Source organism: Aethalodelphis obliquidens, unplaced genomic scaffold (genome assembly GCF_003676395.1).
Source record: "Aethalodelphis obliquidens isolate GAN/ISIS:26980383/991018 unplaced genomic scaffold, ASM367639v1 scaffold42, whole genome shotgun sequence".
NCBI classification, from domain to species: domain Eukaryota; kingdom Metazoa; phylum Chordata; class Mammalia; order Artiodactyla; family Delphinidae; genus Aethalodelphis; species Aethalodelphis obliquidens.
The window spans coordinates 14,244,747-14,386,079 of NW_020837986.1; the positions used below are offsets into that span (position 1 = coordinate 14,244,747).

The 141,333-nt window shown below is 50.2% G+C and overlaps 3 protein-coding genes and 1 long non-coding RNA gene across 11 annotated transcripts in view; 1 reads left to right on the forward strand and 3 right to left on the reverse strand.

Moving 5' to 3' along the window:
* Positions 1-30,040: 30,040 nt before the first annotated feature.
* On the reverse strand, positions 30,041-47,480 carry SLC52A3 (solute carrier family 52 member 3). Of its 6 annotated transcripts, none has more exons than XM_027078671.1 (5): positions 47,439-47,480; positions 36,045-36,657; positions 33,884-34,389; positions 31,726-31,849; positions 30,041-31,218 (listed from the first exon to the last, which is right to left on the reverse strand). In XM_027078671.1, the coding sequence occupies exons 2-5, from the start codon at positions 36,609-36,611 to the stop codon at positions 31,006-31,008; spliced, it is 1,410 nt and encodes a 469-aa protein (XP_026934472.1). In that variant the 5' UTR covers positions 36,612-36,657; positions 47,439-47,480; the 3' UTR covers positions 30,041-31,005. The 6 variants fall into 6 exon arrangements, with proteins under 6 accessions (XP_026934472.1, XP_026934474.1, XP_026934471.1 ...); XM_027078673.1 differs by lacking the exon at positions 47,439-47,480 and adding an exon at positions 46,706-47,420 and having other exon boundaries at positions 33,884-34,230; XM_027078670.1 differs by lacking the exon at positions 47,439-47,480 and adding an exon at positions 46,856-47,419.
* A 2,326-nt stretch (positions 47,481-49,806) lies between these two features.
* LOC113605377 (uncharacterized) lies at positions 49,807-73,718 on the reverse strand. The gene is made up of 4 exons (XR_003427184.1): positions 73,606-73,718; positions 59,817-60,044; positions 51,487-51,567; positions 49,807-50,121 (listed from the first exon to the last, which is right to left on the reverse strand). It is a non-coding gene; the product is annotated as an uncharacterized LOC113605377 (long non-coding RNA).
* FAM110A (family with sequence similarity 110 member A) lies at positions 66,793-78,414 on the forward strand. Of its 3 annotated transcripts, none has more exons than XM_027078675.1 (2): positions 66,793-66,990; positions 76,849-78,414. In XM_027078675.1, the coding sequence occupies exon 2, from the start codon at positions 76,945-76,947 to the stop codon at positions 77,830-77,832; it is 888 nt and encodes a 295-aa protein (XP_026934476.1). In that variant the 5' UTR covers positions 66,793-66,990; positions 76,849-76,944; the 3' UTR covers positions 77,833-78,414. The 3 variants fall into 3 exon arrangements, with proteins under 3 accessions (XP_026934476.1, XP_026934475.1, XP_026934477.1); XM_027078674.1 differs by lacking the exon at positions 66,793-66,990 and adding an exon at positions 71,787-73,504; XM_027078676.1 differs by lacking the exon at positions 66,793-66,990 and adding an exon at positions 73,536-73,836.
* Positions 78,415-100,961: 22,547 nt separating this feature from the next.
* The window catches only part of ANGPT4 (angiopoietin 4), a 47,596-nt gene continuing 7,224 nt past the window's right edge, over positions 100,962-141,333 (reverse strand). The window contains exons 2-9 of the mRNA XM_027078677.1: positions 127,582-127,737; positions 126,006-126,127; positions 123,004-123,236; positions 119,229-119,344; positions 116,285-116,386; positions 114,575-114,741; positions 109,407-109,537; positions 100,962-108,448 (exon numbers count right to left, since the gene is read on the reverse strand). Of these exons, the coding sequence (XP_026934478.1) occupies positions 108,288-108,448; positions 109,407-109,537; positions 114,575-114,741; positions 116,285-116,386; positions 119,229-119,344; positions 123,004-123,236; positions 126,006-126,127; positions 127,582-127,737 (1,188 nt within the window). The 3' untranslated portion in view covers positions 100,962-108,287. The remainder of the gene's footprint in view (positions 108,449-109,406; positions 109,538-114,574; positions 114,742-116,284; positions 116,387-119,228; positions 119,345-123,003; positions 123,237-126,005; positions 126,128-127,581; positions 127,738-141,333) is intronic.

Below are 141,333 nucleotides of genomic sequence, written 5' to 3' on the forward strand. Positions count from 1 at the left end.
CCCGAAGGGCAAGTTCTCCCTTGAAGGGAGACTGAGCACGCTGCCAAGGCTGCCATGGTGTCCACCATGTGCCAGGCTCTGGGCAGAACACTTCCTTGGATGCGTGCAGTTTCAGACCCAGAGCAATCTGACAACTCAAATATAACTGTTTCCTTTTAATAGATAGGAAAAGTGAGGCTCTGAGGAATGAGGTCATCTGCCCAGAGGTGGAGCCAGGATATGAACACCTCTCGTGCCATAGTGCTCAGTCCTCTCCACCTGGGAGGTGAATAACATTAGTGCCTGTTACAGCTGGGGAATCTGAGGTGTGGCGAGGTCAACGCCTGACCTTGAAGATGAAGTAAGTGGAGGCTCTGGGGTTTGAGCCCTGCTCTGACCTGTCTCTTCTAATTGCAAGGTGCTTGGATACTTCCAGGAGGATGTGAAAGCAGAATCTCGGGGCTGGAGGGGATTTGACCAGTGGGGACACTGAGGCCCAAGGAGGTCATCAGCCATGTCTCAGTTCCTCCCTGTGCCTGTTGTGTGCGGGGTGTTACCATCATTCATGCATTCAGCATATAGCATTGGGCACCTGTGGGTCAGCCTTCCAACCCAGGGCACTCGGGGTGGGGGAGGCAGAGCTGTACAGAGGGGTCTATGCAGTCATGGAGGATGCACTGGGGATTGGGCAAGGTGACTGACTCATGGAGGGATGCATTTAGGGAGGCTTCCTGGAGGAGGTAGCTTGAGAGGAGAAGTGAGAAGGGCATTCAAGGAAGAGGGAAGGGTAGAAACAAAGGCTTGGAGGTGGGAGAATTCATGTTGCTTTTAGAGAATTGATCAAAACCCAGCAAGTCTGGAACGCTGAGATAGTGGGGGAAAGGTGTGGCCAGAAGTGAGGCAGAGAGTGGAAGACTGGCCTTGGGAGTCTCGTCAAGCTCTGGACCCAAACTCTGTTCCAGGCAGGGCTACTCTCTGCAAGAGACTTCTGATCTCCAGGGCTCTGAATTCTCCAGATTTTCCTCTCACCTCTCTGACTCCTCTGTGGCCTCCAGCCCCTAAGGTGGCCCCCAAGGATCCTCTTCTCCTGAGATTCACAACAACTTTGAATTCTAATAAAGTTGACCCGTGTAACCAGTAGGATTTTGTGGAAATGGTGGAATGTGACTTCCAAGCCTAGGTCATGAGAAGTATTGCAGCTTCTGCCTTCGTCTCTGGGTTTGGTCACTCTGGGGAAGCCAGCTGCCATGCTCTGAAGTCACTCAAGCAACCTGTGGAAAGGCCCACCTCCAGCTGTCACCATCTTGCCAGTCATAGGAACGAGCCACTTTGGAAGCAGATCTTCCAGCCCCAGAACCACCCAGCCGAGCTGGTCCCGAACTCCTGACCCTGAGAAAGCATGAAACCTATTAAATTATGGTGGTTGTTGTAAGTCACTGAGTTTTGGGGTGATTTGTTACGCAGCATTAAATAATGAGGGTCCTCCACACCCCTTCTTGGCTCCTCCTGTTTGTTCCTCTGGTGGCCTTCTGTAAATTGTTCACTCATTCATTTATGAATGTTTATTGGTCACCTACTGTGAACTGGAGACACAGGTTACAATAGACCAGGCCCCTGTCCCTGTTCTACTATGATTTTCTAAACTCACCTGCATTAAGTCACAGACTGTTTGAGCTGAATATCTCTGAGTGACTCTTAACCTTTTGGGAGATTTAACCCTTTTTGAGAGTCTGATGAAAACCAAAGACCAGAATAGTTAATCTATGCACAGAATTACATTGGGGTACACTTTCAAAGGGATCCTAAGCCATGCAAAACAGAATCTTGGGCCCCCAGACTCCAGAGGCCCCAGCTGGCCCCCAGTGGCCACGTCACCTGAGTGAGGAGTAAGCAGGACCTCAGCTGCTGAGCCGATGTTTGCTTAAGGACGCAGCCTGTGCTGACTGCAGCGGGCCTTCAGCTTGGTCCAGGCTGGATGTGGGCAGCCTGGGCTCCCTTCTCTGTGCCCTTGGCTGGGGCCGCGGAGTAGGTCACTTTAAGAGGAAGAGGGTGAGCGTGCCCATAGGACTGTGTACACGCTGGCTTCTCCAGCTGAGCTCTGCCTGCTGCTGAAGCTGAGAGCTGGCTGGAGGCTCCACCTTGAGGGGACAGAGGCTGGAGACTGTGGAGTCTGAGAGTGCAGCAGCCTCCGGGGTGGACTGTGGGCTCCAGCCCTGCACCAGCGCTTTACCAGCCCTGTGCCCTGGGGGACCTAAGTTCACCTTCTGACTTTGGCTTCTTCAACCTTGAACTGGGGACAAGCCCCCCTGGAGGGTGGCCGTGGGGTAGAAGCTAGCCCTCCAGGCCAGGCACACAGGGGCTGACAGGCCCTCCATTTCTTAGGCCCTCAACTTCCCATCTTTGGCTCTGGGCCCCTCAGCCCCTCTCAGGAAAGCCACTGTTTCCAGGGGCCCAACTCTCCTGGTGTGCCTGTCAGGAAGCAGCTTGTGCAGTGGGGTGTGGGTGTGTGCGGGGTGGGGGGTGGGGGTGAGGGGCCGGGGGGTGGGGGTGGGGTGGGGGAGGTGAGGGAGATGGGGGGAGGGGAGGGGGAGGGGGAGGGCTGGGGAGATGGGGGAGGGGAGGGGGAGGGGAGGGCTGGGGCAGGCAGAGGCAGCCTCCCTCCCCCAGGCCCCCAAGGAGGGGGCTCCTTCCTTCCCTCCTGAATGTTTGCTTCTCTCTACGCCTCCACCCTTTCCACTTCCCTCTTCTTCCTCCTTCTCTCTCCTTCCATCTTCGTTTTTCTTTCCTTCCTTTTCTCTTTTTCTCCTTCCTCGCTTCCCTTTTCCTCTCTCCTTCTCTCTGCCTTTCTAGTCATTCTTCTCCCTCCCTCTCCTTTTCCTCCTCTTCATCATGATTTAGAGCGTGGACCTTAGCTGCCTTGGGTTCAAATCCCAGCTCTGCTATGTACTGGTTGTGTGACTCTGGGCAATTCCTTAATCTCTCTGTGCTTCGGTTTTCTGAGCTGTACAATGGAGCGCTAACTAATGGGCTTCTCTCTTGAGGTTGTTGCGAGGAGTAACTGAGACCAGGGCCCAGCCCTCTGGGTGCTCGCGAGCGTCAGCTGCTGGTGTGAACATTTTTCCCTCCCCTCCTTTGCTCGTCACTGCGCGTGGGCTCCCTCCCTCCCTGCCTCCAGGCCCTGCGCTCCAAGTCTTGCCCCTTCTCTGTCCGGATCTTGGGCCTGCCTCCTGCCCGTGCCTGCCCTGCTGCCGCATCTTTCCTGGCCGGGAGAGGAGAGGCAGGGAACACAGGCTTGGGGCCAGGCTGCCCCGGGAGCAGTTGCAGAGCCAGGTGGTTGGAGCTCTTCACCGGCCCCGCCCATGACGTGCGGAGCTGCCTTTGTGCCGCCCGGCGACAGCCTCTCTCAGCGCCTCACTTGGCAGAACCGTGCCTCTGGCCTGGGTACAGCTGAAACGCTCAGCCTGGGAGGCAGCAGCCTTGGAAGGCTTGGGGGGGGGGGGGCTCCGTGGCTCCCTTGTCATCCACTTGCTGGACCACTGGTCCCACAGGGACCCCCCGGTGCCCAGCCCGGTGCCCACCGCACAGCAGGAGTTCAATCAATGGGCGGGCCTAGAGGGTGGTATCAGCTAAGGCTTCCCGAGTCCTTGCTTTGGGCCAGTCGCTGCTCTGAGTGCAGATTTCTTTCATCATCACAGCAATCCTATGCCATAGGGACTGTTCTCATCCCCATTTTAGAGATGAGCAGACTGAGTCACAGAAAGGTGTAGGAAGCTGCCCCGGGTTGAATGAGTGGATGAAATGACAACGGCAGGAGGGAAGGCATTTTACTGAGGGGGAAACCAGGACGAGCGACTGATCCACAGTCACACAGGTGGTGAGTGGGAAAAATCAGGACTTGAACCCAGGAATCCAGCACTGCTTTTCACCTGCCTGTAACCACTAGAGGACAGTGTAGCTGGCGCTCAGGCATGGCTCCGTCCCCAAGCTGGGCCTGAGCTAGGAGCAGCAGCGAGCAGAGCAGCAGTGGAGTGAAGCAGCGACCAGAGGGCCACCACCATGCTGAGGGCAGCTCAGCCAGTGTCCCAGTCCTTGCCACGCTTCTTGAGAGTATTGTCCTTATTTTCCAGGTGAGGAGCCTAAGGCCCAGAGAAGGCAAGCAACATGCCCAAGGTCACACAGCCAGTGGGTGTGACTCCCAAATCCCACTTTCTGTCTTCCAGGAGTGAGGCCTGGGGTGAGAAAACAAAGAAAGAAGGCCTTGACCGACACCAGCCCCTCTGTTCTGTTTCTGTTGCCAAGGCTACATCTCGGTGACCCTCTGCCTGCCATTTGCAGAAAGGTCTGGGCATGGGCCTCTCCTCTTCGTTCTGGAAGCAAGGCTTGGCAAAGGTCATTGTGCTCATCTTTCTTCCTTCTCTTTACTTTCCTCCCTCCCTTTCTTCCTTCCTTCCTTTTTTTTTAACCTTTTTATTCAGGTATAAAATATACACACTAAAAAAAGTACCTAGAGCACACACATCTAAAGTGTGCAATTAAATGAATTTTTACGTAAGTACACACCTGTGTGACTACCATCCAGATCTATAGAACATTTCCACCACCCAGCAGGCTCCCTCCTGCCCAACCCCCAGGTAACCACTATTCTGATTTTTATCACCATAAATGTTGTGTGTTCTCAAATTTTGTATTATGTATACTCACCATGCCCATTTGACAGATGAGGAAAATATAGACCAGAGACCTGCTGGCAGCTCAGAGCCCAGCACTTGTGTGCACAGTTTTGAGCGAAGAGACATGGGTGGTAGGCACTGTCCATTCCTCCCTGGCACGCTTATGCTCTATTTATCTAATCAGAGGAAATGCAACACCTAGCTCCCTGCTGATAGGATGGGCAGACGCTTGATACTGCTCATCCAGAGGGTCTCACAGGAATCCTGGGGTTTTTTTGCAATCCAGAGAATGTGGGGAGGGTCGGTTCCCTTCAGGATCACCAGGGAGATGCTTGTTGGGGTTGGATAACATCCCCCTCCCCCAAATTGGTGTCTACCCAAAACCTCAGAATGTGACCTTATTTGGAAATAGGGTCTTTGCAGATGTAATCGTTGAGATGTGGTCATAGTGGAGTAGGGCAGACCCTAATCCAATGCCTAGTGTCCTGATAAGAAGAGGGAAATTTGGACACAGACACAGACATAGAGAGAGAACGTCATGTGACGATGGAGGCAGATATGGGAGTGACGCGTCTACAAGCCACGGAATGCCACAGATTGTGGACAAGCCCTGGAAGTCAGGAGAGAGGCCTGGAGCAGGTTCTTCCTCAGAGCCCCAGAGGGAAGATGGCCCTGCTCACACTTTGATTTCAGACTTCTAGCCTCCAGAACTATGAGACAATACATTTCTGTTGTTTGAAGCCATTCAGTTAGCGGTGCTGTGTTACAGCAGCCCCAGAAAACTAATACAATCTCCAAGCCTGAGGTCTCGGGAGCTGCCACCTTTGACCCCAAATCTGGGTGGGCTCCATTTCAGGAAAGAAAACCCTAGACCCATAACGAAGCTGCCAAGGACCCTCTAGCAAGTTCCTGGAGGTCAGGGCACAAACAATCATTGTGTTGGGGTGGAAGATAGAATACCCCTCCTCTCGGATGCTGGCTGTAAGAGCAAGAGCCGAAAGGCATCTCAGCCGATGACCTGATGTGTGACATAAGCACCTTCGAGCTTTCACACAGCCATGAAACTAAGTTTGCAGCTGCCACGACAGCTGACCTCTCTGCCAGGCAGAGTCTGCTTTCATCTGGCAACATCCCCTGGAGGTTTTGTTATTCCCATTTTACAGATGTGGAAATGGTGGCTCTGGGACATTATGTGACCAAGGCAGCAGGTGTGATGGCCCAGGATTTGGGACCTTGTGACTTTGGGTAGGTTACTTCCCCTCCCTGAGCTTCCGGCTGCTGAACCACCAGTAACACGATGCACTACTGGTGGAGCTGCCTTTTCAAGCATTATCCCACCACACCTTCACACAATCCTGGGAGGCAGCTATCACCAACCTCGCCTCATATTCGAAGCCCTATGTCTTGAGGAAAGAGATGCACAAAACTGGAAAATGTGAAAGCAAATCTCCTCTTGCAGTGATGTCATGCCATTTGAGTTGAGTAAGAGATAAGAATGTGGGTGAGCCTGGCACAGAGACGGTGCTTACCCAGATCTGTCACCCTAGTCAGCCTCTAAGCTCCTTCTTCCTAGTGAAGCCCTGAGGAAGGTGCCTGGCACAGAGAGAGGCTTCAAGAAAGGTTAACTGGTTCAAAGTATTATTTTCAGAAAATTGAAAACACGAAGCTCATGCAAATATATAATAAGCACATGTCAAAGCTTTATTTAACTCATTAATGGGGGAACCAGCAGGATGGTAAAGCTGGTTCAATGGAGGACAAGACGGCCAAGTTAGGTGAATGTCTTACAGGGCAACAAATCACAAGCTTTTGCGTTATTTTTACTATAGGACAGAAATCATTTGCAACTGTGCTTATTTATTTATTTATTTATGTATTTATTTGTTTTTTGGCCGCATTGGGTCTTCGTTGTGGTGCCCGGGCTTCTCACTGTGGTGGCTTCTCTTGTTGCAGAGCACGGGCTCTAGGTGCCTGGCCTTCAGTAGTTGTGGCGGGCGGGCTGAGTAGTCGTGTCTCGCGGGCTCTTCAGTGCAGGCTCAGTAGTTGTGGCGCATGGGCATACTTGCTCTGCTGCATGTGGGAATCTTCCGGGACCAGGGATTGAACCCATGTCACCTGCACTGGCAGATGGATTCTTAACCACTGCGCCACCAGGGAAGTCCCTGTGCTTCTTTTTACAAGATAGCTTGTAAGTTCACTGAGTAGGGACATTGAGCAATAATAAACAGCGAAGTCAAACAAAGGTGTATTGCCTAGAGAATCAGGTGACCCAGGCAGGCTGATCAGACAGTGCTTAGGATGACGTTGAAAAGATACACAGACTTCCTTTTGTCTTATTTCTTATGTTTTGGATATTTCTGCTTTACAGCTGCTGCCGCTGTTGTTATTATTATTATTTTTCCACTTCTCTCTGCTGAAAGGCAGCTCATGGACCTGATAAGTTCCCAGAAGCCCAGAAACACACAGATCCCACCCTGCCCCCATTCACACAGGGACACAAGGACAGAACCTTCTCCCACGGCGGGGAAAGGCACACAGGCCAGGCAGCAGATCACACCCAGGCTGAAGGGGGGTGGGGGTGGGAGCTGACAGAGGGGGCCTGCGGTAGCAGTAGTGTTGTTCTATAAACAACCCAGCCACGGAAAGATCTCTACCACATTCCTTGTCGAGTAAAGTAAAGCGACCCGTAGATGATAGGTAGTGCATGCTTCCATTTAGGGTAATACATGTGTGTATACACAGATACATTTATGAGTGTGCATGCAGAGAAAGCTCTCTGGAGAAATACCCCCAAACTGACAGTCGTGGGGAGGGGGGTGGTGAGGATGAAGGGGGAACAGTCCTGTAAAACCTACTGCATTCTTTAAATTGGTTACTTCCAGCTTGTTTTCCTGTGTTACTTGTATCCTCTTTAAAATATATTCCTATATGTATATGTATATATGTTAGAAGGTTTCTGGAAGCTTTGCTTGGGGAACTAGGAACGGGGGTGCGCTTTCCCACTGGTTCCCTCTGTACCCTTTGGCTTCTCAGCATTGTTATTATTTCTGACCATGAACGCACCTCCACCCGCGCCGTCTTTGAGGACGGACCGCAGGCTTGAAGGAGGAATCCCCGGCGCCCGCTCTGCGGGTCCCACGGGGTGAGGCGGAGGAAAGAGGTGCGGGCTTCGCAGGCAGCCCTCGCCGGCTCCAGGCTGGGCCGGGTCCGCAGCTGACGGTGAGGGCGGGGGTGGGGAGCAGGACCAGATGGATGGGGCGCCGGACGGCTCTGGGTCCCCCGGTCCCGTCCAGGTGGCTCGAGCCGACTCCGGGCCAGCTGCGGGGGCTGGGGAGGGGCCGGCAGCCCGGATGGGGAGGGGACCCCGTTTACCATGACAATGCCGAGGCGGCGGGTACAAAGGCGCCGCAATCAGCGTTTTATTGGTTCGAGTTAATTATCTGAGGCGGGGAGGGGGCGGGCGGGGCTGGGTGATTCCCTCGTGGGGCTGGGGGTGTGTGTGTGGCGAGACCCGAAGAGGAGGGGCAGTGGGAAAGCGGCCCTTCCCAGTCTCTTCCACCCGGTGCTCCGCGGTAAAGCGCCACCGCCCCCTGGTGGGTACTTCATTCATTCGTTCACTCATTCATTCGTTCACTCATTCATTCATTCGTTCGCTCACTCGCCCATTCACAGTGTTGCTTTGAGTTAGGCAAGTGTAAGTGCTGAGAATAGCGCCTTGACAAGTGGGTCATGTTTTTTTAAATGCTGCATCCTGGGCTAGGCCCCTCTTGGTTTCTCCCTCACCAGCCAAAGTCTCTCTAGTGCTGCAGGGTGACTTCTATACAATTATAACACAGCCTGGAAAATGCTAGAGGAAGGGCAGCAACAGGGCGTGGGCTCAGAGAAGGACTTTCGGCAGAGGAGGGAGCCGGAGAGGGCTTGCTGGAGGAGGCCCAGTCTGAGATAAGGCCAGAGAGGCAAGTGGAAATTAGCCAGGTGAGGGGGTGGAGGGATGTGGCAAATGAGGGCTTTGCCCATAAAAGGGTTCAGCAGGTACAAAGTGTTGCAGTAAGAGCAAGTACGGTGTACCTGGGAAGATTGGCTCACTGGGGAGGGGCCTGGAACTTACTGTGCAGTGGGGTGGCCAAGCAGGCTGGGGTCAGATGAAAGTGTGGGCTGAGGGTGAGGTGGGGTAGGAGCACCTGTCCTGTCATTTCTAGTTTATCATTCTCTCCTTTAGATTTGGAAAGAATTTGGCTGTCCCACCCCACCACCCCCCACCACCTAAACTGCTCTCACGAGGGCTTAGGCCTTATCATTCTCCCCCTTTACCACTGTCCCGGTGTCTCCCTGATTTCCTTAGCGTCAGTCTACCTGCACTCTGTCCCCCAAAATGACCTTTCTAAAAGCAAAGCTATGTGGCACTACTTTTCAAACTTACAAATGCATAGGATCTATAACCCAGTGGCCGCGTGTGACAGAAAACCCATACTAATAGTGATTTAAACAAAGTAGAGGCATTTCCCCCTCATGTAAATAAAGTCTGGTGGCTGACAGTCTAGGGCTGGCATGGTACTCCATAGTTCAGAGAACTAGACTCCTTCTATCTTTTTACTCCACCACACTCAGTATATAGCTTCTACTTCATGGCCCAGAATAGTTGCTCAAACACCAGCCATCACATCTGCATCCCAGAGGGAGAGAATTCCGGTCATTAGAAAGGAGTCAAAAAGGGAGGGAAGTCCCTTTAAAGATCCTTTGTGGAAGTCAAATGTGATCCTTTTACTTACATTCCTATGGCCCAAACTTGATTCCATGGCCACAGTGAACTACAAGAGAGGCTGAGAAATACAGTGTGTGTTCCAGGCATCATGTATCCAGACAAAAACAGTAGGTTCTGTTTCAAAGGAAGAAGTGAAGCCTGGATTTTGGAGGACAGCCAGTAGTCTCTGTCACACTCAGGACTTTTACTTCTAGGAGTGTGTCCTACAGGTGCACTCACCCATGTGACATGTGACATATCTACAAGGTTATTCACAGCAGTATTGTTTGTAACAGCGAAGGACTGGAAACAACCTCAATAGGGGACTGGTTAAACACATTTTGAGACATCCATACACTGGAGCACTACACAGCCAGAGACACAAACGAGGACACTCACGGTACACTGACATGAAACAGCATCTCAGATATTCCACCTTGGAAAACAGTTTAGCAGTTTCTTAGAAAGGTAAACATACACCTACCTATGACCTGGCAACTTCACCCTTAGGTTTTTGCCCAAAAGAAATAAAAATATATGTCCCCACAAGGACTTGTACACAAATGTCCATAACAGTTTCATTTGTAATAGACAGTAAATGGAGGCAGCTCAACCTCCATCAACAAACTGGTGACCCCACATGGTGGGATGCTTCACTGCGGCACAATCACTGAGGGATCGTGTGATTTGAAGTCCTGACCCCTGGCACCTGCGAATGTGACCTTCTTTGGAAATAGGGTCTTTGCACATGTCATCAAGTATGAGGTCATATTGGATTAGGGTGAACCCTAATCCAGTGACTGGTGTCCTTATAAGAAGAGGGAAATTTGTACACAGACACAAGAAGGGAGAAGGTCATGTGATGACGGAGGCTGAGGCGGAGTGAAGAGTCTACAAACCAAGGAACACCAGGGATTGTGGGCAACCCTCCAAAGCTGGGGAAAAGCAAGGAAGTATCCTTCCCTGGAGCCTTTAGAGGAAGCATGGCCTTGCTGACACCATGATACTGGATTTCTAGCCTTCAGAACTGTGAGAGAATAAATATCTGTTGCCTTAAACCATCTAGTTTGTAGTAATTTCTTTCTTTTTTTTTTTTTTTGCGGTACACGGGCCTCTCCCGTTGCGGAGCACAGGCTCCGGACGCGCAGGCTCAGCGGCCATGGCTCACGTGCCCAGCCGCTCCGCGGCACGCGGGATCCTTCCAGACCGGGGCACAAACCCGCGTCCCCTGCATCGGCAGGTGGACTCTCAACCACTGCGTCACCAGGGAAGCCCTGTAGTAATTTCTTATTTCAGACCCAGGAAACTAATATTCACATTAAACCAGTCAACACCTGAGACAATTCTAGGTAGTGACAAGTGCTTTGGAAAAATGAAACAGCTTGTAAACAGGGCATGTATAAAGAGTGACTGGGAACAGCAGCGCCACATCAGCCAGGGTGCTCAGGGAAGGCCTCCTGGAGGAGGTGGCGTTTCTAGATGAGGCGTCCACCACCTGAGGATCACGCAAATGTGCTGAGGGCAGGGGGCGGGCTTGGGGGTTTGTAGGCTACTGGCTGCAGCCCTGACAATGGAGGACACCTTGCTGGGGTCTTTGGGGGAAGTCCGCAGAAATGAACCAGGAAGAGACTGTCCTCTCTTTGCCTCTGTAGGTCTTAGAATCTGCTGCATGGTTGGTGCTGGTCGTCCCTGGCCTGGGCCGGCTGGCAGTCAATGGAGGAAGCCAGCCTCACAGCTGACACTCGGCGCAGTAATTGTGATTAACTACCCGGTCCTCTTCCCTGCTTGGGCCTGAGGCTGCGGGTGTGACAGCTGCAGAGTGAAGCAATGAGGCCAGGAAGGGGTTAATGGGCTGCCCCTCCATCTGAGCCCGTCAGACAATGAGAGGAGGTGGGGAGGTCTCTGGTGGGGGGTGTGTGGCATCAGCTGGGGTGAGTGAATGGAGAGGACAGAGGCCTTGTCCCAGGGGGGAAAGGGCATGAGTGCTCTGTGGGGAGAGGGGTCAGAACCCTCCCCCTGCTATTATTTTCATCCATCCCCAGCATCCTCTCCCCTCCCCCACCCAGCCAGCTCATCCCAGACAACTACCCTCTTGGCTCCAAGGTGGGCCGCATCTTCAGCTTCACAGAATTTTGAAGGAAAGCGTCTGAAAGCCAGAGAACTGGAGAATCGTGAAATGTCATCACTGGAGGGAAGCTCATCCATTCTCGTCATTTTCAAACTTTTCTGCTTAATTATTAGCAGTGGAATGCAGAACGCCCACCCCGCCTCATTTTTCTCCCCATGTAATAAATAGTGCATTGATTACCTTGAGAACAGTCTCAGTGCCAAGCCTGCCTCATTCATTCCAGTTCTGCCACTTACAACTGGGGGAGGCATGACAAATGTATAAGTTATGCAACTGTCACCACAACTGATATATGGAACATTTCCATCACCCCCCAAATTCCCTCATGCCCCTTTGTAGTTAATCTTTTTTCCCCTAATCCCTGTAGAGTAGGTTGAATAAGGACCCCACAAAGGTCCGAAATTCTAACCCTGAATTTCATAAATGTACCCTTATTTGGAAAAAGGATCTTTGCAGATGTGATTAAATTAGGGGTCTTGAATTGAAGATTACCCTGGATTATTTAGGCAGACCCTAAATGCCATCACATGTCCTTATAAGAGAGAGGCAAACATGCAGAGGAAGAGCTGATGTGACCACAGAGGCAGAGATTGGAGTGATGTGGCCCCAGGCCAAGGAATGAGCCACAGAAGCTGGAAGGGGCAGGAACAGCCTGTCCTTGGGAAACTGTGGAGGGAGTGCAGCCCTGCCAACACCTTCATTTCAGACTTCTGGACTTGGAACTATTAGAGAACAAGTTTCTGTTGTTTCAAGCCACCCAGTTTGTGGTACTTTGTATTGCAGTAGTCCTCGGAAATGAATACGCCTAATAACCATGACCTGTGGTCTCTCTGTATAGTTTTGCCTTTGCAAGAATGTTGGATAAATGGAATCTTACAGTATGTAGCCTTTTGAGCCTGGCTTCTTTCACTCAGCATAATGCATTCGAGATTCACCCGTGCGGTTCCATCTGTCAGAAGTCTGTTCCTTTTTATTGCCGAGTAGTATTTCATTGTATGGATACACCATGACTTATTTCTGCATTCACCAGTTGAAAGGCATTCGGGTCAATTCCAATTGTTGGTGATTACCCATAAGGCTGCTATGAACACGTACATGCAGGTCTTTGTGTGGACATGAGTTGTCATTCCTCTAAGGTAGATACCTAGGAGTGCAATTAGTGGGTCATATTATAACTGTATTTGTAATTCTATAAGAAATTGAGAAACTGTTTTCCAACATGACTGTACCATTTTGCATTCCCACCAGCACTTAGTATTGTCAATTTTTTTTTAAAAAATTTAACCTTTTTAATAAGTACCTAGTGATCTTAGGGTCACAGGTTTATTGTGAGGATTACATGAGTATATTGCTGAGAATAATGTCTAGAATGTGAGCACGTGGTCCCTGTCTTGGAAGCATCAGCTCCGCCTTTTGTTATCACTGTGGGGAGGCCAGGACACAACCAAGGATGGAGAACTCAAATGCCAGGTGGGCTGGGCCAGGGCCTTGGGGAGCAGGCAAGCACATGCTTTTCTTGAAGGTTAGGGTTCCCAGGAAACAGACCATGAGATGGAAATTTGGGTGCAGGTGGTTTTCCAGGGAACGCTCTTCAGATATTGGGGGAGTGAAGGTAGCAGGGTTAGGCAGTTGCAACAGAGGCCTTGGGCAGTCCCATCAGGAGCTCTAGAGCGGGGACAGCCCTTCAGAGATGTCACAGTCTGAAACAGGCAGGTCAGGCCTCTGTGCTCTGCACTGACCAGTCTTTGGAGTGAGTGCCCCTGGGAAAGGCGAGCCATCAGTAGCCAACACTGTGGGCATAGGTGGGGGCTGGTACCTTGATCCCGGTGATGTTGGCCAGGTGGGAAAGCAGGCCCAAGTGGTCAGAACTTCCAGTTTTTCAAGAGTAGCAATAAATCTACATTTTGATGTTGTCTCCCAATTTTTAAAAACGCTGGAAACTCTTTCAGACTTTTAGAACGTGTTATGAGGAGCTGACATGCCAGGCGTAAGGGTTGAAAGGGGCCTGGGGCTGCCTGCTGCTGTCCCCTGAAATAAAAGCCACTCTGTCACCAGCTGACATCTCATGAGTGCCTGGTTCCCCGTGGAGTGAGCTCCATGGGGCAGGAAGCTTCGGGTTCTGCTCCCCACAGCATCCCCATCATATAGGGCAGGGCTTGGCATGGACTGAGAGTGAGTGGAAAAAGGCAGAGCCAAAATGTGTGATTTGCTGCAGCGTCCAGGGTATATACTTGCCAAGAAAGGAGAAAACAACAACAGAAACCAAACAACCCAATGAAGAAATGTCCGAAAGACTTTATTAGACGTTTTTCCAAAGAAGATATACAAATGGTCAATAAGCGTGTGAAAAGATGCTCAAAATTACTGATAATTAGGGAAATGCAAATCAAAATCACAATCAATGAGATACCACTTCACACCCATGAGGATGATTATTATTAAAAAAGAAAAACACAGAAAATAACAAGTGTTGGTGAGGATATGGAGAAAATGTAATCCTCGAGCATTGCTGGTTGGAATAGAAAATGGTGCAGCTCTTGCTGAAAACAGTATGGCAATTCCTCAAAAATATTAAACATAAAATTACCATATGATCCAGCAATTCCACTTCTGGGTGCATAGCTAAAGGGCTGGAAGCAGAGACCTGAACAGATATTTGTACACCCTGTTCATAGTAGCATTATTCGAAACAGCCAAAAGGTGGCAGCAACGCCAGCATCTCTCGACAGATAAACGGGTAAATAAAACGTGGTATATATAATGGAATGTTATTCAGCCTTTAAAAGGAAGGAATTTCTGACATATGTTGCAATATAGGTGAACACTGATGATGTTAGGCTAAGGGAAATGTGTCACACAAAAGGACAAACGTTGTATAATTTCGTTTCCTTGAGGTACCTAGAGTAATCAAATTCATAGATACAAAAAGTAGAATCGTGGTTGCCAGGAACTCGGGGGAAGGAGAAATGGGACATTATTTTTTATCAGGTACAGAATTTCAGTTTGGGAAGACGCTAAAGTTCTGGAGATGATTGGTAGTGATGGTTGCACCACAATGTAAATGTATTTAGTGCCACCGAACTGTATACTTAAAAATGGTTAAAATGATAAATTTTATGTTATATATATTTTACCACAATTTTGAAAAATAAGACAAAAAAAAAAAAAGGAAAGGAGAACAATTTTCTTCTTATGCAGTAGCCAGCTGCAAGATGGTGCCCAGGGGTCCATGCCTGCTGCCGTTCCTGCCTTGATGGCCACCTGTGAAGCCAACAGGTAGTGCAGGAAGGAGAGAGTATGACTTCTGAGGCTAGGTCGTAAAAGGCCCTGCATCTTCCCTCTTGTTCGCTTGGTCACTGGCTGGGGGGCCGGCAGCCACCATGTCATGAGGACGCTCGAGCTGTCCATGGAGGGGAACTGAGACCCTCGGGCAACAGCCAGCACCCTGTGTGTGACCTACCTCGGAAGTGAATCCTTCAGCACCAATAAGCCTTCAAAGGACGGCAGCCTCATGAAAAATTCTGAGCCAGAGCCACCCAGCTAAGCCATTCCTGAATTCCTGACCCACAGAAACGGTATGAGATATAAACGTTTATTGTCATCCTAAGCCACTGAGTTTTGAGTTCATTTGCTGTGCAGCGCTTCATAACTAATGCCGTATTACAAAATGTATGCAATATATTTTATTACATATCATAACAACTTCTCTCACACCCATATATCAAATTCATCAAATTCTGTGAGCTCGTCCTTCAAAACAAATCCCGACTCCAAATCCTTCCTCCCACCTCCAAAGCTGCCACAGGGTCCACCGCCACCACCTGGGTCATTGCCACGGCCTCCTCACTGGTCTCCCTGCTTCACTCCTGCTCTTTGCCAGCCTGGGCTGTGGCAGCAGCGAGAGAGATCTTGCCTTCAGTGCATAAGTGGAGCTGCCACAGGAGGGGTGACCTCCTGGTGTCGGGGGTGGGGGGGCTGCAGGAAAATTTCACGGAGGAGGCTCCCTTGGGGAAGTGGGAGCATTTAACAGAGTCCTTCCAAGGGAGGTCTCCCCCTCACCACCACAGAGGAGTGGCTCCTGCTGTGGCCAGACAGGGGAGGTGGTGTCATGGCCAGGTGAGGGGTGCGTTGTGGCCCTGTTCACTTCATAGCACCCAGGGACCTTGCCCTCTGTACAGTGTGGCGCCGCCCTGGCTGAGAATGTGAGTAGGAGAGGAGGGTGTGTCCGTGCATCCCCTGTGCCTCAGCAGGCCAAGGAGTGCAGTGGTTTAAAGCAGAGACTCTGGAGCTGAAATCCCAGCTCTTTAGCTTTGGCTGCGTGGCCTTGGGCAAGTTGCCCAATCTCTCAGTGCCTCCATTTCCTCCTCTGTAACCTGAAACTAAAAATGCTAATGCCTACCTCATAGGGCTGTTATGAGGATTCAGTGAGTTAATGTGTACAGAAGGCCTTGGGACAGTGTGAACACATGCAGCAGGGCTGGCCGTTAATATTATTACGGGCGAAGATCAAATCCCAGCTCTGCCATGGACTTGCTGTGTGACCTAGCACAGTTCAGTTTGCTTCTCTGGGCTCATTTTTTCTTACCTGTAAAATGGAATCACGTTGGCACTACCCATAAGGCCGTTGTGAGGATTCAAGGAGATCTTGTGTGGGAAGGCCTCCTTCCCATGCAAGGTCGATCCTTGGTTATGCACATATGTGAGGTGCTGGGTATGTCTGCCTGTGCGGGCGTGGGAGGCACTCGTGTGGTCTGGACTACTACCTTCCCTCTGAATGCCCCCCCACCCCGCATCTGCAGGACCCCAGCTGATCAACCCTCCAGGCACACCCTTTTCCTGCCCTTTCTCTTGCTTCTTGGGCTGCAGCGCCACCTGCTGGCTCAACGTTATGCATCCAGAGCCCACCACCTGTACGGAGGGAAGGGAGTAAACACGAGAGCCCTTGCTGCGTGCAGAATACATACATATAATGTATGTACCATATACACATGTTGACGTAGGTGTCAACCTCTATCTATAGAGACTGAGCCCCAGGGAGGTCACACAGAGCCAGCTGTGAAGCCGGGATTCTAATCCACAGGCCCTTTCTCTCCACTCCAAACACCCTCCTCGGGTGAGTTCAAGCTCTGCAGATGAACCCGTCCTCCCCTCCACTCAGAAAGGAGCCAGAAGTGGAGGTCGGGGCCTTTGGGAGAACGTCACTGTTGTCCCCCAGGGCCCAGATTGAAGAAGAAAGAGCACTGGACTGTAAGTCCTCAAGCTGGGGTCTCGCTGCAGCTCTCCCAACCAGCAGCTGAATAGCCTTTGGAAAGTCCCCACTGTTTATTCTAGCGCTTATCATTTTGAAACGATAGTTACTGCAGGGAGAGCATTTAACGTGGGTGTTAGGTTCTAATGTGAGGAGAAAATTATAAAAATAAACAGATTTTTTAAAACTCTGAAAAATTCTTTCAATCTCTCATAAAGAAAGGTATTGGCAGTCTTCTGAATATAGTCATTTGCAGTAATAAATACACTCTGAACATAAAAAGTGGCAGTGTGTGGTAGCCATTGCATTGGTTTGCACACTGTAATTTTAGATTCGGCTCTCACTCAGATATGTGGGATTCTCTCCATGCCCCCAGCCTCTTGCTCACAGCTGGGCTCACGTCCAGGCGGAATCGCCCACGCCATGTACTCATTCTCCCTTCTCTCTCTCTTTCCGGGCACACAGAGTTGCATTTCTGAAGTTACATAATAAAAACAGCTAACATTTATTGAGCATTTATTATGCAGCAGGCACTGTTCTGAGGCCTTTGTCTGCGTTACTTCATATCATCCTCCTAACAATGCTATGAGGTAGGTACCATTACTACAGATGAGTAAACTGAGGAGCTGAGAGATTAAGTAACTAGCCCAAGATCACACAGCTAGTAAATGGTAAAGCCTGGACTTGAGACCAGGGAGTCTGGGACCAGAACCCACCATCTTAACTGTCATGCTACCCATTTGAAGGGAGGCCCCATGGGAGCCACGTGTATGCGCCTGTGTGTCTGTTGTCAGTCCACAAGCTCCGTTAGGCAGGCTAGAACCTGGTCTGCATCCCCAGTACTGGTCCCGTTCATCTGGGGCCCACTCAGAATGTATGCTCAGTAACTGTTGAACCAATGCATCAGGCTCACTGAGCCCCAGCTTCTTCATGTGTAAGACAAGAATAAGAGTCAGCACTTCAGATTGCTGGAGGACCCAACGAGCTCCTCCGTGGGAAAGCTCTTTAAAGATCCTCTGTCCTCCCTTGCCCACCGCCCGTTGACCCGCTCCTTGGGCTTTCAGTCTGCACCAGCCTGGGAGAGCTGATTGTGTGCATTCTTTTCCCAATGCTGCTTTCAGTAACATATTTGTAGCTTGAAATCGGCAACAGTGAGAGTAATTACACCATGGAAATTGGCAATGGTACAAACAGGGGGATTTCCCTTTAGAGATGTTAACCATTTACCACTGCCAGGAGGAAATGGATCCTCTAATGACTACTTTCAGGGAGCGGCACAGTGGAGTGATCTCACCTGTTGGCTCTGGAGCCGCACTACCTGCGCTCAGACTCTAACTATTACTTATCAGCTATGTGACCTGGTTCAGTTACTTCACTTCTCTGAGCCTCAGTAGTCTCATCCGTAAGATGATTACCTATTTCATTAGGGGTTTCATGAGAGCATCCATGTTACTCCATAATTATTGCTCTCTTTGAACAATAAATGTTACTTATTAATATTATAAATCTACTTATTAATATTATAAATAAGCCTGGGAGGTGGAGGAACTTTCTTGTTTCCCCACTCTAGGAAAGGGAGTGATGGGAATGGGACTTGCAGTGTCAAAGAGGGAACTTGACAGAGACTTCCCTGGTGGCACAGTGGTTAAGAATCTGCCTGCCAATGCAGGGGACACAGGTTCAAGCCCTGGCCCGGGAAGATCCCACATGCTGCAGAGCAGCTAAGCCCATGCACCACAACTACTGAGCCTGAGCTCTAGAGCCCGTGAGCCACAACTATTGAGCCTGCGTGCCACAACTACTGAAGCCCACGCACCTAGAGCCTGTGCTCCGCAAAAAAGAAGCCACCGCAATAAGAAGCCCGCGCATCGCAACGAAGAGTAGCCCCCCCTTCTTGCCGCAACTAGAGAAAGCCCGAGCGCAGCAACGAAGACCCAACGCAGCCAAATAAATAAATAAATTTATTTTTTTAAAAAAGTGGGTGGGGGGGGAACTTGACCAGGGCAACGTGTATCCTCAGGTCAAGGTCCCTGTGGGTGAACCACACTGATTCCATTTGGCAGTTCTATCTTAGACCTGCAGTCCTACTCCCTCCCCTTTTGTGTGACTGACCTTTAACCTACTCACAAAGAATGTGCCCAAGCCAGAAAAGTTCCTTATCAACTTTTACCCTTTCCTTCATCTGATATGAAAACTGAAAGAATGCCTTTTGCTGACACAGGTGGTTAATGGTCTGCAAGGAATAATGGCCATGAGACCCCCGGGGGAGGAAATAACCCCGGTTCCCATCAGTGCAGACGTACTTCTCCCTTGGTAGTCAGATTCTATTTTTAACTTTGGCGCCTTTAAATCCTCCTGTATCCCTTTTAGCTGCGCAGAGTGCCTCTGGACTGTTGTCTGCTCAATTTTGCCTGTCTGTAAGTTACCCACAATAAACTTCATAATTGCACTTTATGGAGTTGCCTGCTTCATTTTTAGGTCTCAAAGTTCCTTCTCAGTTTGGGGGACATTATTTAACGTTCCTGCTATCCAACAGCCCTAATGGAGGGTGTCTTGAGGCACCAGCAGGCCAGATCTTTATGAACCTTGTTGGCTGTGTGCATGGCAGTTGGGGGATAAGGAGCCTCCTCGAGTTCCTTGGAAAGAAAGCTGCTATTAGCTTTGGAACCTGGAACAGATTTTGGGGGGAGCAGGTGATCTAACCAAATATTCCCTCCTCTTGCTAGTGAACACTCCTAGAGGGAGTGTTGTGGGCTTTTTAAACATATGAGATGTAATGCATATAACAAGAATAGTACAAAAAGGGGTGAAAAGAAATAGAGCAATAGAGGAGTAACGCTTCTATATCTCACTGTAATTAAGTTAGTGTCAATCTGACATAGATTCTGATAAGATGCATATAGTAAACCTAGAGCAGTCATTTTAAAAAAGTGAAAAAACTATTAAAGAAGATAAAATGTTATAATAAAAATTACTCATTTAATATAAAAGAAAGCAGTAAGGAAGAATAGAGGAACAAAAAAGACATGAGACATATAGAAAACATAAAGTCAAATGGCAGATGTAAATCTAGTTCTATTCTTAATAGCATTAAATATGAATGGATTTGATCAAAAGGCAGAGATATTCTGACTGGTTAAAAATACCAAGCTCTAACTATATACTGTCTACTGGAGACACATTCTAGATTCAAAGATACAGATAGGTTGAGAGTTAAAGGATGGAAAAATATATATCATGCAAACAGCAATATTAGAGGGTCAACTCATCAGGATGATTTTATAAAAACTATAAACACATACGCACCTAACAACAGAGACCCAAAATATATGAAGCAAAAATGGGGACTTCCTTGGTAGTCCAGTGGTTGGGAATCCGTCTTGCAATTCAGGGGATGCCAGTCCGATCCCTAGTCAGGGAACTGAGATCTCACATGCTGTGGTGCAACTAAACCCACGTGCCACAACTACAGAGCCTGTGTGCCGCAAGTAATGAGCCTGTGTGCCACAACTAGAGAGAAGCCCATGCACCACAATGAAGGATCCTGCATGCCACAACTAAGACTTGATGCAGCCAATAAATAAATAAATAAATAAATAAAATATCAAAACAAACAAAAAACCAAAAACAAAAATGGACAGAATTAAAAGGAGAAATAGACAATTCAATAATAATAAGTGGACACTTTAATGCCCCACTTTCAATAGTGGATAGAACAACTAGGCAGAAGATCAACAAGGAAATAGAAGACTTGGACAACACTATAAACTAACTAGACCTAAAAGACATTTGTAGAACATTCCACCCAACAACAGCAGAATACATTCTTCTTAAATGCACATCAGAAGTTCTCTAGGATAAACCATATGTCAGGCCACAAAATGAATCTCAATAAATTTTAAAAGATTGAAATCATACAAATATCTTCTTTGACCACCAACTCTAAGAAGTCTCAGAAATGGTTCCACATGAAGATTTAGCCAGAGGATTTCATGGTGGTTGTCTGAAAGCTGGAAGATTCTAGAAAACTTTCAGGGCATCTGTCTAAGCATTACCTCATGTCACCCTATTGCGAGCATTAAATTAGTTAACTCTTGAGAAGCACTTAGGAAAGTGCCTGGCATGCAGTAAGCCGTGATACATTTTAGATATTATCCTCACAATAATGTTATAGAGCAAGCTTCGTTATTTCCCCTGTTTTACAGGTGAGAAGATAGAGACTCAGAGATGCACAGTATGTTGCCTGAGGTCACACAGTGAATAAGCAGGGGAGCCAGATAAGAAGCTTCAAAGCTCCATACAGTGCAGAGAGGTAGGTCTCAAGACTTTCATCACTGTGTTGTTTTCAGTAGCTTAAAATTGGAAACTGCAGAGGTCCATCAACAGAGCTTTTCTGTAAACCTGGCATGCCAGCCAGGGAGTGCTTTGTGCTGGTTACAAGAAACGAGGCCACCCTACACATAGGGACATGGAACCATCTCCAAGACATTTTGTTCAGTAAAAAGAACATCTGAAAAGAAGTTCCACAACCCACAGGAAACGAAGCCAAATATTCTGTAAAATCTTATGTCCGTGTGTGTGTGTGTGTGTGTGTGTGTGTGTGTGTGTGACCTATGAAGGCTCATATGAAGCAAATGAAGGTGATTTAAACAATGGGATCTATTTATAGGATGCTCCCTTTCTTTAGACTTTTCTTTATTTTTGTCGAGTTTTGAAATAACACATGCTCAAAGAAAAAAATTCAGATTACAGCAAAGTGTCAAGAAGAAAAAAGAAATCATCAAGAAATCCTTTCCTCCAGAATTAACTAGGCTAACATTTCAGTATATATCTTTCCAGGTCCTCTCCTCTTTCTGTGTGACTGTGAGTGTGTGAGTGTATATATGCACACACACACACATATATATATATATATATACACACACACACATATAGAGAAACATACATATACAAATATGAGAATTCCACTGCTGTAACAAAATGTCCCCCACATTATAGAAGCTTAAAAAACAGAAATTTATTTCTCTGTCACGTTAGATCTGGGTTCCAGGCAGAATGGTAGCTCCACAATCATGGTTTCAGCCTCCTTCTATATTCTTGCTGTATTAGTCTCAACCTGTGGCTTCCTCCTCTTGGTCTAAGATAGGTGCTGCAGATCCAGTCATCACATCTGCATTTCTGCCAGCAGGAAGGGGGAAATGGGAATTGGAGGTCCTGCTCTGCCTTTTAAGTACACAATCTGGAAGTTATAAGCGTTATTCTTGTAACATTTGTCTAAACTGAGTCACGTGGTCATTCCCAGCCACAAGGAAGCCTGGGAAATGTGGCCTTTATTCTGGGCCTTTATTCTATGTGCCCAGCTAAAATCAGGAGTTCTATGGACTCCCCTGGTGGTGCACTGGTTAAGAATCTGCCTGCCAATGCAGGGGACACGGGTTTGAACCCTGGTCCAGGAAGATCCCACATGCTGCAGAGCAACTAAGCCCGTGTGCCACAACTACTGAGCCTGCGCGCTGCAGCTACTGAAGCCCGCATGCCTAGAGCCCCATGCTCTGCAACAAGAGAAGCCACCACAATGAGAAGCCTGCACACCACAACGAAGAGTAGCCCCCGCTCACTGCAACTAGAGAAAGCCTGCGTGCAGCAACAAAGACCCAACGCAGCCAAAAACAAATAAAAAATAAAAATAAATAAATAAATAAAAATCAGGGGTTCTATGACTAGGAAAGAGACAGGAGAATGGACATTGTAGCAACTAGCAGTGCTATTTGTTGCTTATCTTTGTTCTCTTAATAAGAGTATCTTTCCTATCAAGAGAGAAAGCTATGTATCTTACACTCTAACCACTGAGCCCTGTGAGAAGACACGGGTCTGGGCCAAACTGCAAGTTGTAATAGAGCAGACTTTCTTTCTTAAGGCACACCCAGAAGCCAGCTGATCACCCACCAGTTTCCAAATGAAAGGCAGAGTCCTGGAAACGCCAAAAATTGTCATGGCGGTTTCCCCAGGTGAAGTGAAGTGAATCGGGACAAGCCATGCCACGGCAAATTCGGAATTTCGAGGCGTTGTATGTGACAAAACTCTGGCAACTTCTAGCGCCTCTGCTACTCATTCTTAAAGGGATACCACTAGTCTCTGCATGTGTAAATCACATCCTGCCTACAAAAGCACTAATTTCTTCTTTTCACTTCCAGAGGAGTTTGAATGTGTGCGTGTGTGTGCGTGTGTGTGTGTGTATGTGTGTGTGTTGGGGGGTGATGAAGTTGGAGTTTTCTGTTTCTATTTCAAACCAGATGACCATGACACCGGGAGGCGCTGTATCTCTCTGTGGCCCAGTTTCCTCGTCTGAAGCCAAGGTTTTCCTGGCGAGTTCACGTGTTTTGAGACTCATGTCGCTGACACAGAAAGATCATGCGATACAGAGCCTAGGCATTCTGGGTCCAGGTCCTGGTTCTGCCACTCACTGGCTGTGTGACCTCATGTAACTTAACCTTTCTGTGCCTCAGTTTCTTCATGTGCAAAATAGGACTGATAATAATAGAAAGTATTTCATAGTGCTTCTGTGAGTTTTTTTTTTTTTTTTTTTTTTAGTACGCGGGCCTCTCACTGTTGTGACCTCTCCTGTTGCGGAGCCTGCTCCGGACGCGCACGCTCAGTGGCCGTGGTTCACGGGCCCAGCCGTTCTGCGGCATGTGGGATCTTCCCGGACCGGGGCATGAACCCATGTCCCCTGCATCAGCCACTCTCAACCACTGCGCCACCAGGGAAGCCCTTCTGTGAGATTTAAATCAGTAAAGGCTCAGGAGGAGCCCGGGGCATGTGGAGGCCCTTGGCAATGGCCCTGTGCCCTGGCATCTGGCCCACCAGGAAGGGCAGCAGTGGGAAGCTCTTTATAGCCACAAAGTTAATGGTCACCATGGTGGACATGAGTGGGGGTGACACGGTGGATGATTCTTTTTCGGGGATTCCAGTGCTGACCAACCTCGAGGAAGCATGGTGGAATGCCTCTCAATTCCCTTTCAGATGACTCTGTGGGGGCTCTCCTCAGAGCAGCCCTGATTTTATGCTTCCAAGTTCTTGGGACCACCTTCCTCCAGGATAAAGCTGAAGTGTGATACCTCAGTATTTATGCCAACAGCTCATTAGAAAGAACCCTAGATTCAGAGCCAGTGTCTGTGCCCTGTCTCTGCAGCCCATTTTCTGGGGCACTCTGGCTCGGTCACTCCCCATCTGGACCTCTGCTTCCACATCTGCAGTGTGATGTCAGACTCTGGGGGTGACTGTAAGATGCACGTGAATGCATCTTACAAGCTTAAAGGGGCTGTGAGAACAAGAGAGGGAACACCATTGTATCCGTTTTCTGTTGCTGCTGTAACAAATTGCCTCAAACAGCAGCTTAAAACAATGCCAATTTATTATCTCACAATTCTTAGGTTAGAAGCGGGAAACAGGTCTCACAGGGCTAAAATCAAGGTGTCCACGGGGGAGAATCTGCTTCCGTGCCATTCAGGTCACTGGCAGAATCAAGTTCCTTGCAGTTGCAGGATCCTGCTTCCTCGATGGCTGTCAGCCAGGGCTGCGCTTGGTTTCTCAGGGCCTCTCTTGGCCTTTGCATGTGTGTTTTTCCTGAATCTCAGAGCCAGGACACTTGGCATCTCTCTGACTTCTGCCAAGTCTTTGTTTTTTCCTTCCTCCCTTCCTTCCTTCCTTCCTCCTCCTCCTTTTTCTCCCTCTTCTTTCTCTTTCCTTTTTTTCTTTTTCTTCCTCTCTTTGTTTTCTCCTTTCTCTTCCTTCCTTCCCTCCCTCCCTCCCTCCCTTTCTCTCCCTCTCTCCCTCTCTCTCTTCCTTTCTTCCTCTCTCTCTCTCTCTTTCTTTCTTTCTTTCTTTCTCCATTCCTCTCTTTCTTTCTGTCTTCAGCTTTATTGAGATATAATTGACATATAACACTGTGTAAGTTTAAGGTGTATATTCTGATGATCTGATACATGTATAATATACGGTTACCACAATGAGGTTACTTAACACATTCATCACCTCAGATAGTTACTATTTTGTGTGTGGTGAGAATATTTAACAACTACTCTCTTAGTGACTTTCAAGCATATAATACAGTTTTTAAAAAAATAAATTTATTTATTTATTTTTGGCTGCATTGGGTCTTCGTTGCTGCGCTCCGGCTTTCTCTAGCTGCGGCGAGAGGGGGCTACTCTTCGTTGCGGTACGCGGACTTCTCATTGCGGTGGCTTTTCTTTTGCAGAGCTCGGGCTCTAGGCGCGCGGGCTTCAGTAGTTGTGGCAGGAGAGCTCTAGAGTGTAGGCTCAGTAGTTGTGGCTTAGTTGCTCCGCGGCATGAGGGATCTTCACAGAGCAGGGATCAAACCCGTGTCCCTTGCATTGGCAGGCGGATTCTTATCCACTGTGCCACCAGGGAAGTCCCAATACAGTTTTGTTTGTTTGTTTGTTTGTTTTTGCTGCACTGCGTAGCATTGGAAGCATGGAGTCTTAACCGCTGGACTGCCAGGGAAGTCCTCAAGTATACAATACAGTATTATTGTTAACTATAGTTATCATGCTGTATATTACTTCCCCAGGACTTATTCATCTTGTAACTGGAAGTCTGTACTCTTTGACTAACATTTCCTCATTTCCTCCACCCCCAGCCCCTGGTGAAACTGGGGTGAAGGGGGCAGGGCACAACCTTTAAAAGAACGACATAGCCATATGACAAGACATAAATGGTTAGAACCAACTAGGTCCAGGATGGCAGACAAGACTTCCACTAGACCTTAAGCCTCTATACGCTGAGGCTTATACACATCAACACGCTAAATGACATACCCACAGGTGCCATGACCGTTCCAAGGCTGACTGTAAAGGTCAAAAAGTGGGCGGTGCCCCAATTCCTGGAAATCCCCGCCCCTTCCCCCAAATATCTGGAATACTCCTCCCACTCATTAGCCTATGAAATTACCCACCCCTATAAAAACTGACAACCCCATACCCTGGTGTCACTCTCACCTTCTGAGACGGCTCACACTCTGTCTGTGGAGTGTGTTTCTCTCTAAGTAAACCCGCTTCTTACCTATCACTTTGTCTCTCACTGAATTCATTCTGTGATGAGACATCAAGAACCTGAGCTTCATTAAGTCCTGAGACCAGGTGTGTGATCACAGTTAAAAGACCGTGGGTTCAAGTCCCACTCTGAGATGCATGGTTTCACCGGCAACCACCAATCTACTCTGTTTCTATCAGTTCAGTTTTTTTTAAGATTTTATAAGGGAGACTATACAGTATTTGTCTTTCTCTGTCTGACTTACTGCACTTAACATAGTGCCCCTCAAGGTCCGTCCATATTATCACAAATGGCAGGATTTCTTTATTTTATTTTATTTATTTATTTATTTATTTATTAGATGTTGGGGGTAGGAGTTTATTAATTAATTAATTTATTTTTGGCTGTGTTGGGTCTTCGTTTCTGTGCGAGGGCTTTCTCTAGTTGCAGCGAGCGGGGGCCACTCTTCATCGCGGTGCGCGGGCCTCTCGCTGTCGCGGCTTCTCTTGTTGCGGAGCACAGGCTCCAGACGTGCAGGCTCAGTAGCTGTGGCACACGGGCTTAGTTGCTCCGCGGCATGTGGGATCCTCCCAGACCAGGGCTCGAACCCGTGTCCCCTGCATTAGCAGGCAGATTCTCAACCACTGTGCCACCAGGGAAGCCCCATGGATTTCTTTATTTTTTATAGCTGATTATTATTCCACTGTGTATAAAAATACATTTCTTTATCCAGTCATCTGTTGATGGACACTTAGGTTGTTTCCATGTCTTGGCTATTGTAAACAAGGCTGCAATAAATATGAAGGTGCAGATATCTCTTTGAGATAGTTATTTTATTTCCTTCAGTTATATACCTAGAAGTGGGATTGCTGGATCGTATGGTAGTTCTATTTTTATTTTTTTGAGGAACCTCCATACCGTTCTCCATAGTGGCTGCGTGAATTTACACTCCTGCCAACAGTGCATGAGGGTTGCCCTTTCTCCACATCCCCACGCACACTTAACTCTTGTCTTTTCGATAACAGCCATGTGGTAGATATCTCATTGTGGTTTTAATTAGCATTTCCCTGATGATTAGTGATGTTGAACACCTTTCCGTGTACCTGTTGGTCATGTGTGTGTCTTTTTTGGAAAAACATATATTCAGGTCCTTTGTCCATTTTTAATAGGATTGTTTGGGTTTTTTGCTGTTGTAGTGTCTGGTGCTGCATCTTTCTTCTCATTTCTTCAGCTGAACCTCTTCTGATTCTCTGTTTTTTAAAGATTCATGTGATTAGATTGGGCCCACTCAAGAAATCCAAAATAAACTCGCTATTTTAAGGTCTGTAACCTTAATTCCATCAGTAAACCCCCTTTTGCCGTGTAAGGTAACATATTTACAGGTTTCAGGAATCAGGGCATGCACAGCTTTGGAGAGGCCATTCTTCCCACCACTAAGTAATATTCGCTGAGCCCTTCTCAGGGCAAGGCATGGGGCTGAGGCCTGTGGGTCCAGGATAAACAGTCCAGATGCAAGCCCTCCCTCATGGAGCTCGGAGCCCTGAAGAGCGAGGACCACTGCTCGCACGTGACCCCATTTGCAGGGCCTGGGACCCACTCAGAGGCCCATGTGCCATCCGTCTAAAGCATTAGAAGGTATAAATCAAACCATACCGCCGTGCCCCCTGCTCTCTGCAGTTTCTCTGGAAGGTGGTTTGCAGGGTGTCTCCACTGCAGAAAATGACAGGACGGGGCGGAAGCTGGGTTCGGGCTCAGCGCTCTTGGGCAGAGGCTGGCTGGATTTGCCTAAACCTAGGGCAGCTCTGACCAGGTCAATCTCCCCAGAGCACCGGGGCCTGTGCGACTCCTGCCCCAGGTGTCACTTTTCAGGCTCTGTTTTCCAGACAGTTCTAAACATTTCTCAGAGTATACTACCAGCAAAATGGTGGGAGGGAATGTCTCCTGGGGACCCCCACTCGGGATTTGGGTGGCCAGCTTCAAACCAGATCAGCCCTTCTTGCTCTGGTTTCTTGGGGCAGAGGCTGGGACCTTACCTGCTCTCCATACTCGGATCCCTTTAGCTCCCATCCATGGCCTGGGGTGGAAGGAGGGTCGTTCTGTCCTTTTTATTTAGACTCTTTGCTCAATCAGTCATTGACTTCCAGGAAAATTTCTTAGGAGACCAAAAAGGACAAATCGTATATTTCAGCCTGTGTGATAAGCTGGCCTTTGCATGGCTCACCCAGCGCAGGGCCCTTTCTGCCCAGATGGCTGCAGTAGTTTCCAAGTCTGTTTGTATCTGCTGTGGTTCCCTGCAATATCACCACCTCCCCGCCGAAACCCACAGAGGCCAACACAACCCTCCACCCCTTCACAACCTTGACCTCTGAGGCCCTTGCCTCTGTGCCTGCCCCTGGCCTCCCTAACCTGGCCTCCTTTTAGGTGCTTGAATGCGGCCTGCTGCCTCCTGCCCCACCGCTTTTGCAAGTGCAGTTTCTGCTGCCCAGAAGGCTCCTTCCTTCTTGCTTTACCTCCTTCCCTCCAACCACCTTAAGATACCAGCTTGGGGAGCGGGGTCGTCCTCAGGGATGCCCACCCGCTGCCAACCCTAGGCAGAGTCCAGAGTTCTGCTCTCATTCTTCAGGGAAACTTCCTTGGTTGGACTGTAGAGACATCACGTGACGTGGGTCAACTGGACTTAAGTTCAGGGAGGGGGTGGGTGGGGGTGGGGTGGAAGGGGCATCCAGGGTCCATAGCAGATATTCTCTCAAAGTGGAAGCTTTTTAATGACAGTTATTGAGCACTCACTCTTTGCAAGTGTGGGGCTGATTAACCCTCACAACAACCCTGAAAGGGAGGGGCTTTTATTGTCTCCATTGTACAGAGGAGGAGGTGGAGGACAGCTGACTTGTGCCTGGTAACTAAAAGGTTGTCAAGGTCACAGGCTTCCAAGGAGGAGGGCGGAAGCAAAACCATAGAGAGGGCTGTCAGATGGAGGTGCCTTTTCCAAACAGCAAGTCACCCGCCCTCCCACCTAGTGCTGGACAGAGTGTATTAGCATGGCCAGCACCGCACTCTACACGTTCTTCTGCATCAGCTTCCCACGTGTGTAATTAATCTTGGAGCATCTTCCCACGTCAGTAGAGAGATGGTCTTCTTGCTCATTATCTACTTCAATGTCTTTTCTGGGAGAGAAGACTGGAAACAACCCAAATGCCCTTGTAAGGGCAAATACAAATAAAAACATTTCTTTCTGGTGCCCAAAAGGGAAAGAGACATCCCCACTCCCTTTTCTTGAGCATTTAATTTAGAAAACGTAAATTCTTTCTCTGCTCCTTTTTGCATGTATGAGAGGCTTTTAAAAAAGCTGAATGAGCCTCTTGCCGGTTTTACCACACAAGGGAACCCTCTGTTTGCAATGTAAATATCGGGAAGCCACACCCCATCACCCAGTCTCCGGAGTGTAGGAGCTTAACTCAGGGTTTGGCTCCAAGTTGGGAAGCCACCTCCTTTCATAAAGATATGAGTTCTTCTTTCCTGTGGTTAAGGACAATTAGCTAACACAGAGAGCCACCCCAATCACTAGCTGAGTTCAGAATGACAAACCGTGTTATCTACTTCTCTTACTTGAGGTTATCATTTGAGAACCTGGATGTAATAGGTTGTGTCTACTGGACTATATAGAAGGGTAGAGTTTCTGCTTGTGCAATCTTTTTAGCAGACCATCTGTGATGTGCACCACAATCAGGTTGAACATATATTCAATAGTAAAACTATTTTCTTTCTTTTCTACTTTTGTGGAGAGGTTTTTGGGGTTGGTGGGAGATTTAGTGTTTAATTTTGTCTCCAACACCTTCAAATGTCTTTCTACAGAGGGCTGGTTGAACAAATCTGGCACCTCCACACAGTGGAATACTATGCAGTCACGACAAAGAACAAGAAGGCTCTCTGCATTTTCACTGTTGCCTGAAAGTGCAAAGTACACAGCAGTTTACTACTTTTTATGTAAAAAGGCTCTATGTTTGAATTTGCTTATATTTGCATAATCTCTGGAAGAGTAAACAGGGAACAAATAAAAGTGCTCATGTATGTGTTAAGGGGAACTGGGCAGAGGGGGGAGTGCACAGGGATGGAATTTTTTTGCTGAACATTATTTTATATTTTCGGACTTTTGAAACATGTGACTATATTATCTATTCAAAATTAAAAAGGAAGGGTGGCGGAAGCAAACAAAACAAACCTCAAAAGCAAAGAAGTCCCAGGACCAGACATTCTCTAAGCCCTTGATTCTGTTTATTTCTGAGCTCAGCCTTGACCTTAGAACCAACTGAAAGCTGATTATATTGAAACTTTTTTTTTGGTGTTCATGCTGGACTTTTTCTTGGAAGGCTGACCTTAGTGTAAAAGCAGGGAATGTCTTTATTTAAAAAAAGAAAAACAAAAAGTAAAACCAAAAAACTATCAGGTAGCTAACATACTCTTCCCCACTCTCCTCCTCCCCCCAGTTCAGAGGACTGCCTCCCAGTTCAGTGTCGGCCGGTGAATGGGGTGGGGGGGACTCACGTTCAGAGCCTTGCTGTGGCCCCTCCGCCCCAATCCTCTCTCTGCCTCTTAGGAGGTCACTTAATCTCCAAGGAGTGGGCCTTCCTGGGTCAGCAGGGGTGACAGGAAGGGGTGCAATGTTCCTCCATAGTGGGAATTGGGAAGCCAAGGTGCCTGAGATTCCACCGTTAGCCATCTGTCTTCTAGAAGCTTCTCTGAGACAATGGGGGAAAAAGGATATGGGGAAGGGGTCATCTCTCAACGCCTCTGGCCACTTCTAGGCTTTGTAGATTGTCACTCCTGTTAGTACTGTTGGGCGTCAGATCAGGATGTGCTGGGTGCTTCTGCATTTTATCCCTGTGCCAAACCTATGAAGTAGGTGTTATTTCTTATAATCCCCATTTTATGGATGAAGAAACAGAGGGATAGAGCAATCAAGTGACTTCCCCAAGGTCACATAGCTTATAATGGGCAGCTCAACCTCCCAGCTGTTCCGCTTCTAACATCCTCCAGCAGGGTGCTGCAAATCAGTTAAAGAGCTCTGCCTCCTAGCTCCCTACCACTGGCTCTGCGACCTTGGGCACACGCCTTGCCTCGAGGGGTCCCAGTTTCCGGGTGTTAGTCATGGGGGCGGGGCCTTGTGATGGACCACGCCACTTCAGTTGGCCTAGGTGGAGCACTGCAGGCTGCAGAAGTCAGCGGATGAGAAGAGCCTCAACACGTTGACCAGTGGGAACATGATAAGCGCTCCGAGGAGCGAGCCCAGCTGCACCGCCGCCCCGCACCACAAGAGGGCGCTGCGGCTACGGTCACGCAGGATCACGCCCAGCATCACCTTGACATAGCTCAGACAGCCAATGAACAGCACCCACGAAGCCACCTGCGGGGATTGGTTGGGAGAGACTCAACAGTGAAGGTAACTTTGGGGCAAGCCCCAAGGGCGAAGGGCGCTTCTAGGGTGACCGAACAGGGCTAAGGGGACCCCATGGAATGACCTCTAAGTTCAAGGAGAGCCTTTTGCGGGTGACTCTGCTGGACTAACGGGGCCCCCTGAGTTGACCTCCCCAAGGACAAAGGAGAGCCCAATAGCTTTTCTGTCTCATGATCAAGTCAAGGGCAACTAAGAGAAGGCCACGCTGACACACACATAGTGGAAAGAGTGTGGCATTCAGGGGAGAAGCTGGACTGTCACCTTGGACCAGCCAGCTCACCTTCTTAAGCCTCTGTTTCCAAATAAGAAGCATCCCTCCCCCTCCCCCCAACCTTGGGCTTCCTGAGTGAGTAACCACAAAGACTTTGGTCAAGAGAAGGGGCTATACTCTCGACCTCCCAGGCCTTGGCTAGCTGGGGGGTGGGAGGCGGACAGCTCCACAGGCCAGATACTTACGATGAGGACTTCTCCACCCCAGTGGCCCTGCATGAGGGGGCAGGGGCTCATCACGGCCATGGCCATGTTGTAGGCCCCAAAGCCGGTCCCGAGCACTGTAAGGACCCCCAGGAATGGCAGAGACCTAGGACAGAGCGGGTGGTGGGACGTGAATAGAGGAGGTGAGTAGCCTGACCTCTGCCCCTACTCCCCCACCCTGCCCCAGCCCCAGGGGGCCACAGGGAGTGGTCAGAGTCTCCAGGCTTAGAGGTTAGACCCATGTGGAAACTTCCAGGCTACCCAGTTCAAGTGGGTCAGCGAGGTTCCTGGGGTCAAGGCTGGCCTAAGTCATCCTGAGTGTTAACAGCAGGGCCCAGCATCGCAGCAGGAAAAACAGAATAGACTCTAGTGCTACATGAGCCTGGTTCAAATCTCAGTTCCACCCGCAGGACTGGTCCCTAAGCCTCAGTTTCCTCACCTGCGTAATGAGTCTTGTGGGGCTGGGGAGCAGAGTGTGCAGGGCCTGGCCCTGGCTGTGGGCCCACCTGCTACCATCTGCTGCCATTTCCTGCTGTGATACTCCCCAGCCCAGCCAGGAAACTGCGCTGATGAGCGGGAGGCTTGGATCATGTTACTGGCACTGCAGGGTGTGTGCTGTGCGACCTCAGGTGACCCTTCTCCCTCCAGCCTCAGCTGCCTTGTCTACAACGTGAGGTTTGCATGATCTGGGGGTCCTGGTGGCTGGCTTAGAGGCACTACACTGGTGGCCTTCCATGTAGGCCCTCGGTCTGACCACTGAGGACACCATCCTTCATTTGAGGCCTTTTCCCTGGGGTCTCCCTGGCCACATTCTTCAGAACACTGACAGGTATGCACCCCTAGGTGACAGTGGAGGGGCTGCCCTGCCTCTAAGGACTCATTCTGCTCCAAAATTCTTGAATTCTGAGACTCTCAGACTCTGTATTTCTAACATTCTGGGCGTCTCAGCGTCCACAGGTCTGTGGCCTCTGGTCCTGCTCCCTGAGAAATCTCCAGCTTCCCTCCACAGTTTTTAAACCTCAAGGGAGAAAAATCATCTTTCTGGCAAAGTGACATCTTCTGTCCAGCTCTCCTGTCCTCATTACTCCTCCTTCCCGGGCTGGGGGGTAGGGGGTGGGCAGGGCTGAGAGGTTGTGAGGCCAGGCAGGGCAGAGGAGCACGTGGGAGGCAGGGACACCTAAAGTTTCACAACCCCAAGGTGGGTGTTTCTCCTGTGCGGATCCGAAGTCCCCACATCAGAACCACTTAGGCTGCTTATTAAAATATGAAATTGGGACTTCCCTGATGGCACAGTGGTTAAGAATCTGCTGCCAATGCAGGGGACACGGGTTCGAGCCCTGGTCTGGGAAGATCCCACATGCCGCGGAACAACTAAGCCCGTACGCCACAGCTACTGAGCCTGCGCTCTAGAGCCCTCGAGCCACAGCTACTGAAGCCCGCACGCCTAGAGCCCGTGCTCCGCAACAAGAGAAGCCACCGCAATGAGAAGCCCGCGCACACCGCAACGAAGAGCAGCCCCCGCTTCGCCGCAACTAGAGAAAGCCCGCGCGCAGCAACGAAGACCCAACACAGCCATAAATAAATAAATATTTATATTAAAAAAAAATTGAAATCTAGGCTGGATCAATCTGCGTTTTATCAATTTGCCCAGCCATTCTTCTAGAACTGCAGCTGTAAGGGAGCCGGCATGGGCCGGAGGCAGGAGGGCAGGGCTGAGATCCTGGGAATTAGACCACGGCAGACCCTTTCTCCAAGCCTCAGGGTTTCCATTTGTAAATGGGAACCTCACTTCCTGCTTGCTCCTCCACATGGGCCAATGGTGGTGACGGTGGACCTGACATGTGCCACTGCTGTAAAAGCTTTACCAGATTAGCTCGTCTTATGCCCCCAGCAACCTAGGAAGAAGATCTATGATTATCCCCACTTTCTAGATTCCTGAGGCACAGAGAGGTGGAGTGACTTGTCCAGTATCACAAAGCTAGTAAGTGGCAGAGCCGGGCTTCGAACCCAGGCAGTTGAGCCCCAGAAACCATACTCTTAACCACTACACATCCAGCCTGATAGGTGGGTGTGGGATTCTGGGTTCTGACATGAAGTGTGCCCCCAACCAGAGTTCTCCAGGGCCAGGTTGGGGGTAGACCTGTTAGGCAGAAACATGGAGAGGAAGCAGGCGAGAGGGTTGGCCATGGAGCTGAGGGTGGCGGACAGGTGGTAGGCCACAGGCCCATAGGACAGGCAGGAGTAGGTCTGCACGGAGGGTAGCACGCCGTTGGTGAGCGCGTTCACAAAGGCCACCAGGATGTAGATGAAGGTCAGGTGGGCCAGGTGCCGGGGGGCTGTCTTCTCCTCCAGAGGCTCCTGGCCCTTGCCGCTGTCCTCTGGGCCTGGGGGGCCCAGGTCCTTCCCTTCCTGCGGCCGGATGGAGTGGAGGGTGACCTGAGAGGTGAGGAGGTCTTCTATGGAAGCTTCCCAGCGCCTGGGTAGACGCTGGAGGAAAAAGAAAGCAATGAGGCAGCAGGCCATCATGAAGGAGAGCAGGAGGAAGAAGACGAAGGGCGAGAAGGTGGCGGGGAGGTAGTGGCTTTCCAGGTGGACCACGGAGGGTGCTGTCCTAGCGAGCTCAGACACCAAAGTGCTGCTAGCTCCCTGGGAAAGACAAAACAAGGGTCAGTCGGATCCTGATGATGTCAGGGCACAGGTAACAACCTCATTAATGATGACAATACGGGCACACCTTGCTTCGTCGTGCTTCACTTCGTTACACTTCGTGGATGTCGCATTTTGTGTGTGTGTGTGTACACAAACTGAAGCTTTGCGGCAACCCTACGTCAAGCGAGTCTATTGGTGCCATTTTCCCAACAGCATTTGTTCACTTTGTATCTCTGGGTCACATTTTGGTCATTCTCGAAATATTTCAAACCCTCCACTAACAAAAAGATTACGACCTGCTGAAGGCTCAGATGATGGTTAGCATTTTTTAGCAATAAAGTATTTTTTAATGAAGGTATGTACATTGTTGTTTTAGACATAATGCTACTGTACACTTAATAGACTACATATAGTGGTAAACATAACTTTTATATGCACTGGGAAACCAAAAAAAATTTGTGTGACTCTCTTTATTGCAATATTGCTTTATTGCAGTGGTCTGGAACCAAACCCTCAATTATCTCCGAGGTCTGCCTGTATACAATAATATTAGGCATTATTATTAATAAGTGATGGATAATAAACGCTCACACTGACTGACTGCTCACTGCACAGCAGCACTGTGCACGTAGCAGCTCGCGTGCGCCTTCTGACGGCCCCGCGCAGTGGGGTCCGTCACCCCTGGTTTTAGAGGGCACAGAGGTGTCAGGACGGTTTGTCTTACCTGAGGGTTCCGGGGAGTACGTGGCGAAGCCAGCACACTTGGTTCTTTCTGACCCAGAAGCTACAGCTTTCCCCCCTGACTGCCCTCCAGGGCTGGTAACCACAAATATACATGTTCAGAGGAGGGGCTGGCTGGAGACAGGAGAGCGGCCCCACCCAAAGGCGCCCTGTGGCGACCTTTTTCCAAGAGATATCATGCCTCTAGATTTATGTATGTGACATTTCAAAAAATTCAAATGTTATCAACTAATTCAAACTCTCGAAAAAGAAAAATGCTTTCATGCTCTGGTGGCCCAGGCCACTGGTTCGCAAACATGGCTGTACTGCGGTGGTTTGGATAGTGTTAGGTGTATATACTGTCCAAAATCCAGTGAGGAAGTTTGATGTTGTAACAGCACGAGGTATTGAAGCAACGTCTAAAGTCTATGGTTCTCAGCCCTGTCTGTACATTAGCGACACCTGGGGAACTCTGAATACATACACGTTTACAATCCCTTATCTGCAATTCTGAAATCCAGAAAGCTCTAAAAGCCAGAATTTTTCTGTGACTCATTTGACAGCAACACTTGAGCTGGATATGAGTCTATTTACAGCCTTCATCTGCCTGCTGGGCACGAATGCCCCAGGCTGTGGGCAGCGGGGGTCACTGTGCTACATTGCTGAGTCACAGGCCCTGTCCCAGACTTGGGGTAAGTGTGTTCTAAAATCTGAAACTGCAGATTCCAAAACACACCTGACCCCAAGGATTTCAGGGCTGGGGGTGAGGGGGGTGCCCGCTGGCATATGTCTCAGCAGCTCCCCCAGGGGCTCTAAAGCGCTGCCAGGTCAAGAACACTGGTCTACCCAACATCTAGGAAACACCAGCCCTCTGCAGGATCTTGCTTATGACCAAGAACAGAGCTGCAACAGCTCTGGGTAATGCCAGGTACCTGTGGGCTGTCCATGCTCCTGGTGGTCTCGGGGATCGGGGTGGTGTCTGATGTCTCAGTGATGTTGACACAGGTGGTGAGACCCGAGCCCTGGGCGAGAGCCACCAGGGCAGGCAGGAGGCCGCTGAGTCCTTCACCCACAAAGAAGGTGGTGAGGTAGTGGGTGGGCAGCCTGCTCATGAAGGGCAGGAAGGTGACGGAGGAGGTGCAGTCCACCAGGGCCAGGAAGAAGGTGAGGACCAGAAAGGCGATGCTGTGGTGGCTGCCCAGCACCCAGGAGGTGACATTCCAGAGGAAGGCGAAGAGGGTGCAGGCGATGGTGCCCACCCCCAGCACAGTGAAGACGATAGGCACCTCGGAAAGGCAGCCGGGTTGGAAGTGATGGAGTAGGGTGACCAGCAGGGGGCCGACGTTGGCCAGCTGGATGATAACTGTGAGGTAGGAGGGCAGGTACCAGCCCTCGGGCAGCTCCGTTACCAGCAGGGGCAGCTCTACCCAGAGCCCGTTGATGGCCACCCAGGAGCCCATCCCGAAGGTACAGACCAGCAGGTGTATCAGGAAGGCCATGGTGACGTCTGCCCTGGGCCGGAGGCTGCTGCCTCCACAGATCAGCCTGCAGTGTTGGATGGAGAAAAATACTAGGTGAGCAAAGTCAGGTTCACCGTCGAGCAAAAGACTGTGCTTCTGGGCCCTCCCCACGAACAAGGTGGCTTTTTATTAGCAGAAAACATGGACAAATTCCTTTATAAGCAAGCTTCCAGAGGGGAAGGCTTTCCTATCATGACTTGTAAATCCAGACCACAAAAGAAAAATTTGATACTTTCAACTGCATAAACCTTAGAACACACAAAAGCAAGAAAACCAACAAAACAGCCTCTGCAAAAAATGCCAAAAAATACCAACAACAAGATCAAAAGACAGATGACATCCTGGGTGAAAATACTGCAATGTAAATCACAGACAGAAGATTTATCTTCCTAATGTATAAAGAGTTTTTATAGATTAAGAACAAAAAGACCCAATAGAGAAGTAGATAAAGGATATGAAGAGTTCAGAGGAAAAAGTACAAAGAAGTCTTAGACATATGAAAAGATTACCTTCATTCACCATGGGAAATGTCAATTAACAATGACTCCAAGGTGCCACTTCGCACTGTGAGATTGTCCCAAAGCCAATGTTTACCTGCCCTGGACAAAATGATGTATGTACGAGGTTATTATTTCTTGCGGCCTTGTTGGTAATAGCAAAACATGGGAGAAAACCTCCCTGCCACCCACAGAAGAGGGGCTAGTGGAAGGGATGGCTGCCTCTTGGAATAGCACACACCTGTTACAAGGAGAGGGCTGCAGGAGAGCTCACTGGCTGATAGGATAACGACAGGCCTCGAGGCCGAGCTGATAAGTGAACAACATCAAGGTAGGTAGACAGGAGAAAAGGAGGAAGAATATGTTCTCTTTGCTTATATTTGCACAAAGCAGCCCTTGAAGGACACACAGAAACTGCTGGGATGTTCAGCACCTCAGTATAGATCTTTTTATATAATTTAGATTTGTGAACCATGTAAACGTACTATCTGGGGACTTCCCTGGTGGTCCAGTGGTAAAGAATCCACCTTCCAACGCAGGGGACGTGGGTTTGATCCCTGGTCGGGGAGCTAAGATCCCACATGCCGTGGGGCAATTAAGCTAACGCGCTACAACTACTGAGCCCGCACACCTCAACTAGAGACAAAAAACCCGCATGCCACAACTAGAGAGAAGCCTACATGCTGCAACGAAGAGGCTGCGCGCCACAAAAAGATCCCGCATGCTGCAGCGAAGATGCTGCATCCCACGATGAAGACCCGATGCGGCCAAAACACAAAAATAAAATAAATATTAAAAAAAGTCAGGATCATTGTCAAAAAACATTAAAAAAACATACTACCTGTTACAAAAATAAGGTTATCTGATATAAAATTGCAGTCTGGAGTTTTTCTCCTCAAATTATAGAGCTCCCTCTCTGGACAGGCCCTGGGAGACTGCCTGACTGTAGCCCCCCTGGAACCATTCTGTGATCTGTTTACCACCTTCCCAGTTACCTGTGTCATACCACCTGTGCAGTTACCCTCAGTCTAAGGAAAAATATTGGAGAGGCTTTGTCAACTGAAAAAAAAAATCAGCACCGCACAACATAAGGGCAGTGAGTTTCAGTTTTTATTCAGGGGTCTTACTGAGGACTACAGCCTCAGATAGCTCTGAGGAACTGCTCGGGAGAGGTAGGGGAGGAGCCAGGATATGTAGGAATTTCTTGGCTGGGAAATACACGTAGTCATGCATACATCTTGGTGAAAGGTCACACACAGACACACACAAACCCAGATAGCTCTAGCTAATGATTTTAGTGTTTTTCTATGGGCGGGAAGATGCAAGATTTCTGGGTCATTGAAATTCTTCCTTAGATATGCATCTTAACTGTCTAGGGGCTCTATATCCAAAACAGAATGCTTCATGCTGTTTTTCCATCCTGGATTCCCCCCAGGGAGCCCCGTCCGTGGTCAACTTCTGTGGGTTGCAGCTAGATCCTTGGAGAGCTGGAATGTCAGACAAAGTTCTTTGTTTACAGCTTTGAGTGAGACTCCGGAGCCAGCTGCCTGGACTTGAACACAGCTCTGCCTCTTAACTAACTGGATGATTCTGGACAACTGAGTTTGCCTTTGTGCCTCATTTCCCCCCTCTGTAAATAGAGGGCAATGATAGTCACGACCTCATGGTTTGTAATGAGATGCAATGTGTTAATGTGTCATCTCAGTGCCTGCCGCACAGAAAACGCTCACTAAGGGTTAGCTGTTTTTGCTATGGTGCAACGCCAGGTTTGGTGACAATTATGTTTTTCTAATTTGCATGGAAATTAACATATGACTATTAAAATTAATAAAGGAAAAAAGTTCCCCATGAGGTACCACCTGAAATACTGGTGGCACATGCACCATTTTGGAAAGAGATGTTGATTGGGCCAATCACCTCCTTTTACCGATGGGAAAAGGGGTAGGGTCTGCAGGGGTGTAGGGGCTCTGCTGAGGCTGGTGATGGGATTTGGAGCTGGTCCCCTGCAGCACTTGGCTCCACCTACCTCTCCTCATGACGTTAATCTTGGTTCTGCTCAATTCACATGGTCAGCCTTTAACTCCTCGTCTCTCTTCTAGAACCCGCAGGGGCAGCCCTGTGGCTACGCCCCACCCAGGAAGCTCCCCTCCAGGTTCCCACATACAGAACTGACTCTCCAGTTTCAGACTCCTTTCCTCCTTCCTCTTTGGAGGGAACACAATCCTCAGGCTGCCACCTCTTCCTCTCTGGGAGGCAGAATGCAGAATGCAGCCCGACCTGCTTTCAGTCCCACTTCACCACCTCCTGTCTGGGAGCCTTAGGTGAGTCACTAAGCTCCATTTCCTCACCTGCGAAGCTGGCCCACTAACAGCCCAGGACAGGCCTGGTTCTGGGCATGCCCAGAGGACCCATGGAGAGAGGGCAAAATTCTGCCTTCGCCTGTGCACTGCTCCTTGCCTGGGGCGCCATCCCCCTCCTGTCCATATCCCAGATTTCTGCAGGACCCTACCCCCCAGGAAACCTCATCTGGCTGCCCAGCCCTGGGACCCAGGACCCTCCATTTAGGGTTTTCCTGGTGTGGGTGTATGCTGGTACATTTCCCGGGGAGACTGAAGCCCCTGGAGGGCAGGGGCTGCTTTGGAATCTGGCTTTTTTTTTTTTTTTCCGGTATGTGGGCCTCTCACCGTTGTGGCCTCTCCTGTTGCGGAGCACAGGCTCCGGACGCGCAGGCTCAGCGGCCATGGCTCAAGGGCCCAGCCGCTCCGTGGCACGTGGGATCCTCCCGGACCGGGGCACGAACCCGTGTCCCCTGCATCGGAAGGCGGACCCTCAACCACTGCGCCACCAGGGAAGCCCTGGAATCTGGCATTTTGACGGCAGAAGAGTCTTTACAGATGACCTAGCTCAGGATTTGTAAACTGGTAACTCACTGGCCGCAGGCGAGCAGCAGATGTATTATTTTGATGTGTGGCATGTTGTAAATAATTAGTTACTGAAATCTACAAGTCAGGAAGGAGGTGGCATACAAAACTCAGGATTTCTGGCTTCTTGGGAATATTCTGGAAGACCACACCAGGACAATGTGCCCACATGGCAACAATCACCCTTGGCCCTCTGTAACTTAGGGCACCTGCCTGGGCCCCTCCATGCCCGGTAGACACTGCAACCCCTGATCAAGCCTAGCCCTTCTTTCTGAGAGCAAGATGTGGCTTGCCCAGGATCCCCCACTAGTTGGGGGCAAAATGGGGGCTGGGATCCAACCTTGGGCTTCTCAGTACTGGACTCCGGGCACTGACTCCAGCCACCTGGAGGCAGACGCCTGGCCTGAAATTGCAGCTTCAACCCTGTGCAAACAACTTAACCTCTGCTTAACCTCTGCTTCAACCCCTGCGCAAACAACTTAACCTGATTCCTCTTGTGCAAAATGGGAGGGTCCCAGTACCAACATCAGAATTGTTAGGACCATGAACCTGCAAAATACTAGCATGATGCCTGACACATAGTAAGTGCTCAATAAACGTGAATGATCATGATTACGATTTCAGCAAACATGTCAATTGCATTTAAAAACACACAATTTTCCTTAGCACACTTCTAGATACCACAACACACATTCCTGATGGCAAAACTTTGTCATCACTTCCCCCTAAACAATCAACCTGGTATTATTAGTCACCTACTTTGTGCCCAGTGCTGTGAGGATGCAAGCAGAAAAGCCACAGGGGCTATGCCCAGAGAAAAGTGTGAGGAAGAGGTGTGTGGGCTGCAGGACCCAGATGCATCATGGGCCAAAGCGGGCAGAGTTGCAGGTAGAGGGGAGGGTGCAGTGGCTGGGACTGGATGGAAAGACAGGGTTTCCCACCTGCTGGGAAAACTAGTAAAGTAGTCTTGTTCAGGCTTCAGAGGCAGAGGTAGGCCTCTGACTGACTTGTGACCCTGCCTCGACTGTGCTGCCTGCCTGTTTACACACTTAACGATTGTTACTAACTAGTCAGGCAGCACTTACCATAAGAAAGGGAGTGGGTCTTGGAATTTCTTGAGCCCTGGGGACTTCGCCAGTCCCCTGCGGTCTGGAAAATCTTGTGACTCACATGGTGAAATCAACAGCATTGTTACAATTGAACCAGAGCTGCATTTTTGCACGCAAACAGATGATATCGGTTTGCGGCCACGCACTGCCCGGGACCCTTCCCAACTGGGACTTCAGACTGCTGTTACTCGGGACTTCCCAGCTGCTGTTTGAACCTGGATGAAGGTGTTGGCCCAATCTGGTGATGTATACTCGGTTATATCTCTCTAATACTTTTATTCATCCCCTTCTAATGACTGTATATTGAAATTATGTTAAATAATCTTCTATTAAAGAAATTAATTAAATCTGTTCAGTTGTGTGAGACGAGTGGTTATTTTGCCAGCGAATCCAACGAACCTTGAAACTGAAAGCAGGCTTTCAGCAATACACCACCCTACCTTGGCCAAGGCAGGTAACTCAATAGCTGCAAAACAGGGGCTGTCCCGCCCTGGAGGATCAGCGGAGTGGAGGAGGGAGAGAAACTTTCTCAAAAGCCAGCAATTCATTGCAGCTTCTCAGCTGCCCAAAGTACTGTCCAAGTAGACCCAGAAATAGGTGCTGCCTGCCCACTCCCACCTGAGACCAGGATCTGGTATAAAGCAGGCAGAATCCCACTGGAAAAAAGCTGACCCACATCAGTTAAGGTAGAGTTCTGCCTAGGATTGGTGAAACAATACAGAAGGAAAGAAAAGGTAGAGCATTGTATGATATTCCAAGGCTGAGGCTACTAGCCGCTTCCCACTGGCCACTCTTCCTTCTTCCTTAGTTATTACTGAGACCAGATTTTTGGTTGGGCAAATGGCCACTGAGCTAAAGGACTACATTTCCCAGCTTCCCTTGTAGCTGGACATGACCATCCAATCAAGACCAGGCCAACGAAGTTGGAAGCGACTTTGGAAGTCTCCTTAAAGGGAGTGTGCCCTTTTGTTCTTCCTTATCCTGCTGTCTAGAATTCAGATGTGATAGCCAGAACGCCAGCAGCCATTTGGCACAATGGGAGATGACACGGGGGCTAGATGGAGACTAGACGCCCTCAGGACTTTGTGGCCCAGAACTGCCACACCAGCCCTGTTCTGTCTGCCGTAGGACCATTTTGCTTGTTTAATGTTAAGGTATAAATAAGCTTCTATCTTGCTTAAGCCACTCTTATTTTATAAATAGCAAAGCACTGGCTAAGTGTACGGAGATATATGTTCAAGGATGTATATTGACCAGTGATAGTGAAATGGAGCAGGACCCTACGGTCCTTGCCCCCATGTCCTCAGCCTGCCTTTTGTCTGTGGAAAAACTTTAGCCAAAGAATAAGTTTAACCAGAAAAGTGAGAAAATGCAGAAACAAAGGAAAACAGTCCAACAAAACTAAATAATAATAGTTTAGTCATTAAGCATAGTCAAGGACCTGTAGTTCCTTCTCAAAGGGCTATAGATAATATTCTGAGCCATATTCTATGAGCAGTCTTATAGAGAGTGAAACCCCTGCCAGCTGGAGAAGTTAACTGCATGATGATCAGGATGTAGCCATGACATAAGCTGCCACAATTCCGAGAACTGGCCTCAAGAAATGGAAGCAAACCAACCCTGGAACTAAAGATTAATTGTACTTAATCAGGATGACACTGGTCAGACCACTGATGATCAATTTCAAGATGACTGTCAGAGCCGACTATGCTGTTTCTGCATGTAGCCCCCTCCCTCTGTCTGTAAAGGCTCTTTTCCCCTGATTGTCGGGACGGGGGCGGGGGGGGGGACGTCGGCCTTTGGACAGGCATCTGCCTGCCACCCCCACCACCCGGTTGCTGGCATTCAAAATAAAGCAAACTTTCCTTTCCACCAAGCTTGCCTCTTTATTGGCTTTTGAGCTGCGAGCAGCTGGACCCCACTTCTGGTTACAATAGTAGCCAAAACTAATGAGTACATTTATCTCATTTACTATCAAAGCCCAGCCTCAGAAACTCAGGTCCTGCCACAACTAGGATCTGATCAAAAACCAAACTCAAACAAAATTAGTTGTTGAGACACACCTTAAAGAGATACCAAAAGGAAAAGGTTAGGAGTAAATGTGGGGGCAAAGGTCTTCCAGAAAAATGCAGGGTGGGAGGAGAGAGAGAGGGAGAGGTAGCTCTCAATATGGAATTTGATGGCAAAAGTCAAAAGTAGGAACTGAGACCCAGAGTCATTTCATATTGATAAAGACAAATTCATAATGGAGTCAAAACAGTGGTGAATATCTGTATTCTGAATAACATTCTCCAGAAGCCTCAGAAATGCTGGGAGAAAAGGACAGAAGCACAGTAAATGGTGGGGTTTTGACTCATTGTTTCAGGCCTTGAGAGCAGAAAAAGGTAAAAAATAAACAAGGATCTAGAAGAGGCAATAAATGATATGCAATAAATGATATGATAGGCATATGCCTATGTCTATTAAGGAATAAGTAAATAATTAAAGGGAGGAAGCGAATTTGCAGAAGATGGTTACCTTTTATCACTTGAACAGCTATTCAACTATGAGGTCAGCAAGGTGGCCAGTTACACATTGACAAATATGTAGTTTTCCTGAATAGAACCAGTTACAAAATAAGACTTCTATTGGGTTGTCATTTAGGAAAAATAAATAAAGTTGGACCTCTTTCTTATCTCTTACTCAGCCCCCACCCCCACCAAAAAAAACTCAATTTTAGCTGTATCAAATGTTTAAATATTTTTTAAATTAAAAAAAATCATAAAAATACTCCAAAGAACATATAGGCAGAGGGAACAGCTTGTGCAAAGGTCCTGGGGCAGGAATGAACCTAGGCCAGTGTGGCTGGAACAGTGGGCTTAAAGGGGAGAAGAGGGCAGACAGGGGAGATAAGGAACCTAAATTTCATTTATGTGCAATGGATCCCATGCACTGAGAGCCTAAATCCCCACGGCCCACAGAGCTTTCTCTGGGTCCTTAGGAAGGTGCCACCACAGCTGCAAGGGAACTGATTTGGCTCTGCAAGTTTCTGTTTCTTCACCTGGAAAAAAGTCGCAGTGGTGTAAGGTCCAGCGCGACCCATCTCCTTTATGGTTCCCCTGCCTTGGCTCACTCCCAGCCAGCCACACCAAGTGCCATGTGCTCCTGGACCCCGGCGACACAGCCATCAATGGCAGTGGATGGGGGATGTCCTAGGCAGAGGGACTTGCCTGTGCAGAGGCCTCGTTTCTTCAGAGATCTAAGGAGTGGCTCAGAGTGTGTTGGGGATATTGTTTAAAAGTGCACATCTCTGTGGGCTTCCCTGGTGGTGCAGTGGTTGAGAGTCCGCCTGCCAATGCAGGGGACACGGGTTCGTGCCCCGGTCTGGGAAGATCCCACATACCGCGAAGCAGCTGGCTGGGCCCATGAGCCATGGCCGCTGAGTCTGCGCGTCCGGAGCCTGTGCTCCGCAATGGGAGAGGCCCCAACAGTGAGAGGCCCGCGTACCGCAAAAAAAAAAAAAAAAAAGTGCACATCTCTGTTATCTGTTTTTCCACAGTGACCTTGCAGTTCTTGTTCATTCATTTATCCAGTATTTATTGGATACTTGGTGTGTGCTGGACACAACCTCTGCTCTCAGGAAAGTGTGGGAAGAAACAGTCACTAAGCAAAGTAGGAACAGAGCAAGTCAGCTGGTGATAGGGCTGTGGAGGGAAGAAGCTGGCCGGGGGAGCAGGCAATCGGGAAGGGTGGCTGCAATCGTAAATGGGGTTGTCAGAGGGAACTTGAAGGAAGCCTGGGAGTGAGCCATGTCAGGGGAAAGAGTGGTGGTGGGGGAGGGTGCAGCAATTGCAAAGGCCCTGGGGCAGGGTCTCACCTGTCTTGCCCCAGCCAGAAACAGGTATTGGTGTTGGAAGAACACCCAGGAGGCCAGCGTGGCTACAGCAATTCCCGTGGGGAGGAATGGGCAGGTCATGTAAGGGCCCTGTAGGCAAGAGTCTGGGGGTTTTCTCTGAGCTAAAATCTCCATTGCTGGACAGAGGTGGGACCAGCTCTAATTTCGTTTTTAACAGAACCATGCTGGCTGTTGTGAGGAGAATAATGGGGGGCCAGGGTGAAAGCAGGAGTGAAACTTGTTAACCCATTAGGAAGCTGGTGCAGTTCCCCAGGCAGAAAAGATAAAAACAATAACAGTAACAACAACTACAACAATGGCTGCTATTTCTCGCTGCTTGTCTTGCAGGCCTGGCGCTAAGCACTTCACACACACTATCCATCAAATCCTCTCAACAATCCTGGGACAAGCATTGTAATTGTCTCCATTTAAGAGATGAGGAAACTGAGGCTCAGAGAGGGAAAGTCATTTGCCCGAGGTCACACAGCTGGTCATCTGGGAGCTGAGGTTTGAGCCCAGGCATATCTGACTGTGGACCCAGCCCTCTTAACCAGCCTGAGCAGGGCCCTGGGGGTGAGGGGGTTAGGAAGCTGCTGCAGGGGCCAAGCTGAACAGGATCCCTTTCCACTCACCTCCAGTCTCCCCAGTACTTGGGCTAGGAAAGGGAGAAATGGGGTTCAGGCCCTGGAGAACCTGGGAGAGACTCCAAGACATATCTGTTTCCCGGGCCCCTTCGGTGACTGTGGGAGACCAGAAACCTAAGGCTTTGAGTGAGACACCTGAGATGCCCCCACAACAGATGGGCAAACACAGGGAAGCCAGAAGGACAGCCTCAGGCAAAGGTGTCCCTTCCCTTCCCATTCTTGCACAGAGAGCTGAGTCCCAGGCCCAAGGGAGTGAAGGGAGTAGAGGGTGAGGGGCCAGCACACCCTCAATGTGTGGGCTGGGCCATCTCCTCCCCCACCAGGCAGGAAGGGCCTTATCCAGCCTTGCTCATCAGAGCCCGAGCCTCCAACCCTGCGCTCGGTCCTGCTCTCTGCTTTCTTCCTTTACAGCATCGCTGGGCATCAGCTTGGGGACGGGAGCTTCTCTGTGTGCTGCTCTCTCCCACGTGAGCCCGGCCCTGTCCTCTCTCCCAGTGTCCAGATGGCCACCTGGTTTGCTAAGGGCTGGGCCACCTGATCGAGCCTGCCTCAACCATGTGTGCTAAGTCGGCCAGGGCAGCCCGGGCAGTGCCAGGTGACAGCATGGGCACTGGCCACACACTGCTCCCAGACAAGGGTCTGAGTCAATGTTGTCCCAGGTTCCAGACTCCTAGTAAGACTAGAGGGGTGGGGATGTGGTCCAGGCAGGAGCAAGATGGCTCTGAGTGGACAGAACAGGGAGACAGAGAGGGGCAAAAACAAAAAACCTAGAAGAAGAGATGGAGAGATAAAGACAGAGACTGAGACACAGAGGGACACAAAGAACCAAAAGCTTTAAGCAGAAATGGGCAGGAAGGCAGAGGCACAGAGGCAGGGCAAAAGGAGGGGCTGAGATGAACAGGAGGTAGAAGCAGAGGGGAGAGTCTGTGTGTGCTGGAGGCCCAGCCCAGGTAAGCCACCGCCCTCGTGGCTCACATCCACGTGTATCAAGAGGGCTTCACCTCTCCTCGCCATAAGCTTGGCGTTACCTTGGGCCGCATCCCATCTCAATGTTCCCATCTCACAGACGTGGGGAATCCAGGCCCAGAGAGGAAGCAGTGCTTGCCCACACCTTATCCAACCTCTGGTCAACCAGGCCTGTGCTCACTTGGCTGTGCACCCTCCAGCCAGCTGCTCACCTTCTCTGGGTCTCTGTGTCTCCAAAGGGTCTGAGGATGCCCAGGCTTTTAGCGCTCGGCTGCCGGGGAGGAAGCAAGGAGATAACAGGACCCCAGCCAGCCAGTGGGGACTGTCAGTTCCCTTTCTCCCTCTCGCCTCTCCCAGGGCCTGGAAGGGCTTCAGGCCTCCCAAGGGGCTGACCTTGGCTGGGTTCCTCTCCCCTCAGTGCCCATCCCAACCCTCGGTCTCCGTGCCAGGCTGGTGAGATTCCGGCCCCCACCTGGTAGGAACAGCTGTCCCAATGGTGTGGAGATGCAGCCGGGTAGAGGTCGGGGGGGGCGCAGTCTTTTGGCCTGGGGAGGAGGGGTCTGGAGTACACCCAGCCGGCTCAGGGTGTCCCAACTCCAGCCGGACCTGTGGGCCAGCGGAGGAGGAGACCCTTCTTCCCCGCTATCCCTCGGTCTCCAACCCAGCAGCTGAAATTTCCTTTCTCCACGGCCAAGGGAAAGGCCATGGGCCACCTGCTGTCCCCGGACTAAACTGGCCCCTGGTACCTGCAGCTGTGCACTTACAGGCCTGAGTCGCCCAGCTCGGCTGGCTTACCTGCTGGTCCTGTTCCCAAGTGGCTCTGCAGGGGAGGGGCCAGAGGCAGCCGGTTAGTATTAACCTGTCCCCGCCCCAAGGAGGGGGAAAGGCGCGGGCAGGGTGGGCGGGGCTCACTGAGAGCCTAACTGTGTGTTTGAATCAGCCCAAGCAGCCCAATCCAGAGGATCCTGATGATTCAACTTAACAATAAAGGGCTCATTACTCAGCGCTTTAACCCCCAGAAGACAAAAGAGCTGGCCAGGCATTGGCTCCGGCCCCACCTTCGGGCCACCGTAATTCCCTTCGTGCAGGAATGGCGCCCCCTGGAGCAGAAACTCGTGGTTCAAATAGTGGTGCTTAAATAAGTCACTTGGAAAGTGGGGATAATAATAACGCCCTCCTTGTGGAGCAGAAGTCAAAACAGCCAGTGTGTGCTGAGCGGACTCTGTGCCAGGCCCTGAGCTTGAGGTGCACTAATACGTTTAATCTACCACAGGATTTTTTTTTTTTTTGCGGTACGCGGGCCTCTCAGTGTTGTGGCCTCTCCCGTTGCAGAGCACAGGCTCCGGACGCGCAGGCTCAGCGGCCATGGCTCACGGGCCCAGGCGCTCCGCGGCATGTGGGATCTTCCCGGACCGGGGCACGAACCCGTGTACCCTGCATCGGCAGGCGGACTCTCAACCACTGCGCCACCAGGGAAGCCCACAGGTTTTTTAAAAAAATTTATTTTTTATTATTTATTTATTTTTGGCTGCGTTGGGTCTTCGTTGCTGCACGTGGGCTTTCTATAGTTGCGGTGCGCGGGCTTCTCGTTGCGGTGGCTTCTCTTGTTGTGCAGCACAGGCTCTAGGCGTGCAGGCTTCAGTAGTTGTGGCACGTGGGCTCAGTAGTTGTGGCTCGTGGGCTCAGTAGTTGTGGCTCGTGGGCTCTAGAGCACAGGCTCAGTAGTTGTGGCCCATGGGCTTAGTTGCTCCGCGGCATGTGGGATCTTCCCAGACCAGGGCTCGAACCTGTGTCCCCTGCATTGGCAGGAGGATTCTTAACCACTACGCCACCAGGGAAGCCCTACCACAGGCTTTTGGGGAGATACAACTACTATCCCCATTTTACGAACGAGGAACCGGAGGCCTAGAGAAGTCAAGAGTCTGGCAGAGCTGGTCTCTGATATCCACTGACAAATACAATTCTGCCGCATAGTAATAGTTCATATCCAGTGAACTATAATAGTCCAATATCCAGTTAAATCTGTTAATCCTAGGCAGGTGCTACTTTTATTCCCTACTTTGTAGATGGGGAAACTGAGGCTCAAAGAGGTTAAGTGACTCCCTCAAGGTGCTATAGCCGGTAAGTGCGGGTCAGGATTCGAACCCAGACTCAAACTTGTGCACACACGGTGTGAAATGAATCTCACAGGGCCTGGCTCACTGTGTGTTGAGGTCTACGAATAATGCTGGCTTGCTTTTTGTCTTATTCTCCGAGACAGTCATTTACTTGATAAGCAGTCACTCCCCTGGCAAATGCTTGGGGTGAGAGGTAAGCAGACCCCAGGGGTGGAGACCGGACCCCTCTCTCAGCTGGCAGGGGCTCAGGAAGTGATGAACCCAACACTTTGGGTTGTAGGGACACAAGAATTTGCTCGTCCTCTACCAGGATGCAGTGTGAGGCTGCTGCCCCCCCAAATCTCTCCTTCCCAGTGATGCCCCCTCCCGACTCTCAGGAAGTTCTGTCTAAGGTGTGACCCACATCCATCTCACGGGTGCTTCTTATATCATTTTTATTTTTAACTTAAAAAATATATCTTTGGGGAATTCCCTGGCTGTCCAGTGGTTAGGGCTCCGAGCTTCCACTGCAGGGGGTGTGTGTTCGATCCCTGGTTGGAGAACTAAGATCCCGCATGCCAGTGGCGTGGCAAAAAAAAAAAGAAAAAAAAATCTATATCTATCTGTATATCTTTATTGTCAACCTTCAAAGACTCCCCCGTTGCTCACCAAATGAAGAGAAATGCCCAAGCCTCGCATTTACATCCTTCCTCAGCTGGGACCAATAAATCTTGACAACTTTATCACTTCCTCTTTCTTACATGTAGCCTTTGCTACTTACAGCCAGAACTGCTCACAATTCTCTAAGTGTTTGCAGTACTTTTAAGCCACCAAAATTTCCGTACTGATCCTTCTATTAGAATATCCGTTCTGCCCCATCTTTTTCTGCGACAATCCTACACATGTTTCAAAGCCAATCTCAAATACCACCTCCTCTAAAGAAACCTTTCTTGACATGTGTCTAATATAACCAGTATACCCTGGGAATTTAATGTTTGTTGCATATGTGAATGAATGAACCCCAGCCAAAAGGTTCCCCACTTCCTTGTCATCTCCAGATATTTGTATAGTATTTGTTGTTTAATTGACATTAATTAATTAAAAGTTGTTAGCAGTTTTAGGTTGATGGGAAAACATTCTTTACACAGTGGGGCAATACAGTGGGGGCACATCCACCACGTCATTCTGAAGCTTGCTTTTTCTGCTTAATATCTTAGAGATCTTTCTATATTCCCAGCATTGAGACCTTCATTCATTGGCTTCATTCATTCAACAAACTTTTATTAAGTGTCAGTTGTATGTCAGGCACTGTGAGAGAAGCTTAGGATATAAAACTGAACAAAATAGACAAAGCTGTTGTCCTTGGAGAGCTGATATTCTTTCTGGTGGAGCAAGATGAACAATAAATGGTAAAGAATAAGGAAATTATTCAGTACGTTAGAGGATGTTCTCTGTAGAAAAAAGAGAGAGCAGGGTGAGGGGAAGGTGGAGTGGGGAAGGACCCAGCGGGGGCAGGTTGCAGAGTGCAGGGAGCCTGTAGAGCCACTTTGAGGGAGTCCCAGGACGGGAACGGCAGGACCTTGCAGTGTTCCATCACCCAAAAGCACAGGGGTGAATTTAGCCTGCCCCCATTGCTGGGTGCCTGTCATTTACCATCAAGAACAACGCCGCAACAAATACCGTGGCAATCTGTCTTTTTGCCCAGGTGTGAAATACCTGTAGAATCAATCCCTGGCCGTGAACTACAACATACTTGAGAGCGATCACCCAGTTGCTCTCCAAGGACGCTGCACCAGGACCACGAGTCCTCCACAAAGCGCTGCCCCGGGCGCTCTCAAACAGGTAGACTCTTCTGGCCTGTCAGGAGGTCGCTCATATTCCACCAAGAGAGTTTCCAGGGCAGACATCAGCTGATCCGTGGCGGGTCCCCCAGGGCAGGCACCGGAGGTTCACTCGCAGTTGCGGAGATGTGCTGCGCTTTCTGAACGGGTTGATGGGCAATTGGATTAGGGGCTGAAGGCGCCACTGCCGTTACTCAGAGAAGCCACCAGGGGGTGCAGGAAGCCCCAAACTCCGGGGAGATGGACCTTGCAAAGGGCATCTGGACTCTTAGAACTTTCTCACTGGGGTTGTGTGGGGCCTAAGTGCCAAGGTGAGAAAGGAGAAGGAGGAAAGAGAGCAGGAGAAAATAAGACGCGGGAAAAGAGGATTAGGGAAAGGGGCTTCCAAGGGTGCCTCCAGACCAGTTTCAGTACTTGTTTGCTCCCTGCTCAGGGCTCCCAGCATGGTGCAGACCCCACCAAAGGGAATACAATCTCATATCCATGAATTGAATTCAAGAGTCCAGAACAGACTGGAGAAAAAATTCACAAGATAAATATGTACAGTATGATGATTCCATTTGTGTAAATAAATTATATTCTCCACAAATAAAAGCTACATATTCTTTAGGGCTGCATGTGTGTTTACCACATATACGTCTATATGAAAAAATCTGGAAAGATGAATTTCAAATTGGCAACAGTGGTTACCTTTGGGACTGTGTGTGTGGAGGTGGTCAGGGAATAGGAAGTGGAATGAAGAGGACTTTAGACTTAAATGAAATATCTTACTTTTCTAGGAGTCTATAACCCTGTTAGTTGTGTAACCTAGAATTAAAAATTGCTGAAAAAAAGAAAAAAAGTGAAGAAAAAGAAATAAAAGAAACATCAAATGCCATCCTAGTGTCGCATCAATAGAAGTCTTACCTGCAGCTCAAGGGGGGTGACAGCCTCCTCTGCTCTGCTGAGAGCGTACCTAGGACCTCCTTTCCTCTCCTTGTCTCTGTCCTGTGTGAAGAACAATGACAGCTCAAGGCATGCCAAGAGTTGAAGGTGGGGGGAATTATGGTGCCACCTGAATGGGGTGTGCTGATGGGGGAGAACGCCCCTTACCCAAATTGGAAAAACTGGGCTGGAATGGGAACAACTTTCAGGTTTGTATGTAGCAAATGGGTCCCTGCTGACAGACCTCTGCTGGGCAGGGTCCTGCCCTGGGGCAGGATTCCAAGAGTGAAGGATGGTGGAAATTCCAGCGCAGATGGGGTAGAGATTTCCCATCTAGCTAAGTAGGGAAGGTGTGGGCTAATCTGGGGATTTGGAATGTATGCAAGATGAGGCAGCATGATGCTTCCTAGGAATGTAGGAGTGCCAAGGATGGACTCCCAGCATCCTATGGGAGGTTGTGGGGGATTTCGTGAAATGCCCACTCAGCTCTGGAAAACAACAGCTGGGAGGCCAGAAGGAGCAGCCATTGAGATGGAGATCAGACCTCAACCGTAGGTGGGCCTCCGTATCTTCATCTGTAAAATGGGTGAGGGCTGGGGTATGGTCTCTGATTTTTTTCCAGTCAAGTATGTTCCAGGGTTCATACTCTTCCTTATGGCCCTCAGCCTGAGGATTTGCAGTTCCAATCATTGGCCACCAGAGGTCGCCTCTGACAGGCTTGAAGAAGAAAAAAGCCAGCCTGGTCTGAAGAGGAACCTGAGGCTGGGAGTCTATTTCTTCCTTTCTCTCTCTTTAACGTGACTATTGATTGAGATTAACTCTGTCCCTGCACCGGGGATACAGCAAGGAACACGGTCTCTGAAATGGAGCTGCTCTCTCCTCTCCGAACTCCTGTTTTTCTCGCACACCCCACATCTAATCTCTTAGCAGATCCTTCGGGACCAAGAATCGGGCCACTCGGTACCCTTCCACTGCCACCACCCTGTCCAGCCTCCTTCATGTCCTGCCTGGACTTCTGCGGTCATCTCTTCACTGGCCATCCTACTTCTCGCCCTTCTGCCCTTCACAGCACGACTCAGAGCCTGTCCTGCCTCTGCTCAGAACCCTCCCAGCCCTGCTGGGTTCCTCCCCATGGACAGGCCCCGTGGGGTTCTGCTCCCATCACACTGAGCACGGCTTCCTCCCTCCCCCGTCACTCTCCACTCCAGCCACACTGGCCTCCCTGCTGTCTCTCACGTGGCAAACTCGTGCCCTGCCTCAGGGCCTTTGCCCTTGCTCTTCCCTCTACCTGGGGCTCTTTCTCCAGGCAACCCCGTGGCCCCTCCCTCACTTTATTAAGGTCTCTGCTCAAACTCACTCTTCAGAGGTGACCCCTTATTAAAATAGCCTGGTCGCCGACTCTGTCTCCCTGCACATGCCGCTCCCGTTTTCTTCACTGTGCCCTTGATGCTGTGTTACGTGTTCTCTCATGTACCTTGTTTGGTGTCTGACTCCCACCAGCATCAGCTCGACAAGGGTGGGGACCATGTCTGATTTGTTCCGGGCTGAGGCCCTGGTATCTAGTTTGTACCTGGCACACAGATAAGCTCAGGAAATATTTGTTGACTGATGAGTGACAGGGGAGACCTTGAGAAGGGACAGCTGGGCGTGAGGGTAAGAGTGACTTTCAGTGAGTGACAGGTGGAGGGGAGCTGGGCTGCACTGATGGAGGGGGGATCCTCTCTTGTTGGAGGGCACCGTGCCCTCATCTCAACCTCCTCACACTTCTGTCCCCCACCCTCCCGCAATGACCCTGACTTGCTGGGGGCCAGAGGCAGGCTTCTGACCCTTTTGGCACCACAGGCCTTCTCTTCACCTCTTCCCTCTGCAGGACTGTGTGTCCTGGGCCCTCAGGAAGCACCCAGACCCTGGAGACAGGGCATCTGAGTCAGACCTGGGCCTGTTTCCCCATCTGTCTAGTGAGGTAGCCAGTGAGAGGCAGATGCCCAGGCCCAGGTCCAGGTCCAAAGTGGGGGGATGGGCTGATGTGAAGGGCTGTGCCCTCTGCCCCTCCCCACTCCAGACACTGGCAGTGTGGCCGGGCCCCTCGAGGACAGCTAAGCTGTTGGCTTCCTGCCTGACTCCAAACCTGAGAGCAGATATACCGGGGAGCGGACAGTCAGCGGCAAGGCCTGCGGAGCTGCTCAGAGCACCAGAAGCCAGCCCTGAGGAGAGAATCAGGGGGGCCCAGGGGAAGGAGCTCCAAGCTTCTGGTTTTCCCAACCCAGAATGTTCTTCCCACCTCGCCCAGGCTTCCTTCACTCTCATGGCATGTTCACAATTTTGACCACGCCCAGAGTCTGCCATTAATGATTGTTTCTTAACGTGTTTTCTTCAAATCAACTGGCTAACATTGAATTCGAATAATTTTAGACACACAGAAAAATACAGAATACATTATGAACTACATACCCAATACCCATATTTAACATTGGCATTTTCCATATTTGCTTCATCTATTTCTTTCTGAAATATCTTAATGTGAATTATAGATAGCATCCATTTTTGTCCCCAAATACTTTAGTTTGCATGTCCAAAAAGTAAGGCTATTTCCAGGGCCACTGTTTCACTTAATAATATCAACATTTCTCTGATATCTAATATTTAGTCCACAACTGACTTCCTTAATTTTCTCCAAAATGTGTTTTACAGTTGACCATGGATTCATTGTAAAAGGAAACTTGACACACGAAATGAAAAGCAAGTATCTTCTGCCATGAACAGAATGTACCTCTGGAAATGGAGACAGTGTTTCAGGCTGATGCGGTGCCCAGGCTGCAGCTGAGGCCTGCTCTCCACTTGTTATGCAGGAGACTCGTGGGCACTGGTGTCAAACACAGAGCAGCAGAGAAGACTTTCTCACTGATGTAAGGAGACTTGAAAAGGACTCAGAAAGGGAATCACCTTTTCCACATTGGGGTCAGAGTTATTTAATGCGGGACTGGTCTGCAGGGACAGGGAGGTGTGGGCGGGTACATGAAAAGGTACTCAACATCACTAATCATGTGGCCCATTCCCAAGACTCCAGAAGGTTCTGGGGAAGGACCTGGGATTCCTGGAAGACCATGCTGCAGTGGGAAGAACACTGGAGGGGAGTTGGGAAGGGGTGGATCTGTCCCTGCTCTGATTTGGGCCTCTGTGTTTCTGTCTGTAAAGCTGGGGAAATAGTGATGCCAGGACAGGTCTTCCACCCCACCCCTCCCCCGCTCCTGCCAGGGATCCTGAGGACCTGCGTGCCCTTCGTGCCCTGGCTTCCCATCTCTTCCAGCTCCATACCTCTTTCTCTGTTCCCCTCCTGTGCTCTGGCTCGGTCTTCCTGCTCACTCTCTGGGCTGCAGCCCAGACATGACTTCCTTCTAGAAGCCTGCCCTGCCCCCTCGTCTGGATCCCACAGCTGCCGTGATCACTCACAACTGTAATCCCTGTGCCTTCTCTGTCTCCCCCACTGGCTATGGGCATGGAAAGCAGAGAGCTTCTGTCTTGTTCACCACTGTATTCCCAGCCGCCACCTCAGTGCCTGGCACATAGTAGGATCTCAGTAAATTTGTTGAATGAACAAATGATTATCATTGCATTTCTCATACCAATCTCTTTGCCTCTTCGGGGGTTTCAGAATGGGCATTTGGTCCTTCATTCATTCATGTACATATATATATATATATATTTACATTTTCTTTCTCCATTAATCTGTTGATAGACACATTGTTTCCATGTTTTGGCTATTGTAAATAATGCTACAATGAATATGGGGGTGCAGAAATCTCCTTGAGATAGTGATTTCATTTCCTTTGGGGCTCTACTTGGGAGTGGAATTGCTGGTATGGTAGTTCTATTTTTAATTTTTTGAGAAACTTCCATACTGCTTTCCAGAGTGGTTGTGCCAGTTTACCTTCCCACCAGTAGTGCACAATGGTTTCCCTTTCTCCACATCCTCACCAACACTTGTTATCTCTTGTCTTTTTTTTTTTTTAAATCTCTTGTCTTTTTGATGACAATCATTCTGACACGTGTGAGGTGATATCTCTGTGGTTTTGACTTGCATTTCCCTGATGATTAGTGATGTTGAGTACCTTTTCATGTACCTGTTGGCCATTTGTATGTCTTCCTTGGAGAAATGTCTATTCAGGGATCAATCCCTTGAAGCCCGTGCACCGCAATGAAGAGTGGCCCCCCTGCTCAACGCAACTAGAGGAAGCCTGTGAGCAGCAATGAAGACGCAACACAGTCAAAAAAAAAAAAAAAAAAAGTACTTTAAAGGATCAATCACTTATCAGATATATGATTTGCAAATATTTTCTCCTATCCTTTAGGTTGCCTTTTTATTTTGTTAATTGTTTCTTCTTTTTTAAAAAATAAATTTATTTATTTAATTTTTGGCTACATTGGGTCTTGGTTGCTGCATGCAGGCTTTCTCTAGTTGCAGCCAGCAGGGGCTTCTCTTGTTGCAGAGCATGGGCTCTAGGTGCGCAGGCTTCAGTAGTTGTGGCATGTGGGCTCAGTAGTTGTGGCTTGCGGGCTCTAGAGCACAGGCTCAGTAGTTGTGATATACGAGCTAAGTTGCTCTGTGGTATGTGGGATCTTCCTGGACCAGGGCTCAAACCCGTGTCCCCTGCATTGGCAGGTGGATTCTTAACCACTGCGCCACCAGGAAGTCCTGTTAATTGTTTCTTTTGCTGTACAGAAGCTTTTTGGTTTGATGTAGTCCTAGTTGTTGATTTTTGCTTTTGTTGTGTGCTTTTGGTGTCATATCTAAAATATTGCCAAAACCAATGTCGAGGCATTTCATACTCATGTTTTCTTGTAGGAGTTTTACAGTTTCAGATCTTAGGTTTAAGTTTTTAATCCATTTCCAGTTAATATTTTGAGTGTTGTAAGATAGGGGTCCAATTGCATTGTTTGCATGTGGATATCCACTTTTCCAAACACTGTTTATTGAAGAGACTATCTTTTCCTCATTGAGCATTCTTGGTTCCTTTGTCAAGTATTAGTTGACCATATATGCATGGGTTTATTTCTGGGCCCTCGATTGTTTTTATACCAGTAACATACTGTTTTGATTACTATAGTTTTGTAATATTGATTGATATTTTTAAAAGATCTGCTTGCACTTGCTGGAAGATGGATGTGGGGAGAGAGGGCAGGAGTGGCCCAGAGTCTGAAGCAGGGTCCAGGCATAGATGGGACAGATGAGCCCATTTTGTGCCCATCCTCAGGGTGAGGAGTCTGAGGAATCTGTGCTGAGAATGGGCCTGGGGCTTGCAGTGTCTGGACCTGAGAGTTGGGCCCCAGCAATAGAGAAAGGGAGGTGGGGGTAGCACCGCAGGCTCATTTGCATCTGATTTGCATATAGAATAGAGAGGTCAAGTTGAAAGCTGAAAAGGCCTGCTCCAGGCCCTTAGGTGGAGGGTCTTGGGTGTTAAGTTTCCACAAAGATTCTGTCTCTGGGGCCACGACCTTCCAGTTCTAGATGGGCTCTACTCCCCCGCAGCTGCACTCTGGCCTGGCCCTGCCATCTGGGGTTGGAACACTAGGAGGACAAAGGCCCCTCACTCTCAGAACACTCTTCCCCCTGCAAAATCCCATCTGTCAGGCCCAGCCTCTGACCTTCCGGGCTCACAGGCTGTAGGGTTGGGGAGGGGAGACCCCCGAGCCCTGAGGGGACCCAAGCCTCCCCTCCCAGCCTCCACCATCTGTCCTGGTCTGCACAGGCGTCCTCTTGCTTCTGTCGCCTGAGCAGTGTAATCCGGGCTAGTCACCTCCCCTTTCTGGGCCTTGGTTTCCCCATGTGTCACATTGCAGACGTGGGATTGGGTGGAGTATCATTTGTCACAATTAGAAAAATACTGGGGAAAATATAATGGAATAGGAACAAAACGGTGTTATTAAATTCTAGTCTACCTTCAAGTAAAAGAAGCCAGGCACATTTACTTCCTTGAGGTAACCAGACTTGGTGCAAGGGAGGAGAAGAGGAGTAACTTTGACTCTAGAGCTATGCTATTGAGTACAATAGCCGCTAGCCTTGTGTGGTTATTTTCATTTAAATTAATTAAAATTCAATAAAATGTAAAATTCAGTTCCTCAGTTGTGCTTAATAACATTTCAAGGTCTCAATATCCATGTGTGGCTAGTGGCTACTCTACAGGACAAATATAGAACATTTCACCCACATAGAACGTTCTAGCAGACAGTGCTGCCCTAGAGGATTTATTGGGTACATCTAATTAAAAACAGTTATCCCTCTTTTCTCCTACTGTGGGAAACATTGGGTTTGATTTTTAACCTCACAGTGAAAACCACCATCTCTTTCTTTCTCTTTTATTTTTTAGGGTATTGTACTTTTTAAAATATTTTTTATTGAAGTATAGTTGATTTACAAGATTGTGTTGGTTTCAGGTGTACCACAAAGTGATCCAGTTATATATATATATATATATATATATATTCCTTTTTAGGCTCTTTCCTATTATAGGTTATTACACGATATTGAGTATAGTTCCCTGTGCTATGTAGTAGGACCTTGACTATCATCTCTTTCCACTCTGACTTGCCCTGGTGTCAGCTGATGGCCTAAGGACCATTTCACTATCACAGTCTAAGGGATGAACATGATGGGCATCTAGGGTTTTAGACTGAAGGGATTCTAAGGATTTGATGACCTCAGGATTTAAAAATTCTGGGATTTTCAGGTTCAGAACTTGTCCGCACTCCTGAAACCCGAAGGATTTGGGAGTGGAGAGCTGATGGAGCTCAGCTGGGGCCAAATCCCCCCTCATCCTCAGGCTTGTCTGCCCCCTCCCCTACTTCCCTCAGCGGCCCACCTCTCCCCTACCCCCAGAAGACTGTTGGACGCCCTAGTTGTTTGTGCTGGCACCTGGTGCAGCTGGCTTCCTGGCTCCAGGACCCAAGCCCGTGTGCTCTCTGCCAGGATCTGAGGAGATCTGTCGGGAGCCCCCGTGACTGTGCTGGATAATCTCTGATATTGTCATTAGCATAGCACCCTTTTATTGAGCCACACTCTGGCCAGGTTTTGCTGTCATCATCTTGGGTACTCAAGGTAACACCTTACAATGTAGGTGAAATTATTCTTCTGATTACAGATGAGGAAACGGAAAGTTCAGAGTTTAAGGAACTTTCCCAAGTCAGGTAGCTAGTGGGTGGTAGAGCTGGGATTGGAACCATGACTGGCTGACCCCAGAATTCCCAGTCTTGACCTTAAACTGCTGCTCTTTATGTTTAAAATAGAAACTCCCCTCTGTGGCCTACAGACTCTCAGCAATTTAACACCAGTCTCTTTCTCTGCCTGCATTCTAGCCACTGGCTTTTTGGCTCCAATGCACTAAGCTCATTCTTACCCCAGGCCCTTTGCACATGCTGCTCCCTCTCATCCTTCCTCTTGATTTCCACGTGGCTGCCTCTTTCTTACCCTTTGTGTCTCACCTCAGAGGAGAGGCCTCCCTGACCATGCTATATAAAGCAGCCTCTTCTCTTTCATGCCTGTTTCCTTACTTTGCTTTATTTTTATTTATAACATTTCTCATTTCTTGGTTCACTTGCTCATCTATTGTTCTGTCTCCCTCACTAGCATGTAACTCCTTGTGTTTTCATCTCTCTTCCTAGTAATTGGCACAGACCAGGGGCTCAGATAATATTTGTTGAATGAGTGAATACATCTTGAAACAAGACAAGAGGAAGTCAAGGAGGGAGGTCTGCAGGGGCCTCCAAACAAGGAGCTGCCATCTCCTAATTGTCCAGACAGAAAGCTGAGCCTCAGAAAGATGGAGAGGCAGAGGCACGCTCAGCCCCAGCAGCAGCTCAGTGATAACAGTCCCACCTGGACAGCTCAGCCCTGTCTTTATACTTGCCAAGCCCTTTCTCAGATGCTATATCCTGGGAGCTATCATCATCTCCATTTACCTGATAAAAGCCCGAAGCCTGCAAGCTCAGGAGACTCCCAGCTGGGAGGGTCACTGTAGTGTCAGAGCAGGGGTCCCAGGTTTCCTATCTCTGTGCAGGTGCTGGCTTCACTCTCAACCCTTGCTGGGGCAAGGGGTTGAAAAGAACAGACTCTGCGTCCAATCTCCCTCCCCGACACAATAGAAAGGGGCCACAGACCTGTCCACAGTGAGCTTTACTCACTGTTGGGTTTTACTCTGATGGAACAGCCCAGGATGCAAGCCAGAAACTTTTTAGTGGAACCAGAATTTCACTCTGACCCATAACAGTAATTCCAATAGTAGTAGTGGTAGTAATCATGAGGTTTGTTGATCACTTACCATATGTGACAAGTCCCGTGCAGAATGCTTGATTCCCATTATCTCATCTGACTTTCATAACATCCTTGTGAAGCGATATCACCATTCCCAGTTTGTAGTGGCGGAGATGTAGCTCAGAGAGGTGGAGCCACTTTTCCAGGATCACACAGCCAAGAGAATGTGGAACCAGCATTTGAACACATGTCCATCAGGGCCCCCGACCTGCACCATTCACCCCTCTGGAAGGCCCTTGGGAGGAGGGAAGCAGGGAGGATAGGGGATGTACGGGAGCAGTGGACAGGCTGTTTCTCAGTTCTGTTCTCAAATATTAATTGAGTGCCTGCTGTGTACACTGGGCTGGATCCTGGGGTGTGGGAGAGGAGCAGGCCAGTCCCTGCCACCCCTAGCGCTCACTGTTGCCTTCGTGGGGAGAGTGGACCTGTAAATGGACATGCAACACAATCTGATACACAACCTGATACATCGGGAAAAATCCAGGAGACTTGGAAAAGGGTCTCCCAGCTCAGCCGGGGAGGGGGTCAGGAAAAGCTCCAGGAAGTGACTTCCACAGGACAAGGCGGAGTGAGCCAGGAAGAGCATTGCAGGTGTTGGGCACACAGGGGAACATCAGGGTGGCTGGTGGGCACAGCTCCAAGCAGCTGGATGTTGCTAGGTTGGGCTGCACAGGGCTGGGGGTGGGAGAGTAGAGGCTGCGAGGGCTGGGCTCTCCGGGTGTTCCTCCTGAGCTGAGCTCTCCCCTGCTGCGTCTCCTGGCTGTTTCTTCCTGGGAATCCAGGGGCACTGGGGCCCCATGGTCTCATGGCTCTGTGGTTGCTCTGATCCTGCCTAGTTTAGAATCAAATCCTTTCTAAGGACAGAAACCCAGAATCTCGCTTGGGTTGTGTATTCAGGGCACCTTTCTGAGTCCACTCGAGTTGAATGTTACTACCTCCATTGTACAGATGGAGAAACTGAGGCTCAGAGATAGGAAGGGCCAGCAGGATGTGTCCTGGAATATCCCCACTGGAAGCTGGGCCTGATTCTTTGGCAGGTGGAACCTGGCCCCCTGGAGGCACTGCGGTAGTTGAGAGGCATGTGTGGTGGGGACTGGAGACTGAGGACGGTTCCTGGGTCTGGGAAATCTGGTCCCAGGGGAAGCAGCCTGTACTTTAAGCGAGGCACTGGCAGAGGAGGAAGGGCCCCTTGTCACATCCTGGAGACGCACCTTCTATAGATGGTGTTTTCACTGTTCCTGTGGGCTGTTTAGGAAGTGTTCTGAGGACATAGGACTTCAGGGTTGAGTATGTTTGGGAAACAATGGAGGAAGCAAAGAGAAAGAGGAGTTTCTGCTCCAGGCCTTCTCAGAGTCTTTACTATGGTTAAGTGCGTTGCCAATCTCTAACTGCAGGAAAAGTGGGCAAAGAAGTGTGGACCCTGCCTTCTGGGAGCTCACAGTTGGTAGAGGAGATCCAGACACAGGAACACACTGAATGTCAGGAGGTTGGAGAGCTATGAAAAGAAATGTGAATGATGGGGTTGGGGGAGGATGAGGGTTTTCCCTGGGAGGATGACACTGAGCAGACTGGAAGGACATGAGGGAGGAGGTGAGGAGGCAGCTGTGTCTTGGGGAAGAGATGCCCAGGCAGTGGGAACAGCATGTGCAAAGGCCCTGAGGCAGGAGGGTGCTTGGTGTATTTGAGAAACAACAGGAGGGTCAGTGGCTGGAGCAAGATGGGCTGAGGGGGAAGGTGGTAGGACATGGGGTTGACAGGGATCAGCTTCCAAAGGCCCCCGTATTCAAAGCTTTTTGGGGAGCCCTTGGAGGGTTTGGGCAGGGAGTGATGATGCCTGGGGACACGCTGCCTCAAGAGCTTATACTATCAAACAACCTCATAAGAACAGTAGCAGAAACAACAGCCATAGGGTGTAGAGGGTCAGTCAGGGTATCATGCCTCTGATAAACCTGGGAGGTAGGCATGGTTAACACCTGTTTTCCAGGTGAGGAAACTTAGGCTTAGAAAGAAGTGCTTGCATCTACATAGTAGGTGCTCAAAAATATTTCTGGAACAAATAAATTAATTGAGAGAATATTTTAAAAATCTTTCCATATCACTTAATATTCTTCAAAAACATCATTTTGAATGGCTGTATGGTATTCTGTTCCAGTCCCATTCACCATGCATTGCCCTGTGGCCAGAAAATTAGGTTATTTTTTGGGGGGGAGGGGCATTAATAGCAATGCTATAGTAAATATTATTGTTGTTAAATCTTTCTGAATCTCTTTCGTTATTTGGTTAGGGTCAGTTTCTTTTTAGAAACAGTTGCTAGATCAGAATACAGGACTATTGACACAGCACAAAATTTCTCAAAATTATTTGAGAAAAGCGACTCTTGCCTTCCAGAAAGAACATCTCAATTGACTCTCTCAGCTGCCGTGTTGGGAGGGACATATTTGGGCTGAGTTTTCTTTTAATTCACTACCTTATTCTGTTCTCTCATAGAATATCCTTAAAAGTGTTGTTTATTTTTTTAAATAGATAATATGTTTATAAGGTACAAAATCCAAAAGGTTTAAAAAATACTTTCTAAAAAGCTTTTCTCTTTCCCCTATTCCCCAGTCAGCCCAGTAGCCACCACTAGGACCAGTTTCTGGTGAGTCCTTCCAGAGGAATTCAGATACAAGGAAATGTGTATGAAGAGAACACCCTTTGAATTAAATGAAACAAAACAAAATACAGCCATGGGGTGCACAGAAGATAGGGAATTGACATCCGAGGCTGATTTCATCTTGGTTTCAAGCTGAGTGAAGAAAACACTGCCAAGCATACACCCTGAGAAAACCATAATTCAGAAAGACACATGCACCCCAATGTTCATTGCAGCACTATTTACAATAGGCAGATCATGGAGGCAACATAAATGTCCATCAACAGATGAATGGATAAAGAAGATGGGGTACATATATACAATGGAATATTACTCAGCCATAAAAAGGAATGAAATTGGGTCATTTATAGAGACGTGGATGGACCTAGAGACTGTCATACACAGTGAAGTAAGGCAGAAAAAGAAAAACAAATATTGTATATTAACACATATATGTGAAATCTAGAAAAATGGTACAGATTTGCCATTTGCCTGTTTGCAAGGCAGAAATAGAGACACAGATATAGAGAACAAACATGGACACCAAGGGGGGAAAAGGGGGCGTGGAATGAGATTGGGAGATTGGGATTGACATATATACACTAATATGCATAAAATAGATAACTAATGAGAACCTGCTGTATAGCACAGGGAACTCTACTCAGTGCTCTGTGGTGACCTAAATGGGGAGGAAAACCAAAAAAGAAGGAATATATGTATACATATAGCTGCTTCACTTCGCTGTACAGCAGAAACTAACAACATTGTAAAGCAACTATCCCCAATTAAAAAAAAAAAAAGAAAACACTGTCAAAGTCTGGTTGCTGGAGGAGGCAACAAAGCAGCCACAGGCCTGTGTACAGGGCGAGATGTTACTGTTGCTCACGTACTGGGTCAAGATAAGGCATAAGGGGCCTTCCCTGGTGGCGCAGTGGTTGAGAGACCGCCTGCCGATGCAGGGGACACGGGTTCGTGCCCCGGTCCGGGAAGATCCCACGTGCCGCGGAGCGGCTGGGCCCATGAGCCATGGCCGCTGAGCCTGCGCGTCCGGAGCCTGTGCTCCGCAACGGGAGAGGCCACAGCAGTGAGAGGCCCGCGTACCGCAAAAAAAAAAAGATAAGGCATAAGGATCCTCCAGCTCCCTGTGAACTGGGGACTGTTAATGATAGTTTGTGCACCTTCTTATTCTTATGGGCTCTCCCTCCCCACCCCACACAGTGGGGAAGGGGAAGGACTGGGACGCTTTCAATGACTCTAAATTGGCACCAGGTGCTTAACAAATCCTTGAAATAGAGGTTGTTACCAGTATGTTGTTGGCACGTGAAGATGCTCAGCGTCCTGGAATCTGAGTGTGTCCAAATAATCTCTCTTTGTGTGGCCTAATTTGGAATCCGGGGGAAGTTCCTTCTGCCCTCCATTTGCCTCACTTTCTTAATCTGGGAATGAGGCTCAGGGTTTTGGTGTTGTTTGTTTTAAGCTCCAGGGCATACAGGGCAGAGGCAAGCTTTGAAGATGCAAGGGTCAGCAGGGCCTTTATCCAGGCATCTCAAATATCTCCCAGCTCCTGATTAAAACTATACCTTTCAGAGAAAAATTAGACCATGACACCATTGTTGTCATTCCTGTTTTAATGACAGGGAAGCCGAGGTCTGAGAGGCACTCTAGCAATGTGTTCATATGGTCATATGCTTTTTAAAATTTTCCAAAGTGAGGTAATTTAACCTCATTCTGTTTATACCACCATCTCCTTCCATTCCGACTTCCCCTTGTGTCAGCTGATGTTGGAGTGAGTGTGAGCATTTTGGGGATCTGGCTAAGAGGACCTTGACATTTAATTTGGGGTTAGTGGTTTTATTTATGTTGTTTCCAGTCACTTTTGTGAGTAGATAATTATTGCCAACTGCCCTAGTAGAGGAATGGCTTCCAGGAATACCCCTACCTGGCACACTGAGCTGACTCACCTGGCACTGTGACATGAAAGTGCAGAGTCAGAGGTCGTAGCTCCATATACATGGATGGTCCTACAGTGCCCAATACCACCAGGATGAGGTAGTAGAGGAGAAGTTTGGAATGTATACATGGAACCGGAAGCTTGTTTATGGAAAGTTTTATGGAGGTATGTCAAACAGGTAATTCACAAAAATAATGTTATTTTTCTGGACTTTGTAGAATTTGTCATTTGTTGAGGTTTCTTTTATCTTTATAACCAAATCACCACTTTATTACCTAATTTTATATCTGTAATTTTGTAGTCCTTTTCTTAAATAACACTCCCTAAATTGTTTAAGCCCCAGGAAGTACAAAGTCTGGACCTGCTCCTACTCAGTTTTCTCTCTGTCTTTTAGGATCACAGACCCTCTCCTCACTGCAACTGTCAAACTGCAGTTACACGGTAATATAACAGAATGGCTGAGAGGACTCCTGCTGGATCCAGACAGACCTTAGTCTTCTCATCTATAAAATAGGCATATTAATAGAATCTCTCTCCTCAGACAGTAATGAAGGCAAATGAGAAAATGTGGGTACATTTGAGCACAATCTAGCAGAGGGCATAGTTAGTGCCAGGTTTGATATTTAGCTGGTCCTCACAGACTCCCTGTTTATGATAGTATCTGTTCTGATATGGTTAGTTGGTGCCCATGCCGGAACATGCAGTCATTGCTAGCTATTGGTTTATTATTAGGCCTCCTCCCCCACCTGTCCAAGGCATGTTCACAGTCAGTGCTCAGTCACTGACAATTCAATCAGAGAATGAAAAACACCATCTGGGATAGAAAGAGGCTGAGTCCAAACTGAGCAATGCCCTACACCCAAACAGTGACTCACACCTAAAACTTTTGCTCATCTGAAAGGGGTGTTAGAGTTAATTTTTCTAATCCTCTTTAAAAACATGTATTTTTTTTTTCTCTTGACTGGTTTAACTATTGGAAACTTGGAAAATTCATACAAGCAGAAAGAAGAAATTAACTGCTGTTATTTATAATGCATTTATACATTGTATAATTGTATAATACATTATACAGTGTATAATACATTGTATAATTACAATGTATTGTATAATATTATACAATACATTGTATAATTGTATAATATATAATACATTGTATAATTGTATAATACATAATACATTGTATAATTGTATAATACATTATACATTGTATAATACATTGTATAATACATAATACATTGTATAATTGTATAATACATAATACATTGTATAATTGTATAATACATTATACATTGTATAATACATTTATACAATGGTAATACACATTTATACAATGGTAATATCACATTGTGATATTACCATTATGTATTTAATGCATATTTATGTTGTACATAGTTCTTTGAAACATACTTTTAAAAAATTTAATACTTTCTTAGTGTTTTCCCCATACTTTAAGTGTATATATATATATATATATATATATATATATATTTTGCGGTACGCGGGCCTCTCACTGTTGTGGCCTCTTCCGTTGTGGAGCACAGGCTCTGGACGCGCAGGCTCAGCGGCCATGGCTCACGGGCCCGGCCGCTCCGTGGCATGTGGGATCTTCCCGGACCGGGGCATGAACCCGTGTCCCCTGCATCGGCAGGTGGACTCTCAACCGCTGTGCCACCAGGGAAGCCCTTTAAGTGTATTTTAACCGCATCATTTTTAATGACTGCATAATATTCCTCATCAGAAAGTGGGGATAATTAAAGGTACCTATCTCAGAGGGTTATGCCATGAGCACTGACAAGAGTTTTGTCATGCAAAGCTAACTGGTATGTAAAAAACTCAGTTCTTCTGCAGGATGGATTTATATAACCAATCTCCTTTCACTGAGCACTGAATTTATTTCCATTATTTTGCTATGATAAATAACGCTGGACTATATTAATCTTTGCTCACATCTTTGGTTATTTCCTTAGTAAATTTCGGGACTGCTGGGCATGCACATCTTAACGCTAAACCACTCATCATTGTGCAGTGAGGGGAACAGAGAGGGAAATGGGCTTGCACTGCCTCACACAGCGCGTTAGCTGAAGTCGGGACTAGGAACCAGCTGGGGACCAAGAGAAAGTCCCGGGTGAGCAAGGAAAAGAATTAGGTGCCTGAACTGAAAAGGCTGCCGGAAGAACCTGAGGCCACGGGGGAGGTGAGCGGCCGGGAGGGGCTGCGGAGCCGGGGTGCTTCCTCGCCCTGCCGAAGCTAAGCGGTCGCCTGGCAACGCGGGCCGCGCGGCGTTCGAACGGAAGAGAGAAACCAATCAGGATTTCCAGGGCAAACCATTCCGGTGTCGGGGGTGGGAGTGGGGCGGCGCGCTCACTTCCCCTTCCCCTGCGCCCCAGGACCTTCGCTCTGTTGGGGGCCTTGGGACAGTCAGGTCCCCCGGCTTATCTCAGTTAAGGAGGACAGCTCCGAAGAGGCCCCGCGGGTCCTCACGTGGGGCTGAGGCCTCCCGAGCCGCGTTGGGTGCGGCCATTCCCCGCCTGGGTCCGAGCTGTCAGCCTCCTCAAGACCCGCTCTGGAGGAGCCGGACTCGCCTAGCGTGGGCTCCAGGTGAGGGCACGGGTGGTCCGGGGCGCGAGCCCGGGACTAGGGGGTCTCCATTCACCGGACGCCTGCGGTGCGCGTCCTCCCTGAGTCGTACCAGCGGAGAGGTTGTGGTACCCCATTTCACAGATGAGAACGCTGAGGCTCAGGAAGGCAAGTGTCCTGCTCAGGCGAAGTCTGGCAGAGAAGCCGATTCAGGTCCTTCTGCCCCATCTCTCAGCCTCTAGTCTAGGTAGATCTAGATTTACCTTGAGAAACCCAGACGGGTAACCGGTGGTCACTTTCTTAGCCTCTGATCAACCGGAACATGGCCAGTAGAACTCAGGCAGCATCCCCTCCCGGCTGCCTCTTCGCCACAGCGTCCTGGGGTCTCCTCCAGGGCATCTGTCTTCACTTCCCCGGAAAGCCAGCGGGTGGATTTAGGGCTCACTTGGGATCCTTCCGCTTACGGGGCTCTGAATTACAGTGCTGTCCCTCTCAGAAAGAAGAGCTGGGGGGATCGGGCAGGACTGACATTTCTGAGCTAGGTGCCAGGTGAGCAGCTGATGGTTTGGCCCTGGACTCTTGGACCTTTGGCTGTAGGACTCTTGGGAATCTACCCCAGGTTGGGGGAAAGGGTAGAGGCACACCCTCAACGGAAGACAGTAGTCACCAGAGACTTTGGAGTTGGGGGTGGGCCCGGGACCCCTCCTGGTAGAGCATCTGACCTACACCAGGCCTTGCTTCCTGGGGAGCCCCCACCCACAGGTTGCTATTGTTGTTTTCATTTTGTAGGTGGGGAAACTGAGGTTCTAAGAAGTTAAGCCCCTTGCTCAAAGTCACATGGTCAGACTTGGCAACTCTGGGGCTGGTTCCCAGTCTATCTGGCTTCCATCTTAGAATTCTAGACACTCAGAATTGTAGCATCTGGGAGTCTTGAATCTCTTCAAGGGGAGTTACTTACCCTCTCTCCTCCAAAGCCGTCTCCTGGCTTTGGGTAGACGAGCTCTGGGAGATCAGAAAGGAAACAAGTCTTTTCTTCATTCTTTCAACAGATATTTACTGCCTTCATATGCCCTGCCCTCCGCCTTGTCTATTTTGTTTTTCTCAGTAGCATTTACCCCATCTGATGTCATATAATTTCACTTATTAGCGAGTTTATTATCTTCCCTGACTGGAATGTGATACAGGGAGGGGCTAGGGTGAGGCAAGTGAGGTAGTTGCCTCCAGTGCAAAATTGAGGGGTACCCAAAGCCCCAGTAATCAAATGACTAAAGCTAACATTGATCGTTTGCTCTGTGTTCTGCTGGTGGGAGACCAACTGGTATGGCCTCCATGGAGCACAGTCCCCCATCTCTGTCACAATTACACATGCATCCCCCTGACCTAGCTGTCCCACTTCTAGGCAGAATGACTTAGGCACAGTGAGGCTGCAGTGTGGTTTGTAATAGAGACTAGATACACACGCTCAGTGGCCATCGGTAGGGACTGATGGGCTCTTTATGTACTTATGTACTGATGTAGCACAACATATATTAAGTTTATTAATAACATAATATATGTTAATAACACGTATTAAGAACAACATATATTATTCAGTGAAAGAGCAAGACGAAAACAGTGCACAGAGCATGTTGCCGTATGCATAAAAAATAGAAAGAATATATGTCCATTATTGCTTGCATGTGCCTAAAATCTCCGTGGAAGGACATACAACTGTTTGATCACAACGATTCCTGCAGGGAGGGGAACTGGGTGGCTGGGGATAGGAATGGAGGGAGTTTTTTTTTTTTTTAAACTTCATTCCCTTTATAGCTTTTGAACTTTGAGCCATGCACATGTATCATCTGGTTGAAAAAAATATATATGTATGTATTTTAGATTATTTATTTAATCATGAGACCACTGCCCTGTCTGTGATCTGTCATTAACTTGCTCGTGACTTTGGGCTAGTTTCTTCACTTCCCTGGGCCGAGAAAAGAAGCCATGATGGTGAGCTCAGGCCCAGGCAGGGGGCAATCTGGGCCAGGAAGTGGGCTAGGTTGTGGGTCTGTCCCAACGGCACCTTCCCTACCTTATCCTGTGTGCCAGGCCCTTCCCTAAGGCTTTGCATGTGGTATCTCTCTTAGTCTCCACTGCAAGTCCCTTTGTCCTCATTTTGCAAGCTCAGGTGCAAACCTGAGGCCCAGCGGATTGAGTTGGTGGAGGTGTGAGGTCGTGGGCCAAACAGTAGATCCCTGCCTTAGGTGGCTGCACCCACACCCCTCGCACAGCCTGTTTGCCTCTCCCTTCCAAAGGTCTGTGCAAGGTTGACCTGGGCAAGGCTGACTCCAGGCAAGCCAGGGCATGAGCATCTGGGAAAATTCTAGAAATAGTGTGGGGTCTGGTGTGGCCCTGGAGGATGCCCAGCTGGGTGTCTCTGACCCTGACAGCTGGGCTGAAATCGAGCTGGGTTGTCCTACTGGCTGGCTGTCTCTGCTGCCAGGAGCCTTCCTGAATCCCTCTGGGGCAGGAGAGGGCCTCCCTGTCTCTGCCCAAGTCTGGGCCGAGCTCCTGCTGAATAGAGTGAGAAGCAGGTGGAAGGGAGGGGTGAGGTGGGAGAGCACAATGTCATGAAAATGAAAAACATCAGAAACCACACCTCCTGCCCCCTTAGCAAAAAATAGAAATCCCTGACACCTCTTGAGCCCTTACCGTGTGCTAAGTGCTTTACAAGTATGAACTCCTTTAATTCTCTCAATTCTATGATGTATGGTGGTTATTACTGCCGTTATTTCCTCCTTATGAAGGGAAACTGAGCACAAGAGATGTTTAATAACTTGCACCTAGAGCTGGAATTGGAATCCAGGGAGTCTGGCTCTAGACTGTGTACCCTCTTTTTTTTCTTTTTTTTTTTTAATGTATATAAAATACAATTTACCATTTTAACCATTTTTAAGTGTACAGTCTAGTGGCATGAAGTTCATTCACATTGTTGTGCAACCATCACTAATGGAAACTCCATACCCATTGAACAGTAGTAATTCCTCATTCTCTTCTCCCTCCAGCCCCAGGCAATCACCTTTCTACTTTCTGCCTCTATGAATTTGACCACGCGAGGTACATCATATAAGTGGAATCATACAGTATTTGTTCTTTTGTGACTGGCTTATTTCACTTAGCATAATGACTTTAAGTTTCATCCATGTTTGTTTATCTGTTTATCTGTCAGTGGACACTTGGGTTGTTTCTACCTTTTGACCATTGTGAATAATGCTACTATGAACACTGGTGTACAAATATCTGTTCAAGTCCCTCCTTTCAGTTCTTTGGGGCATATACCCAGAAGTAGAATTGCTGGATCCTATAGTAATTATATTAAAAAATGTTGCCTAACCGCCACACTGTTTCCACAGTGGCTGCGCCATTTTATATTCCCAACAGTGCACAAGGTTTCTAATTTCTCCTCATCCTCATCAACACTTGTTATTTTCTGTTTTTTTTTTTTTTTTTTTTTTTTGCGTACGCGGGCCTGGCTCCGGACGCACAGGCTCAGCAGCCATGGCTCACGGGCCCAGCCTCTTGGCGGCATGTGGGATCCTCCCGGACCGGGGCGCGAACCCGTGTCCCCTGCATCGGCAGGCGGACTCTCAACCACTGCGCCACCAGGGAAGCCCCATTTGTATGTTTGATAATGGCTGTCTTATGGGTGTGATATGGTATCTCATTCTGGTTTTGATTTGCATTTCCCTAATGATAAGTGATGCTGAGCACCTTTTCTTGTACTTATTGGCCATTTGTATACCTTCTTTTGGAGAAATATCTACTCAAGTGAGTCTGCATTCTTAGATTTGTAACCTCTGAGAGAAGGGGTCAACATTCAGTCTGGGCTGATGAAGAGCTCACCCAGGAGCTGGGCATTGGAGCATCTGTTTGGTTGAATAGTTATCACGGCGCACATTTTGGTGGCGCTTGTCATGTACAGGCCTCACACTGGGAGGGAGGCACTGTTAGGGATCCTGTTTTACAGCTGGGGAAACCAAAGCATGGAGAAGTTAAGTATCTTTCCCAAGTTTCAGAGCTAATCACTGGTGGAGCTGGGTTTGAACTCACTCAGGTTGGTCCTAGAGTCCATGCTACCGGGGTGGCCAGGGTGCTGGAGTGGAAAAGGGCATTGCCAGCCGTGGACCCAGTGTGTGCAGAGATTTGGATGTGGCAGCTTTGGAGGACGGACAGGGCTCAGCTAGAGCTGTCTGGATCCCAGCTTGAATAGGGGCTCCTGGAGGCTGGAGGAGGAGCGGGACGGGTGGGGGAAGGCCTGCGTCAGGGTTGGGGGTTGGGAGGAGGCTTGGTGCTGAGGGGCCTTGGTCTTTGAGGTGGGCTCAAAGTCCAAGGGTTTTAGTCCTGCCCCTTGGTCAATGGCATCCCCTCCTGTGCTTTGTCACTGGAGGAAGGAAATACGGAAGAGTGTGATGGAGTTCTTAGCCCAATGGGCGAGATAGGAAACAAGTGATAGTGAATATCTAAAATGACAGGGTGCGATGAATGTTTGGAAGGGAACAGACTGGGTAAAAGAGTTGGCAGGAGCCTCAGGGTGGTCAGGGAAGCCTCTCTGAAGTGGCGAAGAGGGAAGAGGTTCCAGGCAGAGAAAGGATGGTGCAAAGGCCCTGAGGCAGGAAAGACCTTGGTGTGCTCAGGAACAGCAGGGAGGACTCTATGGCTGGAGCAGGAAAAGCTGGAGATGAGGTGGGAGAGGAGGGCAGGGACTGGATCTTGGAGGGCCTGAGGGCCAAGTGGAGAGTTTGGATTTTATTCTAAGGAGATGGGGAGCCTTGGGGGCTGGGGCTGGGGTGGTTTAAGCAGAGCTGTGATGACATCTGATTTCTGTTGGGAAGACATTGCCATTATTGCCCTCATTTTATAGCTGAGGAAACAAGACCCAGAACCATAGCCAGGGAGTGATTCCTAAGGTGGCTTCTCCCTCTGGGGCCCAGAGAGAGAGGCTATAGATTCCTTAGGAGTTCCCCGGTGAGTGGCCAAAGCCCAACACTGAGGACTATCTTCTCCACACCCCTGCTCCCCAGACCCGGGCCCGCGTTCAAGTTCTGGCTCTGCCATTTACCAGCTGTGACCTCAGGCAAGTGGCCCCACCTCTCCATGCCTCAGTTTTCTCAGCTGTAAAATGGTCATAATAGTAGTATCTACCTTATAGTGTAGGTGTGAGGATTAAATGTGTTAACACATATAAAGAGCTTAGAACAAATGCCAGGTACAAAGAAAGCACTTGGAAAAGGTCTTACCCATTTAATAAAAATTGTCACTGTTGTCTTGCTTTTACTACTGTTAGACCCTAACTGAGCACAACCACTCCCCCTAATGCTTCCCCATTGTTGCCTTAGTAGAGGGCTAGGCAGGGACCCAGCAGGCTGCCTTATCCCCCTAAAATCAGGGCCCAGGGGCTGGAAGTGGCTTCAGGGCTGACTCACTCCCAGGTGGAGGAGAGCTGTTCCTTGAGTCGCTTCCTGTCCCCTCATGCCCTCCACCCCAACCCTGGTGCAGCCCCTACCAGGCACAGACATGGAAGTGGGCCCTCTTTGACCTCCCTGGGGCTCAGGTCAGAGCCCAGTGCGCAATTACTTCTCTGGGCCTCAGAATCCCAGTGGAAACTGGCTTAATCAAATGTCCCACCTGAAGTGACATAATAGAGCTTGGGCTGGCAGAAGAGACAATCACCTCCCTCCTAGGAGTTCCTTCCTGCAGGACTACAGTCTCCTCATCTGTAAAATGGGGATGAAATAGTTCCTCCCTCCCAGGGCGGTCCAGAGATTTAAATAAGTACAGTGTCTGGCACTCAAAAATTCTAGTTATTATTTCTATTATTGCTGTTCTTACTAATGTTTACAGCTTGCACAAAGCTTCTACAGGCACTCTCAAGCTCTAAGAACTCACACTGACCTGGCCTGGAAGGTAGGACTTTCCTTTATTGACAGAATGGAAGGCCAGAGAGGTCCAGCAACCTGCCTGGGGACACACAGCTAGAAAGGAGTGGCATTAATTAAGGCTTGATCTGGGGGAAAGTGCCCAGGTTGGACTCTCCAGGGTGACTTTGGCAACTGACTCAGCCTGTCCTAGCCTCAGTTTTCCATTAGTCAAATGGGGATAATAATAGAGCTCCCCTTGTAGGGGTTGTTGGGAAGATTAAAATGGGTTAATTAACACCAGGAAAAGTTAATACATTAACTGCTGGTCATTGTGGCTGTGGGAAGGGGGACTCAGTTTTTCCATCTCCAAGATGGGTCCGGTTGCCTGAGCTGTCCACTAAGACTCTGTGTGCCAGATGTGCGGGCCAGCGCAGCTGTGGGATAGGTGGGCCTGGCTCTCGGAAGAACTTCCTGGGGTCGGTCGGGGGCGGCTGGGATCGGGTCCCGGCCGCCGCCTGGCTTTCGTTCTCCCTTTTCGAGTAATACCTGGGCCGGCCGCCGGAAGTTGCGCAAACGCGTGTTACCTGAGCCCAGGTGGGCCGGGCCGGAGCAGCGCAGAGCGGCGGCAAGGGCGCAGCCAGGTACGTGCGGGCCGGAGCCGGGGGCACGGGGCCGGGGTCGGGGGCTGCCTGGGCACCTCTCCCTCCTCCTCAGGGAAGGCGGGGACCGGGCAGGGACTCACCTTCAGGCCTGGACGAGGCTGTAGGAATCGGCAATCAGCTCCCTCATTTAAGAGCCAGGACAACCCGGGCTCAGAGAGGGGAGGCGAGCAGACAGAATCACAGAGCATGCCGCCGCTGGGAATCTCCAGGATTGCCCCCAGTTGGGAAGGGCAAAAGCCAGACCAGGGATCCGTGCTCCCCCTACTCCCCCTCGAGGCTGACGCCAGGGAAGCCGGTGGGGAGTGAGCAAGGTGAGGCTGCATGCCCCGGGGATGCCAATGAGAAGGGCCCGGGACCGGCGCTTCTGCGGTCATTTGTGGGTAATGTTTGAAATCCGTGGGTAGGGCGTTGGGCGATGAGAGGAGGCCTCAGAGAGGACACGAGCCCCACGCGGGGACCGGGACCCTGGCTTTAACTTTCAGGAGCCACCGCACATCGTGCTTTGCCCACCGGTGAAATGAGTCTTGTTCACTGATTAGCCTCCTTTGTCCGCTGCTTAGGCTCGGGCAGACGCTTCTGGAGAATGCTTAGAGACCCCTGCGAGAGGGGCGGTCTCAGGAGTTGGGTCAAATTCATAATAAAAACAAGGAGCCCAGTTCATGCAGCGCCGCCTTTTTAACAGGTGCTGAGGAAAGTCCTCGACTTGTTTTTATCGCTCGATCCTCACGGTGACCTGGAGGATCAGGAAGGTGTATTTTTAACAGCATTTCACACATAAGGAAACCAAGTGTGGAAGAGGCGCAGCTGCTTGCGCAAGGCGCACAGCGGGCGAGGGGGCCAGCTCCGGGCGAGACGGCCAGCGGCCCTAAAGCCGGGTTTGGCTTCTAGCATCTGTCCGGGTGCCGCCGGAAGAGCCCCTGGGGTCCGCACGTCCGGCCCGAGGGGGTGGGGGCCCGAGCCGGGTGGGGGGCGGAGGGGGGGGGTGTCGCAGAACGTTTGCCCTAGCCCTGCCCATCTGACCTCCTTCCTCCTTCTGTTTCCCGGGATGGTGCCCGGGAGGAAACCAATGCCACCAACGGGTTGGACTGGTTTGGGAGGCGGGGGCCCGGGGGTAGGGCAGAGTCTAGCTACGGTGACAGGGCTCAGCAAGGCTGCCTTTCCTGTGACCCTTCCCTCCTGACGTCTCCTTGGGGGTGGGCCCTGAGTGGGGCAGCCTTTCTCTCCCACCTACTCCATCCCTTCTAACTCGGGAGCAGCTCTGGCTCTGGGCCAACAGCCCCCAAGGTTCTATTGTCAACTTGCCTTTGCTGCAGAGATCTCAGACTGGGGGCTGGGGGCCAGACTGGGGCGGGGGGCAGATATGTTTGCAGGCATGTTTTGTTTGCCCTGTCCATGCACTGTTTTTAAAATTATTATTATCAAATATGCTAAGAATCTAGAGTTTCCATGCAATTCTGGGTTCCCAGCTTCCTAGAACATCCTATACCTACATCTTGGACCCATATGCCTACAGTAGGGTGGGTATGCCCCTCTCTATTTTATCCCTGGTCTGCCTGCTTACATTTGGTCCCCATAGGTATTTCAGGTCAGTAAATATTTATTGACTGCCTATTATGTGTAAAGAGCAACACCTTGAAACTGAGATACAGTGAACAAAACGGACACCCCCCACCCCCACCCGCTTCATGGAGCTGTTTTAGGAGAATGTGAGCAACAATGAGTAAAACTATTCGTTTTTTTTTAGATAAGTGAATCAGGCTTCATATGAATTTGTGTCTTATTTATTGTCTCTGGGACCTAGGTTGGTTACTTCTTTGAGTCTCAGTTTCTCCATCTGTAAAAATGAGGTGACAATGACCTGTATCACAGACTTGTTGGAAGATTACAGGAGAGGATGGTGTCAAATGTCTAGAAGACAGATTCCTCTCTCCCCTCCCCAATCCAGACTCTTCCCTCCTGGCATTCCGGATGTCTAGGTGGGGCTGTCCAACATAGCTTTCTGCTACGGCTGGAAATGCTCTAATCTGTGCTGTCTAGTATAGTGACCACTGGCCACATGTGACTATTGAGCCCTTAAAATGTGGCTAGTGTGATTCAGGAACTGAATTGTGTGTATTTACTATAAATTTAAAGTTAAGGCTGAGTAGCCGTATGTGGCTAGTGGCTGTTGAATTAGACAATACAGGTTTAGACGGCCTGAGCTACAGGTCCTCTTGAGGATCGCCTAGACAGAGTCCCTTTCCCCCATTTTACACAAGAAAGGGTTCAGGACTTGGTCTATGGGTTTTCTTCTGGCCCATCTCCAGGGGACTGCGGGGGGCACTTTGTGGCTCTAGCCCTTCCTTGGAAAAAAGGTCAGGGGTGGCCTGATGTCTGGGGTACTGGGCCCTGATGCTTAGGTGATCATGTGGAGACCTGTGCATCCAGATGTGGGCCCTCCTGCCTATGCGTGTCCGTCCTACTGCTGCTGGCAGATCCGGAGTCTGCTGGATGCTCCTAAGCAGGGCTGTGTGATCTTGGGCATTTCCAGCTTCTCTCAGAGCAGCATAGCTCAGGGCTGACGTTTCCACCTGACAGGCATCCGTGGATTGCTGTGGGCCTGGCATTGGAATTTCATACTGGAAGCTAATGGGTGTCTGGACTCCATTGGGGCAGGGGTGGGGACTTTCTACACTCCTCCTCCACAAGCTGTGCTGCTATGCCTGGGGCCTGGCATGTCTAGGCGGGTGGCACAGGGCAGCTTCCTGCCTGGGTGAGTGTGGGGTGGAGGTGGTACCAGGCTTCCTGTGGGCATTCCAGGTGGGGTGTGGGGTTGGAGCCCTTTCTCTTGGTCACTCAACCCCAAGACCCCTGCGCAAGCACCTCCCTGCTTGGAGGCAAGGGGCAGAGCCACCAACTTGCTGAATTAGCTTAATCAAGCTCACCTCCCTGGGCTTCAGTTTACGCATTTGCAAGATGGAACTGTGAAGAGGACCCACTCTTCACAGTTGAGCCGGCTGGTGTCCAGCACTCAGCCTGGAACCCCCTTTGCTTCCTTTAAAATGTGCCATGTCCCATCTTTTCTGCACAGGCTGCCCGTGTCTTTCTTCTTTGGCACCTTTTTTTTCTCTCTGCCTCAGCTGGGCTGGGCCCTCGGAGAAGGAGGGGGGGTGGGCGGAGTCACAGGCCCGGGAGCGGGTGCTTTCTGCCTGCTTATTGGCTCTCTGTGAATCAGAGGCGTGGCCTTTACCTTTTAATGGGGAAGGCGTCTTCAGCTTTTCTCAGTCTTTGCTGAGCCTTTGTCTGAGTGTGCTCTGCCCCTTTCTTTCTTTCCTCCGCCGCAGCCGTTGCGGTGTCCAGCTGCCAGCTTTCCGCCTGGATCTCTGTCTCCTCATTTCTCCAGTCTCCTCAGACAGAAGCCCTCGGGGTATGTAACAGCCATGCCTGTGGACACGCTGACTCCGGGAGCCCGAGACACCCCCGCCCTACCTTTCCGCCTACAGACCAAGGTCCCCGGCTACCAGCTACAGCGGCCAGCAGACTGTGGAGCCCGGAAACCTAGTGCTGTAGAGCGCCTGGAGGCCGACAAGGCCAAGTATGTCAAGAGCCTGCATGTGGCCAATACCCGCCAGGAACCTGTGCAGCCCCTGCTGTGCAAACAACCACTCTTCAGCCCTGGAACTCGCCGCACGGTGCTCACGCCTTGCCGCCGAGTCCTGCCTGGCCCCGGCCGCCGGCCCCAGCTGGACCTGGACATCCTGAGCAGCCTCATCAACTTGTGTGATAGTCCTGTGTCCCCTGCTGAGGCCAGCCGTACTCCCGGACGGTCAGAGGGGGCCCGCCAGGCTCCCCCAGCCACCCCCCCACGCCCACCACCCAGTATTGCTGCAGTCCGCCGAGTGGATGTCCTTCCCCTGCCGGCGTCACCTGCCCAGCCCTGCCCATCACCAGGCACTGCCGCCACCTCTAGCCCGGCCCGGCCCCCAGGTTTGCAACGCTCCAAGTCAGACCTGAGTGAGCGCTTCTCCCGGGCAGCAGCTGACCTGGAGAGATTTTTTAACTTCTGCGGCCTGGACCAGGAGGAGGCACGGGGATTGGGTGTGGCCCACCTAGCCCGGGCCAACTCAGACATCGTGTCCCTGGCTGGGCCCAGTGCTGGGCCGGCTAGCTCCGAGGGGGGCTGCTCCCGCCGCAGCTCTGCCACCGTCGAGGAGCTGGCTCGGGAGCGCGTCCCCTATGGTGTGTCAGTGATAGAGCGCAACGCCCGGGTGATCAAATGGCTGTATGGGTTGCGACAAGCGCGGGAGACTCCAGCAGCTGAGGGCTAGGCCTCCATGGGACTCGACATTCGCCACGGGACAGATCTTATAGAAGCCATAGGCCCCTTGACCTCTCCTGCATCCATTCCCTGGCTTGGGGCAGACCAGAAGCTGCTGCCTCATGTGAACTTCCTATAGAGGCAAAGCCTCAGAGTCTGGACCAGCATCCGTCTGACAAGGACTGACCCGGAGAGAGTTGGCTCTTGACCTTGGACTACCGCCTACGCCTCACGTGTAGGGTTTTGACATGGATGGACCCCTGCTTGTAGGTTTGGATTTGGGGCACTTAGCCCTTCCTACTGAGAGTGAGGGACCAAGGGATCTCACCAGAGCTGTCTACCCAGCAGCTCTGTTTCTTTCTTCCTTCCTTGGCCTCTGTCCTTTACTGACTTCCTCTTCCCTTACCCAGCGGGCCTTGGTTCCCTGGGAACTCACCCTGGGGTGGGGGTAGGAAGGAGTGGCCTATCCACATTTTTCAAGGAGCGTGCCAGCCTGGGCCTAGGTGGGTAGACTACAGAAAGGACTGGTAGGAGTCTGCACTGCTCTGACTTCCCTCCTCTTGGTTAATAAACACAAATGCTTGTTTTTCAAGGGCTGGGTCATCAGACTCTTCTGTGTACACAAGGAGGGGTGGGGGAAGTCTTGGGGTGGGACCTTCAAAACTCAGTGATTGCCCACCCCAGGATCTGGGGGGCATGAGGCCAGTGGCTGGCTCTGCCTGAGACTCGCCTCACAGGGCACCCTCATAACCCCTCTGGGAGGCTAGCTGATGGGCCTCCTTCATAGTGGAGGACGCTGGGTCTGGCCACAGAGTGAATCAGGAAAGAACTGAGAAGAGGACTGGAGACTTTCCCCTGCACCAGGAAGGGTACCTGCCTGGGAAAGGCTGACAGGTACATGGACCCTCCCCAACCGTAAGTATTCTGCCCTTTCCCATCCCAGCCCAGTTCCCAAGAGGGCAGGAAGCTCAGAGGGGGCAAGCCCTGAACTTGAGGTCACACAGGCCATGGATTGGAGATTGGAAGTGGAAGTTCTTAGAGGAAGAGGGACTTGAGGTGTATAGCAAAAACGAGTGGCCTTGCCTCCAACTCTAGGTGACCCTGGGAAAGCCAGTCCTCCCTCTCTGGGCCTCCGTGGGAGAGTTGGAGGCATGGTCCTGTTTGGGTTGGGGGAAGGGGAAGGAGGTGGCTGGCACTGGGCTGTGAGGTCTCGGCTCCTTTCCATCTCCCTCCAGGTTAGTTACCTGCTAGGAGACCCCTGCCCCCCACCCTTGGCTGGTGAAGCAGCCAGGGCCGGGCACACAAAGGGTGAGAGCCTGGGTGGCCTCTGTATCCCCTCTTCCCGTGGGGGGGTGGCAGGGCTGGGTGGTGCTTCCTCTCCCGCAGGCTGCCTGGGCTGCAGCGCTCAGAAACAGGAAGCTCTAATGGGGGCCCTGGTGACAGGTTTGATGTAGGTTTTATTTTAAGCATAAAGAGGAGATTTCCGTTGGGCTGTTGACAAACATCCAGGTCAGCCCAGCTGTCTGTCTGTCTGACAGTCCACAACCAGTCCCCAGGCTTGGCTGGGCCTGGGCCATTTGGGGAAACAAGGGGAAATCGGGTTATAGAAGAGGATGGTGTTCAAATTCATGAGAATGGAGTTCACCCCTCATGATACAGATGGGGAGACTGAGGCATAGGAGGGGGGATGACCCACCATAGGCTCCCAGCAAGTTTGGCAACTCAGGAGTGGCGCCTTCTGGTCCCCAGGTTAAAGGAGTGATGGGGTCGGGGGGATAATCTGGGTAAGCTCTGCAGAGGTCGTGTCCTTTGAGGTGTCAAAGACCTTTCCCTCCAAGGCAACCCAGACAGAATTCGGTGCTAAGTGTTGCCCCTTGCCCTGAGCTGCCAGACCCCCAGAAACACGAGAAGGTGGGAGTGTTGGCTGCATTTTACGTGTGAAGAAATTGAGGTTTGGGTCACAGGACTGTTGGTGATGGGCTGGGAGACCCCTTGTTCCTGGAGGAAGTTTCGGTACTGGGCTCAGACCTTTCATACTAAACCTGTCACTGAGTCCTCAAGGTGGCTTCTTCATGGTCACCTGAGAAGGTCGCCTCTTGTCTTAGAGCAGGGAGGGGTAGTGGCGTGCGGGCTGTCACAGAGCGGGCCTGCACTCCAGCCTGGGGTCACACCCTGGCTGCTGGACACCCCAGTCACCGGCACTCTGGCTCCTTGATTCTCCCGACACACGCCTCACCTCTCTTCCCCATTCTGGGGGCCTTTCCTCCTAGTCACTATTGAGCACCTACTGGATGCCCAGCGGTTGACAGGACAGCCATGGGCCCTGCCAAGTCTAGGGGGAGGGAAGGGGCAGCTAAGCAGAAACTAGTCATTTACACTCAGGGACTTCTGCCCTAAGACCAGGGCTGTTCCTAGGAGCTGGGCCAGGGGGAGCAGAGAGGAGCACTGGGAGGGTCTGTTGGAAGAAAGCAGGGAGGGATTCTTAGAAGTGGGGAAAGTGCCACATTGAGCCTTGACTTCTCTGACAGGCTGCCTCGTTCTGGGAGGGCTTCCCCTCCTCCAGGATTCTGTGGAGGGAGCGGCTAGGGGCTTCTGCCACTCCCCTTACCCACGGGTCTACCAGCCTCGGGGATCTGCAGAAACAGGCCCTCTATTGTTTTGCCTCCAGTTGGAGTGTGAGGGGCAGTGAGTGGCAGCCCCTGTGTTTCAGGCCCTCTGAGGGCCTGCAGCTGCTGCCCTGTCCCCTGGGGCCCCCTGGCCGCCATAGCAGCTTCCCCAGGCCAGATTGGCCCCAGCTGCCTAGCCCCTAATTAGGCAGAGATGAGATATCTGCTCCCTGATCTATTTCCCACCAGCTAATTATACACATGTGGGCTTGGGAGACTGGCAACCTGGCTGGCTACTTCTGTCATGAAGGTGTGATGGGCCCACTGGGAAATGTACCCATCCCTACCTGCCGGACCTCAGTTTATCCTTTTGGCAGAGGATGGGATATAGCAAGGGGCATTGTTCCTGTCCCTGATGAAATGGTTCTGGCTTTGTTAATGAGTTGCTGAAGGGGACCAGGGGGAGGAGACCCCCATCCTGCCTGACATCCTGTGTCCAGGGGGAGTATGCAGGTCCATCCAGGCCCAAGACAGAAGTGCCCCATCCAGTTTTTTTTTAATTTAATATTATTTTTCATAAAATATATTCATATATTTCCCCCAAAATTTTATTAAGAAAAATTTCAAAGTTGCAAGTAGTATATAGTGAACACTGATATATCACCTACTAGATGCACAATTGTTAATATTTTGCTGTATTTCCTCTATCAGACATCTATCCATCTATCCACCCATTAAAACAACTTGTTATTTTTTGAAGCTTTTCAAAGTAGGCTGCAAACATCAGTACCCTTCCCCTTAAAGGCACTTCAGCATGCATTTCATTAGCTAGAGTTCTGTATCTGTTTATGGTTATTCTTGGGAGTGGGAGGTAAAATTTATATACAGTGAAATGCATAGATCTTAAAGGACCATTTGCTGAGTTTAGACAAGTACATACTGTACTCCAAACCCTAGTCAGGATATAGAGCCATGAAAAGTTCCCTCACGTTCCTTCCGTCAGTTCCTGTCCCCAACTCATGGATGGATCTATATAAATACTACTAATAAAAACATTCCCTTGCCCTGTACTTCCCACTCCCAGCCCTGCTCCCCAAAGCAACCACAGTCAACTTTTTAAACTATTTCTTCTGGTACTTTCCTCTGTATTTCTAAGTAACATTCTTTTCCTGCTATTTTCTGTTTTTTTTTTTTTTGGTACGCGGGCCTCTCACTGCCATGGCCTCTCACTGCCATGGCCTCTCCCGTTGCGGAGCACAGGCTCCGGATACGCAGGCTCAGTGGCCATGTCTTACGGGCCCAGCTGCTCCGCGGCACGTGGGATCCTCCCAGACCGGGGCACGAACTCGCGCCCCCTGCATCGGCAGGTGGACTCTCAACCACTGCGCCACCAGGGAAGTCCTCCTGCTATTTTCTTGATTATTTTAGGCAAATATTGACTTTCAGGTCTGATGTTCCCACAGTGTGGCTTCTGCAGCCTGACTGTCTGGGTTTGAATTCCAGCCCTTCTCCTTACTGGCCAGATGACCTTGGGCAAGTGACTTAACCACCTGATGCCTCAGTTTCCTCATTTGTAAAATGAGAGTAATAAGAATATTGAAGTTATTGGACTGTTATGAGGATTCAACATGTGAAGTGCCTAGAATAAGGCACATCACCCAGTAAGTGGTCAAAACTCTTTCTTTTTGTAGTTTTTATTATCAAGGAAGACAATTTTTCTCTACCTCCTTTCCTTTCAAAATCTACATTTATCACAATTTTTCATTAAATGATTAATTAATGTTATTTATATTGTGACCATATAAATATTGTTTCTTGCCAAGTTGCATATTACAGTTACATTTCCCTTTTTGTGCAACTCTGTTCTTCCTGGAGTTACTACCTGCTTTGGTTTTTCATTTGCTTAGTTTCTTCTTTACTCATCCTTAATTCTCTGACATCCTCAATTTCCCCATGGTTACACATAGAAGATACTTTATTGGTTCCAATTTTCTTCCTGAAACCCTTCATATGCTTTTTAACAATCCCACCCCCCCTTTCAAAAACAACAATGGGACCAATTTAAAAACTAGAATCTCAAGCACAAGTACAATTTGTAAGATAAGCCTTTGTGAGCATCCACTCTCTGTCCCTGCTCACGTGGGTCTCTAAGAGGAATAAAAACTGAGGCTGTGACACCCCTGCCAGGCCTCTCCATTTACCCACAGGAACCCCTCAGCACTGTCTGCTCACAGCTGCCAACCTCTGGCTTGTCCTGTGCCCTTCGCTTTATTCATCGATTCATTCAGCAAAAGTCTACTGGGTCCTTCTTCACCCCTGGAACTGTACTGGGCAGTGCCAGCAACATAGAGCTTGGGCAGTATCAACCCATCTGTTCCCAGATTGGCATTTACATTGACATTACATTACATTGGCAGCCAGGAGAGTGGTCTGAATAGAGGTGTGTGTGGGGTTGGGTGAGGGCTCTGTGTGTGTGTGAGACTTGTAGGGGCTAGTGAGTGTCTGTATGGGTGCCAACAGATTTTATATGAAAAGTTATCTGTGTGCATTTATGCGCATATGGGCGTAGATGTTGTCTGCACAGTGTGTGTTCACCAGGTATATGTATCAGATAGCCCTTGCTGTGTAACAGGCCACCCTAGACCCAGTGGCCTAAAACAACAAATGATTAGTTTATGATTCTATGACTTGGCAATCTGGTCTGGGATCAGCTGGGCAGTTCTGGTTTTACCTAGGCTCACTGATGTAGCTGCAGTCAGCTGGGGCTTGGTGATCTTGGAGGGCCTCACTCACATGTCGGGCAGTTGGCAGGCTGTTTGCTGGGGTGCTTCAGTTCACCTCCAGGAGGCTAGCACGGGCTCATTCCCATGGTGATCTTGAGGTTTCGTGTTCAGCTCCAATGCACCAGTGCTTTTTAAAGCCTCTTCTTGAGTTATGATCACTAATGTTCCATTGGCCAAAGTGACATGGTCAAGTCAGATTCAAGGGGTAAAGAAATAGATCCCATTTCTTAGTCATATTGCAAAGGGCACGAGTATAGGCATGGAGGAATTTTTGCAGCTGGTTTTCAATTTATCACAGCCTATGTGTGCTGGGTAAAGAACTGGGGAAAGTTCCCTCCTTTGGAATCAGAAAAACCTGGATTTTTTGGTGCCGCCACTTGTCTGATCTTCGCCAAGTTGCCTCGCCTCTCTGAGCTCTGTAAACTGGATAAAATTGAATGACGTGAGATGGTCTTTGTAAGTGCTTATTCCATTCATTTGTTCATTCATGCAACACATATTTATTAGGGCCTACTACATGCCAAGCCCTTGACACGCCCTGGGGAGATTGCAGTGAACAAAATGAACCAAAACACTTGCCCTTGGGAGGCTTAGTCTAGGTTGTGGACAGACACCAGTTGATCATCCCAATAATTTTATGATCACTAAGATTAGGTCCTGAAGGAAGGAGAGGTTGCTGACCTGACCAGGGAGGTCTCGGAAGCCTGAGATATCTGAGCTGAGATGTGAAGGATAGGTAGGAGTTAAGCAGGAGAAGAGAGGATAGGAGTGGAAAAGGATTACAGATTGAAGGACCAGCATGTGCAAAGGCCCTGTGGTGGGAGGAGTAGATTATTGGAACAGAGAGAGTAGGTGAAGCTGAACCTGGAGCATAAGGGCCTGACTGTCTGAGGCTATCAGAGCCTTTGAACAATGGGAGGGTCTATCTTGCCAGGCAGCCTGAAAAAAACCCCCAAAGGTCTAACAGTGTTCTACAAGGCCCTCATGACCAGGATCCCTGTGACTCCTCCCCCTTCCCCTTTACCTACTCTGATACAGTCCGCTGCTTCCTCGATGTTCCTGAAACACAATAGACACATTTCTACCTCAGGGACTTTGTACTTACTATTTCCACTGCCAGCATCTATCCTACTCTAGGTGTCCACATGACTCACGCCCTCACTTCATTCAGGTCTCTGCCCACATGTCACCTCCTCAGAGAGGCCTTCTCTGACCCACCCATTCACTGCTTTCCGCAGCTAAACCATCAGCACGCAACAGCCACTAGTTCCCTACCCTGGTTTATTTTTCTTCCTAGAAAAATACTCCCTCACCCCACCTCCCACCGACACTTACAGTAAACAAAGGCCACATTATATTTCTTGTGTGTGTCTCTCACTAGAATGCAGCTCCAGGAGGCATGGGCTCTACTTTGTCTAGGCTGTGTCCCCCTCCCCTGGGGAACAAGAGGTGTTTCATAACCACCTGTTGGGTGAAGGAATGAGTGAAAACAAGTGAGTGAATGGCATGCTGGAAAGAACTGACTCCTAGAAATTAGGAGCTCTGGCTTCAAGCCCCAGCTGAGTGAACTAGAGAAATCATTCACCTTTCTGTTCCTTGGTTTCCCCAGCTGTGCTGTGAGGTGTTTGTGGTCTCTAGGTTCGTTCTGGGTTTGGAAAGGAAGACTCCAGGCTATGGAGGGTTAGGGCCTGTCAGGGAGGAAGGGAACTGGGGCCTTCTCCATTGCCTTCCTGGGGATGAAAATAGCCTAGCCCAACCCCTAGGCTGGCCCCTTACCCTCACTGTGGCATGCAGCTGGAGCCAGGGGGCTCTGTCTGGAGCCTGCCAGCCTGGCGCTGGGCTGGAATCAGGCCACCTGACAGCTGGGCCAGGCAGCCTTGGGAGGTTCTTAAGGGCAAACTGGGCCTATTGGATGCCACCAACCTCCCTCTGCACCTCCCCTTCCGTTCTCAGTGTCCACTGGCAGGGTAAATCCCTTAATCTTCTACATGTCTGCAACCTTTGCAGCTTGCAAAACTCCTTCTTGGTCTGTGTCTAATTTCACTCTGCATGGTAACTGCTTTACAGGTGGGAGCATTAAGCCTCAGAGGGGACAGCTGCCTCGTTGGAGGTTACATAGCCAGGACCTAGTGCAGTTATGGGGGAACCCAGGCCTGGCACAGCCCTGCGCTGCCCTGCCTGCCTCTGTGTGTGTGTGTCTTGTATTGTGTGTGTGTGTGTGTGTGTGTGTGTGTGTGTGTAGGGTGGCATTATCACGGTTAAACCTCGCTACCAGTGCCCTCCCTTCACCACCAGCTCCCAGAGTCTCTGATAAGCTGGAGGTTAACAACTTGTGGAATTAAAATGCCTGGGTTGAGATCCCACCTTTGCTGCATCCTAACTGGGTGGACTGTTGGGTTACCACTGTCCCCCACCTCAATGTCTGCCAATAGGACAAATCCCTTAGATCTGGACACCGGTAGGACTAACATTATATGCATTGACCAGGTTTTAAAAAATTGAATTAGTTGCCAGTATTTAAGCATTTAAACAGTTGGAAGAATCACATAGACAAACCAACTATGAGCATCTATGAGGCCCCAAGCCCCTACTGTGTGCCTGGCACAGAGCAAAGTGCTCCCAGGGGAGCTCATTCCTGGGCATGAGTGCCATTGTGACATGGGTACCATTGACCACATCCTCCAACGAAGTCTTAGAAAGGTGAAGCCATGTGCTCAAGGTCACGTGGCCAAGGAGGGCAGAGGTGGGGAGGGAGGTGAGTTTGAGGGGGCTGGGACCCCAGCACTCACTCTTCTGGGATCCTTGAGACCGACCCAGTGGCGTTTATTCAGGCAGGCGTGTCACTCCCTCTCTGGGTCTCGGTGTGCCTCTTGGCAAAATGGGATGGGGCCCAGGTGAATGGAGAGGGCCTGCCCCGGCTTAAGGGGCAGTGGGGCCCTGTCCCAGCCCAGGCTCGCTCCTGAGAACGGGGGCTCAGTGGGCCCAAAACTTCTGGGTTCTTGTGAAAAGTGAGATCTCAAAAAGCATTTATTTTATTTTATGTTTTTGGCCGCACCACATGGCTTGTGGGATCTTAGTTCCCCAACCAGGGATTGAATCTGGGCCCCCAGCAGTGGAAGCACGGAGTCCTAACCACTGAACTGCCAGGGAATTCCCTCAAAAAGAATTTAGTATGCTGTTCTCTCGCTGTTTAAATGTGGGCAAGTAACTACTTAAGTGTAAAAGTACCCCATACAAAGGCTGTAGGTATTTATTACGCCATTGTTTGTAATAGCAAACAACTGGATATATCCATCAATGAGAAGTGGTTACATCAGCTCAGCCCAGCCACGTAATGTCCCATTGCGGCACTGGGAAGGTGCACTGCACGCACTGGTGTGGACTGGCAAGGTACTTGGTTCCATGAACAGAACAAGGTGTGAGACCAGGCGCCACGTGCTACGTTTTTTGAGACCAGAAGATGTGCCCAAACCCTCTTGTACTGGCCTTCAATCTCCTGGAGAGCTACACAGGGAACCTGATACACTGGCTGCCTGGAGCCAGGGGTGGGAGGGAGACTCACTTCTTCCTCTTTGTACCATTTGAATTTTGAACCATGTGAATGTATTATCTATGCAGAAAAAATAAAAATAAATTCAAAATAAAGTAACATAAAGTAGACGGCAAGAAACCTGAAACAGACAGACAGAAAACCTCAGGCTGCAGGCCCAGTCGGCTCCCCATCTCCCCTGGGGCAGCCACGGCTGCATTCTGGGCTCTGCGTGGCCTGGTTTTGTGGCTCCACCCTCTACAGTAATATTTTGGTTTCCTCACACACGGCGCTCGCAGGAAACCCCAGCCAATGGGCATCAGGTTCCTGGCTGGACCGCCTGGTGGTGGGCATGACACATCCCTGGGAATGACGTCATCCAAATGCTCGAGTGGTGACACAGCCCCCAGTGGAGGGAGGGCACTTCCCGCAGTCCCACAGGCCTGGCTGTCTGGGGTTTGTCTCGCAACCTCCAGGTGGGCGCGTGGACACTGAAACAGCCACCCCCATTAACTAGCTCTGAGCCTTCAGGGACTGAATTCATCCATCTACCCAATACTCTTTAAGCACCTACTATGTGCCGAATACTCTTCTAGCCACTACAGAAACAGCAGAGAACCAAACAAGTAGAACCTCGTGCCCTCCGGTGTGGGGAAAGGCAATGCCTATCAGCGAGTGGAAGTGCTGTGGAGGAAGAAGAAGCAGGGAAAGGAGGTGGGGCTCTAGGGTTTTTCCATTTTTACTGGCGTAGAATTGATATACAATAAAACTGACCCATTTTAGGTATATAGTTTGGTGAGCTGACAGTTGTATACATGTGTGTATCCACCACTCCAGACAAGTTATAGACATTCCCATCCATCCTGTAAAGTTCCCACATGCACCTTGGCAGTTAATCCCCAACTCCCACCCCGCTTCCCATCTAGAAACTTGCTGGTCAGTCTTCCTTCACTGTGGATTGGATTTGTCTTTTCTGGTGTTCACACAAGTGAAATCTGGCTTCTTTCACTCAGCGTAACACATTTGCGATTCATCCATGCTGTTGTGTGTTGGTTCCTTCTGGTCGCTGAGCATCCCATGACCATGTTTTGTTTATTCATCCAACCTATTGACGGTCATCTGGGTTGTTTCCACTTTTTGGCTGTTACGAATAAACCTGCTATGGATATTCATGTACAACTGTTTGTGTGCACGTATATTTTCATTTCTCTTGGGTAAATACCTGGGAGTGGAATTGCTGGGTCTAGTAGAAAGTGTATGTGTAACTTTATTAAAAGTGAGAATTGTGCTTTTAAATAGGGTGGTGAGGGCAAGCTTCACCAGGCGACATTTCAGCAGAGGCCAGAGGAGGTGAGGGGAGCCTTGTGGGTGTCTGCAGGGAAGAGTATTCTAGGCAGAGGGAACTGGTGGATGGTGTGTGTGAAGAACAGCGTGGAGGCCAATTTGTTGGGATCAGGGTGAGTGAGGCAGAGAGGCCTAGGAGGTGAGGTCAGTGTGTAACAGGGCTGGATGGTGTCTGGCCCTGTAGGTCATGGTGAGGACATTGGCTTTTACTCTGAGAACCCATGGGAGGGTTCTGAGCAGAGGTGGGACAGGATTGGGCTTGTATTTTAACAACCCCCTTCCCAGATCTCCAAGTGGAGAATGGGCTGTAGGACAGGGAGCAGGGAGGCCAGCAAGAAGGCTACTGCAATAGTCCTGGTGGGATATGCAAGAGCTGACTGGGGTTAAGGTGGCAGAGGGTGAGGAGGTCAGATTCTGGGTCTACTCTGAAGGTGGAGCCGCAGTGGAAGCATTGGGTATGGGAGGTGAGGGAAATAAGGCCATGAAGGATGGCTTGGCCCCGAGGTGGCCTTTAGGAGCTGAGAGTTACTGCCGGCCAACAGCCAGCAAGGAAATTTGTAACTCAGGCCAGCAACCCCAAGGAACTGGACTCTGCAGGTCACCTGAATGAACTTGGAAGAAGACCCTGCGCCTCTGCAACGGAACACGGCCCAGCTGACAGCTTGATTCAGCCTGGTGGGACCCTGAGCAGAGAACCCAGTGGTGCCATGCCCGGACTCTGACCCATAGAAACTGTAAGATGTTGTTTTCAGTCACTAAGTTGGTGATAATGTTTTGCTCAGCAGTAGGTGACTAATACGGGCATCCTAGAATCTACAGTGTCAGAGCTCAAGAGGTCCTTGGCAACCACTGAGTTCAACCTCCTCTTCTACAGATGGGGAAACCGGGGCCCAGAGAGTAGCTGAGCCTCGAACCCTGGTCCCTGCAGGGAGGAAGTGTCAGGCAGAAGCTGCCCAAGCGCTAGAGGCCCTGCCAGGACCAGCCCCTCGTCTCCTAGGAGGCTGCGGTACCAGCTCCTCTGCCAACCCCTCCTAGAGAGCTGGCTTCTGACCACCCACTGAATACCCTCAGCTCCCGGGCCAGCAAGCTCAGGCAGGTTCCCCGTCAGGCCAGGCCCAGTGACCGGGAGGGAGGAGCACCCTCGCCCGCAGCAGAGCAGGGCCCAAGGGCATAAGAGCCAGGCCTGAATCTGAGAGCCCCGGGGAGAGGGACAAAGCACAGGCTTAGGTCAGAGGAACCGTGGCTAGAATCCCAGCTCTGCCATTCACTGGCTGTAAGACTCTGGCCAAGGGAAACCCCTTTGTTGAGCTGCAGTGTCCGATCCATGAAATGGGAGCAGGAATGCCTTCCTCCAGATGGCCAGTGAGCTCAGGTACATGAAACTGTTAGTGGGAGCTCCGTAAATGCACAAATGCACGTCCCCAACCTCTTCCTTCCTATAGGCCTCAGTTTCCCCATGTGTTAATTGATCTCATGCCTTAGATGTGTTTTGGGGGCCCTTTTAGGTCTAACAGTTGACCATTTTAAGGTTCAAATTCTGGCTCTGCTTCTTATCAGCTGTGTGACCTTGGATACGTCACTTAAGCTCTCTCAGCCCCAGTTTTATAACTTGTAAAATGGGCTATTAATAATACATACCATTACCTGAGAGACGCAGGTCAGATACCTAGGCTAGTGTCTCAGAAAATGTCAGCTAGTTTTATTATTGTCATCATTATCATCGTCCCAAGCATGTAAGTAAGGTGGTGCCCGCTCACAGGGGCAATAGGGCAGAGCCTCCCAGGGTGGGGGAAGTTTGGTTTCCTTGGACACAAATGTTTGTGGGCTGGGCCTACAAACTGCTGGGAAAATAAAACTCGTTCTTTTCCCCCAGCCCTCTGGCCCTGCACCCACCTTGAACCAAGCCTCCAGTGTCACAGTGCTTATAAACGGCAACCCCACAGGCAGGTTTTGGGAAACAAAAATATGCATTTATTTCTCTTCCCAGTTCTGAGAACCACCTCTTGCTTTTCTCTAGAGGAATACCAGTATCTTGTGCAAACACCTGGAGGAGGGAATGTGTGTCATAGACACAAACTGGGGTGGGCATCGCCACGAGGTCCCCGCTGGCCATGTTTGAATTATGCGCGCTGTCCTCTGACCACAGCTAGTTCTCAGGTGCTTCCAGACACCTGACTGCAGGCTGGGCAGGCCAGAGTCTCTCCCAGAAATTTGAAACTTGAATAGAGGACACATAGGCAGAGCCCCTCCCATAAATCCACAGCGAGGCCCTCGGTTAGTCGCTTTCTGGTGTTTGTCACCCGACTTCGCCTTGGCCAACATGGTGACTGGGGGGACAGAGCATTGTGGCGGGTTGAGGGCTGACTGTGGGATGGGGCAGTAACCCTCTGGTCCATGCAGGAAGCTGTCGGTCGCTTCTGCCCAGAAAGAGTACTGGACTCGAAGTCTGGTTCTCCACAACTTTCTGGCTGTGTGACCTTAGGCAAATCACTCAGCCTCTCTGTGTGGTCCAGTGGGATGGGACCACAGGGGACCTCAATGAGCAGATGGGGAAACTGAGGACCAGGGAGAGGAGGGAGGGGTTTTACTTAAAGCCACACAGCAAGTTTAGGACAGACCCTGGAGAGCTCCTGGGTCCCCCAAGTGCCAGCCCTGGGGATGGGACAGTCCCTGGAGTAGGAAGCTTGTCTCTAATTAGTGGCAGGGCTTGTTTCCCCCAGGTGAACCTCAGGCCCCAAGCGCTTCACAGATCACAAATTCCTTTCCCAACCAGTCGTCACATTTGGCCCAGCAATATTATCAATGTCACATTCAGGGGCTGAGCAAACTGAGCCCAGCGAGCCCCAAGACAGACTTGTCCAAAGTCGCACCACAAGTTCATGGCAGTTTGAGGCAGATCTGAAAAGCCTGTGCTTTTTGCTCTAAATCAGTGTTTCCCAAGCTGCTGTTTGGGGATGCACTGGGGGTAGTGGTTAATGAGCTCCCCATAAGACTTTTTAAGTTGCTTGCTTTCATTTTGACAGTAACCCTAAAAACGTAACTCGAATATATCATGAACCATCTGCATGACCATAGGTGAGTCCTGTCTGAGATTGCGTTTGGATTTGGGGTCACACTGGCATCAAAGAATAACATTTATTGAGAACTAACCATGGGCTGGGTACTGTGTTTTGTACTTTTCATGTAGTATTCATTTAACCCTCACAACAACCCTATAAGATAGGTACTATTATTATCACCATTTCACAGAGGAAGTTGAGGCACAGAGGGGTTAAGTAATTTGCAACAAGGTCAACAGCGAGTATGGGGTGCAGCCAAGATTGGAACCCAGGCTGACTTCGGAGCCTGTGATCTTTTTTTTTTTTTTAAGGTAATTTTGCTTACCTTTATTTATTTTTTAAAAATTTATTTTTTATTTATTTTATTTTTGGCTGCATTGAGTTTTTGTTGCTGTGCGCGGGCTTTCTTTAGTTGTGGCAATCGGGGGCTACTCTTCGTTGCGGTGTGCGCGGGCTTCTCATTGTGGTGGCTTTTCTTGTTGCGGAGCACGGGCTCTAGGCGTGTGGGCTTCAGTAGTTGTGGCACATGGGCTCAGTAGTCGTCACTCACGGGCTCTAGAGCCCAGGCTCAGTAGTTGTGGCGCACGGGCTTAGTTGCTCGCCCCGGAGCCTGTGATCTTGACTACAATGCTTTACCACTGTAACCAGCTCGGAGTGGTGAGAAAAGGCAGGCGTGGCCTTGATATGTAAAATGAATTCCTGCTAAGTGAAGGCCATGTGTTGCAGAGGTAGAGGGTGGGAAGGAAGTTTTGCCATGGGTAAATCAGAGACAAGTGGTGGGAGAATAAAGTTAGCAGCACACAGAGTTGGATGGAAGTGTGTGACGAACCCAAAAGAAATGGCAGCACAATTGAGTGTCCCACATTCACACTGCTAGTGACAATTCAGGTTTAGCAAAGCAACATTGTCCATATCACTAAATTAATATTGTTACATTGATGCTGTGACAGCATAACTTAGTGGTTAGGACTTAAGAGACACGATTCCTGAGTTCAAATCCATCTTCCTCCTTGCCTAGTCCTCAGACTATGGGCAAGTCACTCAACCTCTCTGAGCCTCAGTTTTCTCATCTCTAAAATGGAACTATAATAGCACTCGAAAGACTGCTGGTTCCCTATGCAATTCCCTTCTCTTCCTTTTCTTTGTTGACCAAACCCTGATTTTATTCCTGGTAGCTATGTACCCAGCCAAAACACTACATTCCTAGTCTCTCTTGCAGCTACCTGTAGCTAATGAGTGGAAGTTGTTAAGTGAGGTTTGTTGGAAATATCCTTAGAAGATGCTGATGCAGCTGAGAAGAAAACCAATTTGCCCTTTTTTCTCTTCCTACATGGAACTCAGGCATTAAGGCTGGAGCCCCAGCAACCATCTTGGATCAAAAAGGACCTGGAGGATGAAACCATATATGGTTAAGGATGAAACAACATGAAGCCGGAAGGAACCTGAGACATTGGTGACACCATGGAGGCTGCACCAGCCCTGGCCCAGAATGATCTTTCCAGATTTCTTTTTTAAAATAAACTTTTTTCTTTTTTGAAAGAACAGTTTTAGGTTTACAGGATTATTGCATAATACAGAGACTTCCTATATACCCCACACCCAGTTTCCCTTATTATTAACATCTTATATTAGTATCGTACATTTGTCACCATTAATGAACGAATATTGTTACATTATTATTAACTAAAAAGTCCATTCTTCATTCATATTTCCTCAGTTTTCCCCAAATGTCCCTCTTCTATTCCAGGATCCCATCTAGGACACCACATTACATTTAGTCATCATGTCCCCTTAGGCTCCTCTTGGCTATCAAAATTTCTCAGACTTTTCTTGTTTTTGATGACCTTGAAAGTTTTGAGGAATACTGGTCAGGTATTTTGAAAAATGTCCCTCAATTGGGATTTGTCTGATGATTTTCTTATAGTTGGACTGGGTGATGTGTTTGGGGAGGGAGGTCACAGACCTGAAGTGGCAGCCTCCTCATGTTCTGTCAAGGGTAGATACTGTCAACATGACTTAGTGTGGCGGTGAACTTTGATCACTGTCAGGTTCTGTCTGTAAAGTTACTCCTTTTCCCCTCTTTCTATGCTGTGCTTTTCGGATTAAGGTCACTTTGCACAGCCCACACTCAAGAAGTGGGGAGTTAGTTTCCCTCCTTAAGGGTGGAGTATCTACGTAAATTATTCCGAATTCTTAGGAGAGTTATCTCTTCTATTTGTTTGTTTATTTACTTATTTATATCAGTATGGGCTCATAGATATTTATTTTATTCTTTGGGGTGTAATCCAGTAAAACTTTATTTTTTTTACTCAAATTGTTCCACCTTTGGACCTTGGGATCCCGTTCTGTTGGTTCCCCAGACTTCTCGACATGAGAGTAAAACAAACTGAGGTAGATTTTTTTTTTTTTAACATCTTTATTGGGGTATAATTGCTTTACAATGGTGTGTTAGTTTCTGCTTTATAACAAAGTGAATCAGCTATACATATACATATGTTCCCATATCTCTTCCCTCTTGCGTCTCCCTCCCTCCCACCCTCCCTATCCCACCCCTCCAGGCTGTCACATAGCCTGAAGGGGTTAGTGCACCACGGCTAGCTGGGAGGGAGTCCGGGGAAAAGTCTGCACCTGCCGATGAGGTAGATTTTTAACAACAATGGTCTCAAATTCCTCCCATTCCTCCATGCTCATGCCCTTGCAATGTGACTTTATAGCTTCTGGCATCAAGACCTGACCCTCTCTCCATCCCTGGAGTCTGGGCTGGGCCAAGTGACTTGCTTTAGCCAATGGGAAGAGGCCAAAGCATGAAAGTGGCTTGTGCACTGGGGCTGCTGCACCCAGGACCCTAAGACCACCATGTGAGCAAGCAGCGCTAGCCTGTGGAGGAAAAGAGGCCGTGTGGCCTGGTCACCTCCGCTACCCTTGCCTACAGCCAGGCAGCAGGCACATGCGGGAGACCTTCGACCATAGCTGACTTCAGATGGATGACAGACCCAGAGGCGAGCCATCCCCACTGCCCACCCACAGGGTAATGAGCACATCAGTGGTCAGTTTAAGCCGCTAGCTTGTGGGGTAGTTTGTTATGAAGCAAAAACTAACTGCTACACAAGCCACTTTCTTTTGCCAATCTGTTGAGTTTTCTGTTACATGAAGTCAAGCCTAATTCTAAAAGGACTCAGTATTTACTTCATAGGGAGGTTGTGGGACTTGAATGAGTGAGGCAGGGACAGTACATGTAATAGTACCCCAGTAGATTAAGATTATGTAATTATATTCTATTTCTATAAGATATATAAGATATATAATATAACCATTATGGTTATTATTATTAGTTTTGTAGTGTGTTAGTATTTAATTTGTAACTTTGTTTCAGATTATAGCTGTTTGAAGACTATAAGCTTCAAGACCTGAGACCTCATTTTGTGAGCGACACGAATCAGTAATGTTCTGTCCATGCCTCCAGCCCAGGACCACCAGGAGCACACCAGTGGTGGTTACACACGGGGGCTTTATCACCCACTGCAGGGAGGGAATGCATGCCATGGGGAACCCAGGTGTCTCAGTAAGAGGGTGTCAGAGAAGGCTTATCATAGGATTTGGGCTCGTGTGAAGTGATTTTGAGGAGAGTTTAGGGAAGTGGGGTTTTTCTCTCGATTGGATGCTGTCAGGAAGTGGGAGTCATTACAGGCTTGGGACCTTGATAATCTTCTCTAAAGAGAAGGTGGGCTAGAGCCAGGCTAACTCTGGTAAGTGGTGAAGAAGCAGCAGTCGCTGTGTCAGGTGGGGTAGGGGGACAGTGTCTCAGCAAAATGTTTCGTCATTCTGCCTGAGACGTGATTACAAGCGGTCTTGGTTTTGTCTTGAGTCATCAGCCACAGCGCACCTTGTCTGTCGCTGGTGTTCTGTGAAATTGTTTATGTTCAGCGAGACATCAGCTGTCACCTGTGAGTGTCAGGCCAGTTTACAGCAACGTGATCACCATCCGTGCCAGCTCCCGGATGGCAGGGCTACTTTTCTCCTTCTCAACTTAAGTCAACACTGGTGAATCTGGGAGGATTCCTTCCCCCTTTTAAAGATCTCAAGTTGAAGCAAAAGTTCACTCCTGCTCAAACCGGACAGCTATTTTTAAGGCACTTTTCTTCTCCCAGAAGTTTTCCTCTCCCACTTACATATTATATCAACACTACCTTAACCATATAGTTATAGTATTAATTGCACATAAATGAATTATATAACTAATAAGATAATAGTAATAATAATATTTATCATGCACTTGCTATGTGTCAGGTACTGTTCCAAGCATTTTATATCTATTCGTTTAAGGATTCTTAACTGGGGTCTTACCACAGTCCATGGATGGAACTTATCTTCATTCATGTTTAATTAAATTCAGCACTTTCGGGCTTCCCTGGTGGCGCAGTGGTTGAGGATCTGCCTGCCAATGCAGGGGACATGGGTATGAGCCCTGGTCTGGGAAGATCCCACATGCTGCGGAGCAACTGGGCCCGTGAGCCACAGCTACTGAGCCTGCGCGTCTGGAGCCTGTGCTCCTCAGCAAGGGAGGCCGCGACAGTGAGAGGCCCGCGCACCGCGATGAAGAGTGGCCCCCGCTCGCTGCAACTAGAGAAAGCCCTCGCACAGAAACGAAGACCCAACACAGCCAAAAATTAAAAAAAAAAAAAAAAAAAATTCAGCACTTTCTTCAGTTATGAACATGGAGACAAGCCACAGTGGTATTAGGGCCTGGAACTTTGTCACCATTAGAAACCATGGCTACTTTCATATCCTATCAGTGGTTTCAGATAGCTCAGAATGTTGTTCACAACCACCATTACTTTGAAATTGCAGTATTAATGACATCCACCACTAGATCGTGCAATAAGTGTTTTAATTAAAAAATTTGTAAATTTTATATTGGAGTATAGTTGATTTACAATGTTGTGTTAACTTCAGGTGTACAGCAAAGTGATTCATTTATACAAATACATATATCCATTCTTTTTTAGATTCTTGTCCTCTATAGGTTATTACAGAATACTGAGAAGAGTTCCCTGTGCTATACAGTAGGTCCTTGTTGATAACCTATTTTATATACAGTAGTGTATATATGTTAATCTCAAACTCCTAATTTATCACTCCCCCATAAGCGTTAATAAAGGATCATATATAATACGATGTCACAATTGTGTTCTTTAAAAATATTTTGATAACCACAATTTTAATAAATTTGTTTCCTTCAAAATCTGATGCATTTTATTTCAAGCATTTGAAAACATCATTCTGAGAAGTGCTCCATGGCTAGATCCAAAGGTATCCATGACAAGACAGACGTGAGGAGCCCTGTGCATTGATTAAATCCTCCAGTGACCCCCATGAGCAGGTATTATTACCAGCATGTTACAGAGGGGGATGTGAGGCACAGAGAGGTTGTACGGTTTGCTTAAGGTCACGCAGATATCAAGTTGTAGTGCCTTATCTAATCTGAGAGCTGTGTTTACAGCCTATGGTCTGCTGTGGGCTGCTTCTCTGTGTTGTGCTTATGCATGTGAATGTCCCTAGGCAGGTATCATGCGTGTGGTTGTATGGATCTCCGTTTCTGTACGTGGGTGTGTGTAATGCATATAGAAAAGGGAACCACAAACACCTGTCCACTCGGGGGGTTCTGTCTGACTTCTGGGATCACTTGGATTAATTGCATCTCCACATCCCTTGGGCCCTGGAAACCGAAGGGCTGGGTTGGGGGAGGACAGTGCGGCCAGGCCCGGGGGAAGGGGCAGCAGGTGAAGGTGGGGTAGGAGGGCAAGCATAACGCCAGGGCTCAGCCTCTGGCCTGGGTCTAGACATGTAACCTGGGCACAGCCTGGGGGGAGGGGAATTTGGAGGAAAGCGGAGGCAGTTCCCATAGTGAGCCCTTCTCTTGGGCACCTGTGACCGAAGGCTATCTGGGACCACAGTCCCTGTGCCAGGCTGCCTGTGGGGAGTGGCAGTGCTGTTGGGAACTGTAAAGGAAAACCACACTCTTGGAGGGCTTCTTGGCCCTCAATACCCCACTATAACACTACTTCACTGCTGATGCCAGACTGGGTTTTCCACACATCAAGCAGTTCTGTGACACCAGCTGGGTGTGTTCTACAATTTAACTCAGTTCTGACACTACCTGGAATTAGTGTCAGATCCTACAAGAGTGCCCTCCCTCCACTTCAGACACGAGTCTCAAGTTCAGGTTGTCACCTGTGCTTCTGACAGACCAGCTATCAATCGGAGTTTCCCAAGACCCCCTCCCCAGGTTTCATTAATTTGCCAGAGCAACTCACAGAACTCAGGGAACCAGTTTACCTACTAGATCACAAGTTCATTGTAAAAGGATAAAACTTAGGAACAGCCAGATGGAAGAGATGCGGAGGGCAAGGCATGTGGAAGGGCGGGCGGAGCTTCCATGCCCTGCCTGGGTCCCCACTCTCCCTGCACCTCCATGTGTTCTCCAGCCCAGAAGCTCTATGAACCCCATCCTTTTGGGGTTTTATGGCAGCCTCATTACACAGGCACAGTTGATTAACTCATTGGTTGTTGGTGAAAACCTCCAGCCTGTGTTCACTCCAAGGATTTAGAAGTGAGTGCCAGAAACAGAATGAAGACCAAATCTATATATTTCTTATTATAAATCACAATATCACAGTAGTCTAGTAAAGCCTGCCCCCTACCCACACAGGGGTCCTGGGGTTCATAGCCTGAGGAGACTGAATCCCCAGGGGGGTCTTTGGATGTGAGCCATCTGAGCCACAGAGCTAAAGGCTCTTCCCACCCCATGGTCCATGGGATAGGAGTCCCCCAGAAGGGGCCCTTTAATATTCTCCCTGAATATCTCTCCCTGCTCCTCAGCTGTACCTCTCAATATATCTTTCCAAAAATGCCAAGTCTAGTTAATTGTTTTCATCCCCAATGTTAAATCATATCAATAACAATAATACATATATCGCATGGCTTATTTGTGGTCATCATTTGCTAATCCTCATACTTGTGCCGCACCGGGTCAATGATTATAGCTCTGTGATGTGCTTTCTAAGGAGTCAGGGCAGAATGGAAAAAAAAATCACAGCAAGTCACCTCATCTCATTTTCTCATTTAAAGAACAGAGACAGTTACTTGAAGTATTTGTGAGGATTAAAAGAAATATCTGTATTTCCTCAGTTCTGTATGGTAGCCTCTATGTCTACCCAATGCCATGTCTGAGGAAATTTGGGCAGGAAGAGAAAATAACAACTTGTATCTTATCTAATAACAAAAAAAGAACAGCTTTACTGAAGTAAAACTGACATGATGAATTACACGTACTTAAAGCAAAGCATTTGGTAAGTTTTAACATACGTATACACCCGTGAAACCACCGTAGTCAAGATAATGAACCATATCATCACCTATAAACGTTTCCACATGTGTAATTTAGAGCAGGGGCTCTGGGAACTCCCATTTGTCTGTGATTTTCAGAAGGATCATTCTCTTGTTTCAATGCTCTGCTGTAGTCTTAACCTTCTTGACGATGGTATATTTGAACTTGTGTTTTGTAAGTGAAGTTTGATGGGATGGTGGCTCATGTGGCAGGAGATATGTGTGCATTCGTTCCTTGCTACCTTATTAGTATATGCGTCTGTGATGCCTGCTACGTGGCTTCTGTAACAAGCTTATTTTGTATGTAGGGCCACACGCTCAGAAGGGCTCCTCTCTTGTTTTAATGCTCTGCTGTCACATCTTAAAATTCTTAATAATTGTCATCTTGAAATCTTTCATTTTATCTTTGAACCTGTGTATTGGAAGTGAAGTCCAATGGGCAATGGATCTTGTGTGTGAGCAGAAGAGAAACATGCGATATGGGTGTTCACCATTCACATACAGTGTTCACAGTGCCCCATGAGCATAGAATTCTGGTGAACCCACAAGGCATGGACATTCAGCGAGACTCAAAATGAGTACAAGGGAAGCGTGTTATATCTATGGTAAGGAGGGGCACCAAAGAGGCCACGCTTTCTGTTCAAACTAGAAGTTTCTTAGGTCCCAGAAAAAAGGTAATGGCCTTCCAAGAAACAAGGACAATGAAGGAAACTTAACATATCCTTTCTTAGTCATGATACTTCCCTCTTTTAGCCAATCACTTACACTGAAAATGATAACATAGAAGGAAGGGGAAACATAGGACACCTCATACTTCCCTTTCCTTTCAGCCTTCCTCATTCATTAGTAAGTAGGAAGTAGGGAGTGTCGGTAAAATGTGTGAATATCAAGAAGTGAAATAAAAGCAATTCAGTTGGTTTGGTGCAACATTTCCACTGTCCTGGTAAGAATGTATGAGCTATGCAATACCAACGGTGTAGTTTCAGTGATTCCACATATGAGTTAAATGCTCTTAGATTGCATTTAAAACTGTCATTGCACAATATAAACATGAATGGTAAAATTCATGCTAATAATTAAAAATTAATTTTTCTTAGAACAACATTTAGTAGTAAATAAAAAACACCATGACAAGTTGAGAGAGACTAGAAGAGAGGAAACAGCTTTATACTTCAATGCTCCTACTGGCACGTTTTTCCTACTTTTTGAACAAGGGGGCCCGCATTTTCATTTTGCATTGGGCCCTGCGAATTATGTTGTTGGCCCGGTTTGGAAAGCTTGCTGTCAGGACGCTTCCTCTCAGAACGCAGCTGCCGTGTTGGGAGCAAGCCCAAGCCACATGGAAAGGGCACGTGTAGGTGCTCCAGTCAACAGTCCTGCCCAAGCCCAGCCTTTGGGGCATCCCAGCACAGGTGACAGAAATACAGCCTTCAGATGATTCCACTCCTACCTTTCCTAGCCCTCCCCCAGCCCCACCTCAACTTCCAGACACCTCCATCCACCTGGGTCTTCCAGCTGAGACCCAGCCTTCATGGAGTAGAGACAAGCCATCCCTGCAGTACCCTGTCTGAGTTCCTGATCTACAGAATCCATGAACAAAATAAAACACATGGTTGTTATGTTTCACCAGAGATTAGGGTAGTTTGATATGCAGTAATAAATGTATCCTAGTTTATTCACTCGCGTTGATTCCAATCTTTTGTTAATACAAATGAAGCTGCAATGAATAACTGTGCATAGTCTTTGTATACTTAGGGCAGATTCCTAGAAACGAGGATTACTGTGTCAAAGGGTAAAATGCATACACAATTTTGTTAGCTCTTGCCAAATTCCTCTCTAAACAGCCTTCTTTGCGTTTACAGTATATTTGTACATGCATAATTCCCCTCCCCAACATACCTACAGAGAAACATACATAGAGAAAAATGCATAGAGGTACAGCTTGATGAATTCTTGATGAAACTAAACACATGCGTAACCCTCACCCAGGTCAAGAAACAAACATTCCTAGCAGCCTAAAAGCTGCCCTTGTCCCCCTTCCCAGTGAGTACACCCTTCCATGGTATGAATTTACCACTATTTATCCAATTTCCTTTTGGTATTTCCCGTTAGGGGCTAATACATTCTATGCTCCTTGGCTTTTATTATAGTCATCAGAACCTGTTGCACAGATGTCACGTTTGTTAGATGCTCCTCTATGGTTCTGCCGTTCTGTTGGGTTATTGTTCTCAAAGTAGGTTCCTGTGGAACCCTGGGGTTCTTTCTCAAATGACAGGAAAAAGAACAAATGCATGGATTGGCTCTTCTCAGTGCAAAAATTTTCCTAAAACCTTTGGGGTTCGTTCCCACTTGTCGGCTACCAAGTTTTAGCGATGACAGATGTGCAAGAAACAGGAAAGAATGGGAAGACCCAGAAATGCCATGGGCTGCTACTGGGAGTAACAGTGGTCATCATCTACGGAGAAGTCTTTTGCATTGGGATAGGGTCTTTTACGTACAGTAGATAGATCTTCTCTAATCTTCAAAAGCCTTGGCGAAATAGGTATTGGGACCCCTCTTTCACTGGGAGTGAAAACCCAGGCTCTGAGAGGGGAAGTAACTTGCTCAAGGTTCATTGCTCACATTGGAGAATGGCAAAGCCTATAGGCTCTGGGCTCCCCAACGGCCCTGGCTTCCTTCGGTTTAGACCACATCTTTGTGTCCTCTTCTCAGTCTGGCACCCAAGGCTCTGCCTCCTCTGCCTCTTTCAGAGCACTGGCCTCTTCCTTCCCCTTCCTGAATGTTCTCAAGCTTTTCCCTGAGCCGCCCCTGGGCCTTTGCACATGCTGCTCCCTCTGCCTGGAACCCTCTTTTTCCTCTTTACCTAACTCCTCCTCGTCCTTCAAGGACGCATCCCCTAAGTTGATATCCTTGCTCCAATAGCACTGTAGAGTTCCCCTGTCACTGTCACTGTGCTTTTCGTTGTTTGGTTATTGAATTTCTGTCTCCTCCCACCCACCCCAGACTGAAGGCACCTTAGAGCAGGTGTCTGTCTGTCTTGTTCATGGCTGTGTCCACAGAGCCTAGCACAGTTGCTGGCACATAGTAGGCACTCAATAACATTGGCTGAGGGAAGGGACCATCTTACTTGAGTCCCATGGCAACCCTGTGAAGCAAGCAGGGCTGGGCTGCTCACTCGCATTTTACAGATGAGGATAGCAAAGCCCAGAGAGGGAAGGGTCCAGTCCCCTGTGACTTGTGGACACAACCAGGCCTGGGTGACTGTGTTCCTGACACCTCTCCCAGACCGAGGGGTCGGGCCTCAGCCAGCCAGGGGGGCTTCCAGGGCTCCCGTAGCCCTCCCTTGTTTCCCAGATTGGAAGTGACAAGTGTGACCCTCTCCTGCCCAGGACCTGGTGGGCGGGGTGGGAGGGGTGCGTGGGTGCAGCCGGAGGTGGGATCAGAGCGGCGAGAAGGCCGAGGAGGTAGACAAGAAAGCTAAGTCCTACTTGCAGAAGAGTTGGGGGGTGGTGGAGCTGTGGTCACGTTCTGAAGCCAGGGCAGGGGAGTCAGGAAGTCAGAAGCAGGAAGGAAGCTCCCGTCCCTGCCCCAGGAGGACCCAGAGGACTCAATGGCCTTTATCTTCCTGTGTGTTCCAAGCACTGGTCAGCTTGGACTCAGCAATTGCTTATGTATTTATTTTCCTTTAATCTTGGTCACAGGGAACATAAGACTCTGGAGCAGGTGATTTGGGTCCAAAACCACCTCTGAAACCCCTCACTGTGTGACTTTGGCCAAGTATCTTGGCTTCTCTGGACCTCCATTTCCCCATCTGTAAAAGGGGGAGATGATAATAGTACCTATCCCATACGGCCGTTATAGGGCTTCCCCAGATATTCTAAGGGAAGTTCTTCGTGGGGTGCCTGGCATAGAGAAATAATTAGAGATAACATCACAGAGAACTTACTATGTACAGGCCCAGTACGAGGGCACTTACAGTTTACTAAGCCTTCATGTGGACTTTGGAGGCTCCAGCATGATCCTCGAAAGGGGCAGAAGTGGGACTTGGACCTAGCTCTCTACAGAACCAGAGGGCTGAACCAAAGAACCATGTTACTTAGACAGAGCAGCTGCTGCATGCCGGGCCCTGCATTCTGTTCCATAGGGCAATAAAGGTCAAGTGGAAATGGACAGTTCTTCCAGGACAACTGATGGCCATCTGGGACCCTCTCTTCAGAAGGAATACTTCAGACCCAAACCTGCACTCCAGTTTAAGAACCCCTGCAGCAGGAGGGGAGCTGGAGAGGGGCTGAGCTAGGCGGTGAGGAGTCCTCCTTGTAGGCTGAGCTCAGGGTACTTGGGAGCCGCTGAAGGCTCTAGGCAGGGGAAGTGACATGACTGTAGGCCAGGAGGGAGCAAACCTGGAGATGGGGCTCTATTGGGAGGCTGCTGGGATCTTCCAGGCAAAACATGAGGTTGGGGTGAGAGGGCAGGCGCTGGAGGGGGAGCGGTGCCGGATGTCCTGCTTCCCTTCCTGCCAGCTGGGAAATGTCACCTTTGGGTACAGCTTGCCCTGCTCCCAGAGAAGGAAGCTGAGGTGGTGGGTGGCTCTGCCATACATAGACGGCTCAACTCCAGACATACACAAAAGAGAAATATTTAACTTACTGAGTTTTGGGGTCTTTCTGCTACAGCAGCTTGGCCTGTACCAGAACTCACTGTGTGACCTCAGGCAAAGGACTTTACTTCTCTGAGCCTCAGTTTCCACATTTGTAAAACAGGGGCAATAACAGAACCCACTAGGATTCCGAAGTGGTGTGTGTAGAGCTAACACGGAGGAGCCATGCAGTGAATGCCCCTTATCCCCACACAAGCCCCTGGCTGGCCCCTAACTCCTGTCTAGCCCAGTGGCAAGACTTTTATTTTCTCTTCCTCCTTCTGACTCCCTTGGTGGCAGAGGCTCAGGGCAGTGGACACAACAGACGTCAGACCCAGGGTCTGGATGACTTTCAGACAGAGGCGATCCCTCTCCTGAATTTTACAGATTAGGAAACTGAGGTCTAGAGAGGGGCAGGAATTTGCCCCAGCTCCACAGCAACTCGGGCAGAGTGGTGCTGGATCCAGTCCCTCGTGGGCACTGGGGTGGGGAGTTGATTTCCGAAATAGGTGTCGGGGTCACCTCTTCCCACCACTCTCCCTTGGCTCACTGGCTCAGTGGCATCACTCTCCCACACTAGCCTCCTTATGGTTCCTCACAACTACCTCAGGGCCTTTGCACATGCTGTTCCCTCCAGTGGGCCTACTCTTCCCCCAGCTCCTCACCTGGCTGCCTCTTTCTCACCTTTAGTCCTCAGTTTAAGTGTCCCTCTTCAGAGAGTCCTTCCCTGATCACCCTGCCTCTGAAATCTTTTATCTGTAACTCCTGTTTATTTTCTTCACTTACAATATATTAATTAGTTAATTTAGTTAAATAAAAAATTTTTTTAATTTTATTTTGGCGGGTCTCTCCCTCTAGCCTGTTAAGCTCTATGATTTCGGGACTGTGGCCATCTGTCTCTCTCGTTTGCTGCTCCCTCCCCATCACCGAGGCAGGCCTTGGCCCAGGCAGGTCCTCAGTACGTCCCTGCCATGTGAAAGAATGAATACGTGTATGAATGAATAAATACATGAGTGAACGTGCCAGGCCTGGATGTCCACCACTGCACTGAATTTGCACGACTTCCCCATGACTAGATCACAGTCTCTGCATTGTGCAGATGTGGAAAGTGAGGCTCAGAGAGGTCCCACAGGGGAGGGTGGGAATGTGTTGGATGTTAAAGGCCATTGGACTTCCCTGCCCTCAGGACACAGGCAACAGCAGCTCACAGGCCACATTACACGTTAATCTAACACAAGAAAGTAACACATTTTTGCTGGATGTGGCCTGGACCAGATTCCATTCTCAGAAGGGCTGCTCCATCAAAAGATGCTGATGCTGCTGTTGCCAAGGCAACACTGTTAGCTTTCCCAAGCATCTTCAGTGAGAGAGGTGAAGGCCCAGATGGACACTGGCGGGGGGGAAAGTCTGGAAAAAGGGATCAAATCACCCAGCCAGCAGGACAAACCATCCTGATGCTGACTTATCCCCTGCCCCCTGCAAAGGGCCACCTCCTACCCCACCCATGATTGTTGTCTCTAGGCTGTGCTCAGTGAACTCTCTCCCCCAGTGTGGCAACTGCCTTTGCTGCGAACGTGCAGAGATCGTGGGAAGAATGCATTCTGCCTGCCTGGCTCCATCGGGACCTACCAGGTGCCAGTGGGAAAGACAGATTAGTCTTGGAAAACTTTCCAGAAAGTTCCTTCAGCCCTTGATATAGGTGGAAGGGACACCACTCCAGCATTTTTGTGGTCGGTGCCAATGTGCCTCCAGAGAGCTCTGGACGAGGGAGGCAGCTGATAGGTGCAAGTGCACTGGAGGTGGTGACTGGCTGTGCCTCTCGGATGAAACTTTCCCTCTCTGAGCTCTAATTTCTTCACTACTAAAATGGGGGAACGCTGGTCTGATTCAGGGAGAGGGGACAAGGATTCTACATAGGAACCTGCAGATGTAGGTATCTCAGAAGCCAGTTCCTGCAAGCGGTGGCCTCCAGGAGACCCACCCAAGGCCAAGACCTCACCAGCCAGGCCCCCTAGGGCCTTGTGCACCCAGAATCCTTTAGCCGTTCATGTCTGCAGCCACGGTGAGTCAGCGTTGCTCTCTTTTAGATGTTTGTAGGTGCTCCATCCTTATTGCACAGATGAGAACTGGAGGCTTAGAGAGGGCAGGGGCTCTGCTCCAGTGACAGAGCCTGGACTGGGCAGAGCCTTCTGGGCAGAACACAGCAGTGTCCTTGATAGTCTGGGGCAAACCAGGGATTAGCTGGAGCCTGAGGGGCGGGCCTTGGGGGCAGGGAGGCTAGGAGAAGAGGCAGAGATGGAGATAAGAGAGATGGGAGTCTGAGAGATGGAAAGAGAAAAAGTGAACCTCTGTTCTTGCCTGCCCAGCATCCCTGCTTCCTAAAGTGGCTCCTCAGTTTCCCCAAGGCCAGTCCACATGACTTGGAGGGAACTAACTCCACCCCCTGGTTCCAGGCATGATAGTGTGACCCAGGTCTGGTCAACCAGAATCACAGTGATAAGCACAGGGATGGACACAGGACCAGTCCTGGCTGGAAGGAATCCTGCCTTGCTGGGATCCCTGGGACAGGGGAGCTTTCTGTCTGAAGGATGCTGAGCAGGCAGGCCACAACCCTGGGGCTGCTGGAGCCATCTTTAAGGAAAGAACGTGACTGAGAATGAGGTCAGCATGGTGGATGGCAAGCCTGAGAGGTGGGGAGGGACATCACTTGAGCACCTGGATCTAACCACATCTGAATCCATCCCTAGACTCCCTGTATGTGAGTCAATCCATTCCTCAGGATAAGGTTTCTATCCCTTGCACTTGAGAGTCCTGGCACAGAGAAGGAAGGAAAGTAAGAAGGAAGGATGGATATTTTAAAGAACATATGTGTGAGCGCTACCCAAATCGGCTTCTTGGTCTTCTTAGACAACTGGAGGGCAGACAGGGATTTGGGACTTCACCCCACCCAGAGGAGCTCTGTTCCCGGGGCACACAGCATTGCCTATATACTTGTAGCACAAAAATAAATGCTGTAGATACAAAAATAAAATGCTTACCTTCCCTGGGTCCAGAAGAAGGAGTGGCATGCGCTAGGGGGCCGATTTCTCCACCCCATGCACCTCTTTGGGAACTAACATTTATTAGGCACCTGTTTCATGCCAGGCTCTGTTAAGAAGTTGCAATACAAGGTCTCATTTCCTCCTGCCCCATCACAGCAAGGAGGGAATATCACCATCTCCATTTCACAGACCAGACGATTGAGGCCTTGAGAGGCTGAGCCACTGGCTTCAAGTTCAAGAGCTGCAGCAGGGCTGTCTGACTCTTAAGTCCTGCCAGCAGCACCACACTGTACACCGTAGACACTAAATAAAGGCTGGCCGAGCAAATGCTGGATAGGGCGGTGTCAGCCTCCTGGGCAGCCACCTGCCCCTAAGTACTTTTCCCTCCTGCCTGAAGTCACCATTAGCAACCACATCCTTTGGTTTCCCTGAAGGAGATCAGCATTAATCTGTGCTGGGTTTAATCAGTGGATTGGCCGAGGTGGGACCCAGGGGTGGGGGCAGAGCCCAGTGGGATGAAGGTGCCCCATTTCCACCGTGCAGCCCCATCCAGGAGAAAACCTTCTGAAGACAGAGGTGCAACCTGGCGGTAGGGCAGGTCGGTCGTGGGCTGGGTCCGGGTGTTGGCTGAGGACGACAGGACTTTGGTGGCCTCATCAGGTCTGAGGAGGGTGACACAGTAATGGGACTGGGTGGCAGAGTGGCTGTGGCCCCTCTCTGAAAAAAGTTCATGAGAAGCCCGTGGTCTCCCAGACTCAGCAAAGGCCCAGTCTCCATGGAGCCCTAGCTGCAGCATCGCTGTTGGACAAGGCAAGAGGAGGCTAGGGGCTCTGCCTTGGAGGCAGGAGGGATCTGGACCCAGCTCTTGGTGTCCTGTTCGAGGCAGAGTGGGCCCCAAGAGCCCCTGAACTTGAGCTGGTATGAGCTGGGGTCACACGGAGTGCTGAGGGCAGCCCCTAGACAGAGATCTGGCTTCCTACGGACAGAGAAGCCTTGGAGCACAGACAGGAAACTTAGTTCTAGACCCTTCTTCAGCGACGGTGTATCTGTTTTAACCCAAAGTTTCCTTCCAGTTGTTTTTAGAGGCTGAGAATGTCACTGTGGCCCTCGTAGCTAGAAATGGTGAAAGCAGCTGGGGCTGGGGATAGTGACCTGGGGTTTCAGCTCATGACATACAAGGACCAGCTTTTTCCAAGGGTATCCGCAGCCCTGAGAGATGCTCTGGGATAATCAGGGCCCATTTTCAAATAAATAAATTTGGGGAAAGCTGCCTACTCTAGCCCTTTCATGGGCAGTCACTAAGCACATGACCACACTAATGGCCCTGACAAGGCCTGCAGCTAAGAATGCCGGTTCACGTTGGTTTAACCTGGTGTTTCCCTCCCTTACTTGACCACAGGTACTTTTAGAGGGGAGTCCTAGTTATTCTCTCTGGAATATATTCTAGGACATTCAAGGGGTAAAGGAATCCCTCTTAGATCTCCTGGAGCCCCTGAGAAACCACATCTGAGCTTTAGATGCTGGGGCCTAGGAGTGGTGGACAATGTGGGTGGAAATAACTCCCGTTATAGGGTGGATGCAGCTCCTTCAGTCCTGAACAGAAAGCTCAAGGACATCTCAAGGCTGAGAAAGCTTGGAACAAGAGATGGCCTTCCCAACAACCCAGGGACAGACTCTGGGCCTCCATCTGGGCAGTTTCCTGCCTGTAAATACCTTTCCGCCTGCCTCACATCCCACCACTAGTCGTGTATTCCTTTGAGGAGCCCAGTTAAATCTGTTCTCAGCTCATCCAGGGTACTGCGACCCTCAAGCTGGCCGGAGGGCCCTGCAGGAGGCAGGAGAGAAGAGGAAATAGGGACAATGAAGAGGCAGGAACCCCCAAACACCCACCATTTCACAACTTGAGGGAAAAAGGGAGGGAGGTGACTCTTCTGGACTCCTGGGGTAAGGAGGGCTGGCTCAGGGGACCCAGGGTGTCCAGGACGAGGTCCTGGCATTGTGTCCTGTGTTTGGGTCCAGCTTGTTCAGAGGATACCACATCCAGGTCCTCCTGCGGGACCAGCCTCCAGGCGGGCTGCTCCTTAGATGTCTGTGGGACGCACCATCATGCGAGTAGAGCGCAGCGAGTAGCTGGGGCCTTGGAAGTAGTGCCAGCGGATGCCGTTGAGCTTGCGCACGTGGTGGCGGGCCGGGTAGTAGATGCCATTGAGGTTTGAGAGGCCGCAGGCATCAAACCACCATCCTGGTGGAGGGGGAGTTAGAGGCTCTGGGGATGTGGGGGCCCAGCCAGTGGGGGAGGGCAGCCCCCTACCCCGAAGATGAATCAGGGCTGGTGGCTCCTCTGGGAAGCCAGCTTGCTGGAGACGGGGCTGGGTGGGAACGGGCATTGGCTGGTGGGGGAGGGAGGCTCCCAGACCCGCTGCTCAGTATGGGGCCTCCAGAGGCAGTGCACTCATGTCTGTCTCTCTGTGTCTGTCTCTGATCTCTGTATCTCTCTTTGCTTTCCCTTACCCTACCTTTCTGGGTCTCTCTGTCTTTCACACACTTTGTCCATCTGTCTTTCTGTGGTCTGCGTTTCTCTCTCCATCTCTCCCTCTGTACTTCCCTCTGTCCCCATGTAGCTCTGTGCCCAGCACTCTGTCTGTCCATCCTGATGTCTCTCTCGTCTCCATCTGTCCCTGTCTCTGGAGGTCTCCTCTGATCTCTGTCCTTCCCATTCTGTCTCTCACTCCTCATCTCCCACTCTCTGATGTCTCTCCCCACAGAAAACACTGCCTAAGCCAGAGTTGGTGGGCAGCTGCCCCTCTGCCCTCCACCCAGGTCTCCCGCCTCCGGATCCTGCTTGGCCCGGGAGGAGGGTTGGGGAGGAAGTCTCAGGCCTGGGGTTGGGCAGATTAGGCATTGTACCCCCCTAGGGTGCACCCTGGGCCCCGCTCTCAGTGCTTCTTAGAGGTCTCAGAGGAGAACTGGTGATGCCAGCTTTAGGAGGAGGTGAGACCTTGGAGGGGACCTCAAGGAGCCTGTCGGGGGGAAGGTATGGATGAGGGACGGCCAGCTCAGCCCGTGGGTGAGCGAGACCCTGACCTGCACCCACTTCTTGACGGCACCTGGCTGCACAAGGACCCGAGTGGGGAGGGGATGGGCGTATTCAGCCAGGCGTGCCTGTGGGGAGGTGGGGCTTCACCCCGCCCTGCACCCACCTCCGGACAGCATCTGGGCGCACTTGCAGAGGCAGTTGTCGTTGTCTGCGTCGCGGGTGCTGAAGTTGGTGCCCTGCAGGACCAGGCTGCTCTGGCGCCCCGCCGAGCCGCTGTACCCACTCAGGGAAAGCCTGGAGGCCACCCGGAGGTGGTGATGGGAGAGGGGCCCAGAGTCAGGTTGGGGGTGGTTGCGGAAGGGGTTCCCCTCCCTGTCTGCTGCCTGCAGGGACAGAGTGCCCGCCCCGTGCCAGGCCTCCCTCAGCTGGCTGAACCTGAGTCTTGGCCAGTTGTGAGAATGATCGTGACAATAATAATAATGAGGACCACGGCTAACATTTTTTTGAACATCTACTATGTGCCAGGCATTGTTTAAAGCACTTTACATGGGTTATTCATTCTCATTTAATCCTCAAAATACCTTAGTATTCCCATTTTACAGACGAGGAAACAGAGCTCCCAAGAGCCACAGGAGCCTGCCTGAGATCTCAGAACGAATGAGGGTGAGAGACAGATCCCAGCCCCATTTGGCCTGACTTCCCAGCTGACCATCCGGCAACCCCAGCCCTATCACACCTCACGCCCACCCACGCCCTCCGGGAAGCCTTCCTTGACCACAGCAGCCCACATGGATCAGGGCCCTGAGGCACCCCCAGCCCTGTGACCTCCACCCCTGCAGCCAGCTGGGGAGGGTTTCTATTTCTCGGTCAGGCTATGAGGCCCTGGCGGGCACATCCAGGCCTTTGTGGTGATTACGACCACAAGTTCTGGGGGTAAAACGCCTGGATTCAAATCCCAGCTGTGCCGCTCGTCAGCTGTGTGGCCTTGGGCAGATTGCTTCGCCTCTCGGCTTCAGTTTCTTCATCTGTTAAAACGGTAACGATAGTATATTAACCGTCATTGTGATGGGGTGACCTCGGCGTGTGACAGGTGCAGGGCAGCACTGGCACACAGTAAGTGCCTGGCACGTTCGGTGCTTGTGGATTCGTCCCATCCTGTCCCCGTGTTCCCAGCCCGTGTGCTTGGCTGGCACAGGCTTCCACTGAGCCTGGCAGGAGAGAGTGTTGGGGGCTTGTAGCAGGGCAGGGGCTGCACTGGCAGCTGAGGCGGGAGCCAGTTTGGGAGCAACAGAAGGTCCTACGGGTGGAGGCAAGTGGACATCAGATGCAGCCGGGGCAGCTCGGGGAAGCCCTGGCTCCCCAGGGCAGGACCTGCGAGATGCCCCCATTGGGATCCAGAGGGAATGTGGGGCCTGGGCATGAGGCCACCTCAGTCCCTGCATCTACCCCCTGTGTTCTCTGTCTGTGGTGAGGGCAGGGCTGGCTCAGCGTGGCCAGCCGTGAAGCCTTAACTGTGCCCTTAAATGTGCCACCCTGGGCTTGCATGAGTGGCATTGCAAATCCCCCGCCAAGAGGCCCACCTGGCCAGGGGCTCCCTGGGGTGGGGACAGGCTGGCTGGCCCACCTGCTCATAGGGTCCCAGCTTCTCCTTGTGGCCATTGAGGGCTCCATTTGAGGGCTCAGTCATGTCAGTTCAAGGCCAGGCTCGGGACTCAGGCTAAAGTTTGAGGTCACCTTTAGTCTGGGGCTGTGTGGAATCAGTGCTGGACAAAGCCGAATGATCTCATGGGGTCACTGCCGCAGCACTGGCCCCAAGTCCTCAGCCTCCCTTCCCCTCCTCTCTGGGAGCCAGAAGGGGGATCTGCGATCTCTAAGGGACCCTCAAGTCATGAGCCGGGAAGCCCCAGTTGACCCATTGCTCAGATGCACTTTGGACATAATCATGGCTCAGGTCTGGGGAACACAAACATACACACGAGTCCTTGGACACCCCCAATTGAGACACACGAGGTGCGTGAGTCTGTGTCTGAGGCCGTGAGCATCCGGATACAAGTCTCTGTGCCTGCGTGTTCATGTGTGCGTTTAAGTTTGTGCAGCAATCTCTACGGTGGGTCTGAGTGTGCGCTCTGGAATATGTCTTTGCGCCTGAGATTGTGTGCGTGTTTACCTGAGAGGGCTTCTCTGAGGCATGTTTGCACACGTGCCTGGGTGTGTGTCTGTGCTTGTTTGTGTGGCTATGGCACTTGTGTGAGTCTGTGCCCTGAAGGTTCAAGTGTGTACCCCAGGGGTACATGTGCATGTGCGTCTGTGCGTGTCCCTGTATATCTCTGTGTGTATCTGCTGCTTGTTGCCGGGTCTGGGTGTGTGGGCACCTCTGGAAGGCCTATGCCTGGTGTCAGTGTGTGCCTGTGTCTTGTCTGTGCCTCCCCCATCCCGCTCCGTGGGCCGCTTCTCTGCAGTCTTATGCATGCACCCCAGCCGGGCTCCAGAGGGTTCCCATTATTGTGTCTGACAAATAAGGGTGCCCCTCCCACCCCGATGCCCACGCTCCAGCTTCTGCCTGCCCAGGTTTCACCACCTCTAGGCTTCCCTATGGGGATCCACCCCACCTCACCAGGCAGCTGACGCTGTACGGTGGGGACCCAGGGACAGCACCTGTTTCTGTCACTCTCCCCTTAGCCCTCCTCTGGCAGTTTCCAGGTCCCTATGTGTTTTCCAGGATCTTCCAGGCTTTTCCTGAATGAGCAGGGCCTATTCCTTACGATCCCCGGAGCCCTTGAAAGAGCCTTGCTCAGGTTTGGGGTTTCTGTGGCCAGCTGCATGTCAACTCTTCTTTCTGCCTTCTTTTCAGAATCTCCCTGCTGCTTGGGGAGCCCTTTCTATCCTCTCTCTGTCTGGCGAATGCCTACTCTTCAGAGGCACCACCTCCTCCAGGGAGCCCTCCCCGATAGCGCAAGCATCTCTATGCCCTTGTGCTTTCCCCTTAGGCAGCTCCTGTCTTCTTGGGGGTGTGGGTTTGCTTGTGGACACACTCACCCTCAGACACACACGACACACTGGGCTGTGAACAACTTTGAGGGGTAGAGCGCAGGTCTGATTCTTCCACAAATGATCAGAACCAGCCCATGCCTGGCACAGAGCAAGTGTTCAATATATCATTATTATTATTTAGGGCTCTGCAAAGGGTCACATAGATGTGGGCCCTTTGAAACCTGAGCATAACAGTCTGGAACCATGGGCAGGGAGCTCTCCATGACTCAGATAAAAAGCCAGAGGGAGCTCATCAAATTCACAGAGGGGAGCACAGCAAGGGGTTCCAAATGTAACATACATGTATATGCTTGTATAAATGGACATAAATAATTGAGATATACATAGATGCAGAAATATTATATTTCTGTCTTTGAATATATTGTTTGTATATCTCTAACGTTTATGTAACACTTACCACATGCTCTGCGTTTTCTGCAGATTATCTCAATTATGACACAGATACTATATTTTACAGATGAGGAGACTGAGGCACAGAGAGGTAAGTAACTTGTCTAAGGCCATGAATCCAACAAGTGATAGAGTCAGGGTTCACACCCAGGCAAGCCGGCTCCAGGGCCACGTTCTTTAGCACAATGAGATGCTTTTCCCGATGTTTCTTGTGCAAGAAAAATGGCAGATCCTGGACTTAGGGCCACAGAAGCTGCTGCCCAAGAATTGGGTCATGGAGTTGAGGTTTAACTGTTACTTGTGTAGGAAAGGGAGGCTCCCCCAGCTTCCTGTTATGCACTTACCATGTCCCAGGCACTGGAGATGGGAACAGCAGTAAACTTGCCCAGAGCAGCCCAGCCAAGTGTGTGAAGGGCTGGCTTGGGGACAGTAATTATAATGTTATAATATAATTTGCTGAACATATACTAAGTGCCAGCGCTAATGCTCTACGTGTGGTAGCTCATTCAACCTTCACAACACTTCAGATGCGGTAGGCACACCTATGGCCCCCATTTTGCAGATGAGAAGGTGAAGGGACTTGCTCAGGGTCGCTCAGGGAGAGAGGGATAAAGTCAGGATTTAAGCCTTGGCTTTGGTGGTCAGCGGCTTAAAGAGGAGTCAGCAGGACGTTGTGGCTACTCACTGTTCCGCTTAAGGAGTCGGAGGCATCCAGCTGGGCCCCGCCTAGCCCAGAGCCGGAGATGTTTCATTCAGCTCTAGACATTGCACTTGAAGGAGGAACATTATCAGACTGGGTTGGGTCCCACAGAGGGGATGTCAGAACCAGCTAGCTGGAGGAACCAGGGGCATGTAATAAAGGGGTTGGGGACACATCACTGGGAAGCCCTCAGAGGTGGAATTAGGCATACAATGCAGGCGGACAGAGAGTCATCAGAGATTCTTTGGGAGGAAGTGACCTCCCATCAGTGAAGGCATTCCAGCATGGCTGGATGATGAATGTGGCTGCGGAGAAGATTCTAGCATCATGTGAAGAACCAGATGACATGTGAGGTCCTTTGTGGCCCTAGAGCATGAGTCTATGAATTCAATTCTGTCCTGGTTCCAAGCTAGCTTATCTTTAAGATCCTTGAGTTTCTGAGAGACGTAACATCATGTAGGAGAAACACCATGAGTTTTGGTAGCAAAACTGAGTTCAAAACCAGGCCCTACCTGTTTTGTAACTTTGGGCAGGGGACTTAAGCTCTGTGTCTCAGTTCCCACATCGCTAAAGCAGGTACAGCAATGCTTACCTCAGAAGGTTGTGGGGAGGATTAAATGGAGTCATTTGCCTGGAACATAATAGGTGCTCAAGAAATGTTCATTCCTTTTCCTGAACAGAGCCAAGAACCAGGCTGAGGGAGGGGTGAGAGACCTTGATGATTTTCTAATGGGCTCGTATTTAAGCCCATCCTGTGGTTAAGAAGCAGAGGTACAGAGAAGCCCACTTGACTTGCCTGAGTTCACACACTGAGCTGGAGCAGAGCCAGAATGAGCCCAGTTCCCCTGATTCCCAGCCTGAAATTTCCACCTCACCCCACAGCATAGGACAGGCTGGGAAAGTCACCTCCCCACTTCTGGGCCTTTGTAAAATGATTGCCTCGGGGTGACTGACCTTGGAAGGCCCCTTCCTGTTCCTGGCATGGCAGTGTCAGTGACATTCTCTCCACCCCACCCAGTGGCCAGGATGTGCTGAGTGCTAACCAGCCGCCTCCAGATCCCATGACGTGCGCCCAAACGGGGGACAGATGGCAGGAACTGGAGACGCCCAGGGACTGACCGCTGGTGCATACTCTGTAGCCACTAGCCCAGGGCTCCCAGCCCACCCATGAGCCTGGGCCCCAAGCCCACCTGTACAGCTGCCCCTCGCTGCCCAGCTGGAAATGCTCATACTGGGCGTAGGCCTCGTTGCCTTCCCAATCTTGCAGCTCCACGCGCAGAGAGTACGCTGCCCTGCTGGTGAGCTGGTGCACCACCTCGTTACCTAACCAGTGCTCCCCGGCTGGGTTGCCAAAGCCCTGGGGAAGAGGAGAATGGGGGTAGGCTGCATGCCGAGGAGGAAGGCTACACCTCTGGTTAAGGAGCTGGGCTGGGCCGGGCTCTGGGGACACTTACCCAAAACCACTTTGCTAGGAGCTCCCCAACTCCTAGAGCAAAAAGACTAAGACTTTTGTGAATGTAAAAGCCTGTTAAAAATAATTGAAATCACATGAATCATAATTGAAATCTATGAAGTTCAAGAACAGGCAAAAAACCAGAAGTCTGTGGTGGTAGGAGTCAGAATAGCTACTACCTTTAGGGGAGTCTTGACTTGGAGGGGACACAAGGAGGGCTTCTGGGGTGCTGGAAGTGTTGTATATCTAGCTTTGAATGGTGGTCATATGGGTGAATACATATGTGAAAATTCACTGAGTCTTACACTTCAGATTTGTGCACTTAGCTACATGAATATTACATCTCAATTAAAAAATTAAATCAGCTGCATAAGTGGTAGAGCAAACATTGTTCAGTGACATGGCAGCCACTGAAAAATTTCAGTGACATAGGAATGTAAAGCTAAGAGCATTGGGAGTCACCAGTGTCCCAGAGTGACACGTGACCAATGCCCTTGGGCAGAACAATAATTCAGCACCGAGGACAGGGCACGCCAAAGCCCCACTCCCCATTTTAGCCATGCTGTACCCCTCATTAGCCTAATGGTTAATGTTCAGCAGTCTTTTGCGTATTTCTGCTTCTGAGCACCCTATTTCTCTTTGCCATTTGAGTGATTCTTTAAAACCCAATTGGTTCAAGAACAGTCATAGATTAATTTGGTACTTTTAAAAAAGTATTTATCAAATGAACAGCAAGCAGACACACAAAAAATAGTATTGTATTTCTGAGTATCTTTTTCTATTTCTTTTGCTCTTAAAAACTTTAAGAGCTTTTAAGTTAGCTTGCCAAAAATCCTTTATCCAAAATTTAATTAAAAAATTGAAAGACGATCAGGCACTATTCCTCGTCTTGTAAAATGCATGGGGTCTTTAAGCCAGCAATTCTGAATTTAAAACATCTCTCCTGCAGATGTAGTCATGTATGTGTGCTAAGACAAAGACATTCATTTAAGCGATGCAGCCAGGGGTGAGTAAGCCAGCAATTCTGAATTAAAAAAATCTCTCCTGCAGATGTAGTCATGTATGTGTGCTAAGACAAAGACATTCATTTAAGCAATGCAGCCAGGGGTGAGCAGCGGAGATCACTTTTTTCTCTTCCCTTTTTTGTATTCTTTAAAATTTTTTAGCAAGGTATATGTGTTATCTTTTCCAAAAATTAAAACAAAATAAAACTTACACTTTCATTCTTAGGATATATGTCAGGACTTGCAAAAAGAGGGTTCAATTTCAGGTGATGGAGTCCCCGATAGCATACTTGCACTGGCCAAATCTCTTTGAAGGCAGTTGGTTTAGGTGGGCTGAGTTATTTTCTGAGAAGGGTTGGGGGCAAACCAGACCCCTGCCCACAACCCACTTCCTGCCCCAGGTTTCAGGGCTGACAAGCTCCTCCCCAGGGCAGAAATGTTACCTGTTTGTAATCCTTCCAGTTCCGTTGGAAATTCATGCTGCCATTCTCACGGCGCTGGATGAGGGTCCACCCACCTCCACTGGCCTCCATGTCACAGAATACCTGGAGGAAATTGGGGAGGTGGGAAGTTGGAAGCCCCAGGAGGCAGCCAGAAGCCAGGTCTGGGCCAGCCCGAGGGTGATTTGGCTGACAGAACCTCACAGAGCAACAGGTGAGCTTGGTGGTCCAGGGCCTCCCAAGGATCCAGGTCCGAATCCCCCACCCGTTGTCTTCATTTGTCTGAAACGGTGGGCAAGTGATGTCCTCCCGGAGCCTTCTTTTCCTCAGTTGTAAAATGGGGATGTTAATACCTTAACCTTTTTGTGCCTCAGTGTCTCATCTGCACACTGGGATTGTTGTGAAAATTAAATGAGATGAGTCATCCACCAAAAGAACAGAGCCTTTCACTCGCTATTATTGCAGGGTTGCTGTAAGAATTAAATGCCAAGAGATGTAAAGTGCTTGGCACATGGTGTAGACTCAGGAAATGTTATTACAGGGGTTCCCTGGTGGCCTAATGGTTAGGATTCTGTGCTTTCATTGTGGAAGCCCAGGTTCGATCCCTGGTTGGGAAACCATCCTGCATGCCGGGCGGCATAGCCAAAATACAAAAAAAAAAAAAAGGAAATGTTATCACATTCAGCAGATAAATGTTTTCTGAGCATTTATTAGGTGCCAGGTTCCATTCAAGGCATGGGGAATGCCCATATGGATAAGACAGAATGATTCTTTCTTTCAAACAGCTTACCATCCACCACAATCACATCTTTCAGTTTAACTTTTGTTCACATATTATTTTTTCCAGCCAGCTCAGTACATTTCAATGTTTGATGAGGAAACACTTGGTGCCTGCCCCTGTACTAGGTGAATCAGAGACAAATCAGAGATAAATTAACCCCCAGGGCTGGCTTGGTCTGGAGGAGGCTAGCAGACTGATAGGGCTAGGTCTGATAGGGCTAGCAGACTATTGAATAGGAACATTTGGGCAGCTACAAAGAGAGTTCCTAAGAAGGAGTCATGGGGCAATCCTGGAAAGCTTCCCAGGGGAGGTGGCATTGGAACAAGGCTTTGGATGATGATATGCCTGCCAGACAGAGATCAGTGGGAATAGTGTTTCCAGTGGAGGGAGCAGGAGTAAAGGCTCTGAGATGGTGAAGGTCTGCTCAGGGAGAGAAGACAGTGGCATCTGTTGTGAGGGTAGCAGAAGTTGCAGGAAGGGAAACTGAGGCCCAGAGAAGGGAAGGGACTTGCTCAAGGCAAATGAGTCAAAAGTAAAGCTGAGGTTTGAGCCCAGATCTCTTGCCTCCCAGGCCAGCTCTTCCCTCTCTATCAGTGTTCCCAAATTTTAGTTATTCATGCCTTCCCAAATTCCACCATAGCTGAACTAATTTCATATAAAATATTTACTTTAAAACTGGTATCTTTCGGGCTTCTCTGGTGGCACAGTGGTTGAGAGTCTGCCTGCTGATGCAGGGGACATGGGTTCGTGCCCCGATCCGGGAAGATCCCACATGCCGCGGAGCGGCAGGGCCCGTGAACCATGGCCGCTGAGCCTGCACGTCCGGAGCCTGTGCTCCACAATGGGAGAGGCCACAACAGTGAGAGGCCCGCGTACCGCAAAACAAAAACAAAAACAAAAACAAAAACAAAAAACAAAAAAAAAAACCTGGTATCTTTCATAGAGAATGGACTTGAGGATACGGGGAGTGGGAAGGGTAAGCTGGGACGAAGTGAGAGAGTGGCATGGACATATATACACTACCAAACGTAAGGTAGATAGCTAGTGGGAAGCAGCTGCATAGCACAGGGAGATCAGCTCAGTGCTTTGTGACCACCTAGAGGGGTGAGATAGGGAGGGTGGGAGGGAGACGCAAGAGGGAGGAGATATGGGGATGTATGTATATGTATAGCTGATTCACTGTGTTATACAGCAGAAACTAACACACCATTGTAAAGCAATTATACTCCAATAAAGATGTTAAAAAAAATGGTGTCTTTTTTTTTTTTACTTAAATAAATACTCAGACTAAATGCATCTTAAAAGGAAATCTTATTAGTACCATAGAGGGAAAATTAGTAACACTTGCTTTTATTCAGATAATTGTAAAAATATATATAATGAAAACAAAATAGTGCTAGAAAATTCTAGCTAGAGATTGAGGGCCTGATCTCTCTTTGTTAAAAGGGGGATTTAGCAGGTGTGTGAGAACTGTTGAAGATAATCTGAGCCATCCTCCTTGATATATTCAGCTGGGTTGAAAGAAAACTGAAAAGGGAATATGAAGTGGGAAGACTGGCTAGTTGTTCTCCAAACTCTTCCACTTCTGGGCCTGGCCCCCAAACCCTCCCTCCTGACATCCACATTTTCCCTTGACTGCCCTCCCCCCACACATCTGATAACTGGGCCTCAAAGTTCTGGGTAAGCTTGGGAGCCACCCAGTGAAGACGGTGGAGCTTCCATCGGCCCCAGTCTCTAATTTCCCACATAAAGCAAGCTCCCACACCTACCTTCAGCTGGACTGTAGGTAGATTAGAAATAAACTTCTTTGTGTTAAGCCCCTGGAACTGAAATTCTTGCCGGTTTGTTTGCTGTATCAGCCAGCATTATCTGAACCAACACAGAACCATTTATTGCTATTCCAACTTAAAAGCATCCCAGGAAAACACGCTGGAGAAGGATGCATTGCCAGCTTTGGGAACTTCTGCTTTAACCGCATGATCTGACCCCTGAACGAGTGGGGGCTCCAGAGGGTAGGGTCACCCCCACCTTCTCTGGAATCTCAGCTGTTGGACAAGGCCTGGAGGTGACGTTGGTGGGGGCAGGGCGGGGTGGGGTGGAGGGCTGTCTGCGGGTCTTCTGGCTCAGCACCCTCTGACAGCCTCAGCCCTCCGGGAGCCCCCTAACCTTTCTGGGCTCTGTCACATTGGCCACATAGATGGTGTAGATGCCACTGGCATTGGCTCCGGAGCGCTGGATCTCTGCACAGTCCTGGAACACCTGCTCGGCTGCCCTCATGGAGGCTGCAATGGGACAAGGTAAAAACAATTGGAAGTGAGCTCAGGAGAGAGGGAAGGGGTCAGGTGGGCACTCCCGTCTGCTCTGTGCCAGGTTCTGGGCTGGGAGGCGTTGGGGATAGGGAGAGGTAGTGGACCCTGGAAGGTTTCGTAGAGGAGCTGACAGTGAGCTGGGGCCTGGATGAGGAGCAGAGGCCACCCAGGTGGAGAAGGGGCGAGTGTCTCAGGCAGAGGGAACAGCATATGCACGGGCTCCAAGGCGGGAAGAGTCCTGTGTGCAGGGATCGGGGTGAGGTGAGGGGAATCTGGCTGAGGCCACAAAGAGGAGATGACTCCCACCCAAATCCAGAGCTAAGGCCAGAGGGAGCTCTGGCTGTTTGATGGACCAGAGAGCAACATTAAGGAAGGAGAGATGAGGCTGAGATTTCAGCCTTGAATGCCAGGCTGAGGAGCCCAGACTGTGCAGAAGAAGAGCCCTCTGGCCAGAGGATAGAACAGAGATTGGAGGGGATGAGACTCAAAGCAGGAAGGGCAGAGATGAGGCTGCTAGAGTCTTCCAGGACAGGTAATTGGGGCTTGAACTCCACTGAGGTACTTCCGCATTTCACAGACTAGGACACTGAGGCCCAAAAGTGAGGTAACTGGCTCAAGGCCACACAGCTGGGTCGGGTGGGAGGGGTTGGGCAGGGCTTTCCCTCTCTCCAGGTCTTAGGGGGGATTTGTCCTTGGAGCTCTCTCGGGTAGGAGACCCAGGGTCCCCTCCACAGCCCACTCTACCAGCTGGATATCCCTGCAGCTCTTAGGTGGGTCCCCCTCATTATGCCCTCCCTGGGAGCTGACCTCTGGCCTTAAGGGAGAATATTAATTTAATGGCCAAATCCCACCAGGGCCCTGGAGGCCTTCAGGCTTAACCTGAAAAAAGTGACTGTTGGTAAATAAACTACAGAGGTTTCAAACACCCTCTCTGGCTCCTTTTTTGGGATCCAATTAGAGGTTTGGGCTATGATTCCACCAGAAACCAATCTGTGGGTAGGTGGGTATCCAAGGATAGGGCTAAAGTTCCAGATGGATAGGTATCCTGACCAGTGAGGAACCAGGAAGCTACCAAGGGGTGGGACTTCCTGTTTTGGCCTCATTCTTGAACCTGGATCCTGGGTCCTGGAGCTGAGGCCCTGTTGAAATAAGGCTGTTATTCCCAGATCACAAAGGCCCCAAATCCATCCCAGTCTGTGCACAAACATTCCCTGGGCAGGGTCTCCACGGCCCCGTCTGCCAGCCCCCTGGTCCCTGAGGAACTGGAGTCTAGCCAAGCCTGGTAGGCTGCTGGCCTAGAGGCGAGCTGGGACAGGCCCAACCTTCCCAGCTAGGCAAGGGCAGAGCTAGGAGTTGGCCTCAGATTTCCAGCCACTCTTCTCAGGGTCTGTCCACTATTGTTTTCCTTAGTCAACAACAATAGCCTTAACACAATCATAGCAATAAAAGTGAAATACCCACCATGCATTGTAGTGTTTCTTAGCCAGGTACTGTCAGGGGCAGTCTGGGGCCAGGAAAAGTATTTTCAGGGAGCATAAGAGCAAGGATGGACCAGTAGTGACATGCAACATAGTCTGGCCTCAGCCTGGACCCCGCTTAATCTTTGTACCAGCTTCACCCCCTTTGGCCCTAGGCACCATGCTCAGCCCCTTCGTGTGTATGAACTCATCTGATGCTCTGTGCCAGAACTCTGAGAGATAGGAGCTATTATTATTCCCATTTTATAGGTGAGGAAAGTCAAGGCTCTGAGATGTTAAATGACCTGTGCAAAGTGCCAGTGCTAGTAAGTGAAGGAGCCAGAGCTTGAACTCTGGTCCATTTGACTGGAGAGCCAGTACCTTTCCTACTACCCACCTCCCCTTGGGTCTCCACCACTGAGCCCATACAAGGTTGGACAAACAGACCTCGTTAACGAATGCTGCTTCTGATGCCATGCATGGGTTAGGTCTTTTCTACCTGTGCCCCCGTCCTTCTAACCTTCTGAATGCCCTGAGTTCTCCACCCCTTGCCAGCCTCCACCTGCCTAGGACAAAGCTGTGCAGAGAGGGGGTGCAGGCTTCCTGCTGGCCTTCATGGATGCCTGGTTCCTGTGCCCGTCTCCATCCAATCTTCTGTTCTACACCTGGTGACTAATCTTCCTCCAGTTTCTCCATCTAGACAGTAGGGAGAAACAACCCGTAGTGCCTCTCCCTGGTGACAGTGGGGCAGGACAGGCGTTTGGTCAAAGGGGGCCTGAGGCAAAGTCCCCTATACAACCTCTCACCCAGACTGGTGAGCAGACATTGGGCCACAGCTGGAGACTGAGTTAGCGGTGAGCCTGTGGGGAGAAGTGTTGGGCCCAGGCCCCGTGCCTTTGCTACAGGATTAATTTAGGCAGCCTCATTGCTATGGCTCTATGCACAAGCCAGTGATGGGTTCGGGTCACTCCTAATCTCATGGTTTGGAAGGTGTTCACCTCTCTTGCCTGTGGCCACCTCAGGCCTCACACCTCTATCTGGTGGGACCTGCCCAACTTAGATGGAGCCATGGTGCCATCCTCTGTCTCTAAATCCCTGCCACCCATAGTGTCTGGAATCCATCACTATTGCTTTTTGGTTTTTTTGGGCTGCATTGGGTCTTCGTCGCTGCGCGCGGGCTTTCTCTAGTTGTGGCAAGCGGGGGGCTACTCTTCCTTGTGGGGCGTGGGCTTCTCATTGCGGTGGCTTCTCTTACTGTGGAGCACGGGCTCTAGGCACGTGGGCTTCAGTGGTTGCAGCACGGGCTTAGTTGCCCCACGGTATGTGGGATCTTCCCGGAGGACCAGGGATCGAACCCATGTCCCCTGCATTGGCAGGCGGATTCTTAACCACTGGAAACTTCAGGAACACTGCTAGCAGGGCATCTAGCACATAGTAGGCACTTAACAAATATGTATTTCCTCCTCCTTCCCTCAGAGACCCACAGACGGGGGTTGGGCATCTTTTGCAAGAGACAGTTGTGGAACTCTGCTGTTCACGGCTGTATCCGCAGCACCCAGCACCGGGTCTGGCGCAGTAAGTGCTTGTTGACTGAGTGACTGAAGCTGGAACTGAGTGATTGAAGTCGGTCCCATTAGAAGTGAGGGCTGGGGAGCGGGGCCGGCCATTGTCCTCCTTTCTCAGAAGCCTGGGCCACAGGTGCCTCCCCACTTCTGTTTGGCCCTCTAGGGCTTAGGGGCAGGGGGCATTAGGGTGAGAGAAGTCCTTGGGAGGCATTGAGTCCAACCTCTCCATTCTGCAGATAGGGAAACTGAGGCTTGGGGAGGGGGGCAAGCCCAAGCAAGTGAGGATGGAGGGTGGATCCTGGACCCCGGACTCCTCAGTCTGGGCTGGTGGTATCCTTCTTATTATCATCACCTCCATTAAACGCATGGGGAAACGAACGCCGGTCAAGGTCACACGTGGAGTCGGGGCAAGAGTCTGGATTGGTTCCTCTTAGGACTGTTGTCGTCACCGTTATTACTACTGTTTGGTGTTATTCCTGTTTCATAGGTGGGGGCGGGGGGTGTTCTTTCCCGAGGTAGCTTCCAGGACTGGCGTGAACCGGGAGGGTAAGCGGGGTCTCCCACCCCTCTCCTCTCCTCCTCCCGCACCTGGCGGGCCCCCTTTGCTCACCCGGGCTCTGGGCCACGACGCGCACCAGGCGCTGCACCGACTCCAGCAGCTGGCTCTGCTGGCGCTGCAGGAGGCTGGAGTTGCTGCTGGCGGCGCGCAGGCTGCGCTCAAGGCCGGCGAGGGCGCCGCTCTGGCGGCCCAGTAGGCGCCGCAGCCGCTCCTTCTCGCCGCGGAGGCTGGCCAGCTCCGCCTGCTGCTGCGTCTCCAGGGCCTGCACCCGCGTCTCCAGCGCGCTGCGGGGCGGGGGCGCACAGGCGTGAACCCGCCGTCCCCACCTTGCAGTCACACTCACGGGCTTTCCCCTGGGCCCGGGGGTGAGACTCAGACCCGCACTGAGGCTCAGAGCGGTAGCGTCCCGCCCAGGGTTACACAGCCCGGAGGTCCGTGCCCACAGATAGCACAGAGTGAGGAGGGGAGGAAAGAGAGACCTGGCATTGGAGTAAAATGGATTGCAGTCCAGTAGAGGAAAGAGGTGGGGTGGGAGGGACACAGCAGCAACCTGGTAGCCATTATCAAATCCCAAATATGCGTGCCCTTTGACCTAGCAGTCCACTTACCAGAGATAACCTCCAGGGAGCATGGGCATGAATGCCCTTTGGAGGATGGGTTGTAATAGGGAAAAACAAAACAGCCAAAATGCCAACGGCCAGGACTGGCTGAGTCTGTTCTGTTCTGGTGTCCCTGGAAATGTTCTGGAGTGGTGAAGGGGAAGGAGGCCGAGAGCATTTGCGCAGAATTGGAAAGATGCCGGGGACTTGGAGTGGGCGCCCTGGCGCATCAGTACCTCTAGTCTAACCCCACGTGTGGGAAATTAAAAGAGAAAGAAAAAGGTATTAATGTAAATGTAGAGGGATACTGGGGAGCTTATAGGAAAAGGCGTGGATGGACACGTGGAAGGACATAGTGGCGCCTGTGTTTCTAGCGAATGTGAAAGAAAATCCACTAAGTGCTGTTACTTCTGCAGAGCAGGTTTGAGCAGATGGGGGTGGAGAGGAGGGGGGGGTGTGGAGGGGACTGACCTTCCCTTTCATTCTGCACAGGTCTCTATTGTCTGATAAGTAAGACTGTCTAATGAGCATGAGGCATTTTTGTAATGAGTTTAAAAAAAAAGTCTTAAAAAAGAAAGAGGCTTTTGACTCAGCTCTTGCACTTTTGGCATTTTATCCTAGAGATTTGCTCACATGTGTGTGCAATAAGATATGGGAATGTTATTCATAGCATCACTGGTTGGAATCGTAAAAGACTGGAACAACCTCAATACCCATTAATTGGGGACTGGGAAATAAATGTGGGGACAGTCATACAGTGAAACATTATGCAGCTGGAGGAAAGAACGGGCAAGTGTGTCATGCAGTTACGGAACCATCTCTAGGATAACTGAAAAAACGAGACAAAAAACCAACGTGCCGAGGAGTAGTCTGCTTCACTTGGGTTTAAAAAGGGACTGTGCATACCTATTTGCCTCTGCTGTGGGTGGGTGGGTGGCTGAGGGATAGGGGTAGGAAGGAGATGTTTTCCTATACATGAGGCTATGCCAACCCATTCTGCAGACTAAGAAAATGAGTCCAGCCAGGGCAGGAGGAATTTTCCCTGGACCCCAAATTATGCCGCAGGAAAAGAGAGAATTTGGGCACACTGGATTCTAGAATTTTAGCTGTCTCCATGGGCCAAGAGCTTATGGATCATATCCTCCATCTTCACTGGTCTCTAGGCACTTGGTAATTCAATTCAGAGTGATTGATAGTGTCCCAGTCCTTCCCCTCTCAGGGTGGAGAGTAAGAATAAGAAATTACACAAACTATCATTAACGGTCCTCAGGTCACAGGGAGCTGGAAGACCTTTATGCCTTTTCTTTTCTTTTTTTTTTTTTTTTTTGCGGTACGAGGGCCTCTCACTGTTGTGGTCTCTCCCGTTGTGGAGCACGGGCTCCGGACGCGCAAGCTCAGCGGCCATGGCTCACGGGCCCAGCCGCTCTGCGGCATGTGGGATCTTCCCGGACCGGGGAACGAACCCGTGTCCCCTGCATCGGCAGGCGGACCCTCAACCACTGCGCCACCAGGGAAGCCCCTTATGCCTTATCTTGACCCAGCATGTGAGCAACAGTAACATCTCGCCCTGTACACAGGCTTGTGGCTGCTTCAGTGCCTCCTCCAGCAGCCAGACCTTGGCAGTGTTTTCTCTACTCAGCTCGAAACCAAGACGAAATCAGCTTCAGAGGTCCATGTCTCTCTGCCTTATCTGTACCCCAGGACTCTTTCTTTCTTTGTAATTTAAAGGGTGTTCCCCTTGTGTGTCTTTGCTTATAAATGCAGAGACTGTCTGCTAATGCAGAAAAGAAACTGGTCACTGTGGTTGCTTCTGGGAAGGAGAGTTGGTAGATGAGATCAGATTTATTTGTTTGCAAATAAGTAAATCAAATTAAAATGTACAGGGTGAATTAAAACGTACAGGGTGAATTGTATGGTGTGTAAATGGTAGTTCAATAAAGCTGTTAAAAATTCATGAAATAAATAAAGGAAGAAAGAAAAGAAGGGAAGAAAGAGAGAGGGAGAGAGAGAGGGAAAGATAGAAAGAACAGAGAAAGAATCAGCGTGTCCTGAGCCCCAGGAAAATGCCTGTCCCCTGTCCCACCCAGGACGGGATAGCCAGGCCCCATGCCTGCCTGGCCGCCAGCCCCAGGGTCCACATTCACTCTCGGCTTCAGTCTGATCCCCAGCCCTGGTTTCAGTCTTTCCCCCAGCCCTGGTCACTAGGGCTCCAGGCCTAGTCCCCCAAGTGTCCCCTCACTCCAGTCTTAATCCGGGCCCCTAGCTCTGGCTCTACCCCCCAGCCCAGGCACTAGCCCAAGTCCAACTTCCGACCTCGGCCCCGGCCCGAGCCCAACCCTGGCTGGCTCTGGTGCTCACCCTTGGTCTCAAGCCCACTTGGGTCCCAGCTGGCCCTGGCCCTCAGCCCTGCTCCCAGCCCTTGTCCCTGTCCAGTGCCAGGGTGCCAGTGCCCACCTGTTGTGGCCCTGCAGCCGGTGGAGCTCGTGGCCCTGCAGCAGCAGCTGCCTCTCCAGCTTGTTGGTGGACAGTGACGTCTCCAGAAGCTGGATCTCCATTCTCGATGTCTGGTTCAGGACCTGCCCCGGTGAGTGGGGGGTGGGGGGAGGTGGGGGCCCATGTAAGGCCTGCAGGAGCCCTGCCAGCAGCCAAACACCTGACCTTGGGCCCTGCCATTCCAGAAACTTGCTGACCTATTTCCACCTTCGCAGTATTTTCTCACTCGCTCACAGACCCTAACTGAGCTTATGATCTGGTTCTTAAATTTACTCTTTCCCGTCACTGCATGGCAGTTCCATTCCTCCTGCTGCTCGGACCCCAGCAGGGGTCAGCTTTGACCCACCCCCCCATATCTAATCCATCAGCAGGTCCCATCAGCTCCGCCTTCCAAATGGGTACCTGACCACTTCCCTGCGCTTCCCCGCCCCAACTCAGGCCCCGGCCTCCATCTCCCGCCGTACCCGGGCCAGCCTACTCACAGGGCTCTCCGCTCCTGCCCTTGCTTCCTGCAGCCCTTGGCTGCTTGGTAGTCTGAGGTAGACTTAAAAAGCAGCCCCTATGCTCTCCCTGCGGCTCCCACCTCACACGGCAGTGGCCTGCGAAGCCCTGTGATGCCATCTGCCCCCATCACCTGTCTGAGCCCACTAGTCTCCCTGGGTCACTCCAGCCATACCGGCCTCCCTGATGCTCCTGGAGCTTGCCAGCACCGTTCCACCCCTGGGCCTTTGCAGATACCATTCTCCCGGTCGGGAAGGTTCTCCCAGTAAGCCTGGCTCCAATCCTACCCTCCCAGTGGTGCCTTCCTGGCCGTACTGTCTAAACTTGCAACTCACCCCTCCCGCCACTCCCGGCACACACTCCCCACTGATCTCGTCCATGCTACTTTCTCCCTAGTGCTACCACCGTCTCACACACGTATGTTATTTATCCTGTTTGTTTTCTTGGTGCTCATTAGAAAGGAAGCTTCATGGGGGTAAGGCTCCACGCCTGTTTTGTTTACTGCTGTAAACTAGAACCAGGCCCATCCAACAGTGCCTGGTACATAGTAGGGTTTAACAAACATGTGCCCATTTGTCAGTGTCTTTTCAGCCATTCACTTACCCTCTCATTTATACTCCTGTCCTCTCCTTCCCTCTCCGCTGCTCCCTGTGGCCTCCTCTTTCAGAGTCACTGGCCCCCTGAGTTCTAATGAATTGTTTATTATCCGCCTTCCCCTGGAGCACTGTGAGTCCTCTGGGGGGTGTGTGCTGCGGCATCCCCTCATCCCAGTGCCCAGCACGGACCCGGACACTGGAGTCACAGAGGCAGAAGAGACACACCCAGTGTCTGCCCTCCCCCCTCTCCCTACCCTGGGCTCATGGCCTGGTGGGAGAACGTTTTGTAACGGGGTCATCAGGGAGGAGCCCAGGAGGCTACAGGGTCAGAGGAGGCCCTGACCTCACCCAGGGACAGGGGTCAGGGCAAGATGACTGGGGCTGTGAGCCAGCCTGGCCTGCCACAGGCCCCCCAGTGCTGCCCCCTCACCCTCCGGTACCTGAGCCTCCACGTCGGTCAGCTTGCGGGTCTGGGCGGTGGTCTGGTTCAGGAGGCTGGTGCCCAGCTCCAGCATGGTGGCTGTCTGGTTCTGGACCATGTGCTGCTGGGCCTGCGCCAGCTCCAGCCTCAGGTTCATCTGGATGTACCTTTCTAGCTGTGGGGAGACAGACGGTGGGCTGGGGTCATGGGTAGGGCCTGGGGGAAGGCTCCTGTCCCTTCCATATATCCCCATGGAAGGACATAGAGCAACCAGGGGCATCCTCCACTCAGCAGCCAGAGGGATCCTGTTAAACCTAAGTCAAATCACATTTCTCCTCTGCTCAAAACCCTCCCAGGGTTCCTGTCTCACTCAGAGGGAAAGCCAAAATCCTCTCTGACTGCAGGTTCTTTCATGACCTGGCCTCCTGCTACCACTCTGATTTCCTCTCCTTGCCTTCTCTCCCTCGCTCAGCTCCAGACACACTGGCCTCTGTAACACCCTTCCAACAGAGCAAGCACACAACCACCTCAGGGCCTTTGCACATGCTGTTCCCTCTGTGTGGATCCTGCCCACTCACACACCATCTACGAGGCTCACTCCTTCATGTCATTTCAGGTCTCTTCCTACCACTTATCACTCCCTGACTTCGTATTACATATTTATCTGTTTATTGACTTTTAAAATTTACCCTTGGAATGTCAGTGCCATGAAGCAAGGGGCTTTGACTTGCTTTATCTCCATATCTAGCACAATGCTTAGCTTACAGTGGGTGCTCAAAAAAAATGTGTTCAATGAGTCGATGAAAAGGGGAAGCAGCAAGGGTCAGAGCATAGTGCCCAGTGTCATGCCCGTTACCCAGCTTCCTAGGGCTGAGTCAGTAGCAGGAAGTGGGGATGCATCTTTCCCCGTACAAGAGTTTGCAGGTCCATCAACCAAGCCGGACTTTCTATTTTCTGGCCCCCTCCATCTGTGAAATGGAGCTGAACTGGCCAGTCTCCAAGGGTTCTCCCAGCTCAGATGTTTTGGGATCTGACAAGCTAATGTTCATTTCTTTGACAGGGCAGCTCTCTTTCCCAAGAGCAGGAGAAAACTGGTGTGGTGTGAGACCAGGATCAAATTGCAAAGGTGAACAGCATGTTCTCAGGGCTCAGTGCCTGAAGGCAGAGAGCCGGTGCCCCTCCTCCACTCCCTCTCCATTTGGCACACTTGCTGGCCTCTTGCCACAGTCTCTATCCCTCAGCCCTGGCTCCTTCCCTTCTCCTGTCAGTCTTCCAGGAGGTCCAAAAGGGCAGCTCCCAGGGTCCCTGAGAAGACTGGTGCTTCCAAGAGAGAGGCAGTGACCTTGGCTGGGGGTCAGGTTCCAGCTGCTTCTTCCTTAGTCTCTTCCATCTCAAGTGTCTGCTCCCACACCTTCCTCCCTTGAGTGCTTTAGAAGGGGCATGGTCCATTGTAGTGCAATGTTAAATCCTGAAGGGGGCGCAAGTGGTGTCGATTAGAGCAGTGGTTCTAAACTTGTAGTCCTTGTGGCAGCGTCGCTAGTGAGCTTGTGAGAAATGCAAGTTTCTAGGCCCCACTCCAGACCTACTGAATCAGAAATTCTGCGGAGAGGCCCAGCCAGCTGATGCTCGCTTAAGTGTGAGAACCCGTGGTGCAGAGGTCACAAAGGGGACTTGAGGACCAGGGAGACAAGTACATCCGAGCTTCTCAAGCCTTTGTCCCTTTGGCCCCTTCTTTCCTCCTCTGCACCATCAGCACCCCACCTCCCCCAGCACACACGTGTGCTCCAAGGGCTCCCAGCTAAAAATTAAAGAAAAAAAAATCCTTGACTCCACAGCCCCCTCTATCTGTGTCTCCAGTTTCTCTGCTCCCCCAAACAACAACACTTCTTGAACAAGTTGTCTCCATTTTCACCTCCATTCCCACGCTCACCTTTTCATTTTTTTATTTTTAATAAATAAATAACTAAATTAATTTTGGGGCTGTGGCATGCGGGATCTTTGTTCCCCAACCAGGGATCACCCTTGCCCCCTGCAGTGGAAGCATGGAGTCTTAACCACTGGACCACCAGGAAGTCCCCACCTTTAAAAAAAATTAATAATATTATTATGGTGTACTTTACGCACACACACAAAAGCGTAAAGAATAGTACATTAAAATGTGTGTATTTACCACACTCAAGAAAAAAATGCAATCCGTATTGTTGAATCCTGTGCACCCGCCGACCTATCCCCAGCCCCAGGAGCCCCTTCACTCTTTAACGCACCTTGTTATAACCCTCCTTGACAAGCGAGGGTCAGGGGACACTTCTGTGCCCTCAGCTTACTCTCCACCTCAGCAGCAGTCGACCCATATGGCCGCTCCCTTTTTCTGGAAGTATTTCCCAGATGTACGCTCCTTGAGTTTTCCTTCTCCCCTCCTCCGTCCTTTGCCCTCCCCTCCCATCACCCCCTCTCTGAGTCCTCCTTTTTCAGGCTTCTTAGGGAGCTCTCATGAGCCCCATCCTGGGCCCTCGTCAAGGGTGTTTACGTTCTCTCCCTAGGTCAAGGGTGCTTAATGGGGGACCACAGGGCCTGTGAAGAGAATTTAGGGGGTCCATGAACTTGGATGAGAGAAAAATTACATATCTGTTCACTAACCTGTAATTAAAATTTGGTATTTCCTTCAATTATGAGCATAGGCCCCAAATCATAGCACTGTTAGTTGACTGTACAACTTCATTACCAATAGAAATCGTAAGTATTTTCACATCACAGCACCGATGTTACATTATCTTAAAATATGATAGTGATCATCACTTCAGAAGGACAGACATTCTCAAACCCACCACTGGATAATGTGACAACTATGGCACAGATTTAATTTTTAATGTTTTGATTATAATCACATTATCACTGGGTGTTCTTAGGCTTTTATTTTATGCATTTAAAAGTAATATTCTGGGGCCTCCCTGGCGGGGCAGTGGTTGGGAGTCCGCCTGCCGATGCAGGGGACGTGGGTTCATGCCCCAGTCCGGGAAGATCCCACATGCCGCGGAGCGGCTGGGCCCGTGAGCCGTGGCCGCTGAGCCTGCGCGTCCGGAGCCTGTGCTCCACGGCGAGAGAGGCCACAGCGGTGAGAGGCCCACGTGCCGCAAAAAAAAAAACAAAACAAAAAAGTAGTAGTCTGAAAAAGGGTCCATAAACTCCCCCCAGGACCAGATGGCAAAGTGCCCAAGGCCCCAGAGGCATCAGGGTCCCGCCACTCCAGTGGGTCCTAGGATTTCCACATCCCCCTACGTGCTGACTGCGCGGTCTCCGTCCCACCCGGATTTCTCCCCTGAATGTCCCACCAGCTTGCCATCACCACCCGGGCTTCCAAAGGCATCTCAGGCAGAAGCATCCAACATATAGCCCTTGATTCCCCAGCTCCCACAGCACCCCGTCCCTGCCTGTCCACCCCATTCTCCTCCCTCTTTCCCATCACAGTAAATGGCCTCACTCAGTACTTAAGCCCCAAACCCAGACTCCATCCTTGACTCTTTCTGTCACCCACCGCACTCAATCCACTAGCAAGTTCTGGTCACTATGATCCTAATGTGAGTTGCCAATCTGTTCGCTTCCCTGCACCTTGGGCCAGGCTGCCAGCATACCCACAGGTCAGCCTCCCCGCCGTGCCTCTATCAATACTCTGGGGATTCTAACATGTGGCCCAGCGTGCATTCATGTGCACAAGGGTAAGCAGAGCTATACTGAGGCTGCTCTCAGACTATCCCATGTGTCACAAGCCTGGTTTAAAATATAGACTCCCAGGCCCTGAGCTCCTGCTCCACACAAACAGCAAGTTTATTCCTTCCATGAGACCTTCTCAAGCCTCTCCCCCAAGAGTCTCATTTGCAGATGGTCAAACTGAGACCCAGAAGAATTGCCGAAGGTCACCAGCTGGTGGGCTGTGTTCCAAGACTCCTCAGGTCTGCAGAGCAGGGTAGCTTGGGATCCTCTCAAGCGATGGGAGCTCCTTAAGCACTCTTATTAGTCCCCCACTTGTCCTGTGGCTGCCAATGGCTGGGTGGGGCGAAGGCCACCCACAGCTGGGGCCCATCACCCAATTTGCCACGCATGCTCATGGGCCCTAGGATGGGTGATCTGGGCACCGTTCAGCCAGCCCACAGCTCTGGTGACTGATGTCAGCTTGTGTGGTGGGCGCTGGGCCCAGCCTGGGCTCAGGCACCAGCTGGAAGGGTGGAGGAAGGACCCCCATGGAGAAACAGGCCCTGGTGGGATCTGCCACGCCGCCGCCCCCCCCCCCCCCACGCAGGACTGGACCTCCCCATTCTCTGCCACCCTCATGCTGGTAAACTCTCAGGGCTGAGATGGGGGAATGGGGCTCTGAACTCCCACCACCCCTCTGGCCTGCAGAGAGGCTGATCTTTGGCCCTTGAGCTACTCCCTCTCCCCTTGGCCCTGGGTTTGACTTCTGGCTCTGCTACGCTCTAGCTGTGGGCCTCTAGCAGGTGAGGGCTACCTTTCTCTGAGCCTCACTTTACCAACCTCTGCCCGGGGACAGTAAACCCTGCTCCTCGTTGGGGAGGGGGCATTTGAAAAGGGCCTTGAAGGAAAGGAGAGGAGTTTTGACAGGCAGGGGCTGGGGGAGGAAGGAGGCTACCTCGGACACACTAGGGACGAGCATGTAGGCACGAGCAGCCTCAGTGGCCAAGGGGATCTGCTCAAGCCAGCTTTGCTCCTGCATTATCTAAATGAAAAAACTTCAACTGGTAAATGCGTAAACAGCTGTGCTCCATTCATCCAATGAACTCTGCTCAGCAATAAAAAGGAATGAATTACTGACGCATGCGACAGCACGGAGGCATCTCCAATTATGCTGCACGAGAAAAGCCAGACTCAAAAGGCTACATGCTGTAGGATTCTAGTTATATGACTTTCTGGAAAAGTCAGAATTAGTTGTTGTCAGGGGCTAGGGCCCGGGGGTAGGGATTCACAGCAAAGGGACACGGGGGAAATTTTTGGGGTGCTGGCAATATTCTATATCAGGTGATGGTGGTTACACGACTATATACATTTGTCAAAATTCATAGAACTGTACATTAAAAGAGTGAATTTCACCGTATCCACATACTGAGACTATATCTTAACATAAAACAAACCTAGCCACACAAGGTTCTATAAAATGTCCCATATAAAAATGTGTTATAATAATAAATGTTTCCTCAAGCTAATCCCTCGCCCTCTGAGTTTCATTCATGTATTCACTCAGAAATTATTTCTTGAGCTTCCCATCTTGGGATGGGAATTAGGGTGAAGCAGGACAGGCTGAACCTCGGCCCCAGGGGAGGAAGGGCAGAGATTAGAGCCTAAGGAAGGAGAAAGGGCTTCAGCAGGGGTCCCTCAGGCACTGGGCCCCAGGCAGGGAGGGATACAGGAGCAGAGACCTGGCGAGCCTGGAGGACATGCAGGGCCCAGTCAGCCCAGCCCCATTTCACATACAGGGAAACTGAGGCCCCAATCAGTAAAGTAACTTGCAGGAAGTTACACACAGGAGCTACTGCCCTGTCTAGCCAGACATATGGACATCTGGAAGGTCAGAGCTTTGACGGTTTTGTGTATGTGTTTCAATTTGAACGCAAATTTTTGTAATTTTAATTTAAATTTTTCTAATGGGTAATATAAGCCCTGCCCTGTTTCCCCTACTCACAGGCCACTGAAGGGGCTTCCAGGTTTGCTCTCAGAGAAACTCTAAGCATGTACCAGCAGTAAGTATGCTTATATCCCCCTGCTTTTAGTCTATGAAAATGTCAGCTCACCACGCTGCATCCTGCGTCTTTTTTCTTAATATAATTTGGAGATTGTTCTAGATAAATCCAGGGAGACTCGCTTGCTGTTTTAACAGCCTCCCACTGTTTGCTTACAGCTGGGCTGTAGGTTATTTCCAGGCTTTTGCCATCACACCAGGGCTGCTGGGAACATCCTGTCCACTTGTCATTAACTCTCTTGCAAGGCTGCTTGGGGATAAATCCCTTAAACCAGAACTGCCGAGTTTAAGGGTGTGTACACTAGTGATGTGGACAAACTGCCCTGGGCAGAGGCTGTGTCTGTGGTTCCCACACTGCGTCTGGAGGAGGGGCCCTGAGCCAGGGTGTTACCTACTCCAATCCTCCAACACACATCCACACGCCCCTATCTCAGGAGCTCCCAGAGCTTCTCCTGTCAGCTCCCTTCTGACTTTCAGGTCTGCCCATAAGTGTCACCTCCTCTGAGCAGCGTTCCCTGGCCACCCCATCAAAGGTAACTGCACCCCAGCCCTACTCCACCTGCCATGACTGTGGTTTCTTCACAGCATGTCATGCATCTGAAATCACTGCAGTCATCTCCTATTTGTCTCTTCCCCCCAACAGGAATATCAGCCCCAGGAGCGCAGGGTTGCCCTGTTCATGACCACATCCTCTGTGCCTCTAACAGTGCCAGGCACATAAGAGGTGCTCAGAAACTATTTGTTAAAAAGAACAAATAGGTCCATTCTATGTAAGGAGCTCCGGATTTCCACCGAATCATCGTTTGGCTGCTAGAAATAAGTTTGGACGTCCTAACCCAGCCCCAGCTGCCCCTGGAGCCCCGTAAGAGGTATGGCCAGAGGGCCAGAGTGTGGGGAGACCACTGGTCCAAGGACAGGAAGAAAAGGGGAAGAAATGCCACACAGAGACTGGAGGGCAAGGGGGCAGGAGCTGAGGGAGGCCCACGGCAAGGGAGGGAGCCAGCTTGTGGTATCTGCAGGGGAAATGTTCCAGAAACCTGACACAGTCTCGGGGCCCATTCGTCTGTTCAACACACTCATTCAGAAGTGCCAGGACTCTTGCGGGGCACTGGGGAGAGAGCGGTAACCAGGGCAGGCTGGTTCCTGCTTGAGGAGGGGTGCCAGGTGTGGCCCCAAGGGCTTTACTTAGCCCGTTTAGTCCTTGGTCTCATCGCTCCCATTTCACAGATGAGGAAAAGAAGCACAGAGAAGATGAGCCCGTCCCCCAAGTCTCACAGCTTGGGAGTGGCAGAGGCGGGCTTGGGACCCAGGCCTTCGGGCTCCTGAGACCACAGCCTTCACCACTCCAGGGGGCTGCTTGTAGCACCAGACTTCATGGCAGCCCCAATCACCCTCCCAGTACTCATGCCCCAGTGTAGTCAGACTGGTCAGTGTGACCAACAGGACACTGGAGAGATGTTGATGGTGAGCCCGCGGTGACATCGTCACGTTGTGGCTTCTGCTTTGCCCCCTCTTGAATCTCTTGCTCGGGGGGAAGTTGGCCCCCATGTCCTGAGGACCCTCAAGCAGCCCTGAGGAGGGACCCATCTGGAGAGGAACAGAGGGCTCCCACCAGCAGCTAGTACCACCCTCCCGGCCCAGTGCCGGGGACACCTTAGAGGCTGATCCTCCAGCCTTAGTCAAGCCTTCAGATGACCACAGCCCCGGCTGACATCCGAGTGTAACTGCATGGAAAAAAACCCGAGTCGGAACTACCTTGGTAAGGGGTTCCCGATTCCTGACTCTCAGAAACTGTGAGAGATAATAAGTGTTTGTGGTTACTCGAACTTGCTGAACATCTTAGGGTGATGCATTATGCCACAATAGATGACCGGAACTACTGCACTGCTTTCGCAGAGGTCACAGATGTTAGCCCCTCTTTCTCGCCGGCCCTGCCCCCTTTGCCTGGCCCATCACATCCTGCCCTGCCATCCCCAGGCTTCAGTTTCCTCATTTTCCCAATGGAAGTAACTTTGTGGCTGTGAGCCTGACGGCCAAGGTTGGCCACTCCTCCTCTGCCTGGCTCCAGCCCCTCCCGTCCCCTCGGGGCCCACACAGGCCCTGACCCCTTGGCTCAAGGCAGAGGGGGTTGTCTTGTTTTTCCTGAGTCGCCAGGCCCAGACTTCCTAGGCTCTTTTCCTCCCTGCAGGAGATTCTGTTGCTTTTCTTCTGGGTCAGGGCTTAGAGTAAGCAGAGTGAGTGGGCAGGGAGCCAGGAGTGGAGAGTGTCAGGGACCAGCGGGCTGTTGAGGAGGAATGCGCTTTTCAACTCCCAGCTCAAGCTGCGATTCCCGGCACAGGCCCGGCTCCGCCAACCTTCCAGCTGGAGCGCTGAGTCCAGTGTGGGCCTGGTGCATGGCGCTGAGAGTCAGGCGCTGGTCCAGTCACAGCTTTGGCGTTCGCTTTCTGAGCCAGTGAGGGAGCTTCTCTAAGCCTCAGTGGCCTCATCAGAAAATGGGGCTCATTGATTCCTCCTTGCAGAGGGGCTGGCGTGGGTGCCTCTGCCACCTGGATGTGGGTGCCTCTCATAAGCTGGGAAGGAGCTGCCAGGGCTCTGGCCTCAGGTTCAGCTACCCCTTTGTGGTTGTCTGTATCTAAACCTTGATCTTGGAAGGATTGTCTACAATGAGGCCCAGTGGATGAGGCTTCCTTATCCTCCCAAGTGTAGGAATTGGGAGTTTGATCAAGAGGAAGTGAAGAGGCACATTTCTTGCAGTCACTCACCTCCCTGCCACCTGTGCAGCAGCCCTTACACAGAGTCGGGTGGTGTGTCCATTTTGCTTGGCAAGTGTCTACTTAGTGCTTGTTATGTGCTGGACACTATTCTAACCTCTATGTATATTAAATCCCACCCTCTGTGGTAGGAGATACTATCAACCCATTTTACAGATGAGGCACATAGAAGTTAAGCAACTTGTCCAAGGACAGACAGCTCATCAAGGGCAAATCCAGGCTGTCTGGGAGTAACTCTCCCAGGCTGCACTTCAAAGCTGGCTTGACTGAAGTGATCATGTGACAGTAACCCCAGCTCCCCTCCCAGCCCCAGCTCCACCTGGGGGAATGGAGTCAAGTGTGTTCTAGATGGAAGGAGGCCTTGCTGGGGTCTCTCCCCATGCAGCAACAGGGTTTCCTGCCTGCGCAACTCTGGTGTATAACTCTGATCCCCAGCAGCCTGGAGGAAAGGAGAGATTGCTCCACCCTTGACAAATGAGTAAACTGAGGCCCAGAGAGGCCAAGCATTACCCACAGCTGGTAAGTGAGGATTTGAATCCAATGGCTAAGCTTTTTCCCTCACCCATCCCCCCATCCCCCATCTCTGGTGGGCAAGGCTGATATTGAAGACAGGGTGACAGGGATAGGACCAGGGTCAGGCAAAGAGGGGAGGAGCAGGTCCAGATGTCCATTGCCACTGCCCATCGCTGGGGGCAGGACAGAAAGTGGCCACATCAGTTCCCAGCACCCGAAAGCCTCGAGAGCAGGGTCAGGCCCAGGGAGGTTGGGTCTGGGCCCTGATGAACACGCTGGTCTCATCTTGGCCACACTCTGCTGACTCTCTGGGTTACAGCCACACCAAACATTTTTCACTCCTTCAAAATCCTTTGCACTTGCCATTCCCTGTGCTTGGAATGTTTTTCCCTTCTCTTCCTTGCCTAGGAACTGCTCATCCACTCTTTAGATCTCAGCTCTGTCCTTCCTCCTGGAGCCGTCCCTCCATCAAGGTTGGGCCCCCTATTATCCACTCCTAGAACAGGTGAGCCCCTCCCTCACAGCATGTATCATGGTTTATCACTACACATGAGAAATTACTAGGTTAGTGTCTCTTCCTCTGCTCCCAAAGGGGAAAGACCAAGTCTTCCTTGCTTACTGCTGAATCCTCATCACCTGCACAGTGCCTAGCGTGTAAACTTGCAGTAAGCATCAGTGGAGGGGATGATGAAGTGCATGGAGGAATGAACACTACCTGGCAAATTAAGTTCAGAACGGTGCATGTGTGCACGTGTGCAGGCCTGTATTTCTGCACATAATCCCAGAGCTTCATAACTGTAAGGACGCATGGATTTTTCATAAGGTTTCTGACATGCTGTGTGTCCTGTCACCACAAGATTGTCCCTGCCAATGACCCTGGGGTGAATGTAGTCGAGTCATTCCTCCACCCAGGGTCAGTGTACTCATCTGTAAACTGGGTGGCATGGAGAGGCAGTCAGTGTAGTGATTAAGAGTGTGAGGTCTGGAGCCAGCTTGCCTGGGTTCAAGCCTACCTCCCTCACTTCCTAGATGTGTGAACTCTCTGGGCCTCAGTTTCCCCACAATAAATGGGGATCATAACAGTCCTCACCTTTTAGGGTATCATGAGGTTCAATGAGTCAATGTTTGTAAAACACGTATGATAGCGCCTGGCACAGAGACAGTCCTGTTTGTGGAGTAGCCACAGCAACACATTCACCCCGGAAGAGAGAAGAAGCAATAACAGCATCTCCCTCTTCCCTGCAGGCAGATGCAGCGCCAGGCATGCTCCCAGACCTCCGCATGCACTAGTTATTTGGGCCTCATAGCAAACTCAGGCATGTGCTCACCATTGTCCCCAGTTTACAGATGGAAAAACTGTGACTCAGGCTTTTCCCACACTTGCAGAGCTATAAATCTCACAGATACAAGGTCGAGTGAACAAAAGCAAATTGTAGAAAGAGATAGACAGTGTGACCACTTATACAGGAAACAAATATACATCGGTTAGGGAGGGACCTGGAGTAGGAGGTCATCAACACAGAATTCACAGTAGCCATCTCTGGTGGGGGAAGGAGGCAGGAGAGGGTGAGGGGCTTAGCTAGGTTGGTAAGGTTTTGTTTCTTAAGCTGGGTTGTGGGGACAAGAAATTTCATCTGATTTTTCTCCCTACCTTTTCATACATCTAAAGCATTTCAGTAAAAATTTCAAATGCATAGAATGAACAGCAAGGAAACTAACCAGGAGGTGGTCAGGCGGTTGGGGGATTTTTTTCCCTCTGCGTCTTCACACACTTCCATATTTCCCAATTTTTGCACACTGAAAATTCGTCAAAAGCTGAGAAAAACAACTAGGCTGCTGGCAAGAGGTAGAGCTGGAGCTGGACCCTAGGTCAGCGTGACCCCGGCCGCCGTATTTACAGCCTCTCCCTAGCTCATCTCTGCGCCTGGGGGACCCATTTACAGTCTCTGCAGAACTTTCACATGGGGGTTCCCCTCAGCTGCTTGGGAGTCACCTTCCATCCTTCAGCCCTACTTGGTAGACCAACGAGTGTTGGACCGGAGTCGGGAGTAAAGGGCCACAAGCCTCCGCCAGCATGAGCTTCTGAGGCTCTGTTCCTCTGTCCAAAGGAAGCCGTTCTGCTTTCAGTCATCTCCTCACCTGCAGACCCCACCAGATCTCTTCATGCTTTACTTCATCTTGTCCTCACCTGAGGTACTTGTTTTCATGCTCCTCACTTGGCAGACGAGGAAACTGAGGCCCAGGGAGGAGAAAAAGGGACCTTCCCAAGATCACACAAGGCGGGGCACAGAGAAGTTGGTGGGGCTCCTGTGCTGACGCCAGGATGGATTGCCCTCCTGTGCCGAGCATCCCAAGCATGTTTTCCACAGCTGGCTTCCCTGGGCTCTGACTCTATGCCGGGCACTGTCTTCAGCCCTGCACGTATATTAATTCATTTAATCTCCACGACAACCCGCAAAGTGGCTTCTACTAGTGTCCTTGTTTCACAGACAAGAAAGCTGAGGCACAGACTGGCAAAGTGATTGAGAACACACACCCAGCAAACAGTAGAGATGTGATTCAAATGGAGTCAGTGGAGCCCCAAGGCCCACGCTCAGTCTCTGTGGGATTCACCCCAGGCCCTGGGCCAAGGATGGAGGTTGTGACAGTGACGACGCCTAGACGGAAGTTCAGGGTTCCCTCAGCTTTCAAGGGCTGCCCCTGATGACTGAGGTGCTCGCTGAATTTACTCCGGCAAAAGAGCCCTAGAGAAGTTCTCTTTGGCTGAGGGCCTCCTGGGAGAAGGGGAAAATCTAGCACCTGTGAGTTTTCCCTCTGATGGCCAAGGGCCTCTCTGTTCCCCAGGCCCCAGCTGGGTACCCAGGGACCAGGTCACAATGGACATGTCTTGTTTATTGTGTTGAGAGCGTGGTTTCTGGCATCAGACAGCCTGAGTGTGAACCTGACCTCACCCTTCCTGGTCTTGTGACCTTGGGCAAGTCACCTCACCTCCTGGTGCCTCGGTTTCCTCATCTGTTAATGGGCAAACAATCTTAGGCTCATTGTGAGAATTCAGTGCAATAATTCCCACAAGGCACATAGGACAGTGTCTGGCGCACAGGAAGTGTTCCATAAATGCTGGCCATAACTCCTGTTCTATTTCTTTATCTTACCCTCTCGCTGGGAGGCAGGATTTTAAATTCCACTTTGCAGAGGAACTACTTGATGCAGGTGGCTTCCCCAGGGCCCACAGCTGGTCGGTGGCCCCCCTGGGACATGACCCCTGACTCAGGCTCCATTCCAGACATTTCAGAGCTGACTCTGGGGTTAAGCAAATGCTCGGAGGCCAGAGTGCGGGCAGAGCTTCAGGCTGAGGGGCAGACCTGGGGCCTGTTTTCTCACATTTCCTGCCCAAGGAGTGAAGGGGAAGGGGTCTGTGTGTATGCCAGCCAGGCCAAGCTCTGGGGCCCGGGAGGAGAGAGCCAGGAGCTGCCCGTATGGGATGGCCTGCTCCTCTGGGGAATCCTGCACGAGGGGCTACACTGCCTCTGCTCCCTGCTCATCCCTACGCCCAGGGCATCTGTGCAATCCATTTCTAGGTTCCCTCCTTGGAACAATAACCCCATTCTTCCAAGAAGGAGATGCTGTTCTCCCCACCCCCTTCCCCAGCCCCAAACACTTTAGAGGAGCCAGCGGTGAGGTTAGGAAATCGAACCTCAAGACATTTTGTTCGGCAACAAAGATTCATTTCTTGTTTGGATAACCGAAGGCTGCAAATGCCAAGAATTTACGGGCAGCCTGGGGAGGCCAGGGCAGCCGGGAGCCCCGGCCAGTTTGGGAGGATCTTGGGCTGGGCCAGGACCCCACGCTGCACTCCCGCTGGATGCACTTTCGATCCTCGTTCAGCCAGGCAAGGCCTCGCGACCGCTGGGCCGAGGGACCGAGTTATTCTGAGGTTTGACGTCAGGGACCTGGAGCGAACAGCAGAGGCTGGGGGGCTCCTGCCCAGCTTCTGACCCTTCCCTGCTTGGCTTTGGGTGCAGAAGGAGAAGAGAAAGAGGCCCCAGCTGAGCCTGGCTGAGGGGTGGGGTGCTAGCCATCGGGCCGGTGTGTCCTGGGTCCTCCAGTGTGGACAGAGCATGTGGACACCGGGGAGGTAGAGGCAGGAGGGATGGATGGTCTAGGGGTGAAGGGAGACCAGAGCAAGAGACTGGGAGAGACTCAGGTAGACGCCAGCCAGACAGGAGAGAGAATAAGAGTGACAGAGGCACCCACGGAGTTAGAGAAAGCGAGTCAGGCCACCGTGAGAGCCCTAGGACAAGAGGCAGACAGACACAGAGACAGAGAGAGGCAGAGACACACAGAGAGATCGGCAGAGAGGGCCAGCAGTTCTCGGTACAGGTAAGAAAGTGGAGGGCTCCACGGTTTCCGGGTTCAGAGTCTGCCCCGCTCTCAGCAGAAGCTTTGCTACCCTCAGGTGCTGGGGGTAGGACGGGAGCCTGGGGACTTGCGTTTCCTCACGCTCCTCATGTGAAGGAACGGGTCTCCTTGGGGGGCACGGGAGAGGGACTTCCTGGCTGGGAGGCCTGGGGCACTGAGGCCATGACAGGACAAGAGTGGGGCTTTATCGAGCACCTGCTATGGGTAGATGCTTTCTGGACGCTGCCTCTCTTGACCCTACATCAAATGTCAGGAGTAGGACCTTTCACTCTCCATCTTGCGGCTGAGGCTCCCAGAGCTAATCTGAGGTGGACCCAGGAGC

Bases quoted from the DNA above. Each gene is read 5' to 3' on its own strand.
- FAM110A (XM_027078674.1), top strand. From the start codon at position 73,280: ATGTGCGGGCCAGCGCAGCTGTGGGATAGGTGGGCCTGGCTCTCGGAA. The intron at 73,505-76,848 runs GTACGTGCGGGC...CCTCCGCCGCAG, and splicing joins GGCGGCAAGGGCGCAGCCAG to CCGTTGCGGTGTCCAGCTGC.
- SLC52A3 (XM_027078668.1), bottom strand. The intron at 31,850-33,883 runs GTCTACCCCCAA...GCTCTGTCCTAG, and splicing joins TCCATGTTTCTGCCTAACAG to GTCTCTGCCATTCCTGGGGG. The intron at 31,219-31,725 runs GTAAGTATCTGG...CAATCCCCGCAG, and splicing joins GGGGTGGAGAAGTCCTCATC to GTGGCTTCGTGGGTGCTGTT.